The sequence below is a fragment of the Cryphonectria parasitica genome, assembly GCF_011745365.1.
Source record: "Cryphonectria parasitica EP155 unplaced genomic scaffold M406scaffold_1, whole genome shotgun sequence".
In the NCBI taxonomy this organism is placed as follows: Eukaryota; Fungi; Ascomycota; class Sordariomycetes; order Diaporthales; family Cryphonectriaceae; genus Cryphonectria; species Cryphonectria parasitica.
The window spans coordinates 5307818-5424757 of record NW_024468909.1 but is presented as its reverse complement, the minus strand read 5'-3'; the positions used below and the strand labels follow the sequence as shown (position 1 = coordinate 5424757).

Below are 116940 nucleotides of genomic sequence, written 5' to 3'. Positions count from 1 at the left end.
AGAGCTCGAAGAAGACGATACTGCTGCAGCTGCTACTATTGTCGTTGTCCGATCGAACTAGTTTGTACGCGGAAAGGAAACGAGTTCTGGATTGCAGGAAACGGTCGAAGAAAGGCATTTAAATAGTACTCAGTCTGTCGACAGTCACTCCACAGCCCCACGTCCAGTGATGAGGAGGGCCATTGTGTCGGCTGGGGTATTAAATGGGCAGAGGAGGGAGGACAGTGACTCTTCCGGGTGGTTCTTTAGAATCACTGACTGTGCCATGGCGAGATGGCGACAGCATCATGATGCTAAGGGCCACACATAGCTGGGCTAGAGTGCCTGTAAGTTTCCTGATAGTTCCAGGATGAGCTTCCAATGGCAGCCATATCATGAACAAAAAGTCCTCAAATAAGGCTCAGATGAAAACATAATATCATATCTCAGAATGAAAACAATATGCCGTAGGTACCGTGGCTGGATACATAATCTTAGATCCCGAGGATAGTGGTAGACATAAGCAAGAGGGATGATGAGGATTGAATTGTGCCTAGAGAGTATGTTAGAATATCAAAATACTCTTATAGACTGTATGTGTGACAACCAGTCTATTGGTGGGGATGTAAGTGGCTCCTATACTTGGCTGAGTACAAGTTTTGAGGATATTGAAGGGTGTGTGAGGGTGTACATGCATGCAGATTTATAAAGTTGGTCATATCATTGAAAGGTTGGGTCATGAAGAGATTGTATGAGGACTCACACACTGTAGGATGAACTTGGTTGTAGGTAGTCTTGAAGATGAATGGGATTGCTAAAGTATATGTATAAAACCAAGATAGAAGCCTAGACAATGGCAGTCTGGGTATCTTATGTGATTGGTGATCAAAGCTTGAGCCTGTTCCAAGGACATGAAACTTCAGACTTCCTTGGAAGAATCTGAGCAGTCGACCTCGCAAAGTGGCTGGGTGAAGCTTCCATAGGTGCTGAGACCTTTTCCAAAAGCCAAGGACGCCACAAAATCCGGCCAGTTGGATGATCCAGACACTCTGGCTATGTCATGGATGCCTGTGATTGGAGCACCTGGAGTAGGGTGCGTAACAGGGCTTACAGAGCACTGGTACATTGCAGAGTGCCAAGTATTAACTCTGCAGCTTCATTAGATGGTGGTTGTCGAAAGGCTTCGTCATCGTGCAAAACTGTCAGCATCTGTGTACAAGTATCTGGCTGGACCATTGAAAGAGAGCACATACTCAATCAATCTTGACTGCCACCCGTTATTGAACCCCATTACAACTTGTGAAGGTGCTGCAAGTGATGGGCAGAACCCCCCCCCCCCCCCCTTCACCCGAAATTCATGGGCAACCAGATTGTAATTTCATGGAATATAGCGTTTAGACCTGACAGAACCAGAGAGACACTGATCTTCGCTGATGATGGTAGAAACCATATTCCAGACTCAAAAAGGATTGGTAGTCGTTTACATAGGGGAACGGAAGGAGTTGACGTCGACTTAGTCTCTCCATCTCGACTTGAAACAATCCGAGTGTGGCCTACTCGAAAGGACTTCTTGGTTGTGGAGGGGCGTATCCGCGAGAGAGAAGAAACGGCGCGAGCCTCTGCTCGATCCTTGAGAACTATACTGCAATGTCAGGAGGCAGATCATTCAACAGAGTCGGCTGGTGGTGATTCTCACGATGCTCTTCTGCGGAAGCGGCACGACCCCATCCTTGACCCAAACACCGTAGCTGCCCATCATGTTGGCGAGCATCATGTCGGTGGATAGCCGGTCCCCGACGACTGCAATCTGATGAGGACTCGTGACGCCAGTTTCGGGATGCTTTCGGAAGTAGTCCATGATCTCGGCACCGCAGCCAGGCTTCTTAGTCTGATGGGAGAGCACCGTCACACCGGTGGCCTCCTCAAGTTCCGAGGCCAGCTTCCTCTTGGGATCGTAGCTCAAGGCTCCAGCTGTATTTGAAACGATGAGCAGACGTCGTCCTGGGTATGCCGCCCTCAAGGCGTTGAATCGGTCCTTCAGCCAGTCAGCTTCTTGAGGGCTATTCAGTCATAGGTTATTGTAGGATCATAACAGACTTGGTATGGCCCATGGACCTCGCTCGTCTCTGGAACGGCAAAGCAATCATCTTTATCGAGGACGACAGCCTTGATGCTGACCTTGTCGTCTTTGCTTTGGAAGGCTGAGTCCAGAGGAATGGGCAGGTCCTTGAACGTAGAGATGGTGGCGTGGGGAAGGCACAGAGCAGGGTTTGCTATAAGTCTGAATACATTCAAGGAGGCGGAAAGATTGAGATTCATTTTTGCAGGTGTGAGCCCCCAAGTGGAGGTCAAGGTCTGGACAAGAATGAGCCGGGTCGCGTTGGCTGATGACGAGCGCTGAGGCAAGAAAGTAAGACGTCAAATTACTGTGGCGTGTAGGGCTACAATAGCCATTGCATTGCGCCCCAGCACTGAACGAGCTAGCGCCTATGGAGGCTATAGCCGAAGGTTGAGCTCGACTGCACGGATGTGACAAGCTTGACAGGGTTCAGCGGGTTTCAGCGCCAGGGGTGAGAAAGACCCGCGCTCACAGCACTGACGCGAACCCTGACCTGCCAAACGACCGCTGCCAAGGGCCCAAGCTGGAGGCGTCGACAGACAATGATGGGCTCGACATTTTCGAGGTAACCTCACGTAAACAAGGATGCCACGAAAGCCAGCTGCACCACGGCAGGCCGATGACAAGGGAAGCCGTAGCACGCGGTTGCAGCGCGGGCGAGACGTCGCTGAAGAAGCAGTCGACCTCGATGCACCGTCGACTCCGTCCAAGCGCCGCAGGACTTTACGAGATGTGCCCGACTCGACCGGTGAAGATGCAGAGGAGGTGATGAAGAATGATGAGGGAGACGAGCTCGCAGATGCAGACGTGGCCGTGACACCTACTCCCCGCAGGCGTGGACGTCCGCCGAAGGGCTCAGCCACTCCTGTCAGCTCGAATCGGGTTGGTGGAGTCGTGTCGACGCCCAAGGGTGCTCGTTCGGCTACGAGGGCGAATATAGAGACGCCATCCCGGGCGAATGGCCCCAATGGTATCGACACACCAGGGCGCCGCACAATAGCAGACAGGTCTGCCCGGCGAAAGAGTGCGAGGGCTCTGATCAACCGTGTGGTGGGCGGCGCTACGAGCGACGACGAGGCGGGCGACGAGCATCTTGTGCGTGCGATCTATGAGTCGGACGCAGAAGATGATGAGGCTGGGGAGGACGTCGAGGAAGAAGGAGGAATCGAGGAGGAAGAAGACGACGAGGACGAGGGGGCCACAAGCGCAGCGGCTACCCCGTCCAAGGCCGGTCGCGGGGGCAGGAGGAAGAAGGCGACATCGAGGAAAAAGTCGCCCAGTCCACCGCGTGATCTGCCTCCCCATGAGATGTACTTTTTTCAGAACAAGCCCGGCCTGGCCAAGACGTCAACCAACACGCTTACGACCCTGGACCTGCTCACACATGATGAGTACTTTACGATCCTCCGTGACCTACAGGATCCCCACGAGGTAGACATCAAATACCTGGAAGACCTGCACGCGGAGTCTTTCAGCCAGTGGTTCTTTGAGCTTGCTGAGGGATTCAGCCTCTGCCTCTATGGATACGGCTCGAAGCGCGCGCTCCTTCATCGCTTCGCAAAGCACCTGCACAGCCAGATACAAAATCACCAGTCTCACAAGATCGTGGTGATCAACGGTTACGTCCACACCACCACTATCCGCGAGGTCCTGACCACCATCAGCACCGCAATCGACCCGTCTGCCAAGGTTACAGCAGGGCAGCCTGTCGCGCTGCTCCAGGATGTGCTCTCCCTGATCTCATCATCAGACATGACCCTGACCGTCATCCTCAACTCCGCCGACGCACCAGCTCTGCGCAGGTCGCAGTTCCAGACCGTCTTCTCCCAGCTCGCAGCACATCCCCAGGTCCACCTGGCATGCAGCGTCGACACCCCTGATGCATCCGCGCTCTGGGACAGCGGACAGCGCTCTAATTTCAACTTCGCCTTTCATGATGCCACCACCTTCGCATCGAGGTCCGCCGCCGAGCTCGATGTCGTCGATGAGGTGCACGAGCTGCTAGGCCGCAAGGCTCGGCGCATCGGTGGCAAGGACGGTGTAGCTTTTGTGCTGAAGTCTCTACCAGAGAATGCAAAGAACCTCTTCCGCTTACTTGTAGGCGAGGTTCTTGTGGGTATGGAGGATGAGAGCGGTGCTGCCGCCGCAGGGGAAGGCCCTGGCGTCGAGTACCGGATGTTGTACAACAAGGCGGTGGAGGAGTTCATATGCAGCTCGGAAATGGCCTTCCGGACGCTGCTGAAAGAGTAAGTAACTGCGACAATGCCGACCTACTACATTGTGCTTTGCTGACGACGTATACCCAGATTCCACGACCATCAGATGATCACTAGTCGCAAGGACGTCCTGGGCACGGAGCTGTTGAGCCTGCCTTTCCGTAAAGACGAATTAGAAGCCATTTTGGAGGATTTGGTGTCTTGATATCTATATTAGAGTATGTATATATTATTACCAATACACTGTGTTGTAACATGCACAAGCCGAGGAAGGCGAGAGTGAGATTTGGCAAGAAACCTCTCATCCACGCTCGCAAGGGCTTCATCATCACTCCCAAGCATAGTAATTATCTGTGTTCATTGACCTTGTATAGCAAATCCTCCATACCTTACTCGCTCCGTCGAACAAATGATGTGAAGAGATGTAAGGTACAGCCAGTGGCAGGATGAAGACATGCGTCCGTTTTCCACAAATGAAGACTGAGCTCATATCGAATGTCAAGGCCTGGTCGGTGCATAGATGAAGGCACCTAGGCAGCATCGACTGAGTCAAAACGTGGTGCCCAAGGTGGAACAGCAAGCACATACGTGGAGGGGATAGGCGGTGTGGAAGGGAAGGGAAAAGAGAGAAGGAAAAAAAAAAAAAAACGTACAACACCGGGTATTCGCTAATGGTCACCCACTTAACTACTAATCCGGCCCTTACAGAAGTGGCTCTTGTTAATTTGGCTGCAGAAATGTGACGATGTCGAAGGCTGGAGTTGTGGTGTTGAGGCACACGAATGCTGGCGCCCCGGTGCCTAACGGCCGTAGCCATTTGTCCATCGTTATCATTTGGACCGTTCCGCACCCATTCAATAACAGATCATTGTACTCGTGTTATTTCCAGCATGTTATTTTGGACATTTTGGCTTGAGACGATCTAGACAGTAATACACTTGTGCCTACTAGGTTGTTACCAGCTAGATACTCATTCCCGAAGATAGGATAGCTAGCAACTCCAACAGTGTCTTGTAGACTGTGATCAGCTAGACCACCTCGTCCAAAGATAGATGATCAGTAACTGCAACGTATCGTGTAAACTATTACCAGCCAGATACAAGTGTTTTGTAGTGTTTTGCAGACTGTTACTAGCTAGATACAAGTGTTGCGTGGTGTTTTACAGACTGTTACCAGCCAGATACAATGATATCTCTGGATCATTACTAGTCAGACAATCATCCCCTTCAACAGGTTGACCAGCCAGGAGGATAGCTGGTCAAGGATGCATCTTAGGGCTCGCTGACGTTATTGACTGCTTCGAAGGTTGATCCCATTATCATAACGTACAAGTGGCTGGGGGCGTATTAAGTGCTATGAGACAGCAATGCAATGATTGGAGACAAACCTGCAGAGGTGAGCGAACGACCAATGCAATGATGGATGAACAGGCCTGCTCAGTGTGTATGCATGCATGTATATGTTTGTCAGAGGGTGTACCTTAGGGTAGGATGCGCCTGTAGACCGGAAGGGGTGGGCGAGGTGCCGGCATGAATGACTCCCACGCTTACCATATCAAAAGAGCGACCGATGCAACGGCATGATGGATGAACAGGTCCACTCAGTAGCTATGCATGTATGTGTTGCATGGCGTATTGGGTGAGCGGGTCTCCTTGGTGTGTATGCATGCATACCACTTTGTGTTTGTACACTTGGAGAAAGTCTCCGGAATGACTTACTACTGATCATTTGATGCGATTAGCATGCCTGCTTTGGCGTCTAAGCACGTACGTCTGTAGAGTGCAAGCTCTGAGTGACTGTGCCGCAAAGCTTCAGCGTGACAACGGCGGCTAACCGTTGGAGTCTGCAGTTAGATGCACACCTCTCGAAAGTTTAATGATCCTCCAGCTGTCACGTTCGCTCTTGTCCATTCATCCTAAGCGAAGGTTCATTCAAAAGCTGAACAATGTATCATTAAGTTCACTTGGTTTGCATGCATGTGAGTTCAATGTTACCACCCGACTTCAACGCCCGCCAGGCGTGCCTCGAGAAGTTTCCCCATGATTTTACACGGCTATTCATGTTAGAGACTCGGACGAAGTTGAAACCTTGCGAAGGAAACTGCCAGAGCTGGTTGGCAAAGTCTTGCCTTAATAGCAAGCAATTCGAAACATGTTGACCGTAGGCAAATGCTGGAGTGCGAACAATAGGTGCTGGGTCAACTCCAAGAACATATGCTTCCGGGTATCTGAGAGCGAAATGTCTGTATAAGCATTATATTAGCTTCAAATGCATATACACACCTGGGCCTTTAGTATTGACATTGGAAGAAGGTGTGACTTACATGCTCCATAGACCCAACCCACAGCCAACCTCGAGGACCCTCTCGTCTGCAGTATGCACCAGAGGCGATTTATACAATACACCTCTATGCAACTGAAAGTACTGAGCAGAGGGCATCCAAGTAGAAGAGACGACTTACTGCTCTTGCATCGACACGAAATATGCTCTATCTAAAGGGTGCCTGAGAAAGAGTGAGTGACTACTTAGTATAATCCAAGTACTTGCACAGTTTGCACTTACCATGGATCACAATTCCAAGAAAACGGTCTGCCGTTTAGGATCACATATCGCAGCACCGTCGTATTATACATCATGCTTGGGATATACGTGATATTCATATCTCTAGCGCCCCTCGATTCTGTCCATGATCTTGTCTACAAAGTCTTCCTCAAGGCTCGCAACCTGCTCAGCCATCTGTTCTTTGACCTGGTCCTCTACGTACTCTTTCATCTCCTCTCTTACAACATCCACGCGGTCGTCAAGGTTATCCTCCAGCTCACCGTCAAGGTCATCCCGAAGTTGGCGAAGCTGTTTGTCTAGTGTGCTCTCGATATGGTCGATTACTCGGGATGTAATCCGATCTTCCATCTCCTTCATTCGGGACAGGAATGGCGCAATCATCTCATCTCGCTGACGGTTCACGATGTTACTGCATACTTTCCAGATATATGACTCAAAGCTCTTTCCCATCGCATTCGGGCAGGGAGTTGGACTGGATCGTTGCTGCTTCCGAGATGGCCGAGCTACATCTGGTGTCGAATCTACAAGATCATTATAAGCCGGAGGACTTTCGGTCTCTTGATAGGCCTCAATCAAATAGCCCCCTCTTCCTCCATATAGTAGATTCAAGTTGACATGGTTCGGATCTGACTTGAGCAATCCTTCGTTGCATGCCCTGCCAAAGTATTGCTAGCGATCTGCGGATATACGCGAGTGCAATAGCTCGATAGCAAGCGCAGGTCGAGCAACGAGCTATCGCGCAGAGCTCAGTGTGCATTCGCCGATTCCCGTCGTAGGTGCTGGCGATGGGACGGGGCTGAGAAGGTCCCCATGTTGCACTAATGCTAGCTGCAAATGCACAGCTCTATCAAAAACTTCGATCGTTAAAGACTCGATCCGTTCTGGAGGGACGAAGATGTATAGATATTGATTCGTATCACTGGTTCGTAGTTCGACAGATGTTCGGAGCTTGAGGAATGCAGTATTCGATGCAGGCGTGAAAGATGCACTGAGAGCCCAAGAGAACCAAGCGTCCAAGCTCGGTCGGCCTTTCCTGTCAAGTCCGCGGACAAAGGCCGGTTCAAAGTGGGTGGTGAACGACTTCGAGAGGTTACTTGGATCCTTGTATGTTACTGTAAGAAGATCTCGTCAGTCAGATTGTGGTCATTGGAATAAAGGAGGCCCTGCGCTAGTGAGATATCGAACGATATCCGCGTAAGCGCAGCATCACACCCTCCCAGGCTTTGATCGCATGTAGCAATCCTCGGAGCAGCCTTGACTCCGCTCACGGAAAGACAGGTGATTAAGGGGTAAGTTGGAACAAGGTTGAAGAGGTTGCAACGACGGCGCGCGCACCGCCATCGCTGGATTCGCTGCTGTATAGGCGGTTCCTCAATTGAAGACCTCCTCCAGGTGGTTCCTCATGGGAGGACCCCCTCCCAAAACCCAGATGCTCCGAGAAGCAGTCTGTAGCATGGCAATGGGTGCGGCTAATCAGCGTGTTCAGGTTGATGAGCTGACCGTCTTGCTGCTTTTGGCTTGGCGCGAAGTTTGTCCGCGGGATGTCTCCCGCTCTGAGCCCGCTGAGCCCGCTGCTATCTGATGCTGTGTCATCTGCATCGGCGTGTACACCACGCTCAGACGGCAAATTGTTTTCCTTGGACATAGTAAAGAGATCCGGAGCGCTGTAAGCTGTTATAGTTCCACTGAAGTTTGATACCAAAAGCACCCAAGAGACGCTGTTGAGATGTTGTGCTTTCTGTTCAGCCGAGCGGGGGCTGGGAGATGCTTTTGGCACACAACTGCGATTGCACCACCTGCACTAATAAGTACCCCCATCTGCCTTGCCTTGTACCTTATTTCGGAGTTTCAGCATGTGCAAGGAGACAGTTTATATGTTGCATTCACACATTGCATCCCCCATGCACAGCCCACTTGGGGCAGTGGCCATAGGGGCCTCGAGTGAATGAGGCCTGGCTGGCCACCCTGACTCACTGGCCTGAGCCATTCAATGGAAAGGCTGTGAGTCGCCAGGTACGCTAGCCTAGTTGGGACTAGTGTCAATTGCTGGCTCTATAGAAAGGCAATTGGCAACAGCGTGCCTTGAGATAGATTAATTGAAGAACTATCTTCCCTCTTACCATTTGTAGTACACCTTAGAGTGCCTTCTACATCAACATACACCCCAGTTGTTTGTTGATGTTTTTGCCAGCATACCTGTACCGGAAAATTGTCTTTCCGAACTTCCTTGTTGCACAAGGTCTCCAAGATTGGCAGGTGCCCAGTGGCCAGTGGTGGAGAGGGGGGTATAACCTGCCAAGGTTCTCATTGGAGAGAGACTGCATGAAGACTTTCTCACCTGGACAGATTTGCAATTGGTGCCCAAGGTGGTGTCAGGTTGAGGCTTGGGCACGTGCATTGTCGCTCCTGGCTGCTGGCAGCTAGCAGCAGGCTTTTGAGAAAAGAGGAGCCAAGGAGGTATTGTTGCAAAAAAGAAGGGTCGAACTTTTCTTTAGACCAACAAGGCATTTATGTTTGGTCATGACTAAATAGAACTCCTTGAGTTTCCCATTTAAGTAATCACTATATATCCAGCTAGGTACAGGACACTCCCGAGGTTAAGATAGAAAGTTCCCCATGAGAGCACCATATGCACACACAATCATAATCTGTTGTTCCTCATTTTGACCCTCTGCCATAAGCAGAAGACTGACCAGGAAAGTCATGACAGAGACCATGCAAGCTCGAAATTCGCGATCTGCATTGTAGTACGACATCAGTGGCAGTGGCAGAATGACAAAAATACAGACACCCAGAAAGAGCACAGCGCTGACGATGTGTGACAGCAATCTCTCAGGAACAAATTTTTCTTGTGTTACTTCTGAGCGACGCTCAGGGAATAGTTTCCCCTATTTTATTGTCAGTATCATATCCAGGCAGCAGTCCTTGTTGCCCTCGTACTTGAGAGCAACACGGTTTTGTGACATACCTCAACATATCGGATAGTTAAAGAGAAAAGCTGCGGGGCAGTTTCATTTACGAATGTCTGAATGGCACCTCTTGTAGGTCCCATCGCGCGGAATTCGTCGGCGTCCCCGCTGGCGTAGACCCTCTGCAGGTTTGGAGAGTTCAACCAATGCCCCAACAACTTGAGATTGGGCTCACGAGGCCATCGGCTTTCCACGATCGTCTTGGATCTGAGCCACCATTTATCTAGAGACACCGTTAGATGGGTCAGCGCACAAGGAGCAGCGATTGCCTTTTTCTCAGATCCTACCATAATCGACCATTTTGGTTTCCATCTTTGTGACAAGCGCCAACCACCGCCGGTAATGAAGACTCTGTCGTGGCAGCCTGTCAAGCTGGGTGTTGAATCTGGTCTCAGCCGAATCTTCAAGCTTCTTCATCCTATCGCGGATGCGGACGATTTCCTCTACTTTGAGATCGAGGATGAGCGATCGCTCTTGGGGAAACACCCGGTAGAACTCGAAGCGAGGGTCAGAAGCCTTCGCATGCGCCAGTCGGATCCGCTCACAGCGCTTCCTTTCTTCTACACGCCCATGGGATGCCATTAATGATTGAGCGAATGCTTCCGATAGGCTCACTTACCTGGATTGCTGTCCTCCACCGCTTGTCGGCGGCTCCCAGCCGTGGACTGGCGTGAGGTGTCTTGGGGTTGAGCAGTGCCCCTGACTTGCTCTCCAGCGGCTGTCACTTGGGATACAGCTGGGCCGCTTCTGCGAGCCTCGCCTCTTTCGATCACGTCGAGCTCCACAGCATCTGACGACATTTTGTAGAATGTTTGTGCGCAGATGAAGCACATGTGCCTTGAATCGCACATCATTCTTGCGTGGTCTGGTCCTGATGTTATATATCTGTCAGACTCAAAGGCTGTGCGCGGTGTGGTGGCCCTCCCCACCACAACAATGGCCTTGGTCGTGTGCGTTGCGCTGCATGAATGCGTCATCAGGCTCCTCATTACGCCCGAGACCATTTCAATAGCACATCTGCAAGGCATGCCACTACCTTGGAGGGTGCGGTCCACATCTCGTCGATACCCAATGGGCGGGTGAGATATACACGAGATATCTGTGACGATGGGCAATGGAATCGCTGAAGATTAGATACTCGGTGTGGAGGATACAGCGGCTGTGGCCTGCCTTTGATACCGACACAGTGGTACGCAACCCTCCAAGAAATGCCGTGTCCTCTTCTTAGTGGCCAAATCGTACCATCTTGGGGGGCAGGTGATGATATAGGGCCGGCCCCCAAGACTTAGAAATATGCAGCAGACCTGACCGGTAAGATAATGACTTCCCAATTGGGCACGGACCGGTTCGTCTGTGTTCATGGGACTTGTTCCGCTTCTCGATGTCGTGCTGCTGCTGCTCGGACCATGCAACACTGTCGCGCAGCATTGATACCCCGCAAAGCCGCTGGACTCGAGAGCTGATTGGTGCTGTGCAAATCCGACGACAGTTGCTGCACCCGACGACTAACAGAGACGGCAATGAAAGACATGTGGAGGGAGAAAATGTATAGTGGAGAAAGTATGTCAGATTCTTGAGTGCTATCATGTTATTCGACAACTGAGAAGCAGGACCATGTGTCCAATTGAAGGGCAGAGACAGGATGAGCCTTCGTCCCATCACACTGTAGTTGTAATTGCTCCTCTTTTACTGACACAGACACTCCCTTATTGCCCTTTTATTACCGAGCCTGTATGCCTAATTAGCTGGCTTGATCGTTTGACTAAGGATTGCATGGGATTGTTCTGACTTCAAAACAGTCTCTGCTGTCCGCTTCGCGTTGGGATCGCGGATGACCCTGAGCATGGAATGCTTCTCCACGCCATCGATGACTGTGGAAGCACCAGCTATGGTGTCAGTAGGTGATGTCAAACGACTTTATTGTTGACAAGCCACTGAGTACGTAATGGAGGACAGCATCATGCTCACAATGGATCGTAATTATCCCACGAGCCCATATGTATTCGCGGCAGACGCAGTGACGGGGTTCGAAGGAGGGCGTCCACACACCTGTGACCGTTGCCACGATCAGAGGAACCAGATGACACTCGACTAGTGGCTCTAGCGGTGTCCAATGTATTATTTCTTCGGTGGCTTCGGTGGCTTTGGTGGCCATGGTGGATACACCACTATTGTTCCCTTCTGCTTGTCGGGCTCTCCGTCAATGTCCAAGTGACACATCGAGGTAGGTTCGAGGTAGCAAGGCTTGATCGATGAAGTAAAATGAGAAGGTCTCGGCTCGTGGGTTCCAATGCTGGAGAGGACAGCAGACGGTTGCTCAGTGAAGTAGAGACTAAAGGGATGGATTTCAACGATCAGTGAGTCTAGGAGACCATGGTATTTATATGGTTTAGAACGCGTCAGGAAGGCAAGAAAAAGCAGAGACCAGGGGGGGGGGGGAGGAAGGAAAAGAAGAACTACCCACGGGCACGTGTACGGAAAGCCAGCCCTCCTAGACCCGCTGACATGGTAGCAACAGGGCGATGCTGAAGACTGCTCGAAACGGCTCGTCAGAGTTATGCTATGCACGGCAAGTAGGAAGGAAGCAGCTTGCCAAGGTAACGTACAGTATCTCTTAGTCCTGGGGATTTCTACACCGCACAATGACTTGAGCGTGCGTCTCATGTTGTGTGTGTGTGTGTTGTCCGCTCACAGCAGGCGGGCCCTACTGGTGCCTCTTGAGGTATCATAGGCGATAACCAGATACAACAAGGACGAGTGTGCTGGTGAACGAGCGCTCTGGCTCGGCTAAGCTGCATGGGCCTCCATTTGCCCTCTCGGTCAGGTTATCCCGAGGCGAGTCAGCCGCGGATGAGCCGCGATGAACCGCTCCCTGGATCAGAGGATATCATCTTGACGCGCCCACGCGAGCTTTCCTCTAATCCAATGGATGTGACCCACTCGGGGCTCGCCGCCCGCGACGAAACACTGGTAAAAGTGACGCCTGAGTTGCCATGTACCCTTCAAGCGTAGCGGCCGACGCGCCAGCGGACAGGGCCTAGGTATGGTTTCGTTGCTTCTGCAAGGTGATGGTTCTGCTGAAGAATCCTACCACATTAACATAGGCTCCACGTATGAGCCAGGAAGAGTCGCGTGGTGGCGGAACTTAGCATCTGCAGCACACACAACCGTCCCACCTTGGAATATCAGGAGTTGGGCTGTCGAGAAGAGTCTGAATTGCAGAACTCTGCCAGCTCTCATTTACCATGTTTCCACTCATAATCCTCGCTTGTATCGCAATCGAATGAAATCGAGAGTCCGGCGTGGCTTGGACCCGCGCCTGGGTCACTTTGTGAGGACAATGGGCGAGCAAACACGACGTCAGGGAGAAGTTGTTATGGCTCTAATAAGCTTAGGGGGAATTAAAAAGTAGTAACAGAACAAGAAGCGCTAACTAGTGTAAACTACGGAACTGCAGGCGCAACCTCTTACAGCGCCGCCCCCTCCCCCCACACAAACAACGTAGAGCAGGCCACAAGTCCGCATTCCTTGCCCGGCTCAGTTTATGTCAATACATGAACGAATCAAAGCCGTGTAATGCCCGAGAATAATAACTGAGCTAGTTGGTAAATGAGGCAACTGATGTACAGTCATGTTGCAGCCCATATGTCTCGCGGGGAATCTCCAGCAGTGGTGCTTCTCCATAGACTTTGCCAGTGGGGGTCCGAACATTTAAGAAGAAGCCGAAAGACCACAGGGGAAAAAAAAGAAAAAATTGACACCTTGTAATGCGACAACGTGGACGGAAGGGAATTTAGCATGTGTTTCATAGCTCTGTCGCCCAATGCCAATCGTCACAGCCATGGAAAGTGCTGCTTGCGGAGCCCGTGGATTGCTTTTGAATCTTGCCCCAAGTGCAGACAAATTTGACGTTTGCCTCCTTTATTCTCAAGGTCTCTGGGCTGGTTATATTTTTTTTTATTTATTTCTTATTTATTTATTTGGGATGCTGCTGGATTAGGTAACCTTCGGTGCCGCTGGATGGGGGGCCAAGCAAACACTCGAGAATTATGAATGGCAATATAGGCTCCTGTCTACTACATTGATACTGCTGGAGGCTTGCACGGTTTATCTTTGCTCCCTAGTATGCATTTTGGTATAGGGCCTCGGTCTATCGTACGAGCGCCACATCTTCTGAGGCTGTCATTCGAAGCGTGCCTGAGAAGACAACCCTACAGACGCCCCCACCCCCGCCAGCTCAGACCTCACATGCCCCTCTCGCCTTCTCTTTTCGTGCCGTCCCCTACTCATGGGACCCTTGACGAAATGAGCGCAGGAACCATTCCAGCTCTGTTCCGCCGTCCCTCGCACGGAGATCTTGAAACCCTACCGAGCTGACAGAGAAGAAAGAGACTGGTGTGTCTAATGCTGTGCTATTCACCAAAAATCGAGCCTAAGCCCCTCGTCAATTGTTTATTCAACCTGCTCGGCTCTAAGCTGGACATGATTTACGAGTGCCACATGAGCCGGCGGTGGTTGGGCCGCAAGGCTGGCAAGTCACACCACATCACTGTCTGATCTACCATTTAATAATTCGAAGCGAGAATCAGTCATTATAGCGGCGAAGTATAGCTATGGAGTATATGACACGCTTCTAAGGGCCTTGATGCGGGGTGGAGTGGGCGGTCGCGTAAGAAACGTGATTGAGCGCGTAGGACTTCGCGGCTGACACGAGTCTGAACTGTTGGTTGTTTTTTTTCGGGGGGGGGGGGGGTCGGGGGTCGGGGGCGGTCAACACGCTCTGGCAAAGCGGTGTACATTGCTCGCCGTTGCCTTTGCAACGACGTTCGACTATTGACAATGCAATCGACTTGCATGAGGGTTTCCTGGAGATCTTTACCGCCTTTGTAAGTCGAGATGCATGTCTTGTTGTACAACACCAATTTGTGAGTTGGGATGTTGCCCGAGTAGTATGTGCCTTGTCGTGCCCACCAGGGCCTAACCTAACCAGAAATAGCGAGACCCGCTTTGCACACGAGCCTAAGATCCTGCTTCTCAAGGCAGACTAGTGTGCGATTCATCGATCCACGGGGGTTTAATTTGCTAGTACAGTAGATGTGGACAAACAATGTCCTAATCCCTGACAAGATAGCTATTTGCACACGCACGCACATACATACAGACACACTTTATCTCTCTCTCTCTCTCTCTCTCCGCGCCCTTCTCTCTTGCTCCTTTCCCTTGGGAAGGGGGGGGGGGGGAGGAAGGGGAGATTTGGGTACTCCAATAATACTTCTGGTACTGACGCACCCGAAAGGTCTCTTATCCAGCTTATGAGAAGCATCGCTGGGTGAAAACATGTCCAGACAGTATGTCTCGTAAATGCTCATACTAAGTATATAGCTCTTCATCCGCAAGAAATTTGTTACTGAATATCTACTACTACGTATAGACCTGCTTTGAGAACGCACTGGGGAAAACTGACAAGTTTCATCAGAGGCCCAACTTTGAAATGTGGATCCGGGGAAAATCCTCCGGGCTGCCGTACCAAACTCTCTTTTCTTCTTCTTCTTTTTCATACCTTTAAGGGCCTCGAAGATTGTCCGTGCTGCTGCTGCTTGCTCATTCTGAATCTTCTCTATTCCATGCACAAGGGCACGAAAATAGCACGCTTTACGTATCACTCTACATGGCCTTGCTGGACAGCTAAGGCTTTTTGTAAAAGTGACAAATGCGTGAACTACTTCGACTTGGCAGCGACAAGATGTGGCTACTGTATTGCCTATTGACGGCATACTAAGTATCTTAAGTTTGAATCGCCATCTGGGGCGTGATCCAGGGTGACTTCTTACATAGTACAATACTTCGTGTGGTGCGAAGTGTAAGTACAAATGCCACTACTGTTTCTGACATGGGGTTCTGGAACTGGGGTACCACAGTCGAGCTTCCAAAAGTTCCGATTTACCCTTGACATGACCAGTTGTTCATATCGGGCGTATACAGTCCAGATCGTAGGGTACGATGACCCAAAAGAGGAGGCAGGGAAGAACGGTACTTATGTTTGACAGCGTCTCTGGCGTGCGTGGGAACCTGCTTTGGATGGGTAAGTGAATGGTAAGGAAGCAAACCAAAAAGGAAAAGAAAGAGGAAAAACAGTGGGATGCTTGCATTAGTTTGTACACCTCATATCCATTCCGCAAATCAGAATCATGTTTATGAAACTGGCTTACCACACTGGCGTGGTGAAAAGTATACTATAGTAAGCTGTGTCTGGAACCCCTTGATTTTTTTTAAGAAGAAAAAAAAAGAACCACCATTTCTATGGAGATTTCCTGATATTGACAATTTCCCTCCCTCTTTCTATTTGTTTGGTATGAAGTACGCTTTGCTAAGCAAGCTTGCAACATTATTTCTTCCATAAGATGGGTAGATAAGTGCTTGAAATAGTTTGCCTGGTAGCAGCGGCATTGTCTATCCGTGGGCGCTAGCCCTCGTGGCCCATGAACACAGGATTTAGCTCTGCTTGGCCCCCTGGCCCTATAACCCTGGCACTGAAGATTGTGACCAAGTGGGTACTTAGGCCGCCCAAAGCGCAACGGTTTTTCAACCTCAAGGAGCGCAAAGCACTGTCTTCAACATTCCCAGTATAGCTGCCTCTCCCTGAGCGCCTGCACCCCTCGCAATGACTTGCAGATCAGTGAGTAGGCCTTCCCCCGGCCACCCCCCTCCTTTCCCTAGGTGTCCATTCAAGATCTGACCCTCGAAGCTTTGGCCTTCATGGCCTCGATCTGTCGGCCGCCTGCCGAACCCGAGATGTCACCGTCAGCGAATAATACCACTCATCTCACATTGCCTGCATCCCCCCCGTTCGCTTAGCACGACCGCCTTCGCTCGGTACAAAGCATTCCACGCCCAGGAGGAGAACCCCTTCTCCTTCAACATCTCCTCCGACAAAAAGTTATCACAGACTTCAACGGAAAAGATTATACAACGCCATGCTGTCGGTCTGCCAGAGGGAAAGCTCGTTCGGAGCGGCGACTATATCAGTATCTCTCCTGCGCGCCTCATGTCTCACGACAACAGCGCAGCTATCATCCTCAAGTTCCTATCTATTGGGGCTTCCAAAATTCGAGACCCTAGACAGGTCATCATGACCCTGGACCATGATGTCCAGAACAAGAGCGAAACGAACTTGAAGAAATATCAACGAATCCAACAGTTTGCTACGGAACAAGGTATTCAGAACTACCCTGCTGGACGCGGCATTGGCCATCAGATCATGGTCGAAGAGGGTCACGCTTGGCCAGGTACCCTTACGATGGCATCTGACAGCCATTCCAACATGTACGGTGGCATAGGTTGTCTAGGGATAGCGGTGGTCCGTACAGATGCAGCAAGCATATGGGCCACTGGAAAGACATGGTTCCAGGTCCCTCCTGTTGCAAAGGTTACCTTGACAGGAATCTTACCTCCAGGCGTGACTGGCAAGGATGTCATTGTTGCACTCTGCGGCCTGTTCAACCAGGACGAAGTGTTGAATCACGCCATTGAATTTGCTGGCTCTCAGGAGACTATGGCCAGCATACCGGTTGATGACCGTCTAGCTATTGCTAACATGACTACGGAATGGGGCGCATTGTCAGGGCTTTTCCCAGTCGACTCAACATTGGAAAAATGGCTACGTGCCAAGGCGACAGCCTCCGCAGTATTGGGTGATGGTGTTGCTGCAAATGAGTTCTCACACCAGAGAATTGACCAACTCATTCGAGACCGTCCGACAGCTGACCCCGGTGCCTCATACGCCAAGTCGCTATACCTAAATTTGTCGACGCTGTCTCCTTTCGTTTCTGGGCCAAATGCGGTCAAGATTGCAACTCCTCTCCGCGATTTGGAGGCCAAGGACATCAAGATTGACAAAGCATACCTTGTCAGCTGCACCAACGGGAGAGCATCAGATCTGCGAGCCGCAGCAAGAGTGTTCCGTGAGGCGTCTGACAAGGGCATCGAACCCAAAGTAGCGCCTGGTGTAGATTTTTACATCGCAGCGGCCTCTCTGCCTGAACAACAGGCGGCAGAAGAGACTGGGGACTGGCAAGTACTTCTAAAGGCTGGCGCCCAGCCGCTTCCTTCTGGCTGCGGACCTTGCATCGGCCTGGGCACGGGCCTGCTTCAGCCGCACGAGGTGGGAATCTCGGCAAGTAACCGAAATTTCAAGGGACGCATGGGCTCGCCCGATGCTAAGGCCTATCTAGCAAGCCCTGAAGTTGTCGCAGCTAGCGCTCTACATGGCAAGATCGCTGGCCCTGGCTGGTACCAAAAGCCGGAGGGGGTGGAAAAGCCCATCATTGGAGAGGGTACCGGTCAGTTCGAGCATGACAAAGTATTGAGTATAGAAGATGCTTTGGAGAAGCTCATTGCCGAAGCTGACAGCTTGATCTCGGGGGCTGAGCAAAACGAGGCGGGTGTCGAGATCTCCGAAGAGGAGGAGACCATGACTGACATTCTGCCTGGCTTCCCCGAAACGATAGAGGGGGAGCTTGTGTTTTGCGATGCTGACAATATCAACACGGATGGCATCTACCCGGGGAAGTATACGTACCAAGAGAGCATCACCGTCGAGAAGATGGCCGAGGTGGTTATGGAGAATTACGACCGAAACTTCGGCGACATCGCCAAGGCAGGCGATATCCTGGTGGGCGGGTTCAACTTTGGATGCGGCAGCTCCCGCGAACAAGCTGCCACGGCAATCCTGGCCAAGAAGATTCCCCTTGTTGTCTCCGGCAGCTTCGGGAACATCTTCAGCCGGAACAGCATCAATAACGCTCTGATGTTCGTGGAGATACCACGCCTCGTGCAGCGACTACGGGAGACGTTTCAGACTGCCGAGGGGGCAGACAAGGTATTGACTCGTCGTACGGGGTGGAAGTTCCTATGGGACTTGAGAAGGAGCAAGGTCACCGTCATCGAAGGCGAGGGCGGGCAGACCTGGAGTCAAAAGGTTGGTGAGCTACCGCCCAACGTGCAGGAGATCATCGCCAGGGGTGGACTTGAAAAGTGGGTGAAGCAGGAGATTACATCGGCTTAGAAGCAGGCGGCAGAGAGGGGGAAATGATAGAGAAAATTGCTGTCTACCCAGGGTCATCCAGAGCGCCAACAACATGACGCTTGCCGATGCGAACCGCGGCTTACCGCGGCTTGACGCAAAGTTATACGGCTTTGCCACCATTGTCGCCGTTGCCCGCCGACATACGACGCAGCGTGCTTTCTCGATACATGTCATTCCTCGGTCGTTGGAAATCACAGGATTGTCTGAGCTAAGCATGTGCGAAGTCTACGACAATCCGATTGGTCTCCGACTGGATCAACTGCTAAATGGAACTTCTTTTGCGTTCAACGTGCAGCTTCGATGACTCCACCACGTTCGTGGCGCTACAACCATCAGACCTGGTCGACACAGAGCCAAGCCGATGTCACTTTGACACGATCTGGCCCTAGAACTTCTCCTGTTAAAAAAAAAAAAAATAGGAAGGGGGAAGGGGAAGTAAGGTTCAGCACTACTCAGGCCTATTTGTTTCTCGAGGGTGGTATCTCAGGCTCATTTTCGCCTAGTCTAGCCCCCAAAAGAATTTGAATAATTACAAGAGGGACTATCCCCTACTGGTGCATGTTCCTAGGTGTGTACTCGCTCTCAAACAGACTTCAGTCAAGGGCTCGAGTCACCCAGGCCTGAGCCTTGGCACGGCCATAAACATCTTGAACTGATATCAACCCTTTACTACATAGTAGCAATGTAGAGAATTCAGGGATGATAACAAACGACCTGTCCGAGATGCTAGGCCGACGTCGTTAGGAACAACCCCTTGCATGCTGGCTAATTATTGGGCATGCTGCTACTCTATATGGAAGGGCCTAGATCGGATTAGAATCGAGATGATGCATGGAATCTAGAAGCAAGTTGGGAGGAAGGAAATCTAGCCTTGCCATGCTCATGTCTCCAACGAATTTGGCTGGCAGCTTTATCGCTTGACACAGCTCATATAGGGCGGCCTCCCCGGTTCAGTCAGCAGACAACTGCGCAAGGTCCAGTTGATCATTGATCGGCGCAATGTCAGCATCAAAAAAGTATATTCTTGTTACAATATTATGCGATGACTTATGAGGCTGTCTTCAATAGCATGTCTTGAGCTCCAGTTTTCCTTTACAGCCTTGTCCGTCGGAGCACCTAGTCAGCAGACGTTGCAATTTTCGAAAGCAGCATCATGTAGCAAGTTTGACGGCTGCCTTAGGAATCAGATGAGATTTTCTCTCTCACTCTCCCACTTTTCATGGTTTTGGTAGACCCCAGTCTCGAATTGTGGTCGAAGCAGTGGTGCAAAGCGCGAAGAAAGGGAGGTGGTGTCGTCGTTACTAGGCCTGTTCACTTTGAGGCTTACGTAAGCCACAGTTGCAACCCTAGGAAACGGAAGTAAACTGTGCTGCCCCTTGTTGTTGGCGCGACAAGGTTCTATCATGATCGCGCGCATCCACCACACCCCAGCTTCTTGCGCCCAATCCTTTCTCCCTCTATGCACACGAATTTGCTTTCCAGCTCATGACTGCTTTATACGATCTGTAATTTCCACATCGAACCCCTCCCATTTCTAATGGGATCAACAAGGGGTGCTTTCTCTTGCGGACATGTCGTCGGACAGCGATGCAGACCATACCCAGTTGGAGGGCTTCCTCAGGAACTGGAGGCAGACTGCCTTCAACGCAGGGCAGTTTCAGACGGCCATCTTTGTCGGCGACAAACTTCTGGCTCTGACAGGTTAGTTAATGCCTCCCCCCCCCCCCCCTCGGCCTTGCCAAAAGAACTCGACACGGCCGAGCAGAGCATAGAGCTTCTCTCTCAGCTGACAGCTCTCGTGTCCAGATGATGATAACGACGCTTTTTGGATGGCCCAAGTCCACTTCTCGACTGGAAACTACGTTCGAGCTCAGAAGTTCCTCGAGCACCGAGATCTCGTCAGACGCAACCCCTCCTGCCAGTATCTAGCTGCCCATTGTCTCATCAAGCAATCTCGCTTCGACGAAGCCCTAGTCATACTGGGCGAACGAGACCCAACACACCTGATCAAGTCCAAAGATGCGAACAAGCGAAAGGCCCAGCCCAGCGCGAGCAGTAGACCGGCTCACAGTTCGAGGCCACATCAAGGCGATGCACACGAAGAGTCAGAGGCAGTGAATAGGCGCTACGAGGCTGGCATGTGCTACCTGCGAGGCATCTGCTATGCCAAGCAAAATGCCTTCGACCATGCCAAAGAGTGCTATAAAAATGCTGTCCGCATCGACGTCCAATGCTTCGAGGCCTTTAATCAGCTGACCCAGAACCTACTGCTCTCCCCAGAAGAAGAATGGGGGTTCCTCGAGTCTCTTGACTTTGACGCCATTGGCGCCGGTGCCGGCGGTGACACATACACAGACGCCGCGCAGGAAACAGCCCATTACGTCAAGATGCTATACAGTACGCGGCTGTCGAAGTACAAGAAACAGGATGCCTTTAACACGGCGTGCGAGAGCCTCGCCACTCACTACAAGCTCAAGGAGAACCCGGATCTCCTCCTGGCAAGAGCAGAACAGTTCCTGACACAGTCACGATTCAAAGAGGCCCTGGAGATCACCAATTCCATCTTGACCGAGGACAAGTACAACTTCAGCGTCTACCCTATCCACCTGGCCTGCCTATATGAACTGAAAGAGAAGAATCTGCTGTTTCTGGTTGCTCACGAGCTCGCCGACAGCCACCCCGAAGAACCATGCACCTGGCTCGCTGTTGCTACCTATTACTTTATGATCGGCAAGGTTGCCGAAGCTCGTCGCTATTTCAGCAAAGCCAGTATGATGGACGCGCACTTCGGTCCGGCATGGATTGGCTTCGCCCATACCTTTGCCGCCGAGGGCGAACACGACCAGGCTATCTCAGCCTACTCCACTGCCGCCCGGCTGTTCATGGGGACTCATCTGCCCCAGGTCTTTCTGGGGATGCAGCATCACGCCATGAACAACATGACGGTTGCAGAGGAGTTTCTCAACACCGCGTATGGACTATGCACAACAGACCCGCTCCTCCTGAACGAGATGGGCATCGTCTACTACCATCAAAATCGCCTGCCAGAGGCAATAGAGAGTTTCAAGAAAGCTCTTCAGATTGGAGACACAACCGACAGTGACCCAAAAGCATCTATAGTTGCACACACGAATCTGGGCCACACGTATCGGCGCCAGCGGAAATTTCAATATGCCCTGCTAGAGTTCGACACGGTCCTACGTGAGAGCGGCAAGGATGCTAATATCTTCTGTGCCAAGGGCCTGATTTACCTCGACATCGGAAAGCCAGAAGAGGCAGTCAATATTCTACATGAGGCCTTGGCGATCAACCCGCAGGACCCGATCGCGACGGAGCTACTGCTCAAGGCGCTCGACGAGAGCTCGAACTCTGGAAGTGTCCTTGCTGAACTCGACGACGATGGTACGCTGGCCGAATTCGAGAACGAGCTAGACCAAGTCAAGCAAGAGGCAAGGTCAAAACTAGCAGCGAGGCTGAACGGGCCACATAGCAAAGGGAAAGGAAAGGGTAAGGAGAGGGCCATGCTGAACATGAGCACACCACAGGAGAGAAGTTCGAACATGACGGGAATGAGTGACGATAACTAGAGACCTTTTCTTCCTTTTTTTTTCCATGACGGGCCAGCGAAGTCCATGAGCATTTGCAAGGCGTCTCGGAGGGGTATTTCGTCAGTGCGTGCTTCTTGACAGATCTTGCATCATTAGGAGGATCCTCTAGATGAGGGAGAGGGGCCAGGACAATTAACTAATGGGAGCGGCGCGGCTTCTCCCGGCATGCAACATGATTAAATTTACCATGAAGTCTCCTAGGGACATGCGCTCATAGTGTGTGTATTGCACTAAATTCTGCTGGGCTCCACAGAAGACACAACGCCGTGCTCTCCCACCCTCCGTCCCGCTCCATTGCTCCGTACTCGGATCCGGAACAAATGGGTGTGGTTCGAAGATCCCATTAGTCAATTGTTATGTACAAGTACTGCGTCTGGGTATCTCCAAGAATTGAGCACGAGGGACCGGCGTATGATGCACGTTGCAACCCCTCATCAGGCCTTGTACACAGCAATCTGTACTAGCTACATAATCAGTACTACTTGCTGCTGATGATTCGCAATTGAGGGACTCGCCCAGGCGCGAGCACAACGCAACCCCACTTTACAGTACTATTCTGTACTACTTAAACAAGACCCCGCCGCGCAATGATGGGACTTTAGTTCCGAAGTACCGTCTCCTTCCGAGAGTTTCTCTGGTTTTGCCGTACAACATCAACGACATATTCTTGCTCAAGAAAAGAAGCAAAGAAAGGCGAATAGGAAATTTGTGTCAATTTGGGACCGTTCTCCAGATTGGACAGAATTCTTTCCTCTATCTCGCTTTCCCCCCCTCCCTACACCACACTTCATAATCCCTAGCAAGGCAAAAATCAAGAAGATGACGGCGATCAAAGCATCCAACATCCTCATCTTTGGGGCGACAGGCTTCATCGGACAGTACATCACCGACAAAGTCGTCAGCGCGCAGCCCGCCTTCGACCACATCACCATCTTCACGTCTCCAGAAACGGTGGAGAAGAAGGGCGCGCTCCTGGACGGGTGGAAGAAGAAGGCCGGCAACGTGACGGTGGTGACGGGCAACGTGGAGTCGGAGTCGGACGTGCGCGCCGCCTACAAGGAGCACAAGATCGACACGGTCATCTGCGCGTTCGGGCGGGCGGCCATCGCCAAGCAGATCGACCTGCTGCGGTGGGCGGACCAGGAAGAGGTGGCGTGGTTCCTGCCCAGCGAGTTCGGCACGGACATCGAGTACGGGCCCCAGAGCGCGGGGGAGCCGCCGCACCAGCAGAAGCTGGCGGTGCGGCGGTTCATCCGCGACGAGGTGAAGAAGACGCAGGTCACGTATGTGGTGACGGGGCCTTACTTTGAGTCGTGGGTGGGGCGCATGCCGGGGCTGGCGGGCGTGTGTCCTGGGTTCGACGTGGCGGCCAAGGAGGCGCTGCTCACGGACGACGGCGAGGGCCGCGTGGCGTTCACGACGATGCCGGATGTGGGCAAGCTGGTGGTCGCGGCGCTGCAGCACCCGGAGGCGGCGGTGGGCAAGGCGCTCAAGGTGAACTCGTTCGAGGTGACGCCGAACCAGGTGCTGGCCGTGTACGAGAAGCTCACGGGCGCCAAGTGGACGGTGTCGTATATACCGGTGAGCAAGCTCGTTGAGGCGGAGAAGAAGCTGTGGGCGGAGCAGGACCCCAAGGCCACCATCATCACGCTGCGGAGGATCTGGGCTGAGGGTGGGACCTTGTATGAGAAGACGGACAATGAGGCGCTGGGGCTCAAGCCTGAGGATATGGGGAATGTGGAGGACGTGATCAAGGAGTTGCTGGCGGCTCAGCAGTGAAATACTGCATGTGTTGTTGAGCAAGCGGCACCTTTTTTTCTCCCTCTAAAAAGTCACTGGGGCATCTTTTCATACAACGACTCAAGAGTTTTTATCTTACTCTTGAGGTTGATCTCGAGCTTCGTTAATGTTATGCAAGAAAAGGGAGGAGCAACAAAAGAGCGTCTATCACGATAACTGTTCGGGGATAAGTCCTTCTTCAGAGTACAGTGCCAATGACAGAATTGTGTGCGACTCTTCGGATGCATTTCCTCCTTTTCAGTGAACAAGAAATGATTCTGCTAAGGCTCAAATGTTAATGGAATTGACCTTGTTTTGAGCAATACTATATGCTGTAAAGAAAGATAACAGAGAGAGAAGAAGAGAAGAAAAAAAGAAGGAAAAAAGAAAGGGGGGGTTCGTTCTATGAGGTGTTTGTAGCATGTAAAGAATCGTTTTTACAATGTGGCAAGTAGACAGGCTGATAAGACCAGCGTCTTTATAGCATTTTCTCTACTTTTCCTTGCTTTTCTCGCTTCTTGAATATAGAGAGTCATCACAAATATCATGGCTTGGTATGTCTGATTGAAGGAAGCGGCAATTGTGTTGTGTCTCTAGTGTACAGGCGCCCGTAGCTGCGCCGATCACGGCGGGAGCTTATCACCGCACCTGCAGATGACACAGCTTCACCTTTGCCGACTCACGACTGATTACATACTCAATCTGATTCAAGATATGTAAAAACTGCAGGCCCAACATCATTCACGCTGCTCCTTCCATAGATCAATTTGACACAGAGAGACTGGAACCCTCCGCAATTGCCAGGCAAACAAGATCAAGACAGCGTGTCTGCAGTCTCACTTGTCGGGCTCACCTTCATCGCCCCCTCTTGCCTGGACATTACTCCATCTATTACGGTGCCGGACACTCTTATAACTCCCACCTGGACATTCAACCAGGTAGCCTCTCGTCATCAATTGTCAACGCGACTCACCACAAGAAGCGCAACCACCTCGACAGTCACCATGGAGAACGATCCCTACCAGACTGAGGTCGACGAGGCTCGCACTGCTTTCTTCTACGGTATGATTATGATGACATCCTGGTCAACCTTGGATTGAGGGCGTCTCATGCTAATCAACCAACTCACACAGGCACTTTGGTAACCACTCTTTCACCTATCCAGGGAACATACCCTCGCTAGGATACCACAGCATGCCGCTAGCTAATGCACACACCACGACAGATGGAGCCTCAGGTCTTCTACTCAGTCTGCTACAACAACAGAAGCCCTTCCGATGACATCAAGGCTCGACACCACTTCCGTCCTGCTGTGCTGCACGGCTACTGCCGTCGCCGGGTCCGCAGCGCCGACTACCCAGGCATGATCGAGGACGTCGACCACAATGTCTTTGGCATGGTGGTCAGCGGCATCACAAAGGCCAATCTCGAGAAGCTTGACTACTTGTTAGTACAACATCGGCAGCGCTTCCGACTCCCCTCCCCTCTTCAATGTTCCCTGAGAAAGGAAGGCAAATTTGCTGCTGCTGCTGACAGTCAAGGTGACCTGGTGAAGTGAGGGGTCGCAATACGACCGCCGCATCGTCCGCCCAAAGCTCCTGGACAAAGTCGGCGACGAGACGGGCGAGGGCAACGTTGAGGGCGAGCAGGTGATCACCGAATCGTACGTCTTCCTGGACGAGCGCGACCTGGAGGGCCGCGAGTGGGACTTTGCCGAGTTCAAGCGCGATAAGCTCAAGCTGTGGACGCGAGCGGGCTATGTCTTTGAGGGTAAGTGCTGGGTGTGTATCTCGCGAGCACGACTGAAAGTACTTTGTGAAAACTAACGGCGGGGAATATGACTGTCGTAGATTGTGAGCCTGGTGACGTTGCGAGTGTCTCGGCTGCCGTTTAACTAGCCATTGGCGAGAGATCTTTTTTCGGCCAGCCTGCCTTGAGTTGCATGCATTTGTTGGGAGGAGAAGTCTGAGAAAATTAGACTAGACTTAGACCGTACCGATATGGCGAAGGAAAGGCTCTCGCTTCGTTTACGAGCAGTCAATCGCCACTCAAGGTGCATCAATGGCATAGCATGAATAAACACATTTTTGCCCCCTCCTTTTACTAAAACAGCAAGCACCAGCAGCCCTCCACGCGGCCGCCACCATGCTCGTATTCGCCAAACATGGAATATACCAGCGCCCCCTCATTGTGGTGTTGCCTCTTCCAAATGTGGCCCCCAACACGCCCATTTCACTGTCCTTGTTCATCCGAGCTTTCTGTATCGTGTAAACAACTTTGTACTGTTTGGACCTGCTAAATCAGATGGGGGGGGGGGGGGGCAGGGGTTAAAGTCCAGAATGAAATCCACGCATGAATCTAACTATTTTACTGAGAGTTTGGCCAAGGAATCTATTTAGATCTTGAGCCAAGCTGACAGCTTGTGGGGCCGGGGGGAGGGGGTTGGGATTCTCGGTTGGTGAATCCTAAACTGGGATGATGATGGAGATCAAACGAACGCATGGACGATGCGCAGCCTCACTCAACATCGGATGGATAAAGTAGGGAAGAGGTGTCTTTGGTGCGTGCATCGTGCCTCGGCTGCCATGATTGAAAGCAGAAAGCAGCTGAGAGTGCAAAAGCTGGCCACCATGGCTTGCCTGGCCTGCATGATACTGTGAAAGGAGACTGCCCAATCACCCTCCTTTTCCTTTTTACTACATTACTGCAGAGCCTTATTGACAAGCCTGCGAAGCGAAACAGGATTATCATCAATCGAGAGTGTTCTGCCGTCTTGGTGAGATCTGTGGTAGCAAAGGTGTACTATGTACATGAATAATCAATTCTAGGTTGCATTTTTATACAAAGGAAGACGCGCACGGACCCGCGGCCCAGTCTACGTCTGTGCACTGGTGCGACATGTAGATAGGTTTCTTGTAAATGAACCCTTTTTTCCTTGTGCAAATAACCAAGCCTCCGAGCATCCATCACTGGCAACGTCCTGACGAGGAAATATATGTCCCACACAGTAATCATTTGAATATTCCATTTTGACTAAACACGGACTAGAAAATACTCTCTGTATTATCTACGACTGTAAGTCCGTCACTCGTCATCATCTTCTGGTGCCATAACAAATTTCTCCCAGGTCCAGCCATACTGAACCATGATGAAATTAGCACTTCGTACTTACTTAAGGCCTGAATTCCTTTCTTGTTCTCCTCATCTTCCTGAAACAGGAACAATGTCAACAGAGAGTACTAACCTGTCCAAAACCATGAGTCCTGGATCGAAGCCATCGAGATGCCACATTGCGGTTGAGCCATCGTGACCCGTGGATTCTGTGTCTGGATAGTGATGTACCAATGCCCTGTGGCTACGTCAGCTTGATTCTTCCACAATAAGTACGAGGACTATAGCTTTCATGAAGAACTTACCTGGGATTCTCGCAGTTCTGGAGTTGGGTCGAGCACTATACTAGCATTGGTCCTGCCTGCGTGTTCATTGACCTCGAAACCTATAGCTCTACACACCTCAAATCTGCTATGTCATTAGAACCCTCCATGTCTGGTGAGAAGAGAAGAGAGGGGCTATCACGTACATGGTTGTGAAGAGCACATTCTCAGCAGCGCGCTCTCGAGGGGGCACCATGAGCGCCTCCAGGAACTCGTAGTGATCTCTTCGCAGCTGGATGGGAGGATGTTCTCTGGCAGGGACAGGCTCCTCTGGAGGTGTAGCCAATGCCTGTGCGGTAGCAGCTCTCGCCTTCTCCTCCTCCTCCGCCGCCGCTGCCGCCGCCGCCGCTGCCGCCCGCCGATCAATGGCTGGTCGTCGTGGGCCCCCCTCGCCTGGGAGGGCAGCTCGGATAGGTGAGACAGGAGACCTGGGGGAGGTTGTCCTGATCCTCTTGGCAGGTGGTGACGGCGTTCTCGGGCCTGGGGACTCCTCTCTGGCTCTCTTGTTTCTCGCTACAGCTGGCTCAAAAGGTGGTGTGACATTCGGCCTGGCCCTCCGCAGCGTGAGAAAAGTATAGGGCGCAACCAGAAGCCCAGTCGTAAACGTCTTCTCTACCGCCGCCCAGAAGTTGGCCAGGTTCTGCTCCGCCTTGATCCGCCTGGGGATCCTGTCCTTCTTCGCCCTGTCCGACATCCTGTCCTCGAGCGGCGGGTAGTCAAACGCCACGGCGGGCTGCGGCTTGAAATAGGCATCGATCTCGTCGCGCAGAGGCATGCCCGGGTGCGCCTCGAGGACCCAGAGGAGCTGTGCGCACCTCGCCTGGGCCAATGGGAAATCACTTCACTCCCCCTTGGCGGCCCCCGTGCCGTCCTGGCCGTCCCGTCCGTACAGCATGAGCGAGCTCTCCCAGAGCTTGTTGGCGGCTTTTGCGACGATGGTCAGGTCGTAGAAGCTGTCTGCCTGCCCGAGGACGTACTCGCTGAACACGTTCTTCCTGAAGCGGCTGAGGATCTGGCGCAGCTCCTCGGCCATGGTGTGCAGCCCAAAGGCCTTGCGGGCTCGCTCCTCCGACATGGCCCTCCGCCAAGCAGCAAGAGCCCCGATCGTGTTGCTGTCCCGCTTGAGTATCCTCGGCGCCCCTGGTAGTCCGTCTACAATGGGCACGACCCATTCTCCCTGTTCGTTCCGGGACGCTGCTGTTCTGAAGTACTCCCGCAGGTCGGGTGCGCTGACCAGCACGTCGAGGAGAAGTCCCAGGACTTCCTTGCCCGGGCTGGTGAGGCCTGCCAGGGTTTTGATTTTGGACATCCAAGCGCGTGTGCCTGGCGGGATTGTCCGTAAGTCTTCCAGCATTTGGCCTGTCCCCGCCCAGACGTCCACTAATTCGTTGTGATGTGCTAGGATGTCTTGAAAGTAGAGGGTCCACATCTGGAGATCTGTGTCGGCTTGTGTATTGCCGTCGTTGTATGGATGAGTGGTCCCTTGCTTAGTTTTTAACTGGCTGCCAAATCTGCCGTGGGTTCGCGCCTGTTGTAGCCGGTCGAGGAGCGCGCCGGGGTCTTCCTTCAGGACGGCAATCTGTCGCTCGTGCCACTTTCGTCGCCGCGCGCTCAGGGCAATGACATAGTCCCAGTCCATCTCGCCTGGCGCGGTGCAGGACAGCAGGGTCCGCGAGACGTTGAAGTAATTCGTGAGCTCCTTCTCGTAACTCGGGTCCTCTGGGTCGGTGGGCTGTCTGACCCGCCAGTCGAGTGGTTCCTTGTCGGATGCGTGAGGGACCACAGGTTTGTTGCGCTTATCTCCGGTAATATTCTCAACGACGTCGTCGAGAAGGCTGTAGATCCTATACTGGACCTCCATAACTACATCCCCTGCCTCCTTCAGGATCATGTCTGAGCTGTTGAAGAGCTTCAGCTCCTCCAGGCTCTCCGGCTCGTTGATCGTGCCGTAGCTGTCATCTTCCTCTTGCATGTCCTGGTCGTTGTCCTCCAGCGCAACACCTGTCAGGTCGGCCATGACGATGCCCTCCCTGTACTCGGTGACCTGGTCTCTCTGCAGGGGCAGGACACCAACCGCCTTCGCCAGCGGATAGTTTTCGCCGAAGAGGTCCTCCCTCTGGAAGGCCCCAGGATGGAACCTCGCCCTGTGGTCCAGTATGGTCAGCAGCACCTCGGGCCGGTTGGCAAGGTCTGCCTGGTTGAACAGAGGCCACTTGATGGCGTCTGCATCACTGCAAATGAGAGGCCAAGGTTCCTGGTCCTTATTGGTGGCTCTCCATACGGCTACAGCGCTGATCGTGAAGAACAGAAAAGAGAGAGGATATTAGCAAATATAGATATTGTATTATCAGTCATAATAATAATTACTTACTCTACGTCCGGGCGATGGGCTTGCGGCATTTCCTTCCCCCCGCTCAGCGCCCTCCAAAGCGTAGTGAGAAGCTTCTTCCTCTTGTTCAACTCCAGTCTGAACCATCGGTTCTCTACTAAATTACGTCTCTCCATGTAGACACCGCGGAATTTTCGCCATTTCTTCACGACGGCACCCGCCTGTTCGAGTCCTCGCCTGGGCCGCAGGGCTGCTTCCTCTGCAGAACTGTCCGACCCTGAAATGATTGCAAGCTCGGATATGGACGACGACACATTTTCAGACTGTGGAGATGTGGTCGCCATCTCTTGTAACTATGAGCTGGGGTCGTCGGCTGTTGTTGGTCAGAGGGGGAGATGCGCTGGGCTGGGCAGTTCATGCGGCAATCGAGGCTGCAATGGAAGAAAGGGACTCATTAAAAAAATAAAAATAAAGACTTGCATCAAGATCAATGGGATTCTATTCTAAGTCTATTTAAGGTGGCCATACTCTTCAGCGGCATGGTCTCTGTGCTCTTTGTTCTCTGACTCCTTATTGTTTGTTGTGAGCGGAACTTTCTGGACGGGAGTCAAAGGACACATTGGTTGTCAACATCGACTTCATTCCGGTTTTGGCAGATAATTAGTTGTGCTACAAAGGAGGACTCAGGTTGAGATGACAGTTGAAAGGGGGAATGGAGTTGGCGTTGCTCAAGGGTTTACGGAATCTTCAGTCCAATGATTGACGATGGACGTCTAATATCATCTCGAGTTCCACACGGATAATTAGTACCAAGTGATTTTGCTGCTGCCGCGGAGGAGCGGCTTAAGAAGACGGAGTTCACTCGGGGGGTTCCCATATAATGATCAGAGAGGATGGTTGACGATACTAGGTAAGTAGATGTAATTACGGAACGGGGTTTAGGGATTTGTTCTTTATTTTCGGGCTAAGCGAGAGGGTTGGTGTGTGAACTATTTCCAATCTATCTAAGCCCAAGCACAACAGGCTCATTACTTGTCAACACCCAGACGGACCTCAGATTGCAGGTCTTGCTCATCTCAATCAAATTGTGGCACTGTTGTCTTCAATATTGCCTCTGCCGGCCGGGAAGAGGGACAATGTGAAATACATTAATTACGTTGACAAAGTTTTATGTACGTCTTCACTTCGGTATGAATCAGTGAAAGCATAATGTCAATTCATTAGATTTACAGGAAAATGCTAGTCATTAGGGGCATCAGAGGCCCTGAACACAGGGAAGACTGTCAGTGTTGGTCACAATTAGAATTCAATCCAATCCGACTAAACAGTCAATATCGGCAGTACCAATGGTAGAATATTTCGCTTGGATTTCCAAGCGTTTGATTAGTTCGACCTCAAGTTTCTTCTTCGTTCATTCATTTTACCCTCGGAGGACAAGTGGGCTTCTGGTTGTAACTGAGTAAATTAGCCCCAGGAACCACATGATATGAGAAGAAAAAGCTTACTGATTCTCAGGGTTAGGGCAAGGAACTCTGTGGTGTGGAGGGACTTTGTGCCTTCAGTTTGTGCATGCTAACTAACCTAGTTGGGTACTACAGAGCTCCTATGGTTCAGATGGGTGGTTCCTTTCCCTTAGGCATGACGGTTCGCCTGGTCCCTCGGAAAACTCTCAAAGTGGACCTGTACGGTTTCTTAGATCTTGACATACTCAGACAGATCATCACTGCAGCCGCCTATCCCCATTTCTGAAACAACCACACGAACAGCACAGTTTGTTCTTTGGTGGCTACCTCATCGATGTTGACTCGGTCTCTGGCTTACGGCACAGATGCCGTCCTGTGCGCACGGGTGTGACGAGATTTTGTCCCTGACGATCACACCTGAGCAAAAGCTGGCGGGCTGGGCCCCATTGGGGGACGACCAGAAAAAGAAAAGTGTGATGGACATGACATCGGGACGAAAAAGCCGGGGAATAGGAAGAGGAGGGGCACAGCACTGGCCGAGTGTTTTGAAACGCCTCCCCCTCGGCTCCACCCACACCTCAGCACCCGTGCCCGTGCATAGAAACCCTGCCACCCTGCTGGCTTATGGACACCTGGAGGGGATTCTGTTGGACTGCAAGAGGCGAGGACCCCTGGCATGGGGTTTGGTCTGGATCCACCTCAGCCAGAGCTTCTTGGTTGGCCTCCAGGCCCTCCATGCCCTCCCTGGCTGCTTCCTGCCCAGGTCTGGGTTGGCCTGCAAAGAGGGCAAATGCATCTTAACATCTCTCGTCATCCACGTACGTGGTCTGCCCACCGAGGCAACAGAACCTCGGACCGTTTGTTGCCAAGGATCGATCCATCGCTGTGATGGGATGCGTGTGCTGAAAGAAAGAAGAAGAAGAAGAAAAAAAAGGGGGGGGGGGGCAACGAGAGGGATGGATACCTGGGCCTATTTTTGGGCCCTCCATATGGTATTCTGTCTTTCGCCTGTCTTCGCCTGTCGCCCCCCGCTGAGGCGGCCCCAGCCGTCATGCTTTTTCTGTGTGCCGTCTGGGCCCCGCGGTGCTTCTTCGCGGGACTTGCTACTGAGTAATTTGCGCAGGTGTCGATCCCTACATACTGGACTACCACAACATGTTGTACTATGGTGATCATTGTACCAGAGTACCAGAACACAGGCACAGACACCTCTTGGTGACATCTCATGACCGTGGTTTCTGTTTCACCATCACCGCTTATTCGGCATCTCTAAAGTGCTAGGACATGCATGATGATGGTGCGCATGCTCGGATGGGTGGAGGAGAGGATTGTGAGGAACCAGTACCACATGCCGCATGCCTGGCGACTGCTGGGCGCCTATCGACAGCGCGGAACGGGGGCCTCTTCGTCACAGCCGACTCGCAATCTACTACGTTGCCATAAGTAAGTATACGTATATCATATGTGGGAAATGGGTCCGGCTGCCTCTTCAGGTGGGACGGACGACCAAGGATGGAAGCGCAAAATCCTGTGCAGAGATCCGATTTTCTTGGAGTTTGCGGAGAACGATAGGCGAGCAGATGTCAGCCAGCCGCTTGAGATGCGCTTCGCGCGCCCCCTGACAGCTGCCCTCTGCCAGGGGTTGGCAGGGGCGGACAGGCTTGGGATTCGTGCAAGGCCCCCCCCTGAAACCTTTTTTTTAAAAAAAAAAAAAAAGAAGACAGGCGACCTCCTGAAGTCCAGGCCTCTGCAGCCTCTCGTGCTGCCTCCTTCGACTTCCCCTGAGGGACGAACCAGGTTTGGACTTAGGACGTTCCTTGTTCAGAAAGACAGCACCTGCGCCCCCACCATGCAAGGAAAGGCCCTCGATTGGATGCGGCAATCCGGGCTACAAACACCAACGACATGGGAGGAGCAGGTGGCGACAGGCCTGGACGGCGACACCAGAACCAAACCTGGGTTATTCCGCGGCGGAATGTCGCGCGACCCGTCTCCTTGGGTTCTTTTTGCTTCCTCGGCCTCCTCCCACCACTCATGGTCTGCCCTGGGTTTTGGACGGCCAAGCGAGGTACAAGCTTGACTGCGGCTCCCAGAGACCAAGCACCCGCCTGACTGTGACCAGTTCGGTCAGCTTATCAGGTCGCACGAGAGAACCAACTTCGATCCTGTGCGAGTCGGCGGCGGCATTTTCTGTTTGGCGGGGTAAATATAAACGTCCCGTTTGGTCCTACCATGGTGTCTTTGCCCGCTTGCAACCCTGGCATAGGAGTGATCCCTTGGTATAGGCACTGCATTCCGCCACTCTGAGGACCACCGGCATCTCCAGACGTCTTTCATGGCCTCCTGCCCAAAGAGGATTTAGTCAGGGGCAAGGCGGCGAGCACTTGCAGAGGTGTGTGTGTGGGCATCCATCGTGCAGGAAGCCATGTCTGACTCTGGGCCACTGGCTGGAAGAAGTTTTCCCTCTTGCTGTGCAAATCCGAAACAAGCCAGCGCCGGCGCAGCCTATCACGCACTGCCGTTTGCCTCTCCTCGGCTGCTGAGCTCTGACCCCTGATCCCATTGGCGGGTCCACCATGCATCGCATGGCAGACTCATGAATGCTGTTCCTGATTTTCACTGGTCCGTGGCTGAGGGTTTCCTCCCATGCACTTTAGTATCCATCCATGTCCCAATTTGGTCCCAAGTGGGATCCAGGGAGGGGCCTGCGCCTGCGTCCGTCCATCCACATCCAGGGGGGCCCCAGGGGGAAGGGGGGAGGGGGGGAATATCCGTTCGTTTCTCCTGCCCCGCTGTTTGTACGTGGTATTTGCCCACAGTATCGTCACTCGCGATATAAAGATGCTCTGGTAGCCCTACCTCACTTGTTTCATTCAGTGCTGTCCTTCATCATTCATCTCTTTCGCAGAAGACTTGAGCAGTTACTTTCACTCCTTGGAGAGCTGCCTTTTTTCTTTTTCATTGATTTCATCTTTACCCTGCCTGGTGCATACCATTCATTCCTGAACAAAAGAAATCATCAAATACTTTCAAGGGACATTGTCATTGTACTTCACAGAGCGCTACAAAGCATTGTCAGGTAAGCAAATCAAGTACTTGTTCTCTATGATTCACTTGTTACAGCAGCAGAAACAACGGAATTGTTCGGCCTTGAGATCGGGTATATAATATCGTGTCAGGTTCTAATTATTCTGCAGCACAGGTACAATCAACTCTTGCCCTACTACACCAAAACAGTCTTTGCCACACTTTTTCTCTGAGAACCCTTCGTCTGGAACGAAACTCATCTCAACCCTCGACGCAATCCTTCACCAAACAGCAAAAATGCTTTTCACCAAGATCGCTGCCGCCTGCGGCCTTGCTGCCGTGGCGAACGCCCACATGTACCTTGCGAAACCAGCCCGTTTTGCTACCCCTTCAGCCACCAACGGCCCTATCTCCTCCAGCGACTACCCCTGCCAAGCAACTGGATCAGTCACATACAGCAGTGACACCGTCGACGGATCTGGAGCGACCGAGATGGCGCTCGGATCTGACCAGCCTCTTACCTTTGAGGGCCAGAGTGTCCACGGTGGTGGCAGCTGCCAGATCTCCATCACCTACGACGAGAACCCCTCGTCCTCCAGTGTCTTCAAGGTCATCACCTCCATTGAGGGAGGCTGCGTTGCCCAGGATACTGCTGGAAACCTCGGATCCGACACATCGGCCACTGCTGCTGACCCTTACACGTACAACTTCACGATCCCCGACGACATCCCCACAGGAAACGCCGTGATCGCCTGGACCTGGTTCAACAAGGTCGGCAACCGTGAGATGTACATGCAGTGCGCCCCTATCACGTTGACCGGCACCTCTGGCTCTCAGTCCAACTACGACGCGCTGCCTGACATGTTCGTTGCCAACCTGGACGACGAGAGCGATACCTGCCACACCCCTTCCGACACTGATCTCGTCTTCCCCGACCCAGGTGATGTCGTCCAGAAGCTCAACGGCGCCACCACTGCTTGGGGTACCCCAACTGGTGACTGTACTGTTGGCGTTGGCAGCGACTCTTCGGCCGCTGCCTCCAGCGAGGCGTCAACCACTGTCGTTGCAGTGAGCGCCTCCGCGACCGCCGCGGCTGGTGGTGGTGTGTTTGCCACTTCTGGCGCCGCCGCCCCGTCCACTGCCGCCGCCGAGACCTCTGAGGCCAGTGTCACCGCCGCTGCTGCCGCGCCCACCGCGACAAGCTCCTCGTCTTCGTCGTCCAGCGGCTCCTCTGCCAGCGGCAGCACCCAGACCGGTGCCTGCACCGATGAGGGCGAGTACGTCTGCGTCAGCAGCACCACCTACCAGGTCTGCGCCTCTGGCGAGTGGTCGGTCGCCATGTCCGTCGCTGCCGGCACCTCTTGCAGCGGCACCGGATCCGACTTTGAGATCGTTGCGGCTTCCAAGAGCCGCTTCAGGAAGTCCCGTGCCGAGCGCCGCAACAAGAAGCGCGGCCTGCCTCTGCTCTTTGGCATGGCCTAAGCCAAGTTTTCCAAGTCACTTGACGACGATGACCGGCTCTTCTTTTCGACGTACCCCCCTTTTCACTTCTTTTTTTTTCTTCTCTCCTTGCGGCCTCTTTCCTTCCTGGATGGAGAAATGGGGTTCCGTGTGGTTTTTAGGGCTTATGAATGGGACATGTGGACGATACCAACTGTAAAAAGTTTGTGGGCGTTGGGCGATCTTGACTTTACCTTCTTAACTGTATCATTTACACCGACAGCCCCTGAATTACCTGTGATGGTGTATGGGGGCTTTTTGCATATGCAAACCGCATTGAGTCTTCTGCGGAAGAGACACTCGCTTGATAGATGAAGAGAGAAAATAACATGCCAATCGGCTGATATCCTCAAATACATCGTGTGCCATTGCTTATTCCTGCAAATGGATGTGTGAAGTAGCCGTTCGTCCTGTTTGGCTGATCAAGATGACTAACCTTAAATCTGGTTTGATGTAGATGACTGACCAAAAATCTGGTTGACCAAGATGACTAACAAAGAACCAGTAGTAATGTACATACTGTACTACGTGGTACGGTATGCCAAGGTATGTACATACTCGAGAGGATTCAGCCGACATTAATCGGTGATTGGCCAATAGGAGCACAGCCTCGACTGCATTTTCTGTAAGTCTTTCGCTGGAGGGAGGTGTTGAGACTTAGAATAAGCGGGTCTTCTGTTCCATCTCTTGTCTAGAGACAGAAGACCCCGGCTCATCCCGCTGGTGCTGTCAGTTGAGGCCAGGCCGCACGTCATCACATGCGATGATTAAAGTGATGTTTCTGCTCGGGCGGTTGAGACGCAGGGAGGGTCGAGGTTCGGAGAGGGGACAAGCCTGAATCATATATATTTCCTTGATGGATTAATTGATAGAAATCTGACAGCCGAGCAGTCTCATCCAAGTGAAGTCAGGGTGTAAAAGATTGTCTCTACTCTTTAGAAACTCTGCTAATAATTTCAGATTTGGCCTCGAGGTCCAGATAAGATCGATCAGATAAGGGAAGCATTTGCGACTTCATCCTTGTTCCTCAGCCCCGCAAGGCTCTCTTTTTAGACCAATGATCTGACTTCAAAGTCTTACATAATTGTGCATTAGCTCCATTTGATTTTGGCGACTGGATGCCCCAGCATTTAGATTCTTGTCAGTCTCTCTGTCCCACATCTCTTCAAGACTAGCAGCGCATCCAACGCGTCCAGAGAACATTCCCAGAATCCGTTGCACCTTCCCACCACCACTACCACCAATACCTGGGCCTTCATTTGAAGTTTGATTGCGAGTCTTGCCTAGCATACTTTCACATCTGCCTCTGATTAGTATGAATTGCGCCGGCGCCGGCAGGGTCACTCGGCGCAACTTCTAAAGCTACCTTGAGCTCTTCACGTACCGTGCTAGTCCAACCGCCTCGCGCAACGAGAAAAAGAGCCTTGGGGCCCAGCGCCCACACCCACGCGCTACATTGTAGCGACAGACAGTGTTCCATGGCATTGCTGCTGGTGGCATCTCGACAACAGTAGCGACCATGTCGCAACTCCTTGACGATGTGGTCAAGCGCCTCACGACGTCGGACACTGGTGAGTTGGCGAGGCTGTCGCTCCATCCCACAGCACGTACTGATCTTCCCGATGCTGCAGAGTCTCGCGCAAAGGTCGATGCCGCGACGACCTTGCGCGACAACCTCGACGTCTTTGTAAATGGGCCCAACTACAAGATCTTCCTGCAGAAGGTTATGCCCATCTTTATCAACACCCTCAATGGACCATGCATATTCCAGAGTACTTCGAATGAACAGGTAAGGTGCCGCCCCGCATGTCGCGCTTTCCGAGAACCATACTGATCCTTTTCTCTTCTTCTTTTCTCTTTTGCAGAAACTCCGAAACACCATCCTCGAGATCCTCCACCGATTCCCCACGGCCCCGTCGCCGACCGAGCCGTTCCAAGACTACGCCCTCGAGACCGTCGAATTGTTGATGAAGCTCGTGCGCACCGACAACGAGGAAAATGCCGTCATCTGTGTCAAGGTCATCTCTGATATCATGCGGCACCAGCCCAAGGTGGTCCAAAACAAGGTGCAGGACTTTCTGAGCCTGATCCAGGAGCTGTTCGAGCAGATGGAGCGGGTGGTCCGGGAACAGCTGGACAATGAGCCGACACCTGCGGCCGGCGGCGGCCTGCCCTCGACACCTTCGAGCTCGCAGACCAACTTCCACCAGCACCAGAGTCCTCGGCCCCCATCACCGACGGCAACAACAACAGAGTTCGGAGTGGAACAGCCCACTGCTCGCCCGCTGCTCAAGGGCATGCAGTCTTTCAAGGTCCTGTCCGAGTGCCCTATCATCGTGGTGTCGATCTTCCAGGTCTATCGTACGACTGTTCCAACCAATGTCAAGGCTTTCGTGCCCTTAATCAAGAGTGTGCTCTGCCTGCAGGCCAAAGCCCAGGAGCAAGCACACGCCGATGCAGCGGCCAAGGGGCAGATATTTGCAGGTGTCAGCCCAGACATCAAGAACAGGGCGGCTTTTGGAGAGTTCATCACAGCACAGGTCAAGACTATGAGTTTTCTGGCCTACCTGCTCAGGCAGTACTCACAACAGCTGACCGACTTCCTTCCCACCTTGCCGGACATCGTCGTTCGCCTGTTGAAGGACTGCCCCCGCGAGAAGTCGAGTGCGAGGAAGGAACTGCTCGTCGCGATCCGTCACATAATCAATTTTAACTTCAGAAAGATCTTCTTAACTAAGATCGACGAGCTTTTAGATGAGAGAACACTGATCGGAGATGGCCTCACCGTCTACGAGAACATGCGGCCACTGGCGTACAGCATGTTGGCAGATCTCATTCATCACGTGAGGGACTCGCTGAATCCTGGGCAGATTAGGAAGACTGTGGAGGTTTACACGAGGAACCTCCAGGACCCCTTCCCGGGCACCAGCTTCCAGACCATGAGTGCGAAGCTGCTGCTGAACATGGCAGAATGCATCGCCAAGATGGACAACAAGGTCGACGCTCGACATTACCTGATCATGATCTTGAATGCCATCGGAGATAAGTTCGCGGCCATGAACCGACAATACGCCAACGCAGTCAAGCTGTCCAAGACATACGCGAGGCAGACAAAGGAGCAGATTCAGGACACATACCTCGCGGATAAGAACGATCCTCCGGACTGGGATGAGACCGACATCTTCAACGCCATGCCCATCAAGACCTCGAATCCTCGTGAGAAGGGAGCGGATCCTGTGATCGACAACAAGTTTTTGTTCAAGAATCTGATGAATGGTCTCAAGAACACTTTTTACCAGCTCAGGATATGCAACCCTCCGCAAGCTGTAGAGCAAGCGAATGCCCCTCCACACTGGGTCGATGTTGCCTATGGATTCAGTCCTGAGGAGGTGCAGGTGATCATCAAGCTCTTCCGAGAAGGCGCATACGTCTTCCGCTACTACGAGATCGGCAAGCCCTTGCACGAATCGCAGTATCAATCAGCGGTCGAGTACATGGCCAACTTCTACATGAACTCGAGCACCAAAGAGGAGAAGGACCTTCTAGAGACCTTCGCAACGGTCTTTCACAGCATCGACCCGGCGACGTTCAATGAGGTCTTTCAACAGGAGATACCACACCTCTACGAAATGATCTTCGACCACACTGGCCTTCTGCACATTCCACAGTTCTTCCTTGCCAGCGAGGCAACCTCACCTAGCTTCTGTGGTATGCTGCTCAGGTTCCTGATGGAGCACATTGAGGATGTCGGATCAGCTGACGTGAAGAAGGCTTCCATCTTGTTGAGACTCTTCAAGTTGGCCTTCATGGCCGTCACTCTGTTTGCTGCCCAGAATGAGCAGGTTCTACTCCCACACGTTGTCGACATTGTGACCAAGTCCATAGAGTACTCCACGAAAGCTGAAGAGCCCATGAACTACTTCCTGCTTCTCCGGTCGCTGTTCAGGAGCATCGGTGGTGGAAAGTTCGAGCACCTCTACAAGAAGATACTGCCGCTTTTGGAGATGCTCTTGGACGTCCTCAACAACCTGCTCAGGGCAGCCCGGAAGCCCTCAGAGCGGGATCTTTACGTGGAGCTTTGCTTGACTGTTCCAGCCAGGCTGAGCAATCTGCTCCCACACCTCAGCTTCCTGATGCGTCCCCTCGTCGTTGCCTTGCGTGCAGGTAGTGAACTGGTGGGCCAGGGTTTACGGACTCTTGAACTCTGTGTGGATAATTTGACAGCAGATTACCTCGATCCGATCATGGCACCGGTGATGGATGAGCTTATGACAGCACTTTTCGATCACCTCAAACCAGCACCTTATTCACATTTCCACGCCCACACTACACTGAGGATTCTTGGAAAGTTGGGCGGACGGAATCGCAAGTACATGACGGACGCCATCCCTCTTGACTACAAACAATTCATCGATGATTTCTCAAGCTTCGATCTGCGGCTCATCGGCTCGAAGAAGGAGAGAGCATTCCCTGCCAACATGGGTATCCAGCTCGCCATCTCGAAGCTGACTGAAGTTCCCAAACCTACCAAGAGTGGGTCGACCAAGGAATTCGATGGATACTACAAAGAGAAGGCCTTCCAGTTCCTGAAGGCACACTTAAAGCTGCGCATCGGCCACGACAACCTGCCCGAGGATCTCCCTCGGTTGGTCCGACTTCAAGTTCAGGACCTGCTGGCACGCAAGACGGATGCCGATTTTTCCATCTTCGAGTCCTCTGACCGCCAACGTTCCGTGCCCAACAAGGAGGAGCAGGATAACACGCTGAAGCGGTTGATCAAAGCCATGATGTTTGCCAGTTCCCTTCCAGAGTTCAAAGAAGAGGCCAATGCCTTCTTACTCAATCTGTGCCGGCATTTTGCGATCATCGAGGTGGGTAGAGCTCTCGTCGACTGCAAGCGGAGTGCGAGTCCTTTCGATGTGAACGCTGGCGAGGGGCCCATGTGTCTTGATACCCGTGTCCTATGCGACGCAATCCTCGAGTCGCTGGCTTCCGAACATCCAGAAGTACGGTTAGCAGCCCAGCGCGCAACACAAGAGGTCTACAACTCCGCAGCCACCATACTTGGATCCTCAAGTCAAGTCTTCCGTTTGACATTCTTCCACAACCTCGGATCTGCCTTTTGTCACGGATGCTATGAGGAGGAATGGTTCACCAAAGCCGGCGGTAGTCTTGGTATCCAGATGCTTCTCACTGACGTTGACCTGGGAGACCAGTGGATCAACATGAAGCAGGCTGAGTGTCTCAAGGCACTGCTTTTTGTGGTCAAGGACATGCCACAGGACCTCCCCGAAGGTACAAGACGCGCCGCACAGGACACCCTAGATATACTTCTCACCAGGATCACGAAGAACATCAAGAAAGAGGACTGTCTGCCAGTGCCACAGCAGAGAGGACAACCAGCTCCCAAACAGCCGCGGATGTCGCATATCTGCAATGTGCTCAACCAGGAGCTGTCGCATATGAACAAACACGTCCGTGAGACTGCAAAGCGGTGTCTCGATACCATCGCAAAGGCTGCAGACGCACAGGTCTGGGAGCTGCTTGAGCCACACCGAGACCGCCTGCTGAACCAAATCTACGCCAAACCGCTTAGAGCGCTGCCTTTCCCGGTGCAGATCGGCTACATTGACGCGGTCACATACTATATGTCTCTGAAGCCCGATTTCGTCAAAATGGATGAAAATCTTACCCGGCTGCTTATGGAGTCGCTGGCATTGGCTGAGGCGACCGATGACTCGCTGGCTACCAAGGCTGCCGAGTTTAGGACACAAAACTACATTGTGAGCCTTCGGGTAGCCTGCATCAAGATCCTGAGCACAGCCATGGACTTCGAGGACTTTATGAAGCCTGCGCAGCCGAATCAGCCAAACAAGGACCGGACAAGGATCGTGGCGACGTTCTTCAAATGCTTGTATTTGCAACAAACTCCGATCATTGACGCCGCCTACGACGCACTCAAGACGGTCCTGTCGCAAAACAACAAGCTGCCTAAGGACCTACTCCAGTCAGGACTTCGGCCTGTCTTGGCCAGCCTCCAGGATGCTAAGAGGCTAAGTCTTCAGGGCCTCAACAACCTTGCGCGCCTTCTCAAGCTCTTGACATCTTACTTTAAGGTCGAGATAGGACAACGCCTGCTGATGCACGTCAAATCACTCGCCGAGGAAAATGTCCTGCAGCAACTTTCTTTCACGTTTTTCGAGCAGCATGAGACGATGGAAGTGGTAGCGGCAGTGTTCAACATATTCCACTTGCTTCCCGCGGCCGCAGAGAGCTACAAGGTGCAGGTCATTGACACAACCTTGGAGCTGGAAGAGAGACTGCGAAGAACCAACCAGAGCCCGTTCCGGAAACCAGTTTACAAATATCTGAATCGCTATTCTCAGGAGGTATGGGCTCTCCAACTGAGCAAGATCCGCGATATCAAGTACGGCCGCTTCTTTGCCCAAGTGCTCAATGATAGCGACAGTGGTGCGCTCCGAGAGGTCGCTACGGCAAACATTGAGAACTTGCTTCAGGCTTGCAATGAGACTCCAGCAGAGGATCAGCAAGCAAAGGCCACTGCCGTGGTGAACGCAGTCAATACCATCAATGCTCTGTGTCAACACAATTCCACTGCATGGATGGCTAAAAAGGAGATTTTGGCCTGGCTGAAGCAGGTGGGCAACGACCTGGAAGGCTTACTCAAAGACAACAAGGTACAGGGTCAACTGCGGCTCGCTGCGCATCAGGCCGTGGAGAATGTCACCGCGATCGGGATGAAATTCCTCGAGAAGAATCCCGAGGATTTGGATTCACTCTTCTCCCTCATTGACTCTGTCACGATCGGTCACCTCAGACAGACGCAGAGTCTCTTCTCTTACATTCACGACAACATCATCTGCAATGACTCCATTGAGTACTGGAGGAACATAACCCTGCGATGTCTCGAAGTCTATGCCGGGAGGACCGCCTCTCAAAAAACCAAAGTCTTTTTGCTGCATTACATTGTCAACCCCATCGTCGCCATGGATGTGATGCGACATTGGGACGAGCCCGAGCAGCGACCGAATCGCTTGATCGATAGATCAGTCATTGACTCCATCAGCACAAAGATCTGGAAGGCCAGCCTTGCCGACCCGCAGGATGATCTGACACAACCCGGCATTGATCACACCAGGATGGAGGTGCTGCAATTGTCGGCGATGCTGATCAAGTACCACAACACCATCATCCAGGACGCTCGGAAGGATATCATCAAGTTCGGTTGGACATACATCAGACTAGACGATGCGCTCAACAAGCACGCAGCCTACGTCGTCCTTTGTTACTTCATTGCGAACTACGACACACCTGCCAAGATTGTGACCCAGGTTTATCTCTCCTTGCTGAAGAACAACCAAAACGAGGGTCGCACGCTTGTGACCCAGGCATTGGAACTGATGGCGCCAGTCCTGCCCAAGAGGTGCAGTCCTGTTCAGCCTGCTGATCCAAGAAACGCCGTCTGGTCCGTCGGCCCCCGGCGTATCCTCGCAGAAGAGGGACAGAACGTCCAACAGATGACAAGCATCTTCCAGTTCCTGGTACGACACCCGGACCTTTTCTACGAGACCCGCGACAAGTTCGCCGTCCTCGTCATGCAATGCCTCCGGAAGGTGGCCAATCCCCCGAACCCATCTTTCGAGAGCAGGCGCCTTGCTCTGAACATGATGTGGCTTATTTGGGAATGGGAGAAGCGACGCGTCACGGGCAAGGAGGCAGATTCGTCAAGCATGGCCTCAATGTCGCCAGCTAGCAAGAAGCGAAAACTCGACGAGATGGCGACCTCCTCCCCGCCGACTGCTCGACAAACTGCCCCGGGGGAAAAGACCGAGTATCAGATTCCCGCACCGGTCCGCCAAAAGATGGTTAAGTACCTGGTGGAGTTCATCGCGCAGCTGAATGAGCGCTATCATCTTCCGTCCAGCAAGGCTCAGGATGGGCTGCAGCCTGGTCATCCGATGTCTCCGGACCTAAACAAGAAGGCCATGACACTCTTGTACAACCTGTTACTTCCTGAGTACTGGGCTGACCTTGATGTCGACCTCTTCCCAAATGTCACAGATGTCGTCCTCGCCAGCGACAAGACAACTCAAATATTGAATGCCGACCCGGACAACAAGGATCGATACGATGAGAAGTTCATCACGAACATTATCAACACATTACAAGTCGTGCGCATCATTGTAAATTCGAAGTCGGACGAGTGGATCTTGAAGAACGTGGTCCAGATTCAGAAGATACTCGAGAAGTGTCTCAAGTCTGAAAACCCCGAGCTCCAGGACTGCCTGCACACGGCAGACCCCGAGTTCGATGACGGACGAAATATACGAGCCACCATCAAGCGAGTCCTAGACGCTGTGCCTTCCACGGCGGAGGACGTGGCGATGGAAGACGCTGACGCCGAAGGAGAGCCTGAGGCGCCAAATTCCGAATTCATCACGTTCTTGTCCAATCTTGCGACTGAGACGATGGCATCTTCCAACTACGTGTCTGGCATCAACATTTTGTGGTCGTTGGGCAATTGTCGACCATCGACGATTGATGCTCACATCCCCGCCATCATGAAGTCGCTGCAATCGAAGCTGGCGCGCGATCACGTCTCTCACTACACGGCCCTCAGCCAAGAGGCAAATCTGTCTGTCCGTCCTGCTGATCAAAATGCCCCTGTGAAGATGGAAGACTACGATCTTGAGATACAGACCGGGCTCATGCTCAAGGCCATTGATGTCACAGCCAAACGGATGGAGAAGCTCGGAGATAACAGGAGGCCCTTCCTCAGCGTTCTGGCCACGCTTGTTGAGAAGTCTCTACACATCCCCCTCTGCGAGAAGATCTTGGAGATGGTTGAGAGCTGGATTTTCCGCTCAGAGGGGACGTGGCCCACGCTCAAGGAGAAAACAGCCGTCCTTCACAAGATGCTCACCTTCGAGCACCGCGCCGACCCAAAAATGCTCACCAAATATCTGGATCTCGTCCTCCGCATCTACGAGGACCCGAAAATCACCAGGACTGAACTCACGGTGCGGATGGAGCATGCCTTCCTGATCGGTACTCGGGCGCAGGACGTTGGCATGAGGAATCGCTTCATGGCCCTCCTGGACAGGAGCTTATCCAAGACAGCCAGCGCCCGCCTGCTCTACGTCATCAACACTCAGAATTGGGACACATTGGGAGAGACGTTCTGGCTTGCACAGGCCTCGCAGCTGCTTCTCGGATCTGTCGAGACCAACGGATTTGTCCATTTGCACCAAGACGACTTCCGGACCTTGTCAGCGTCGCGGCTGTTTGGAAACTACGCGAAGGACTCCAGGCAGCCAACACTGATGGCAGATGACAAGTATGATGCTTTTATGTCTAACCACCGCCGATTCATGTCTGAGCTCGCGGACGTCAGAGTCCGCGACATCATCGAGCCGCTTACTCAGCTTCAACATATCGACTCGTACCTCGCCAAGGAGCTCTGGGAGACTCTGTTCCCGATGTACTGGTCTGCGACCATCAAGGAGGAGCGCGAGGAGTTGAAGCGTGGCCTAGTGCTCTTGTTGACAAAGGACTACCACCAGCGACAGCTTGACAAGAGGCCAAATGTGATCCAGGCCTTGCTGAAGGGTGCTGCCAAGGCGACACCTGAATGCAGAATCCCAGCTCACGTTTTGAAGTATGCGGCCCAGACCTTCGATTCATGGTACACGGCCCTTGTCCAGCTCGAGGACGTTGCGGTCAATCAAGAGGCATCCGACAGCGACAAAGTCAGGGAGAGCAACTTGAATGCCCTAGTTGAGCTTTATGCCAACCTCAAGGAGGACGACTTCTTCTACGGTACCTGGCGTCGGAGGTGCGATTTCATCGAGACAAACAGCGCTTTGTCGTACGAGCAGAACGGCATGTGGGACAAGGCCCAGGAGATGTACGAGTCTGCACAGGTGAAGGCGAGAACAGGTGCTCTCCCTTTCTCCCAGGCCGAGTACACGCTGTGGGAGGATCACTGGGTCCTGTGTGCACAGAAGCTCCAGCAGTGGGACATACTTCAGGATTTCTCCAAGCACGAACACATCCAGGACCTGCTCTTGGAGTGTGCCTGGCGCAACCAGGATATGTGGTCATCTGCAGAAAATAAGGAGCACATCGAGGGCATGATCAAGGGGCTCATGGATGCCCCCACTCCTCGCCGAGCGTTCTTCCAGGCTTTTATGACTCTGCGCAAGTTCCACGACGGCACAGAGTCTCAGCAGGACTTCCAGCGATGTGTCGATGAGGCTATCCAGCTGTCAATCCGGAAGTGGCACCAGCTGCCAAAGCAAACGACACACGCCCATGTGCCGCTGTTACAGAACTTCCAACAGCTGGTGGAGCTGCATGATGCGAGCGTTATCTGCGCCAGCCTCGCCATCACAAACCAGCAGAACCTGGATGTCAAATCAAGCGAGCTTAAACTGCTGCTGAGCGGGTGGCGCGAGCGCTTGCCCAACGTCTGGGATGATATCACTGCCTGGCAAGACCTAGTGAATTGGCGTCAGCACATCTTTGGACTGATCAACTCGAAGTATCTCACGCTGTTGCCGCAGCAGGGCCAGAATGCCAGCGGCTCGTCGTTTGCCTATCGTGGATACCACGAAACCGCCTGGATCATCAACCGTTTCGCGCATGTGGCTCGAAAGCATGACCTTGCCGATGTCTGTATCAACCAGCTTGGACGGATCTACACGCTTCCAAACATAGAGATTCAAGAAGCCTTCCTCAAGCTTCGGGAGCAAGCCAAGTGTCACTATCAGAACCCCAAAGAACTCACCAGCGGGCTGGAGGTCATCAACAACACAAACCTCAACTACTTTAGCCCTGTGCAGAAGGCCGAGTTCTACACACTGAAGGGCATGTTCCTTGAGAAGCTGAAACAGAAGGAGGACGCAGACAATGCGTTCGGCACCGCCTTGTTTTTCGACATCTCAGCTGCCAAGGCGTGGGCTGAATGGGGTTACTTCAATGACCGCAAATACAAGGATGATCCGACCGATCTGAACGCAGCCCGGCAGGCGCTTACGTGCTATCTGCAAGCAGCGGGCGGCTACAAGAATGCAAAGTCGCGAAAGCTCATTGCCAGGATTCTATGGCTGCTCAGCATGGATGATGCCAACGGACAGATCTCGGCCGGGTTCGATGATTTCAAGGGAGACACGCCGACGTGGTACTGGATCACCTTCATTCCCCAGCTCCTGACTGGGCTCAGCCACAAGGAAGCAACTCGTGTGCATTCGATCCTTATCAAGATCGCGAGATCCTATCCTCAAGCCCTCTATTTTCAGCTGCGGACCAACAGGGAGGACATGCAGGTCATTAAGAAGAACCACGAGGCCAAGAAGGCGAAGGCGGCGCAAGCGGCAGCAAGCAAGGCCAGTGCCTCACCGACGCAACAGAAGCAAGACGCGAACGGTGCCTCCAAGCAGGAAGCTGCCTCAGGATCTCGGCCTACCACAGCCAACGGAGAGCCCAACAGCGCGAAGCCCGAAGGCGGAGATACGAATGGTACAGCGCCGCCTCCTACTCCTACCACATCGACGGCGCCGAATGGAGCCAATGGCTCTACTCCTGCTCCAGACAACCAGTCAGCAGCGGCGCCGGCGGCAGCAGCAGCAGCAGCAGCTCCAGAAGCAGGCCAGAAGAAGTTCCCATGGGAGCTAACCGAAGAGATCATGTCCCAGCTCAAGACAGCCTTCCCTCTTCTAGCACTGTCGATGGAGACCATGGTCGATCAGATTTCGAAACACTTCAAATGCCCCCCTGATGAGGATGCATATCGGTTGATCGTTGCGCTCCTTAACGACGGTCTAGCGTACGTCAGCCGCGCGCCGACATCATACGCCAAGGGAACGAAGCTGCCACAAGCGACAGAGACAAACATTACTAGGTTCGCCGAGACGATCCTGCCCGCCCACATCCGCAAGACGTTCGAGGCCGACTTTGTGGTGGTGAAGCCCACAATGTTCGAGTACATCCACAAGCTGCGCAAGTGGCGGGACAAGTTCGAGGAGAAGCTGGACCGAAGGAATTCCCACATGTCCCTGGAGAACTACACGCCTTTCCTGAACGAGTTCAAGTACCAAAAGTTTGATGAAGTCGAGGTCCCCGGCCAGTATCTCCAGCTGAAGGACAAGAACCAAGACTTTATCCGCATCGATCGCTTCATCCCCACTGTTGACCTTGTGCGCACCATTGGGTCATCTCACCGCCGGCTGAAGATTCGCGGCCACGACGGCAGTATCCACCCCTTCGCAGTGCAGCACCCTGCCGCGCGGCACTGCCGAAGGGAAGAGAGAATCATCCAGCTGTTCCGGCAACTGAACCAGCGGTTGAGTCGCAAGAAGGAGAGCCGTCGTCGCGACCTGCAGTTCACGCTGCCGCTGATGGTACCTCTTGCGCCTCACATCAGAATCGTGCAAGAGGATACGTCCTACATCACTCTGCAGGGCGTGTTTGAGGATCACTGCCGGCGCAACAATCTATCCAAGGACGAACCTGTACTCTTCATCATGGACAAGCTTCGAGCGCTGGGCGAGACCAACAAAGTGAGTGTTTTTCCTGCTATCAATACTACGGGGACCATCACCCCTAACCTTGTGCAGCAAAAATCGGGCGAGCAAAGTGCCAGCGCGAGATTGGAGATCCTCAACGCAATCCAGGACACGTGGGTGCCTCGCACGGTCGCATTGGATTTCTTCCAGAGGACGTACGACGACTATGCAGACTTCTGGCTGTTCAAGCGGCGATTCTCGTACCAGATGGCGGCGCTCACGTTCATGACGTACGTGCTCTACATCGACAAGCGCTACCCGCAGAAGCTTCACATCGCACGGGGCAGCGGCAACATTTGGAGCTCGGAGCTGCTGTCCTTCATGACGGGCCAGCGGCCCTTCTTTGGTGCCCTCGAACACGTACCATTCCGACTCACGCCCAACCTGCAGACGCTCATGGGCCCGCTGGCGACAGAGGGCCTGTTCAGCTGCTCGATCATGGCGATTGCTCGGTGCCTGACGGAGCCCGAGTTCGAGCTGGAGCACGCACTCACGCTGTTCGTGAGGGACGAGGTCATGTACTGGTTCACGAGCAGCCACAGGCTGATCCACATCAGCGAGGGCCAGCTCCGCGACACGGTGCAGACGAACTGCGACCTCATTGTCAAGAGGGCGATGGCACTGGCCACGACGGACCCCGAGGCCAAGGTGCCGGCCAACCAGACGGTGATCGACCTCATCAGCAAAGCTGTGAACCCCATCAGCCTAGCCATGATGGACGCACTGTGGCAGGCTTATCTTTGAGTGGTTTCACAGGCGGGGGGTGGGTGCACTCATTGGTGGTGCAGGTTTAGCCTTGTTTTTCTTGTTTGTTTTTTTTTTTCTCTTTCTCTCGTGTGAATAGTGGTTCGGGAGGCGCGCATGATTCTTGGTGTTGGTGCTGGATCGACAAAAGGGTGGTCTCTCTTGTCTTTTTCTTTAATTATTAAGGGATGTCTCCAAGGAGAAAATTGCGGGCGTTATTATTCTAACAAGAACGGCAACAAGGAATGGTTTCAGGAGCAGATAGATTCTCCATGATAGTTGTTGTAGTAGGAAACGATGGTATGCTGTTCAACAATATCCTCCTCATGCATGCTTTGCTTGCATCTGGCTGCTCGACGCGACGTGTTTAGCGGAGCACTCACACCCTTGCTTACTCTTCCTTCAGCTCAACCCCGCAGCTGGGAGAGAGCGGTGGGCTCGGCTTGTAAGCATGCGTAGTGCCGTGTCAGTCCCGATAAGCCAACCTCATAAATCCCCGAGGCGAGGCGCTCCCTCTAGGACACGGGCCTGGCCGAGGTTATTCGCCAGGTTACTCATCCTCTTCTTTTTTTTCTCCTTCTTCTTCTGCTGCTTCTCCCTCCTCCTTGGATCGATAAACAGGGCTTTAGTTCCTGGCTACTCACTCAACTATCTCTTGATGATTTATGAATACAAAAAGAAGAGCATAAGACTTCTTCAAAGAGTTTTGCTATTCTACTCGAGAACAAGAAGATGGACGGCCAGGTTACGATGCCACGAAAGCTCTGGGAGCATGCTGATCCGAAGAGCACACAGATGTGGCAGTTCATGCAGGAGGTGAACAGGAAGAGCGGGCGGGATCTCAAGGTGAGTGAGGTTGTGGAACAAGGTTTCTCTCTTTGTTTTTCTCTCGTATCAGAAATAATCATTACTACCATGACTCTCATATTCTGACAAAGGCTCAACGTCATCGTCACTGAGTAACTGGCTCCATGCTTACATGCTTTCCAGACCTTTCGCCAGCTCTACGACTACTCTGTAGGACCCGACCGAGCCGAGTTCTGGGCCCACCTCTTCAGCTACAGCAACTTCATCCACTCTGGCACTTACACGCGCGTGGTTGACGAGTCGGCGACCATCGACACGGTGCCGCGGTGGTTCGAGGGCGTGCACCTCAATTTTGCCGAGAACGTGCTGTACACACGCCCCTCACCACCGTCCTCGTCCTCGTCCTCGTCCTCCTCTCCTACCAGCACTGCCAGCGCCGCGACAACAGCACGCTGCACGCTGCACAAGGAGGACGACAAGATAGCCATCACCGAGGTGCGCGAGGGCGGGTCCGAGGTGCGGGAGTGCCGCTGGGGCGAGCTGCGGACTCGGGCGGCGGGGCTGGCGGCGGCCATGTAGCACACCAAGGGGGTGCGGAGGGGGGACCGCGTAGTAGTTGTTGCGGCCAACAGCATCGAGACGTTTGTGGTGTGGCTGGCGACGAACTGGCTCGGGGCCATCTTCTCGAGCAGCTCGACGGATATGGGGGTCAAGGGGATCCTGCAGAGGAGTGTGCAGGTGAACCCAAAGGTGCGTAACTTAGGAAGTGTTGAGCAAGTGTGATGAAACGTGGATGTTGTTGCATGTATGTGTGTGCTTTTGACTGACATGAGATCCTATTTGGTCTTTTTTCAAAATTAGTTGGTCTTTGTGGATGATGCGGCAGTCTACAACGGCAAGACTGTCGACCTGCGCCAAAAGATGAAAGACCTTGTCGCAGGTCTGGACGAGTGTGACGCTTTCACCTCGCTCATCTCCATCCCGCGCTGGGCCCACGCCCCACGAGACATCTCCCATGTGCCCAAAGCAGAAACCTGGGCCGCCTTATTATCCAGCACAACCAAGCCGGCCCCAGACTTTGTGCACATCGCCTTCCATGAGCCCTCGATCATCTGCTTCTCGTCCGGCACAACAGGAATGCCCAAGGCCATCACACACAGCGTGGGCGGGTTGATGCTCAGCTACTTCAAGGAGGGCCGTCTGCACGAGGATCTGGGCCCCGAGACCGTGGGGCTGCAGTACACCACGACGGGGTGGATCATGTACCTGGCCAACGCGGGCCTCCTGCTCTTCGGGTCCAGGAGTGTGTTCTACGACGGCAGCCCCTTTGTGCCCGATGCGAGGGTGCTCGTCGACATCGTGGCAGACCAGGGCGTCACCAAGTTCGGCACCAGCCCGCGGTGGATGCTGGAGCTGGCCAGGAACGGCCTGTCGCCGCGGGCCATGGCCGACCTGTCGCGGCTCAAGGTCGTGACGTGCACGGGCATGGTGCTGAGCGAGCAGCTGTTCGAGTGGTTCTACGACAGCGGCTTCCCCGCCTCCGTGCAGCTGGGCAACATCTCAGGCGGGACAGACATCGCGGGCTGCTTCGGCATCATGAACCCTCTCGAGCCGCTGTTCGTGGGCGGCACCATGGGCCCTTCCCTGGGCACCGACGCGAGGATCTTTGACGCCACGCTGCCGGACGGGACACCTGGGAGCGAGCTCGCCCACGGCACGCCTGGCGAGCTCGTGGCGGTGAAGTCGTTCCCCAACGTGCCGTGCTGCTTCTGGAACGACGGCGACGGCGACGACACCAAGACGCCCGGGCCCAAGTACCAGGCTGCCTACTTCAACCGCTTCCCAGGGGTGTGGGCGCACGGCGACTTCTGCGTCGTGCACCCTCGCACGGGCCAGATTACGTTCCTGGGCCGGGCGGATGGGGTGCTGAACCCGTCTGGGGTGAGGTTCGGCAGCGCGGAGATATACGGTGTGATTGAGCGGCGGTTTGCGGACCGGGTGCTGGACTCGCTCTGTGTTGGGCAGAGGAGGCCGCAGGACCAGGACGAGAATGTGTTGTTGTTTTTGTTGATGAAGCCTGGGCATCAGTTCCAGCGGCGTTTGGTGGAGGAGATCAAGGAGGCGATTCGGACGGAGCTGTCAAAGAGGCATGTTCCCAAGTACGTGTTTGAGACGCCAGAGATACCGGTGAGTGCACCTTTTTTTTCTCTTCCCCTTCTTTCCTACTTCTTCCCCTCTCTAGAACAAGAGAAAATATTACTTTGACTGACAAATATGTACTAATCTTTCTCATTTCCTCTCTAAACAGATGACAATCAATATGAAAAAGGTCGAGCTACCAGTCAAACAGATTGTCTCGGGCCACAAGATCACCCCAAGCGGCACACTGGCCAACCCACAAAGTCTGGAGTACTACTACCAATTTGCCAAGGTGGAGGAGCTGATCACGCCTAAGGAGAAGCTCTAAGCGTTGAGAGGCGATTAAACATGGCTGTGTATCCATAGAATATGCTTCCCGTGTCATACTCTCTTACATAGTAGAATATAGATTTTAAGGTGCTACGATGCATGGTAGAAACGCACAGAGGCGTCTGGGGCCGTCAAAATCCCATAGTTCGTCCGAACAAGACCCCATAAACAACGTAAAATTGAGGACTGCCCAGGTGCGGCATGCCGCGTGTAGAGTGGGTCAGGGTAGCAATGACAAGTTTTCTTGGGGCGTGAGCTGATGGAAGGGCTGGGCTCTGCAAGATGTGACAGGTCAATCGCTATTTTGGACATTCCAGCAGGGTCGGAAACAAGCTGTGTTCTCCGAGTACAATGCGCAGGATTTATTGCAACACAAACACGTACACGCACGCACGCACGCACGCACACACACATACACACACACACACACAAGCAACAGAATTACTATAATGCCACGAGCAGTAAAGAATGAGGATAAATGGCTAGAAGGCGCAGTCTAGATCTAGAGCAAGCCGTACCAAGGTTCGGAAATTGTCCACACACCGTCTCGGCAATCCATAAGGGGGGCGCCTGAATAAGCGCTACAAACGGCAATGAACCTTGTAAACAACCTTGAGTGCTTGATCGTGGAGAACAGGGCGCCACTCCCGCCCTCCTCTTCCTCACCCCACAAGCAAAAGTGCCGTGGCGCCATGGGTGAGGGACTTTTAAGCACAACTGGAAAGGGGAAGAGCAGCGGAAGGGAAACCCCCAAAGGGAGAGATGGAAATCTTAACAGGGTGCTCAATTAGGGGAGCAACTCGCCAGATCTTTCGCACCCTTCTTTTTTGGCAGCGTACGATCCGCTATATCCGAGGTGTAGCCCGATCTGCGGACATGATTGCTCATACAGTAGCATAGTGCCGTAGCATTATAGCATGAATGACCCAGGGATGGTGCTTTTTTCTTCTCAGATCTCGCCACCGGAAGAAGAAGAAAGAGAAGAAAAAAAAAAGAGTAGATCTGGGAGGGAGAGCTCACCATTCCGTTTGCCGATGATCTCCGTGTGGTTTCAACAGAGGCTTCTCCCAGGATCAAGAGTACGCGTCCCCCTCCCCCTTGAACTCAAGGTCCTTCATTTGTTTGTTTGCCGTAGTGGAAATGTTTTTTTTTAATAGATGTTGTTTGTTTGGTTCGGTCGGGTGGCGAGATGGGATGGCGCATCTCTAGGTTTTTCTTGCATACTTTATTCATTACTTTATTATACCCCTGTGCATAGTATGTGGATTTGTGCTGCTTGTGAAACGTCTGTGCTCTATGATCTGATCTCTTACTCACAGACGATTATCTTAAGTTATCTGTTTGAACTTTATATCGATTTATACAGTTAGACGAGATGGCCCATCATGTAAGCGCTACAGGATTGGATATGTTATGACCTACTACTGGGAGAAAGTAGATAGGATGCCAAAATATCTAGGACGAAACAAGACACTGATTACGTAGTTCCGTGTAGGAATGATGTTTCTTGCTACTAGCCGTAGTCAGGAAAAAGCAAACCGTTGCATACTTGGCACTTTACTCTATTATGCTAAAGTGAGTGGAGAGACAAGCGGGACCCGGCCGAGCAAAGTCGCAGATAGCTTCGGATTTTATTTTGCTTGTTGCAACTCACCTACCCTTCATAGCAGTAGTCTTGGCCTCAGAGGTACGTACGCCGCCCCCCCCCCCCCCCCACAAACCCGTCACCGTTGGCAAGGAATGGGAAGGGTGGGCCGCCCGGATATGAACAGGGGCAGTGGGACCTCGATTAGTAGGAAACAGTGTCAAGCTTAGCAGGGCGAGCAGGCGAGAAAAAGGCGGGGATGCGACGTCGTTGTTGGCCCTCTCTTTATTTTTGACAGGCGTCATTGTGGACGGGAAAAAGGAATGAGCTGACGCGTAGGCCTGTATGCAGGCTCCATCGGGGTGTGTTTCCCTTCTCATGGCTTCCAAGTACCCAGAAGAAAGGAGGAGACACTATGATTGTATATGGTTAAGTTCAAAATACATATAAAAAGTAGAAGTAAATAATACATATATAAATCAACCGGCCCATTCGTCTGCTGCCCTTTTGGAAAACCCTCTACTCACTGACTGACCACAGCATTCGACCCTGGGTATCCAATCCCAAGATAGTCACTCTTTCTTTTGCTTTCTTCCCTTGGTCGTCGTCCCTCCTCCCCCTTTCCCTCTCTCTCTCACACACACACACAAGATGCGGTCCACTACCATGGCCGTCAGCGCCTCGGCGCTCCTGCTGCCGGCTGTACAGGCTGCCCTGTACGACCAGGTGATCCAGACCGTCAACGGACCGGTCCAGGGTTACCCAGCCTTCAACAGCAGCCCAGCCAACATGACGCTGACCCACTGGCAGGACGTGACGGTGTGGAAGGGCATCCCCTTTGGCGCGGACACGGCGTACGAGAACCGCTTCAAGCCGCCTCAGCCCGTGACACCCTGGAACACAACGCTGGACGCAAAGGACTTTGGCGACTCGTGCCTGTCCTCGGGCACCTCGTATGCCAACATCAGCGAGAACTGCCTCAACCTCAACGTCTGGAGTGCCGCCAACTCGACCGACGACAAGCTGCCCGTGGTCATGTGGAGCTATCCCGCCGGCGGCTCCAATGCCGACCCCCGTTTCGACGGAGGCGGTATGGCCGACGCAGGTGTCGTCTTTGTCAACTACAACTACCGTGACGGCGTGACGGGCTGGATCGTCACCCCTGAGCTCTCCGAGGAGCGATATGCCGCCGTCGGCGTCAACTCCTCAGGCAACTGGGCCACGCTGGACCAGTTCGGCGCCCTGCAGTGGATCCGCGACAACATCGCCGCCTTTGGAGGCGACCCAGACCACATTACCGTCATGGGCCAGTCTGCCGGTTCGGCGGCGACCTACCACATCCTCAACAGCAGGCTGACTGAGGGCCAGATCGTGGGCGCCATCATCCAGTCCGGCGTCCGTGACCCTCATGACCCCTCGGCCAGCTCCCTCGCAGAGGGCTACCAGACCCTCGAGGTGACCCAGGAGTACTCGCTCAACTGGATGGCCTCCGTCAACTGCTCCGACATCGCCTGCCTCCGCGCCCTCCCAGCCGAGGACCTCGATGTCGCCGCCCAGCCCGGCACCACAGCCGTCACCTTCAAGGCCACGCTGGACTACTACGCAATCCCCGACACCTACCTCAACACCCTCAAGTACGGCATCGCCAACAACGTGCCCGTCCTGACGGGCAACACCAGGGACGAGAGCGGCGCCACCTACGGCCTGGACATCACCCTCGACGAGTACCTGGCCGACCTCAACGAGACCTACACGGGCGACTTTATCGACAGGTTCTTCGCCCTCTACTCGGCCAACGACTCGGCCACCGCCTCTGCTGCCGAGAACGCCCAGTACACGGACCGCTCCAAGGTCGGCACCAACTTCTGGGCCTCGCTGTTCGAGTCCAACGAGACCAAGGAGGTCTACACCTACCTCTGGGACCACATCCCCCCCGGCAACTCGGCCGGCGCCTCGCACATGAGCGAGATCCAGTACACCCAGAACAACCTCTACTACAAGCAGTGGGACTGGGAGGCCGCCGACTACGAGATTGCCGACATCATGAACGCCTACTGGGTCAACTTCATCAAGACGGGCAACCCGAATGGTGACGGCCTGGCCCAGTGGGATCCCGTCGTTGGCTCCTCCAACGTCACCCAGGAGCTGGGTGATGGCTTTGGCCCCATCCCTATTGCGAGTGATGAGCAGATTGCTCTGTTCTCGGATTGGTTTGCCTCGCTGACTGCTCTGTAAAAGAATGGGATGATGAGTGCGAGCTTTTCTTTCTTGTTTTTGAAGACATTCTGATGGAATATATATATATATATATGTTAACATTCTCGATACAATGTACATATTTACAGAAAATGTGACGACGCTTTCCATGACATTCTATGATTCATCTGGGATGATTGAGATTTTACACGTGATCACATGCATTGGAGTGCGTTCCAGGTTGTCTGCCTCGAGATGAGTGTCCAGAGTATTATGTCAGAATTCGATGATAGAGTTTAGGATTATGTGCTGGGGCAACAGATCCTAACACATTCTCTATAAGTTTCACAGGCCAATGAGGAGACAGCGTTGGGGGTTTAATGCTGATGATCAATTATGTATTCAGCTGCAGGCCTAATAGCAGCTCAAGCTACTCAACTTACAGGAAACGAAAAGGCCTAAAGTATTCCTATTTCAGTCTTAGACACAAAACCAACAATGGAGAATTACGTACACCCCTATTTAACTGGGCCCCTTTCGTCTGTCCAAATCATAGTTGAGATAGTGAATAGAACTGAAAAGGTATTTTTGAAGTGTCGACGTTGTACAAGCTCAACTTATGGTTCTGACTTGCATGAGTGCGGATCTAAGAAGATAAGCCCCCGCGGCGTTTTCCATGCTTTTTCTTAGAATAGAACAAAGTTTCATTCTTTTTGAACGTAAATCGATGCGACAGCACTGACAGACCAATATAAAAACTCCTGTATGTTCTATTAGTTACTAACGTGGGTTTCATTGCAGGAACGACTATGTACGAAGCCTCATGGCTTTCAATGGCGTTTATTTTTGAATACCACACAATTGCTCTATTTTTTGACATGTAACAACCAAATTAGCCTTGGACACGAGGAGCCTTTAAGAAAATCTTGGCATCTGAGACTGCCGATTGGAAAAGAGTAAAAAGGTAATATATTAGAAAAAGTATGAAAGTGAGACACTTTACATAAGAGGAATTGCGTTTTGGATGATGACGTCGACTGCTTTCACACACATTTTAATTTCTCGGCTTGTACGAAGCTAATCACTTCAGTCCAAGAACAGACAAGAAACTCTAAAAACAGCTGTCCTTGGCGTACAACCCGTCCGTACGAATCGATGACTTCACATTCTCCAGCTAAAAAAGAAGGCCCCGCAACAGCCGGATTCTGACAATGTTCGACGTCCCGTTTCTGTCAAACATGGATCCATGTGTAGTAAAATGAAAGGGGCCGCGTCAGATGGGGAAAGAATATTTATTCAAGATGGCGCGTGGCCTTGATCGTCGAGAGCAGCCAATTCGGCCGCCAGAGGCTAACGTTGCTTTCTCATGTCGCTGTTACGATCCAGCTTTCATGGAGCCTTCTGCTGTTGCATCTAATACAATTGATTCCTAACAGCTCCTCCATCAGGGTTGTGTGTGTTTTTTCTTCAGGGGGCCACGGACTTGAAGAAAGCTGAGAAGCGCAAGCTGGGCTGTTGAACAATGACCGACCAAAACATTGACGAGCAAGACCACGTCGGATATGGTTCGTCTCTAGGTCCAGGTAATTATTCGGTCAATATTGTTCTTGTCTTTCTCTCTCCTCATTTCATTTCTGTCTCTCTCCCTTTCTCTCTACCTCTCAAGACCTGGCCGCTGACTGACTTGGCTTACTGATTTACCTTCTACCATATCAGTAGACCAGCCCCTTCAGTCTGTATGGTCAGATGATAGCACAACCAGACCAACAACAGCAAACAGCACAAGCAGGACGTCAACGGCAGCGCGACCACAGCGAGGCCGCCAGGCAGAGGGCGTGCCCGGTGCAGAGAAGGTCACCGAGGACGGCAAGATCATCCACGGCTGGAACGGCCCGGACGACCCGGACAATCCATTCAACTGGCCCTTTTGGTACAAATGGGTGCTCACCGTGACCATCTGTTTTGTGTCGATCCTGACGGGGCTCCCGGCGGGAAGCTATGGGGCCGGGGCGTCGTACATCAGCAGCCAGTTTGCCGTGCTGAATAGCCCCTTTGACAATACCATCTGGGCCACGGTGTCGTGGAACATGGGTGCTGCGCTGTGGCCACTGATCTTTGTTCCCTTGACAGAATCCAAGGGCAGGATGCCTGGGTATGTATGGATGAAAGCTTCTCCCAGATGCGACCTGGAAGATAACAATTTTGGTGACCATAGCAGAACTGATACTGACTGACTATTCACCTCAAGGTATTTTGGAGCCTACATCATCTTTGTGGCCTTTCTCTTTGGCTCTGCTTTTGCGCAAAACTATGCCACGATTGTTGTGACTCGTTTCGTACGTCTTCTATAATTATTGTTCTCGTTTATCGGCAATGCGCTTCCTTTGTTCACTTCGATGCAATTCATCACTCACTAGCATGATCCCTCCACTGACACCATAACCATCCTAATGAATAGTTTGGAGGTGGTGCCTCATCAGTCAGCATCAACATCGTCGGCGGCAGCATAGCGGATGTATGGAAAGGCGACAGGGCCCGCTCCCTGCCAATGTCCCTCTTCGGCTTCACCTCAGTGGCGGGCATCGCCCTTGGCCCTTTTGTCGGCAGCGTTATTGTCCAGATCCAAAAGACCGACCCGTGGCGGTGGATCTTCTACATCCAGATCATCTACAACGCCGGGCTGATTCCCATCTTCTGGTTCATCCTGCGCGAGACGCGAGGCGACGTGATCCTCGCCCGCCGCGCCAAGAGACTGCGCAAAGAGACGGGCAAGCCCATCTACGCCGAGAGCGAGCTGTCCCGGGACTCCGTCCTGCAGCAGCTCAAGATCTCCTTCTACCGGCCCTCTCGGATGCTCACGACCGAACCCGTGGTCATCTTCTTCACGCTGTGGGTGTCCTTCGCCTGGGGCGTGCTGTTCCTCTTCTTCAGCTCCGTGGTGCAGACCTTCCAGGACGCGTACGGCTTCGACACGCTGCAGACGGGGCTGGTCCAGCTGGCCATCAGCGCCGGGGCCGTCATCGCCACGCTCATCAACCCGATCCAGGACTGGGCCTATCTCAGGTCGAGCCGCCGCAACAAGGAGCGGCCCGGCAAGCCCATCCCCGAGGCCCGGCTGTACTTTGCCGTGCCGGGCTCGCTGCTCTTCGCCGCGGGCCTGTTCTGGTACGGCTGGACGTGCCGCGGCAGTGTGCACTGGATTGTGCCGACGTGCGGCATCGCCTGCGTGGGCGTCGGCATCTACAGCATCTATCTGGGCGTCGTCAACTACCTGACCGACGCCTACGAGAAGTACGCCGCCTCGGCCCTCTCGGCTGCCAGCCTGGGTCGGAACACCTTTGGGGCTTTCTTGCCTCTGGCTGCCAAGCCTCTGTTTGCCAACCTCGGGTTTGGCTGGGCTGGCTCGCTGCTGGGCTTTGTCGGGGTCGCCATGAGTGTGATTCCTGTGGTCTTGTTGTTCAAGGGACCTGCCATCAGAGCACGCAGTCCGTTCATGAGTGAATCGACTTATGATGAGGAGGAGAGGAATGTTCGGAGAGCGAGTTATAACTCGCAGGTGTCCTCAACGGTGAGTTATTAATTAGACAAGTGTGTGCTCTTCTTCAGAGAGTAAAGTACTTTTCTAACTTTCAATTACAGCAGGCCTAAGTGCTTCACATTTCTAAATCAATGCAAGAAGTATACAAGCACGCGAATCATACAATCATTCAAAACACTTCAATCTAATGGTCACAAAAGACACAGAAGTGTGCCAACATATTCTCTCTGGCCAGATGCATGCAAAAGTGAGAAATAGCTGCAATGGATGCTGTCATTGTAATATCACTCACGAATCAAGATGGCAACTCTGCAGATCTACGTTTACATTGGTGACTGATGTAATTGAGTGCTTGTTTGCACAATCTTGTTGTCCATCCCTTCGTTTCTCAATCAAGTCGAGTATGTAACTATTACGTTACAATTTTGCTCTTCTCTCCAACACAACTCAACTTTGCACACGAATGAGGACTATTGCCAGTGTTGTTATTTACTACAGTAATTACATCAAGCAAACCAAGTGAATCCAAACAACCAATCCACACCGACGGTGAAGAAGAGCAAAAGAGAAGCCTCCCCCGTGACCCCCACCCCGAACGCACTCCGCGGACCCACGGCCGGCCTCGACATCTACCGCGCAAGTGGGACCCCCCTCCTCTCTGACTGCAAGCCAGCCTTAGGTGCAAGTCTGAGGCCCAAGCCCAGCCCAGCCCAGCCTCCTCCTCTCGCAAAGAGTAAAAAGAGGGAACGAGCTAAACACAACAGCAAGTAATGCCCTTCCCCTCTCCGCCCCCAACAAAGCACATGAGTCGACCGAGAGAAGCCGTTTTCCTTTGCAACTATGTACCTCAAAGAATCCCTGCTCCTTCTTGTCTACCCGCTCCCCCCTCCGTTCTTCTCTCTCATCTGTAGCAGGCTTGACCCCCGTCCAGTCGGGTAGTCCAATGCCATTTTCGTCCGCCCGGAAAAGTCCCTGGGCCTGGAAACAGACAGCAAAAAGATGATGATGATGATAATGATGCTTGCTTGCAGTCAGAAACCCCCGACTTTCCGACGAATGCTGCTATTTGTCGGGAACGGGCGGAGGAGCCCCTGGGGAAGAAATCTTCTCCGGTCTTCCTCCTTCTCTTCTGACGTCGGGCTCAGGGTTCATTCCAACTCTTCACCTGCCGCTCGCCCCCCCCCCCCCCCAACCCTCTCTTCCTCTTTCCTTTTCGATCTTGATGTTCTAGTCGACTACGAGGCCTTCGAGAATTTCTAGAAGAAATTGTCTGCCCATGGGCGGTGGGCCCTGGGGAAACAGTAGTGCCTGACGATCACACCTCGATATTGGAACTGGGGGCGGTCCTTGACGGTGGATCGAGACAGAGAGCACATGATCGAGCATTTCCCCCAGTCCACCTTTTCTCTTTCTCTCTCTCTCTCTCTGAATGTGTGTGTGTGTGTGTGTGTGTGTGTGTGTGTCTGTGCACAGTCACTCCTGCTGAGATTCTCTACCCTCTCCCCGCTCCTATCTGTAGTATGCAGGACTATGTGTAATAGCCTCGTTGAAAACCGTTGAAAAATGAAAAATGTAAGCCGAGTACCCTAAATTCGACAAACCTTCACAGCCAGCTACATCACTCGACAACCAACGGACGGAGACCGGAGGACGAGCCTCGCGATGGTACCAAGCTTATTTTCCTTCGTTTCCCTCTCTCTCTCCCTCGGTCCGTGAAGCCATCTCCTCCTTGTGGTGTAGTTTTTGCATGTGCACACAAAAGCACATGCATGTTCGGTCGGCTTGTCCCCCTACCCCCCCCCCCCCAAAAAAAAAATCACCCCTCATCTTTCCCGTTCCCGTCTTCCCCTCCCCCTTCTGCCGCTTCTAGCGCCCCCGCTCCCCATGTATGTAGGTCCTGTTTCTCTCTCTCTCTCTCTCTATTTCTCCTGCATGCAACACACACATACATCAAAAAAAAAGAAAACCCCATTCCCACCTCCGAGGCTACAGAAGCGTGTGATAGAAGCCGCCAAGGACGCATATCTCAGGACGCGCCTCATGCCGTGCGTCTCCTGCAACAAGAGTAAGAAGACCTTTCCGGCCTAGGAAGTTGAGTTGGAGATCCACTTCATTTCTCTCCGTCATCCGTTGGTGGAGGATGGAACACCCCCCCCATTTCTTCTTTCTTTCTCTCCCCCTTCTCTCTTCTGTCTCTGCCTTCCTCTTTTTCTTTCGAGAACCCTTCTAGAAGCATGATGACGCCGGCAGACGGGAGGACGGTGCAGCGTAGCACCGATGGTTGTGAGATAAAAGTGTGGTGTGCGTGTGTGAAGTGTGAGTGGGCGGGTGGATGCGCCCGGACAGCCTTGCGCGCCCGGGGGGGGGGGAAGGAAGGATAGAACGAGGGGGGGTTGTTGGGGAGGTAAGAAGACTAGAATTGTAATACCACCCCCAGGGGTGTATGTTTGTGTGTGTCCATGTCCCTCTCTTCCTGTTGGCTGGTTTTGGTTCGAGGGGGCCTCTTCTTGGGCTAGTAGAATGAGGAGGAGGAACAACAAGAAGAAGCAGGGTGGTGAGGGGCCGTGGGTCCAAGTACAGTACAGTAGCACTACATACTATGGTACATAGCAGGCACTAATACATTGATTACCCATAGTACCTGTCTTGTGTCCTTTCCTCAAAAAGATCACGTCCCATCCCGTCCAAGCCCTTCTAGAAGCCCCAAGCTGCGGTTGTGGTTGGACGGATGGTAAGGCGGCTGCAGGCTACATGTGGACCGCCGACGGGCCGGGGGGTCTTTGTCTGCAAGTGGTCTTGTTCATTCAGCTTTTGTGTTCTCCGTGACAAGGGACGGGGCACGGTGGAGGAGGAGAAGAAGTAACTGGTGTGACCAATGTATGTAATCCTGTGGTACGCATGTACTATATAGCACTCTCACTTATACGCACTTACATGTGCACATTTCATGGTAGATATTGCTATAATACTGTATAGTACTTACTAGAGTATGCACGCACGTACTTTTATACATACAATAGTAAGCAGACCATCAACATCATGAAGAGCTTAATCACCCACAGACGATGCAGGGAAATTATCATGCACTGCTGCTTACAATAGTTAAGTAGTAACAGCACTCCACGTTATGCACTTTCACAGCCCTCTCCCACACAATCAAACGAGGCTCGGCGCCTCGCAACTTGGTGCATGCGTGCTCTCATCATGATGGTGGTGTGGGACCTCCTCCAACATCCCCATCCAACAACACCCTGCATGAAAAAGTGTCTGGCCCACATAGATAGCACACAGGGCGTAATTACTTGGAAGGGGGGGGGGGCGGGGGACACACACATACACAAGAGCATACGTACATACATACGATGCCTAGTTCCTGGATTTCGCGCGCATGCATGGCGGGCGCATGAGTCGTCCTGCATCACGACGTCGCTGGCGTGTGGGGTGGAAAGGTTGGACCGGGAATCCACGGCACAAAGACGCCCGGGGGAGGGGGAGGGGAGAATAGAAGGAGGAGCTTGAACGGCGCCCGCTACAGCAAGTGCAGTTTTCCTTCTTCTTTCTGGGATTTGGGCTACTTGCTATATACGATATACACCGTGTAGCAACCGTGTCACTAGACTGCTGTAAAGCGAGAGCGAGAGAGAGAGAGAAAGTGAGAGAGAAGTACTCAGGGTATCATTGCAGCTGCACTTCTATGCTACGTGTCTGAGGAAATGCTCGCTGCAGACAGTCCGGTGGGGGAGAAATTGGAACCCCCACGCGGATAGGAAACCCGCTTTTTTCCGCCCCTTCACACACTGACACCTATTGTCGCGCCCCCCCTGGATGCAACACTGCAGCGACATGCTTGTTTTGCTTGCTCCGCCCAGTATCGTCCGGCCCTCCGCGTGGAGGTGCAGTGAAGGAGAAGGAAGAGGAGGAGGGCGGCTCGACCGTATTGGGTGGATTACAGGCTCGGACACGAGATGGTGTGAGACTTTTATCTTTCTCCTTGTTTTCGGCCGAATCGTTTCCTTCCAGGTTTCTTATGTTGGCCCTCCTCAAAGATAGATGATAGTAGCCAGTTGTGCTTCTTTGTTTTATCAGGGGGTTCCCTACTTACAACCCACAAGGCTGTTGTTTAAGTATGTTATAAGATCGGGACGAGGCCCACATATTCGACCAATCGGTATACAATAATTAACTATATAAGTAATCACAGGTCACAATAGCAAGACCCTAGAGAAAAAGTCGGTTCGTAGGCATGAAAAAGGAAATGAAGGGAAAAAAGAAAAAAAGAAAATAAAGGAACACATCCGACCATCAAGTCCGAGAAGGAGACCCGGCGCCGAAAGCTCAGAGAGGGCGGGGGAAACCAGGAAGTGTGTGTTGGTCTCCATAAGCCCATCCGTGATCTACGATGCAGGACGCCAGGGTGGGAAAGAAACGCAACCCAAACCCCTGCTACTTTTCCCACCGGCGAATTATGCTATGGCTTCGAGCAAGAAAGAGGGAGGGTAGTACTGTGCAGTGTTGCAGCCAAGAGGGCCATGACATGAGAGCTGCTGTGACCTTGGGAACACAAACAAAGCTCAGTCTCGCTCGTACGGGGGAAACATCCCGTTCTGACATCTGATTCCCGTCTGTTAGACCACTCCAGCTGTTAAATTTGGGAGCGGCAAGCAGAATGAGGAGGGTAGCTGGAAGACAAAGGGTGGGGGGGGGGGGACGGCACAGCATGAAATTTGGCTCTCTTTTGGGACAAATATGATACGACCACCAATGGCACTTGTTCATCTCGTCATCGTCGTCGTCGTCTTCTTCTACTCTCAAAGGAAAGGGGGGGGGGGGGGAGAGAGAAGGAGAGAAAGGTCGTCACCCACACTGACATCGAGATAAGGCCCAGGCCAGAACACAACAATCACAACAACAACACGCAACACACACACGCAACACCTACCCTGCCCTTGCCCCCCTCCATTTCGCAAGCGCGCCTGCAGTAGTCCGTATTATGTAGTATAGGAGACGGCATCATCACGTACGACGTATATAACTTAGCGCCTGCAAAAGACATGGCAAGGGTCCCGGTCTGCTTTTAGTGCACCCACGGAAAAGCATATGCATGCACACATTACAAAGCCAAGCCCAACGTACCGTACGCCCATCCATTGCATAAACTTAAGACTATCAAGCCAAGGCAGAGCAAGGGTCTCGTTTCCCCAATGAAACCAAGGTGTGTGTGATTCTTTCCCCATCGCAATGCAATAACAGAGATTTGCTATTAAAAATAATCGAAAAAAAAAAATCAACAAAGGGCCACGGCGCAGGACGAAGACAAAAGAACAAAAAAAAATAAAAAAATAAAAGAAATACATACATGATCGGATTTCGGTCACCGAGTGCGAATGGCACTACTTCCTCCTGCGGGTGCTGGCGCTGGTCTTCCCCCCCTCCTCCTCCTCCTCCTCCTCCTCCTCCCCGCCCGCCCCCCCCTTCTGAATGGATGGCTAACCAACTGGCTAGCCAACTCACTCGTCCGTCCGGGCCACGGTTCAAGAATAATGGGATCACGTTAGTACTGGTGGTAATAGCAGTCCTGTAGCAATAGTACGGTTGGCAACTTGTAGCGAGTGCGAGAGCGGTACCAACCCTCCTGAGATCGTGAGGCTCATTTGCTGCTTGGCATGCTTACTTCCGATTTGGCACCTACGGCCCTCTCTTGGCGTACACTGCAGTAGAGTACCGAACGTAGAGACCCCTTTTCCCTTTACGGCGTCACTGCTGGTTCTAGAACTCTCAAGGGAGGAGGGGGGGGGGGACAAGGGGCTGATGAGGATGAATCGTCTCAGCTTATTCGACTAAATCAATCGGTATAGATACAGTTTATCGACAGAGAATAATCAGGAGAAAAAAACACTATGTCCATCATGCGAGACAAAACAAGAGACAGAAAGAAATCAAAAGCCACCGAAACGGAAAAGAAGAAAAAAAAAAAAAAAGATGAGTTTTACGAGAAAACCCATCAGTGGCTCCGAATAGTAATCGTACACCAGCGTCAGACGTAAAACCCATAAGATCTCGTTTTCATCCCGAATGCCGTCCGCCCATAGTTCATGCCGATTTGTTTTTCTTCAAAGCGTTCCTTAGCCGACAATATAGGCCACAGCAACGACGTTGAGTCCCAACCCTCCCTCCCCCCCAAAGTCCTGCCGTAGCCATGATCGTGAATATGTAAAGTATGTTTGTATGCGTGTGTCATCATTGTGCAAAACGAGAGAAATCCTCCAGGGAGGTTCTTGTCTTTTTCATTCTTTGGTCCGGTTTGGACTCATCAGAACATGATCCACTCGACCTCGACACCAGGCCCGCCGATGCACCTTGTCCAGCTGAAAGGGGCCCGCCTGACCAGGCTGCCCAGCTTGCTCTCCTGTTGGCCATCCCGGCCCTCACCCGCCCAGATCCTCTCGAGCACGTCCAGTGCAGAGAGGTTGTTCATGTAGCCCGACCGGGCCATGATCTCCCGACACTTGGACCGGACCATGCCCTGCTGCATCTCGTTGACGCACTCGGAGCCTGCGACGAACAGAGGCCACAAGAGGAACTTCTCGGCCGACGAGCCCGCCTCGAGACTCGTCGCGTAGTACACAACCTGACTGACGAGATTGCGGAAGTTGTTGTGCGCACTCGACACGTTGGGGCTGGCCAGACGCTCCGTGTACAAGAGCGCCGCGTACCGGAATGCCTCAGACAGCGAGCCCAAGTCGCGCACCTGGGCCGGCGTGGCTGCCAACCCCGCGGGGAGCGCTGCGAGCACACGCTGCGCGTCAAACTCCCAGGACTGCAGAGCGATGCGTGCGTCTTTCCACTCGCGCCAGAACGTCGAGCGGTGGTCGTCATAGGCCGAGGAGGGCGAGGTCATCAGGGGGGAGAGAACGTGCTCCTCCTCGAGAGGCGGGCCAAACATGCTGTCGTACTGGTGGTGGTGGTGGTGGTGCTGCTGCTGCTGCTGCTGAGGCTTGCTGCTGAACATATCGGCGCTGAGGTGGTGCTGGTGTTGTGTCTTGTAGACATGGCCGAGAGGCAGCTCAAGCGGCGACTGAGAGCGCGATGGCACGCCGCGCGGTGGGGCGGTTGTGAGGAGGTTCTGCACCGGCCGGTGCTGAGACAGGAGGTTAAGCCTGCCCAGCTTGACAATCGTCTTGAAGAGCTCGCGGTCGCAGCCCACGAGGTTCTCTGCGCCGGGAGGGAGGAGTTGGGCATCCGGCATGACGCCGTAAAAGGAGGTGTTGAGCTGGGCCTCGCGGTCATTGATGCTCGCCGAGATGGCGTCAAAGTAGGTGAAGAGGGCCTCCATCCACGCAGAGTCTCTGGAAGGGGGGAAAGGGGATGAACGCCTCATGCCTAGAATCTTCTTCACACCGGCGAACTGGGTATGGAACTTGGCAATCCCAGACTCCGCCATCCGGTAGTGGCAAAGGAGCAGGATCGTGGCGAGAACGGCATCGCCCCGTGCCTTGGTCGGGTCGTTCAGCTGCTCGTTGAGCAGGTTGACAGCGAGATTGCGGTGCTGGTATTCCTCCGAGAGCGTCCTGTCGTCGCTCTGAATCTCCGCTGCCTGTGGAGACATGTTGTTATTGTTATTGTTGTTGTTGTTGCTGTTGTGGACATCCTTCTCATCCTGGCCGTGCGCCAGGCTCAGCTTCCTCTTCATCCGTAGATTGCATGCAGCAAGCGCACAGATGGCATGCTGCAGGCTCCGGCTGCCTGTGGCAAGGGCGATGATATGTTCCCTGAAAGGATTGTGCGGCCCATCGATGAACACCATCCCTGGGCACATGGTATTTTCATAATAGTCCATAAAGAAAGGGATTTTGGCGATCAGATCCTGGTTGACCGGTAGCACCGGCTGTTGATCCATGACCGACGACCAGGGAAGTGAGTGCTCTGGGAGGCCACCACTACCACGGGGCGAAACCTTGTCCTCTTCCGGCGAAGCCCAAAAGTGCCTCTCAGATTGGGCGCTTGTGCTGTAGGCGTCCAAACCAGGAGTTGCTGGAACAGTTGAGGACATTATTAGTCCCGACGAGCCTAGTAGACGTATTGAGAGGTGAACAATATCTCACCAAGTGGTTCGTAATCCATCAGGCGGGTGTTCAAGTGGGCTTCAAAGCCGTCCATGTGAGAGTGGATGCTCGAGCTGGGCTCAGAGGGCGCGTACACCAGGCTGGGGCACGAGGTGGGCGCGCGGCCGTGGTCCATCATCATGGATGATACCGGGCTCTGGGGCACGGGCGAGTTGGCGCTGTTGTAGCTCTCAGCGTAGATGTGCGTGGGGCTGGTGACGAAGGGCAGATCATCCCTCGAGAAGGTGTTGCTCAGCGGTGACAGGTAGTCTGCATCACTCAGCGACTCGATGGACGAGGCGAGCGGCTCAGGAGGTCCGTGGACGAGGATTGGGCCCAGCTTGGGGAAGCGAAGACCTTCCCCTGGCAGGCTGGTCGCGTAGGGCACGCCGTGCCAGTGGCTGGGGACCGCTGGCATAGGAGGCGTAGGCTCTGCGTGTGTGATCTTGGAGAGATCGAGACCGTGAAACGGAGTGGCAGGCATGGAAGTAGCATAGCGGTGGTGCTCCACAGGCCCGTCTATGTCGCTGCGGACACTCTGGGGCGAGAGAGACTCTTGTTGCTCGTGCCAGTGGCCAGCGCTCGCCGCATGTCCATGTCCTGCGGTGCTGCTGGTAATGCTCGAGTTCGCCCGCGCCCTGGGGGAGCTCTTCTTGACAGGATTGACCGGGGGCGACTTGGCGATCGGTAGCGAGAGGCCGCGGAGCTTCCCACGACTGGCCACACCCACGCCCCAGGTCAGCTGGGTCTTGTATCCGGAGCACTCGTTTCCGACTTCCAAGCACTGCGAGCAGTAGGGCCTCCTGCGGTCACACTTGACGCCCCTCTTGGTACAGGTAAAGCAATCATCCGCAGCACCACCTGCAGGCGCACGTCTCCTCCGCTTGCGCACAGCAGCCGCATCAGACTTGGGGTTCGACGGAGTTGGTAGTGGGACGGTCATTTTGACAAGGTTGCAAGAGTGGAAAGAGAAAAGAACCAGATCCTCCGAAGGTTGCAGGAAGAATGTGGCAAGGATGATTGTGTGCAAGAGCCCAGAGGAGAAGAGGAGACTTTGTTGGAGGGATCAGAAGGTACCGTCAACCGGATATTGTTTGTTGAAGGTGGTCAAGGAGAGGTGGCGGCGTCAACGCTCAGGGTTGAAGGGGAGTGGTTGGGTAAATGGGAGTTAATATGGAAGAAAGGCTGTCATGGCAAAACTCGTCCAAGTGATGGGAAGATGCAAGGCAGTATGGCAAGAAAATATTGAAGCGAGAGAAGATGGGCGTGAGGTCCATCAAGTAGGTAGGCGAAGTCCCTCTCTGGGTAGTACTAAAAGAGCCATAGGTCATAGAGACGAGTTGCATCCCCTCCACAAAAGATGGCATCCTTTACGGGACGCCAAAGGTAGGCTACATGTACTATGTAGGTACATGGGTCCCCCTCATCACTTATCGGGGCAGGGATTCATCCTGCGCGCGAGGTACAAGTGGAGGCAAAGGTTGCTGAGACCCGAGGGGTGTGTGGGTTGCGGCCACCACCAAGGATGCGCGGATGGTGGAGGGGTGGTGGCCGGGAGCCCTGTCTCTTGTGTGGTCTGGCCTGTTCATCGAGACTGTCTGTCTCTCTGTCTTCACACTTGGGCGTGAGGATTCGAGAATGGAGACCTGGACTGCTGCCCCTCCCCGCCCCGGGGCCACTCCCTCCTCAGAAAACCCGTGTCGGATAACGCAGCATCACCACAGCCGGCCGGTCATTTTATCTCGTGTGAGTGCCACTGCTCCATTTCTTGGTATGAGAGATGGAGAGCAGACCGAGAGAGGAGGCGAAACGGCCCACGTATGCGTAGGAGGAGGGGCGGACTCGATGTACCGCACTTTTGTCGACGAGAGGGTAAAACCTCGGCTTTGGTCAAAAAAAAAAACCAAAAAAACCACTTGTGACAAGCAGAATTTCATGTAAATTGTGTGTCCTGGACATATGTCTGAGTGAGACCAGTCCGAGGCAATGGTAGTGGGAGGAGGAGGAGGAGGAGGAAGAGGGGCCAGCCAGCACAGCCAGCCTGATGCTAATTGCACATGGGAGCAAGAGGTGCCGTTGTGTGAAGTGAGTTCACGAGCGAGCGAGGTAGAACCGATCCACCGCAGCCAGTGTGCAGCACAGGACCGCAAGCGCATCTGCACATCGCAGGCTGCATACAAGGGGAGGGGGTGCCTTCGGTCGAGAGTACTATGGTACGGAGTACAAGGAAGACTTGACGAGTGGGGTGCCGGATTTTAGGTTAGCGGATCACGGTGGTCATCCGTGAAGGCAGGGGGATCAACGACCGCGGTGCTGCTGAGGGGTCCACCTGCATCGATCTCTTGTTGACCCCACTCGCACGAATGAGAGCGACCGAACAACCTTTTTGACTTGCAGCAGGTCGAACGGAGGTGCGGACGATCCCTGCGGCCAGGGGAGGGAGGCCCGCCGACATTGGCGCGGAAGGATGAGGTTGCCAGGCGCTGATTGGGGGGTTGCCGGCTGCTCCAGGGCAGACGAGGTTCGAGCGAGACAGGTGCCCATAATATGTTGAAAAGCGGGGGTTGAAGCACGTCCGCCGACTGGTGAGACTAGAGATGAGATGACAGGTACGAAGACGCTCAGGCACTCGGTCACTCAGCCCTCTTGTTATTCTTTGCAGAAGGCTGGGGTCCTTGTCGCACAGCGAAAGAGAGAGGCATGAGAGAGGTTTGGCGTTGAGCTTGCTTTTACTCAACCTGGGCTGGTCCGGTGGTCCTGTTCTCCATAGCTTCTCGTGTAGTGTGTGTAACGGCGCGGTAGAAGCGCCGGGAGGAATGAAGAGCTTGCCCTGGCCGTACGAGCCAGGGTCGGCCACGGCGGGGGAACCGTCATCACGGCTAGATCAACTAATCACAATATCTGTACGAGACCAGGGTTGAGGACCTGCGCGGCCCCCGCCCAGGATTAGATCTGTCAGACGCTCAGGGCAGCGGTAGCAGCTTGCTCCGGACATTCGAGATTCCATTAGAAGCCCACTCCATCATGCATAAGTTTGTTCGCATATCTTTCATAAGTCGTACGATATTGATATGGCCCACGATTCAACCAGCTGTAGCGCAGGGTGTCGTGATAGTGTGGCTTGCATAGCTCTCTTTTGCTGGCTGTCAAGAGGAGAGTAAAAGGGAGAGAGAGAGAGAGAGAGAGAGAGAGAGAGAGAGAGAGAGGAGAGTCCAGTGTGGACGTGGTGTAATCCTGGGTTCAAGCCAGGATTCTGCGGCGTGTCAAGTCTTCTCATTGGTCAACAAGGCCGTCTAACACCCAATTTGTCGTCATTGCCGGCTCCAACTCAACTTTACCCGCTATCATCTTCATGGGGGTTGGTTTCTTGAAGAACAAGCATGTTCCCTTTGGATTTACTCATGGGGCATATGGAGCACAAAGCTTATCATCTTTTTTCGATGTCTTGGCCCAAGCTTGGTATCGACTGGCTTGTGTTTCACTGTAGAGGGGTTGACAGCCCAGGTTCTTGTGGACAGGCAAGAGTCGAGAGATATTTTAGGTCTGGTATTGTTGTGCAGACACCGTCTAAAGCCGCCCCCCCCCCCTCCCTAATTTTGCAAAGCCGCAAGCATATTGAAAAGCTGAGGAGAGGGGAGTGGGGGGAAAGGGAAGGACGAGCGTGAACCCAGATTCGTCCGTGACTTGGCGCTGCCGTCATCATGTATCCTGAAGCTGCAAATGATAGGTGCCAGATCTTGCCGGCAGATGACCCGTGAAAGTCTCCTTGCGTGGGGTGGCATTGTTTTCTGGTGGTCAAGGTGCCTGGAACTCGATAGAGGCATGTAGGTCTTGAGCAACGAAAGAACCAGAACATGACGTCTTGTTGCAGAGCTGCAGCAAAGGGGCCCTCCCTTCGAGCGCCAAGCGGACGAGCCACCTTCGATGCACCAACTTTTTTTTTTGTTGACCCAGGTTGATTAAGCCCCGAATGGCACTGCGACAAACCCGCAGCGGCCAGCAGCTAGACTTGGACCTGCCTGATACTCAATTCTCACGGACGAGACCGCGCGTATTGCAGCACATTGTTGCCTCCGTGTTCCCGATATCATAACGTGCAAGATGAACGGACTAGTGTAGTAGTAGCTGTCTGTGCTTCTTGTGGCCTGAACACTTTCTTGGTCTCGGTGAGGCGTTAACATGTCGCTGGACGCTTGGATTGGCTGAGAGTAGACAGACAGGATCCATGACGAGACCCTTCGATCGGGCTTCGAATGCTTCCATGACCGTTGCCGCAGAGCGCCGGCTTAGCCACTGGCGGCACGGGACCTTTGAGGGGGAGGGTGGGCTAACCCCCTCCCACTGGGGTCCCCCCTCTCCCCCACCCATCTGTGGCCCCCCCTCGCAACACAGCTTGCTAAACCCGAAGGGGGTCAGGAAGCCGACGCTGCTGCACTAGCAAGCGTCTGGCGGCTGGACAGGCTCCGTGGGATGTTGCGTCTCGCAAGGCAGTGAAAGCCCTGGTTTTGTCGGCAGTGCTGAGGGCGTCTCTCGTTCACAATGTTGATGACTTGTGATGAGGGCAAATGCGGGGGTCGAACGGAGATGCGATGCGTCCAGAATGGTAGGTTAGGCGGGCCGGAACCAAGCGAGGGTGCTGTGTCGATCATCCTGCCAGCCTTGGCGGCCCAATTTTGTCCTCGCGTGGTGATTGTACGATGCGACGTGCAGTTGAGCTGCGCACCAAATTGTCTCCTTGGGGGAGGGCGCTGAGCCTGCGTCTCTCAGCTCCTAGCCTGACAGCCTGGCAGCCTGGCCTGCAGTGTGACCAAGTTCCAGGCTGGCTGATTGTCTGTAGGCTGTAGGGCGCCGAACCGCATCAGCCACCGGCATTTGAAATGCCCTGGTCCGGGTTTTGCGAAAGGCTGAGGCCTCTTCAGATCGGTCTAGTTGGTTTTCTTCTTCTTTTTCTCTTGTTATTTCTTCTACTTCGTTCCCTTCTTTTGAGCAGCGCACTCTCCTTTACTCGTGGTGATGGGGACTGGCATAATCCGAGATGAGGCAGTGCTTGACCGACGATCTTGTCGGGCAGTAGTAGCGTGGTGCATCTTGATACGTGCCGACTTGGCGAGACGTAATTTCCGTGGTTGCCCGTGGTTGCGTCTAGGTCCCATACGAGGCCCCCCTCCTCAAGAAAAAAGAAGGGAGGCCCTGGGTCGTCCTGAATCTGGGGATTCCATGGGCCGCCACCCATTATCGACCGTCGACCCATTATCGACCCTCGGCCCTCAGCAAGTGCCGCAATTCCATGATACTATTTGTAGTAATAGATGTAGTAGCAGTGGTCATAGGTACTGTACCTCCTTCAGGTTAGCATACCATGATGCACACCCAATTGTTGAACGAAGCTGTATGCTGTTTTGCTGCGAGTCCTGAGAGGCGGCTCTTTCGACGTCATGGCCTATTCTATGGGGAAAACAACGATGACGGCAAAAAGGGACCACAGGCATGACAGGCCAGTCTTCAATGTGAAGTTCTTTTTGGGGCTTGTGGACGTCAGAAGGTGGCCTGGAGGCGACGTTAAACATCGAGGTAGCTGGTTAGGGCGTGTTGAGGGTGGGCGAAGCTATGCAGCCCGCCTTGGCCGCATCTCTTGGTAAGGCGAGACAGGTGCGTAAGTCCCAGATGCCAAGAGGGCCTAAAAGCCTAGGGCCAACGGTCAGGGGTGTGAGGCCCTACAGTACACGGATGTACTGGCGCCATAGCGCTATAGTGCCAGAGTGCATACCCAGTACCCTCCCAGACTCCCTACTTGCCTTCCTACCACCCTAGCCTTCGTGCCTTCTTTTCCATAATAGCATGGATGGCGGACCCGTCTTCTAGAGCCCCTTCGCTCTTTCCCCCTCCATGCAGTGCGCACGCGTCTTTTGCTATGTAGCCTACGAAGCCCGTAGTGTCATAATTGTACAGCGCCTATTCGGCCCATCTTGAAATGAAGACAATGCACACCACCACCACCAGCACCACCATCAGCAGCTCAGCCACCCCATCAAGCAACCACGTCCCGGAGCATCGTCTCCCCAAGAATTGATCGACCCCTTTGTAGCACAATATCGATGTCGTTTGAGGACCCTCTCGACATCATTTGACGTCTTGACTCCTGCACGCCCCACCACCTATTCGACGACGGCCCTCATGGGACCCCCCCTTTTCTTGCAGACTCGAGCAGCGCGCTCATTCTCGGCTCTCCTGGTCTTCCTTCTGGAATTTCGCCAGCAGACAACTCCTTTTACGTCCAGATTCTGCTGCGGCTGCTGCTGCTACTGCTCTCGCTGACGACGACAGGTGCCGACCTCAAGAGATCCTCGTCCTGAAGGCCCACCTGCAGCTTGTTACAGGCTCTCGTTTCCTCGTCCTCGTCCCTACGACCAGGGGGGTGGATAACATCATCGGGCACCGAACTGCACCATATCCAGGCTCTCTCTTGTCTGATCTGCGACTTTCTGTTCGCCGTGCTTGATGTCTTTACGAAATCGTGCGTCAGTCTCTTGCTGCATGGCGTCCAGGTTGCGTCACCCTTGAGCAGAGAAGGGCCTGTTTCAACACCCGTGTGTGGACACCATTACCTCGGGTAACCAGTCATGTTATGCTGCTGAAAGCTTGGGAACCGGTGGCTCGACCACCAGGACCCTGAAGATTTACCCGTCTTCCCCCCTCCCCCCCCTCCTTTCCCCATCTCCCCTCCTTTGCAAGTCTGGCGTGGCGGCCGTCTACAGCAATATGTTGCACGCTGCTACCAAGAATCTCTTTCGCCTTCAGACTTGCCACAACGCGCTTGTGGTTCAAGCTGCTTTTTTGTCATGACGTTTTCACCAGGAATAGTAGACGGGCAAGCTGTCTTTTGTCGAGTAAGTCTACCATACGACGAGCTATCATTCCTCACTGTCCATGATCTGTTGTTTGCTGGGGGCTGCCCGTGGTTCTCCACCGAGCAAAGCGGGTTGCAGCGGACCGCCTTTCAACTTAACCCCTCGCCTCACACGCTAGAACGATTCGGAGACGACTCAGAAGCTGGCACAGAAGCCTGCTTCACACCCACTTCTCCCGCCGACCAGAGACGCACACTGACGCTCAGTACCGCGCCATCCCGCTCTTGTGACTGCGCGAAGAGGCCTGTTCGCTTGAGTCCCCACCAATCGTCAGCTCCTGGCCCGCACCATCCTGCATCTTAGTCCGTCCGCTGCGGGCGGACGAATAGCTTGTTTGTTGCGTGGTGACGTGACCAACTGCAAGCCACATCCAGCAAAGCACAACACAAAGAAGGCGTACTATCTATGTTCTGATCTCACAAGAGGAGGGATTATCGATTGAGCTTCTTGCTGTCTCGCGCTGCTAACCAGATCCAGCCCCGCTTTTCACTGCTGGTGAGAAGACGACGACAGTTAGCCCAGGTTGTGCGGACGATATGCCTGGCCGGCTCTCTCCGTCTACTCTATTCTTTTCTCTGCCTCTCTCTCCCTGTCTCTCCCTGTCTCTTGTCTTTCACCTTTCCGACTCGGCCGAGCAGGCTGCGCGCTGCTGCGAGTTGCAATTCCTGTAGTCGTCCAGCACCCACAAAAACATTGTAACAACGGCCCACAGACTTTCACGCACATACTACAGTGTGCGCAGTACGGTAAAGTACAGTGCTCCCACCCTGTCACCTGCTGAGTAAATGCCGGGCTGAACGGAGCCGAGACTGCTATAGACTCCTATGGTATAATGATCCACATAGGTAAGTGTGTGACCAGACGAGAGTGGGTTTTTTCCCTCCCTTTTTCTGGTCATCTTTTTTGTTTTGACTGTGCACTGGTAGGGCTTTCCGGCAAAATTTCACGAGATCTTTCCGATGATCTGATGGAATCCTAGCCTCGACCATGGTACTGTGGTACTTTACTAGTTCAGAATTGTTGCAGAAACGAACAGTCCGCGGGTCCAACCATCCGCTTTCCTTGGCTAGTGAGTATCAAACTGGTGTCAAGAATGGAACGTTGCAATCTGCACGCTATGCCAATGCTGGGTCAGTGCAGGGGAGCGTTCCCACCAATCGGGCTGTGTGCTTCAACCTCATCCCTCGAGATTGTCTTCTCATGTCGCCCCAGGCGATGAGCTCATTTTCCTCCTTTGCTCAAGTTCTATTCTCACCATGAGAAAGACTTCTAAGAAATGACAACAAAACAGTGGAACGAATGAAGTCCAGCATACGTTAAGGCCTCATCACTCGTAAAGCAACAGAGGTATGACACGCTCTCGAGACCTGGCGTTAGCCACCATGCGGCCGGAGTGGCCCACTGGAACACCTATCGAGGGCGGAGCCCGCGGACGGGCTGGTGGCTTCCTGCAGCCGCGCGCGCCCCGCAGTCGAACCCCCACTGGCGAGGCTGGAGGCAAGGCTTCCACTGGCTCGTGCACATCACTCAGCGACGGTGGTGCTTGCTTGGAGGCAGTATGATGATTGCATTCCGCCTGGATAGCACAGCCATTCTCGTGATAACAAGATTGTTGACAATAACCAAAGTGGCTTCTTGCTATGATCGGAAGGCGAGATGGCCTGGAGTGGACCCTGGGGACTCTCACTCGGGGTATCGGGGACCCTGGAATTCCAACCTCGTGTGCTCACTCGATATAGCTGTTCCAGTACCGACCCTGCATGACATCACTCTGGGTCACGTCCTGCCTCACACTGAGCAGGCACAGCACAACTGACTACCGTCGGAGAGACGAGACCAGACTGGACCAGACTGGACCCGACCCGACTTGTTGGCTGACGCTGAAAATGATAGGGCGGCCCATGGACCTCGCTTGCGATGCGGCAGGACGACAGAGGTGCAGCTGGCGAGGATTGAGCCCCCTTGGGCGTGGGGGTCGTCCTCAGACGCCTCCATCTGCCCTGTACCCAGGTCAAGAGCTGTACGTGCTGCACTCCCCATATCCATCCACCCTTGCGGCAATTGTGTGGCTGGAGCGGTCGGTTGACCTTCCCTTGAGGCTAAAGACGTGCTATGCCATGCCATGCCATGCTATATCTGGCACTGCACAAAGCAACAACAGCGGCCCAGTCTGATGTGCATTCAACCCTTACTGACGCCTTGCCGCATCACACATCTTTTCTTGGGCCCAAGCAGCGGCCTCTCGGCTCTCATAATCCGTGTCATATACAAAGAAGAAGAAAATACCTTTCCAGCAGCTGACGAAGCTGACAGCTCACCTCGACCTGTCATAAGGGGCGGGGAAGAGAGAGAGAGAGAGAGAGAAAAGGACCGCCGGCTCGCGTCGAGCCGGTGTATGTGCTCCGGCGCTTCTATGCTGGCTGGCTGATGAGTTTCGAAAAGGTGACTTGTAAGAATTCGGCAATACGAGGTTGTCAATGCCCAATGGATCAGCTTGAGTTATAAATGACACTTGTTTCTATGGCCACCGGATCTGTCCAGCTGAGACTGTTCGCGGTTACACAACCGAGATCAGCGGACCAACGCCTCGACTTGCTGGGGGAGCTTGCAGCCACACTTGAATTCACATAATATAAGAGAAGGAAGGAAAAGGATATATCATAGTCGAGTACTTTTCCAACAGACCAACCGGGCCGTCAGCCGTGTGAGACGAGCTGGAAAGTTCCGGACGGACGCTTGCAACAGTGCCCCACGGTCACCCACGGACGGCCCTCGGACAGCGCTCGGCTTCCTGTAGGATCCAACTGAGCTGCAGAGACATGGCTACGGTACGCAAAACTCACCGACGGCGAGGGTTTCCAAGTTGAACAGGCCTAAGTTTTATTGTTGTGGCTTTCGCCTTGTTCGAAACCGCCGAGCGCGGTGCATTTTCCAGTCACTTGTCGATGGTCGCGTACTATCTATAGTATCCACCGGTCACAGACCGGGGGCGGCCCTCGGTGGGCCTCTTTTCCCAGGGGCTAAGCAAACATGTGAAAGCGCCATCCACCATTAGTCCTTAGAACTATGGCTTACTTTATTCACTAAATTTACATGAAATACAGGAGAAAATGGGCTCGTTCTCCGCATTGTACGCTGGGTGGTTCGGTTCGCGCGCCAAGGTGGTGTGACAAATCCTGCACGTACCTAGGCGAGGAGAACCTGGGAAACCTGACAACTGACAACGCGCCGCCCGAGGTGCAGCTGTGCTGGCGTAACACTGGGCTGATGAATTATCTGCCTCAAAAACGATGTTGGACTGCCCTCTCGTCATAATGCTCTTAGGCAGGCAAGATCACTACTGTAATTGTGGAGGATGGAGACCGGGAGGAGGGGGGCAGGTTCCGCAAAAGTTCTTTTCTTTTCTTTATTTTCCCACCGTCCTCACCGACGTCTCGGGTGGGCAAAGCCGAAGGGTTGGGCCGACGGCAGATGAAGGCGGCGCGACAAGGGTGGGGGACTTTTGGCCTTTTTTGCCCGGTACCTTGCGCCAACTTCCAACTTTACGAGCAGTTAATTTTGTATTGCGGTGGACACACGGCCGCCTGACCGACTGCATGAAATCCATTCATGCTGATCAAGCGCGCGCTGTATGGGTCACCATCGACAGGGGCGAACAAAGTCAGGTACGTGAAAGCTCATTCACACACACACACACACACACACACACACACACGTACACACACCATCGCTACCCATCACGAGATTCACGGCAATCCGTCTTCCCATGGAGTTCGAACGAGTTTTCTCCCAAAAGTTGCAGGCTGCAGCGATAAGGCAGAGTTCGGCCGACGGAAGATGGGCAAATTTGCTGCAGCGCCTGCGTTCTGTCGCCATGACTTGCATTTTGTGAGAGAGAGGGAGGTGGGGGGCAGCGAGATCGAAGAGGTCCGCCCATACTTGGTATGGGTGCTTTGCCTGGCTCGAACAAGATGATTTCCAGATTGCTAGACCAAGAATCCCGCAGCATCGGCTAGAAACGAAGTGTTCCTATCGGGTAGAGGCGATCACAGCGACCCATATTGCATAGTATGGTAATAGCAACACCAACGAAACATGACAAGTGTGGACCGGTTCTGGCTCCTCCCAATGAAGAAGTCCAAGCAAGCTGCTGAATCAACAGAGAGAAAGCTGACCGGTTCACAGATATCCTACATCTGCTCTGCCTTCCTGCTGTAAACCACAGGTCTGCACAAAGGAACTATAATTGCCACGGCTTGCGTGACGAGCCGTGTAGCCAGTGCGAACCTGGCAGATCGCTCGGGGTGATCCTTTTTCTCACCCTTTTATGACGGGATCATCCAAAATGTGTGTGTGTGAGTATGTGTGTATAGGTGCAGGTGTGTAGGCCTTTTGAGAAGAGGCAGACGCGTCTGCCTCCACCACATCTGGCTGTGATCATCTCCTGTGCTGCCACTTGGCCAGCCAGTCCTGACCAGGCGGCGCAGCAAATGCGATGTGACAGTCTGTTGGCTCGAGCATCCATCACCTGAACTAGCAGAGATCTGGCTGCAGCTTGCAGCCTTTGACTTGGTGTGGGTGACTTGCAGAAGAGATATGCAGTAACGTTCCAGGAAGGGGGGAGGGGAGGGGAAATCCTCTCACCTTTCAGCAGAGCCAGCAGTCTCAGGCATCAAGATATCATGCATGTATGAAGAGAGAGAAAGAGAGAGAGCAGGGGGGAGGGGGGCAACAGACTTTCAAGGCACCTGTCTGATCAACACCTCTCACTACGTATGCGTGTGGTGTGATCGAGCTGATCACTGCTCTCGACGTCGAGACCAAAGTGCCAGAGGCTTGCAGAGGGGCAGGGCTGGCCCTGAGGTCCGTGGCTACTCGTTCTCAAAGGACCCTGTATTCTGCCTGGTGGACCAACCATTTCTGGCCTTTTGTGCTACGAGGTTGTTGCTTCTCCGAGGACTTGCTCACCTTGGGAAGTGATCCACACATATGACTTGGTAGTCCTAGCGCTCACCTACGTCGCGCGCGTTGGAAACCCATGTCAGACTCGGATATATCTTGTGGTATACACGACAGCTCACCTCAGAACACTATCTCTCTCCATCCCACCTGGATTTGCTGCTCCTCCTCATCCTCCTTCCTCCTTCACCCTGTTCCATATCCGAAGAGGTGAAGCGTCAATAGCACGGTAACGTCGCTATAGTATCTTGGACAGAACCTTCCCCCCCCCCCCCCCCCGCGGCTCTTCCCTTCCTAAGACATCGTGCTTCGTCCTCATCTCCCATGGTAGGGTCTTTCTGGGTAGTCATAACCATAACGGACTACTGAAAAGCGACATGAGATATCACGCTGCTGAGTGGCTGACCATACATGACCCAAAAATGGGCCCATTCATGTCCTCCCTCGCTTACTGCCCCGCCCCTTTCCTCGACGTCAAACTATCGTCAAACTTTTTTTTTCCCGGCCTCAAGCCGCAACAGAAACCCCCACGTCAAAGTACTAGACCATCCATCAGTCAGTCAGTGAGCCGATGGTCCCTTTTCTCTACAATACCCCCAACCTCTTCTTTCTTTACCCGCTCGCACACCCAACGAGGGGGGGAGGAGGGGACTGGGATACTTTGCCGCCCCCCGCCCCCCCCTCAAGGTCTTCTCCCGATCCGATGTATGCCCGTCTACCGTGTCTTTGAACCCCGAAAATCCACTTCGGCGGTGACCACCATTTACACCATCACCAAATTACACCACCCTGTTTTCTAGACCCTTGCCTTGTCTGACTCTTTGGATCTCGCTTTATGTATATGAGAGAGTGAGATGTGGGGGGGGGGGGGAGGGTGTGTATAATTGTAAGTGTAAAATCCCATATACGACTAGTGTAGTAAGGCACATACCTACATCCAGACATCCATCACACAGCAGAGAGTCAGATATCTCTCAGCAGGAGCAAGCACATCGCGACACAACACAACACAACACAACACACGAGACCATGCCACTACATAATCGACCCCTCCTTTGACCGTGTGAAAACCCCGTCACACCGAGGGAAGACGAAGGAAACCAGAGGTACTATCCACATCAGCACCTCCTTCCCCCTTCCTGGCTCCACCCAAGCCTGTCCCTCTTACCGCGGACACCCCCCCCCTCCTCCTTCTCCCCCCACCTTTCCCTTCTCCCCATACCCCTTACGACGTACCTACTTCCGAAGTATCGTGTGAGTAGGATCGTCTGGTGCACCTGCATTTAGTGTCATGTGTAAATGTGGAGGTTGAGATTGTGGAAAGACGAGGGAACATGCATGGAAGGACAAAATATCAGGGCAGGGTGGGCAAGGAGGAAAGGGGGGAGGGTTGCGCTTGGTGCGGGCGTCGGAAAAGGGCACGTATTTGGGCTGCTGATGGGGGAGTGTTGTAGATTGTAGTGCGGAGAGCCTATTGTGATTTTACTTTCCTCCCTGTCGCACGTGGTCCGTCAGTGAAAGTGTTGTGGTCGAGGCTGTGAGGAAGAGGACGAAGAGAAAATGGGCGATGAGATGAGGGATGCCCAGTGTGAAGCCGGAGCAGAAGAAGGACCGAGAGGGCCGGGGGGGGGGGGGGGAAGTGGCCCTTGTGTGCTGGCCTGACCAAGCAGGCTGGAGGGCAAAAACCAAATTTCAACAAGAGAAAGAAATCAAGAAAAAAAAAATTACATCCGTGACTGGGCTGTCCTGGCTACCTTGTTCTGCCCCAGAGCCTGATGCAGTCGGCCACCCCCCCCCCCCCCCTTTCTCCCTCCCCCAGGTGACCACGAATCTGGATGCCTTCCAACTAGTCGGGCAAAACAACCACCCGTGGGCCCATGGGGACCAGGTTCTGGCGCCGTAGTGTGTGTGTGCGTGTGTATCTAGAGCTTGTCGTCCAGTGGGATCCACAACGCAACAGAAACAACGACCATCACAGTGTTCCCACCTAACTTTTGACTGATTCACCTGCAGATTCGAAGAGGGGGGGGGGGGGGTGGAATGATCACGGAGGTGGGCTTTGCTGCGAGTGCCGACTCAGCCCATACTGACTGACGACGCGTCCTGGGCTACCCGGCGAGGATGCCAGCCCTCCGAAGGGGATCGGCCTCTCCGTGTGGCTTCCTTTTTCTTTCCTCTTATGATGTCAATGGACGGAGGGAGGGAGGGAGAGGGAGATCCATGATGATACACACATCGCACGTTTTCAGGAAAAGGACAAAACCTCTGGGAATCATGGCCATTCACCAAGCGGGTAGCCATGTGGTTGTGGCCAGGCTTCCTACCATTGTGGAGCCTCGTGGTGTTCCTGGCCCCCATTCCCTCCTCTTGTCGGCTGTTTTTTTCCCCCTCTCTCTCCTGCTTTGGAAAAGCTCCTGCGCGTCTGTCTTGTCTTGTCTTGTCTGTCTGTCTGTTTGTTCCTGTCTGTTCCGTTCCGGGTACCGAAGGATACCACGATGTGGAAGCACGATAGTTTTTGTTGCGTGACTCGCCTTCGCCGGCTGGGCATGTATGGGACAACAAGAATACCGCAAACATGGTATCATTCGTCTTCTTCCTTGCTTCTATATACATACAATTATAAGAGCCCTCTACCCACAAATCGAGCTGACGACAGATAGGTGACATCGGCGAGACCGTGGTCGGGCGGCTGCACTGTGCACGAACTTGCTACTTCTTTCAAAGTACGACGGGTTTCGTGATGAGGGGCGAAAGCAGGCTCACGCGGCAACACGGCCTCTCCGTGTGGATGATCTCTTCGGTTCTCTCTCTCATCTCCCTCCAGGGCCAAGGTTCGTCGAAGCCTCAGTCCTGGTCGGTGCCTCGACGGCGCCGATAAGCCGGGCGCAAGAATGGAGAAGACATCATCCGCTGGTGCCGTTCCAGTCGCCTTGCGTGGCCAAAGGGAGCCAGGAAGGCAACACGGCGGTTGATCATTCGAGAAGAAAAAAAAAGACAAGACGATCCCCCACCCAGTCCCTCACTTCTCTTCTCACGCCCTCAGGTTCTGCCTCTTTCTCCCTTTTCCTGCTCTTCTCTCCTCTCAGTGGCCACTGGCAGCGGCTAACATGACGGCAGAAGCGGGGATCTACTCTGGCTTGATGGCGATCTCGTCCAGGATGGGCTTCTCGAGCGATTCTGGCTTGGTGGTGCTGGCCCAGCGGCCCTTGACGGTGCCGTCGCGGCCAATGAGGAATTTCTCAAAGTTCCACTTGACCATCTGGATGCCCATGATGCCAGGCTTCTCCTTCTTGAGCCACTTGTACAGATCGCTGGCGCCGTCGCCGTTGACGTCGATCTTGCCCATGATGGGGAAGGAGACGCCGTAGTTGACCTGGCAGAAGGACTGGATATCGTCGTTGGTGCCGGGCTCCTGGCCGCCGAACTGGTTGCAGGGGAAGCCCAGAATGACAAAGTCGTCTGGGTGCTTCTCCTTGATGTCCTTCCAGAGCTTCTCGAGCCCCGCGTACTGGGGCGTGAAGCCGCACTTGGAGGCGGTGTTGACGACGAGCACGACCTTGCCCTTGTACTCGGACAGGGGCTTCTCCTCGCCCTTCTCTGTGGAGTGAGGTTGTATCTGTTAGCCACACATGTACACAGCTGGTACCCAATTCGCCACCACTTGTCTGGGGCGTCTGGTGATGAAATCTGGACGGGGAGGGGCAGAAGAAACATGGGTTGCTGCTGAAGATCTGGTGGTTCACTCGTCTGCGCGCAGGGACGAGAAAGGCAGGTGGAAGAGAGGGACGGGGCAAAGCGAGGTGCGAATGAGGAAGGACAGCGGTGTTCCAGCTCGACGCCGTAGCAATGTAGAGGCGAGGGCGAGGCAAGCTGTGGTTCAGGTCTGGAGGATGGTGCTTACTGTCAGGGACCTTGAAGTCGTAAAAGCTGGTTGCTGAGGCCATTGTTGCAAGGCTACGATATCTGGGACCTGTTATGGATGGTACCGAGGCAGTTGTAGACTTGTGACAGTCTTGTTGTTGTTGTCGATGGTGACGAAGATGTTGGTGATAATGATGATGATGATGATGACGGTGATAACAATAAGGATGCTGGGCAGCGAGGTTGTTGTGCTGGCAGAAGTCGGGAGATTGTGGTGCCCGCGCGGTGGTGGCGAGAGTAACGGCGCAAAGCCTAATATTTGTACGACAAACGCCGAAGGTTCCAGCACAGCGCAGGCCGAGGTTAGTAGCCAATGGTCGCATTGAGGATTTGTCAGGCACACAGCCGCGCACCGGTTGGGACTGAGGAATGCGACTTGGGGGGGTGTTGATGGAGTCAAATCCAGGCACTAGACCGGCTAGCAAAGCCTGACTGAGCCTGACAAGAGTTGTGTTTTCCGTGTTTTCCGTGTTTCAGTCCACTTTGGGGCATCACAGCCGTCTTGTCCCTATGCCAACAGTCTGACACGAGGATTGCTATGCATTCTCACTCAGATCCCAAGGTCGTCCCCACTATGCCCAGCGATCAGATCAGCTTTTGCTATCAAGCCTCGGTGGCCCAGAAGGAGACCCCCAAATTATGGGCCCCTCTTGATCTGCAAACAGCCTAGCTGAGGCGGGTGGGCGGGTTCCTGAATTCCCTCATTCCCTTGAAAAGATCCTACCATGTAGTCTTACCGGCCATCCCAAATTGATCCTGAGGCTGTGCCAGTGAGTGCTCTGAGTGTATGCCAATCATATGACAAATTGTCATTCCACTTCCCATCGGGATGTCGGTTCTCCTGCTGGCTTTGATGTGTATGGTGTTGCAAAGCTGTTTCAAGAGAAAGTCGTTGCAATTGAGATGAGAGAAGAGACAGCCCCGCAGGGCACCACAGCTGGGGCTGGTGAGCAGCAGGGGGGCCTACTATGGTACATACAGAGGGACACAGAGAGAGGTGAGGGGCTCCTTCCCAGCGGATCGTTGCTGGTTGGCATGAGATGGCGGGGTAGCTTTGTTGATAAGCTGATAAGACACCATCCCCTCATGTTTACTACCCACAGTAGCATTCAAGACAACCAAGTGCCATTCCATGCCGACGTCACAATTCACTTCCTTGTGACAAATTATGCATTGAGGGCACAATAATGTTATTATTTTGTGCTGTTACTGAAGCCTAAGTGTCATTACTGGCCTTTAAAATATGGCAATATCTTTTGTCATAGCTCTATTGGCAGAGTTGAAATGAGTATTGTTTACTTGTACCCCTCATTAGCCTAAGCAACAACCCCATCCTTCCTCTTCTCAATTAACAAGCCAACACTGCGCCTTCCTTAGGCTTGTTCGTCTGTTTTCCCCTGCTGAGGTTGAAACATGGATGTACCCCAGACAAAGCATATACTCATCGTCGGTATGTGCCTGACCTTAAGACCTCTCATTCGATTCTTTTCTCTCTCTCTCTCTCTCTCTCTCTCTCTCACAAAAATATTTCAGTCTTCCCAGTTTTCAAAACAGAAAGATCACATATCTGCTGGTCATTGTTCTCCATGGACTGCACTGCGACTAACCTGAATACTTGAAAATCAGGTGGTGGAGTTATTGGCTCAACAACAGCTTATTACTTGACCCGCCACCCCAACTTCGACCCCTCGAAACATACAATCACCCTCCTTGAAGCCACCTCGATAGCAGCAGGCGCCTCAGGCAGAGCAGGTGGTCTGCTGGCCCTATGGGCCTACCCAGAGTGTCTGGTCCCGCTGTCATACCGTCTTCACAGGGAACTGGCCGAAGAACACGGCGGGGCTGAGAAATGGGGCTACCGCCGTGTCAAGTGCGGGACCATAGGCGCCGTTGTGAGGCCGGCTGATCTAGAGGAGGCAAGAAAAGCGGCCCAAGGCGCATCCACAGACACACCAACTCTAACACAGGTTGAGACAGCAGCACCGCCTGCATCAGAGCCTGAAGGGGCTTCTCGGGAGACCAATGGAGACACCAAAGGCGCAGCATCAGAGCCGTCACTGGTATCAGCAACAGCAGCATCGAGTATAGCCAGCAGACCTGACCAGAGCGAGGTCAAGATTGAGAGTGGCACCCAGGCTGGGCCAGGCGAGGAACGGCCAGCAGCAGCCAGGGAGGGAAAAGAGTGGGAGAAGCTGCCCAAACAAGACGCGGCCGCAACCTCGCTCCTGTCCGACTCGGCCCTGCCGCCCGACCTCGACTGGATCGACCCCAAGCTCGTCCAGTATTATGAAGAGATGGGCCGCCGTGGATTCACCGAGACAGCTCAGGTGCACCCCTTCCATTTCACAACCGCCATCGCCGACCTCGCCCGCGCCGCAGGGGTCGACATCCGACTGGGTGCCAAATTCACCGGTGTCAAACCTGCCGAGCCAGCTTCCTCCTCCCCCTCCCCAGGCCTTCTGAGCGTCGAGTATGAGGACCGCGCCCACGGTGAGGCGATCAGGACCGTTGACGGTGTGACGGATGTGATTGTCGCCGCGGGACCGTGGACGGGCGGGTTGCTGCCGCGGAGCAAGGTGGAGGGCCTGCGCGCTCACAGCATCGTGTTCGAGGCGGATGTGACGCCATACGCCGTCTTCACGGACATCCAGCTGCCGGCCGACTATGTGCCCGAGCACAGGGCAAGGGCGGGTCAGAAACGAAAGCACAAGGGGAATGTGGACCCGGAGGTATATGCAAGGCCATTTGGGGAGGTCTACGCCTGTGGTCAGTTGCCATCGCTGTCTTCTCTTTACTCTCTGTCCATCATTCTCTCTCAGGTTGGCTGACGGAATATCTTCATGCTCCCGTTCCAGGCGAGCCCGACAAGACCATCCCCCTCCCGTCGACCGCAGACCAAGTCCAGACCGACCAAGCCCAGTGCGACGACCTGGCCGCCTATCTGGCCACCATCTCCCCCACCCTTGCCGCCGCGCCCATCCGCGCCCGCCAGGCCTGCTACCTCCCGCAGCACGTGCGCTTCGGCACCGAGCGCGGCCCGCTCGTTGGACCAACCTCGACGCCTGGCGTATGGGTGGCCTCGGGTCATACCTGTTGGGGCATCCAGAATGGGCCTGCGACGGGGTACCTCATGGCAGAGTGGGTTCTCGACGGGGCGGCGAGGGCAGCGGATATTGATGTTTTGCATCCTGCCAAGTTTAAGGTGTGAGGGAGAAGGCGATGTGAGCTATGGACGGGTGGGGGGGAGGAAGACAAAAGCTATCGAGACTTAGAATCGTCGACAGGGAACGAGGAGGGAGAAGACCTGGCAGGCCATGATTGGTCTAGCCAACATCGAACAATGAGGATCTATCTACCTGGTTTGCGATGCGGCTCGAACTGACACCGGTCGCTCCAACACTTTGCTGTAGGGTAATTTTTTCTCTCTTCAGTTCTTTTTCTAACTTCTTCTTTCCAGTCTCAAAAAGATAGACACGGGCGGGGCATCCTTATGATGATCTCTACACAGTGCACGGCGTCTCAGAAACCGCAACAGCAAGCAGCAGCAGCACATGCAATCAAAATAGATAATTGGTGACGACAATACGTCCTTATAACGCGATATAGTCCTTATTTCATCAGACAGGCAAAGCCTCTTCGTCTCGACTTGTCTATGTACATTGATTAAAACCACCCTTAGTCTATCTTGCGGCTTTCTCTTGACTCATAGGAGAGAGTTTGAAAGGGACAACGAACAACCAAAACAATCCAAGAAGACTTGTGTGCAGGCGCCGAAGGGACCGTCAGGGCCCCAATGCGTTACGTGGAAATATGTGGAGAGAGAGAGAGAGAGAGAGAGAGCGTGTGTGGATAGGTGGGTATGGATGGGTGGAAGAGAAGGGAAGGCGGAGGAAAAGAGTGTGAGAGAGAAAGAGAGAGAAAGAGCCTCCTATACGATCCGACCTCCCTCGCCGTGGTACGTCTGTGGTTCGCTTCCAAGCGGGAGAGGGGGGGCAACAAGAGGGAGATGTGCCGGCAAGAGCAGCAGGCCCGGGGGGACCCACTCGTATCTCACTCTTTCACTCTTCACAGCGACTTCTCGATATCCATGGCCTCCTTGATGCCGTCCGCGATGGCCTGGACCCTCACGTCCTCCAGCCTCCTCAGCGGCCTGCGGCCCCAGCCGCCGTAGCCAAAGTAGCTCTGGATGGCCTGCTTGGTGCCGGGGACGGCGGCCTTGGTGAGGACCCAGTCGCACTTGCTGAGGACCTTTTGCAGGGCCTCGGCCTCGTCCCGCTTGCCCTGGGCGTAGAGGGTCCACACGCGCACGCAGAGCTTGGGCATGACGTTGGCGCCGCCGGCGATGATGCCGCTGCCGCCGCTGATGAGGGTCTGGGTGGTGAAGTCGCAGATGCCGCCAAAGGCCATGTAGCCGCTGCCCTCGGACCAGGGGGTCTTGGCGTCGGTGGCCAGGGCGACGCGGGTCAGCTTGCCCGTGTTGCCGCAGGTGAACTTGGTGCCGACGATGTTGGGGTGCTGGGCGAGCTTGATCAGCAGGTCCGAGTCCATGTCGATGCCGGCGACGGCGCCGGGGTAGTTGTACAGGATGAGCGGGAGGGGCGACTCGTCGGCCACGGCGGTGAAGTAGCCATAGACGGCCTCCTCGTCCATGAGGCCGCGGAAGTAGGAAGGAGGCAGCAGGAGGACGTAGTCGCCGCCGGCCTGGGCGGACAGCTTGCACAGCTCGACGGTGCCCTTGACGGAGCCCTCGGTGGCGCCCACCACGATGGGCGTGTCCTTGAAGCCGGCCTCGTCCAGGGCCTCGCGGGTGGCGGTCGTCACGGCGAGCTTCTCCTCACGTGTGCAGTGCGCCGCCTCGCCGTTGGAGCCCATCACCACGAGACCTGCCAGGCCGTCCCTCGCCAGCCGGGCTGCGTGCTTCTTGATGGTAGGGATGTCAAGCTCCTCCGTGTCTGGGTCGAAGAAGGTCATGGTCGGGGCGTAAATGCCGCAGGGCAGCACCCGGCGGGTTGATGTCGTGTGTCCATTAGGAATAGACATATTGATGGATTTTGTATAGGGACAGGGGTGGAGGAGGAGGAGAGAGAATGGAGGGAATGGGATGGGGACGTATCTGTTGTTTCTGCGCGGGAGGTTACTGCTGACAGAAGAGAAGAACGACGAGGAGGAGGATGATTAAAAAGGAAGCGATGCTGTCTTCTTCTTTGAAAGGTTGGAGACCTCTTTGAAGGAGGGGGAGGGGAGAAGGGCCTGAGGGATTACGAGGGAGAAAGCCAGAGACACAAACCTTGTTATATATATGCCCAAGAGTGCTTTCGTCTCTTTCTCGACGGGCACGTTAGACGTCTTTTCCATGAGCTAATAATTTGCCGGGCCGGTAGCGGGGACAGCAGGAAGGTTTGAGGTCCCATTTGGAGTGGGTGATCGTAAGGACATTGGCCCGAGAGCAGGGAGCGAGCCACATCAGGTTACCACACGTGCCATCTTCGACAAGCACTACTAATACATACCACTTAGCACTGCTTACTATGACTAGAGTCCGGATGAGACAGAGACGGAGAGGAAAAAGATTTCGTTACTGACGGTGGTAGCAGGGATGAGAGAAGGCCATCGAAGGATGTGAGGAACACGGGCCCTCAGCCTAAGGACGCGTGGGGTCGTATCCAGGGCCCTCGCTCCGGAGCAAAACGGGACCGCTGTGTAAAGTACAAGGGGTGAAGTCGATGACCCGTTGCAGCCTTCAGATCTCCTGATCCTCGGAAGGCGAGGAAGATGAGGGCATATCGGCGACAATTACTCCATTCAGACCAGGGTCTGGCTGCTTGTGATGCGTGGACGAGAAAGAGAGAGAGGCCGGAGCCAGTAACCGGGGTCTGATGAAAGATGTCCAGGAGAACTGAGAGAGACACAGAGAGACAAGGGCTAGTCGGTGCCCCGGTTTGCTGCAGGAGAAATAGGCTCGGGTTGCACGACAGATGGAAAACGAGATGTTTGCCATGTATGGTCGTACCGCTAGCAACATGCCATTTGAGGTACCAGGCCGATCGGGGAGAGGGTCATGCGACGTCCAGTAGCCGTTCCCCGGTGAGAAAAAGCCGCCCGTCAGCTTCTCAGCACCGCCCCAGCGTCCAGCCCCCTCCTCGATTCGATGTCAAGATCTGTCGTGGCACCTGTCTTGTAGAAGCTGTGTATGTGTATGTGTGGACCTGATTGGACTATAAATAAACCGTGAGACTGACATGTCAGACGTCTTTTCCCTCTCCCCTCAGGTTGAAAAGAGTGAGGCCTTCTTGGTCTGCTAATGTCCTTGCTGCCATGTCTTGAGGCTGTCTCCAGGCGGCCCCGCGCCGAGGTGGGGATCCATCTCCATCTTTTTGAGCATAAGACAAACGGCAAAAAGGCGGGACCTCGAACAAGGTCTGGAGGACAGGATAGGCAGGCGGTGGTTCGAATATTGTGTACGAATGTAACCATCGTCTGCTACTCATCATGAGACGATGAACCTATCATGTTGAAAGAATAATTTCTTTGGCCAGACCAGTCCAGGCAAGAAAAGACAAAATAATTCAGAGAAAAATCCATGATAGCGGAGGCAATTTAAGGCGGGCGTCATTTCTCCGCCGTGTGACTTCGGGTAGTCTCGCGATGGCATCTTGATATGACCGTCTCGACTGCCGTGAGCTCCTTTGGATGAGTGAGTGGACACAGACAGACACACACCACACACACGCAGTTGGCGAGAAAAAAGTCGAGAGGGTCATCAGGAAGGAGACCTTGAGTGGACGGAAGATTGGCGGGGATGATTCTTCCGCCAATAAAAACCCATCAAAAGGACTAAAATGTCATGTTGCCGGAGGTGAGTTTTTCGGCCGAGCCAGGGCAGACCTTTTTTCTTTCTTCTTTCTTGGTCTTCTTTCTCTCCTTCCCTGTTCCCTTAATTTTAGCCGGGTTTTTTTCCCCCCAATACTCTGGTGTGGTGTGAGTCTGGTCTGATGGTTGTGGCCAATTCAAATGGTAATCATTGTCATGTGAAAGCTGTCGACAGGAAATGTTTGTCTGCTGGTGGATGCAGTGGAAATACGTTCAAGTTGAAAAGAAGAGGGGGGAACGGAGAGCGGGCCAGGGTAGGAAAGAATGATACCCCAGTTTGAACATTAGCCTGGCAGGTACAACCCATGTCCATGTCTCCTTCTGTTCTTCTCTCGCGGGGCAATGAGACGTGGGGGCGGGGCATCAATTTAGGGCGGGGAACGCCCACCCTTTTCTTGCACTTGCCCTCAACATCGTGACATCGACCTTTGCTTACATTAGCCTTGTTTGGTATTACTTCCCTCGTTCTTTTTCTCCTTCTTCTGCTTCTTCTCGATATTGTCTAAAAGAGCAGGAATACTGTGACCTCTGAGATGGGCAGAGTCTCCAGACAGTCACTGTGTCTGTGACTTTGGCAAGGTAATATTATGACACCTTGGGAAAGAAGAAGACAAGAGTGAGCACATGCTGGTGTCATGTCACCATACCTTTTTGTGGATCTGATCAGACCAGGGGAACCAGAACCAGGGTCCGGTCTTCGGCAGCATTTCTTCCAGGAGCGACAATGCTGGACAATGTCCTATGCTCACACACTCTCTCTTTTCCCTGTGAGGGAATCACGAGGCTGCTTGGCTGATGTGTATGAATAGTAACCAGATGGTGATCTGATGCGAGTTACTGTTGAGCTTTAACATTATCATCGTGATCACCGTCCATTTCTCGTGTTGAGATGCTTTGTTATGATGACGAGAAAAGTCGAGTCTAAATAGTACATACTGTACATAATACTTGGTTCACGGACGTAGAAGAAGAAATGAACGAACCAGCTTGGGAACCCCCCTGCTCCACTCAGCAGCTATTTGGCCCTGGCGAATAGCTCCAATCCAAATGCCCCTCTATTGCCCCCCTCCATCAATTTCTCCGATGTGAACCTACTTAGAGTGAGCTGTGAGCTGCTGAGCTTCTGCAACACCTGTCGTTGTCGTCGTCGCATGCCACCAAACTCACTTACCTCCAATTTGTTTCTCTTCTATCTCCCCTCCCACACCTCAATTAATTCAATCACAATAGCACGACGGTACATATTGCCGTAAAGAAAAGAAGACCATGGAGCCTCTCAATGTGTTGATGGTGAGTGTTCCCAAAATGTATGAGTATCCGCATAGAATAGAACACACTTTCTCTAACTCATTCTGGATTCAACACAGGTCGGTACTGGTGAGTACACCACAGGCTTTGTTGGCGGTGGTGCCTCCGGGTCAGATAAGAAGGTCGGAGTCGTCGGACTGTCCCTTTTCGACTTGCGCAGGCGAGGCAAGGTCGGAAATCTGGGCATGGTCGGTGTCAACGGAAAGAAGTACCCAGCTATTCGTGAGTCCTCCTGCACGGAACCCACCCCGAGGCAGCATGAGAAAGAGAGAGAGAGAGAGAGAAAGAGGACGACGTGCTGACACGCGCAATATCCTTCCCCAGGTGAGCATCTTCACAAGAATATCACCCAGGTCTACAACAACCTGGACACCTCGTTCGACTCGTACCCAGACAACGAGACTGTCGACCCTGAGTCCTACAAGAAGGCCATCGACGCCCTCCAGAAGGGCGACGCCATCACCATCTTCACGCCGGACCCCACGCACTATCCCATTGCCCTGTACGCCATCGAGCGCGGCATCCACGTGCTCATCACCAAGCCTGCCGTGAAGCTCCTCGCCGACCACGTCCGCCTCATCGAGGCCGCTGAGAAGCACGGCGTCTACGTCTACATCGAGCACCACAAGCGCTATGACCCGGCCTACTCGGACGCCCGCTTCCGCGCCCAGAAGCTCGGCGATTTCAATTACTTCTACAGCTACATGAGTCAGCCCAAGTCCCAGCTCGAGACCTTCAAGTCCTGGGCTGGCGTCGACTCTGATATCAGCTACTACCTCAACTCCCACCACATCGACGTGTGCGAGTCCATGGTCACCCAGCTCGGCTACGTCCCTGTCAAGGTCTCCGCCTCCGCCTCCAAGGGTGTCGCCACGAGCCTCGGCTGCAACGAGAAAACTGAGGACACCATCTCCCTCCTCGTGCACTGGGAGAAGCCTGACGAGCCGGGCAAGCATGCCACCGGTGTCTACACCGCCTCCTGGACCGCCCCGCAAAAGGCTGGCGTCCACTCCAACCAGTACTTTCACTACCTCGCCGCCAATGGCGAAATTCGCATCGACCAGGCCAAGCGCGGCTACGACGTCGCCGACGACGCTGCCGGCCAGCTCATGTGGTACAACCCCTTCTACATGCGCTATGCGCCAGACGAGGATGGGAACTTTAACGGCCAGACGGGATACGGGTATGTATTTGTTTTTCCGTTTTTTTTTCCTCCTTTTTTGTGGAGGGGGAGGCAGGGCCCAAATTTACTGCTCTTTCCCGTTCTCCTCGTCATTGTCGCCGTCGTTCTTTAACCATGTATCTATGCTGACTCTCTTTTTCTAGTTATATTTCGCTGGAGAAGTTCGTGGATGGCTGCCGTGCGGTGAACTCCAAGTCGTTAACGACCAAGGACCTGGATGGCAAGGGTCTTCCTACACTGAGGAATACCATCGCCACGACGGCCATCTTGGAGGCAGGCAGGAGAAGTATCGATGAGAATCGCGAGGTGAAGATCGAGTCTAAGGATGGCCAGTGGAAGTTGGTCTAATTAGGCCTAAGAGAAGGGGAAGAGGAGGGTGAATCAAGTTCAAAATTGTCTCCAAAAGAGAAAAAATAATTCATCGCGTCAAACATTCCTTCAGTGCTTGCAATGGAGCATGTCTCTTTCCAGTATCCTCTCCTCTGCCTTAATTGTAAGTTTATGTTAAACCAAGCACTGATATATTATCACGTGTAGCTGAATTTGTGCTCCAGCCCAAACACCTCGACACCATATTATCGACAGCCGTATGATACATGTATATAATTGACTATGTGAGTCTTGTCTTGCTTTTATATACAAGTCCTCTTCAATAAAATATATACAAAGAACGCAACAAGCCGGCCCCCCCTGTTCAGTGCTCCGAGCGCCTTGGCTCAAGCATCAGCATAGCAGACACACTGCTCCCAGTCCGCCGTCGCCGCACTAGGGCACGTCACCGACTCAAAAGTAACAATAGGGTTATCCCCCAGAATCTCGCCCAGCGCCGACGAGCTGGCCATGATATCAAAGTGGTACTCGTACCCAAACTCGTTGGTCCCGCCCACGACAGGGCACCACTCGGCATTGCCCGAGTTGGGGCACAGGTTCGTCACCATGACCACGATGCTCTCGCCCGTGGCGCCGCCCGTGCCCTGCCCGCTGGGCGCCTCGCCCGTCGACGTCAGCTCGTAGCAGACGCCGCAGCCGGCACCGCACCATGTCGCGTCCGATGTGTCGAAGAGGGCCTGCGAGCCCGCCGCCGTGTATACGCCGCTGGAAATGCCGGCCTGCCAGCTGAAGAGGCCGCTGGTGGTGCCGCAGCCGCAGGCTCCTTCTTGGCCGTCGTAGTAGCGCTGGAGAGAAGAGGGGAGGAGCATTTGGTTAGCAGGATGTTTTCTTGCTTGGATTAGGTGAGAAGTAGGTAGAGGTGGGTGTGTAGGGTGGGGCGGTGTCGGAAGAAGCAGAGGAGCAAAAGGTAGGAAAACATGTCAGATCTCTTGAGGGAGCATAGTCTAGGGTAGGCAGTGTGTCGAGGAATGCTTGCGAGAGGTCTTCATCTGGGAGATGCTCTAATGGTCCCGTTTGGGGGGGGGGGGGGTGGAGAGCGTGTATTGGAAAAAGCTGGAGCTCACAGTGGTAGTAGCTGAGCCGCTGAGGGCAGCCGCAGCCGCAGCGCCGCCCAGAGTGATGATGGCCGAAGTCTTCATATTTGGTCGAGGGAGTTGGTAGTAGGCAATACACAAGGGACGCAGAGGACGGAGTGTATAGTCTTGAAGGAGGATGACTGCTTGCAGCTGGAACCTAGAGAACAAGATCTTCACTGCATCTTAGGAGAGAGGCCCTCTTTTATATATCAAGAAGCTCCACAAGACTCCTTATACTCCCTGCAGCAGTCGCCTCCCATTCCACCCACTCAACGACAACGTCCTGCTCTCATCTGACCGCCTACGGATTTGTCGGTCGATTGCCCACACCTTGCCCCCTCCCATCCCACCATAACTGTGCCACAGCACGGATGTAAGGGGGATGAACAAATTCCAATTTGTCCAAGGTTTTTGACGATGGAGACAGGGGGGACAACCCATGGAAGCAAAAGAAGCCATCAGCCACTGAGAGAGAATCTCCACGACCAGGGGAAAAGAAAAGAAAGGCGAAAAGGAGAAAAAGGAGGATCCTTTCCTGGCTCACTGGCGAGGTTCTATGCCTTGACATGGTCATCCCCGCCAGAGGGCCTTGCCGTTATTCCCGCCATCACAAAGGACAGAGGTGTAGGGGGGGTGTCAGGTTGAGCACATGGTGGACACTTGAGGCGGCTAGAGGAGTGGAGGATGAGCATCCGAGAGATGAATCGGGCTGGAGGGAATGATCAATCGTGGCCGACTAGCCCGGTAAGCCTCCCAATGCAAGATGCTTGCGCGTTCAGGCATCACTTTTAGAGTGGCGGGGAAAGGGAGTATGAAGACAATGCGCGAGAGAAGGAAAAGTCAAAATCAAAAGTAAATGGTTGTTCTCGAGTAGATGAAACGAAACATCGTATGACCCTTGTTGGCCCCCTGAGATAGAATTACTACTATGGTACATAGTTAGCATATTAGCTATGTCGGTACTTGCTTCCCCCCCCCCCCCCTGTTAATCTTGACAAGACTAAGCGACCCGATCGACCCAAAACCCGGGAAATAGCAGTTGAATCCTTCCTGGCGCTGTGGCTCGTTACCAGCTGCTCGGAATATTCTTCATTTCAAGCCACAATATGTGAAGAGAGAAGAAGGCAATTTGTCCTGACCCTGACCCATGATCGGCGAATTGTGAGCGGAAAAATGACGTCTGGGCGCGTCAACAGCGAAGGCATTTTAGCGGTGATCATGAAAAGAAACAGAAAGAAACGAGCCAGACGACATCTGATGGCATGGGAGATGCCAAGATGTGAGCCAGCATGACTCTGTCGTATCCGCCCATGGCCTCACATGCCTCCCTTACCCAGCTTCCGTGTTCTCTCTTCTTCAAGCAGATTTCGCCACTTTCTGGGTGAGGGACCCCATGGCCGTACGTTACGCACCTGTGTTTGCGACAGGGTGCACATTCTCGGTCCACGGCCCTTATCTCCCAAGCTTCGGAACCCGCACGCAAGAGCTCATCTCATGAGGGCAGCGCCGATGGATCGTGTGACTGATTCCCAAAGCAGAACGCGTCCTGCTGGCAGCGTGCTGCGCCGTGCAGAGTCCAGTATGGTAGCGCGTTGTCGTCACGCACAGAAGTCGGTTCGGCTAAATTGCTACGCATCGTCGCCGGCACGCTCCCGCGGGAGAGATACACACAGATGTGCATCCTGTCCACTCCCAACCACTGCGCTGCCCCGAAGGAACCACAAAACCCGGTCGATTATAATGGGACCTGTGCTTTTTGCGCGATACGCTGTGAGACAAAGTTTGCAAGGTGACTGATGAGCGTCACCTCCTCTTAGTAGCCCAGCTATGCGCTAATCAGGGCCTGAAAGCCTTGTCAGTCCTGAGCTTTGTCGCTACCCAAAGAAGACTACCACGCCCTTGACTCTCTCATGGTGTAGATCCCGAGACGGGCCGGGAATGATAGCACAGGACCAGCTTTGTGGCCTGGTCGACAACGCTGCGAATAAGGATTCTTTTCGCGCATGCCCTTGACGAAGCTCGGCATGAGCGGCTCGCCGACGTCAGGAAACCGGTTCCCTAAGGGAGAGCAGGGCGTGTGGTTACCGACGATGGCCACCGTTCCGAGTCAGCACAGCGCCGCTTATATCATAGGATCAAGAGTTGGAGGATGTAATGATCGGGTTGGAGATGTAGAGAAGGTTGTGCCCCGTTCTCCTGGCTCGTAGCTTCCAAGGGTGTTGGGCAAGCCAGGCATGCGAATAGTTCAAACGTTGCTAACATCTGACGTCGGTCCTGAACCTTACATGGCGTGTGGGTCAGTTCCCGCATGCCTTTGGCCATAATTCTCTTATCGAGAATTGTCCGTCTGCGTGGGTTAGCTGGGAGCTGTATGCCTTTTGACGCATGGTTGTGCTCCCGTGGGGTGTCCATGAAGAGGAGAGAAATGGGCGTTTGAGAAACGGATGGACGAATCGCTCTTGGTCCAATTGACATGTTTCACCATCAAGCACCAAGCATATTGATAATCTCGCAGAATAAACTGACCGAAAAAACTGTTGCAACCAGGTTATTTGGGTTGAACTCTGGAAAACGGTGCCCTTCTTCGGGTACATGAAAGTGAGCACATGTGAAAGGAAAGGAGTCGAGGCTGCTGACTAAGTACATACCAGCGATAAGAATGTCTTATCTTTCAAATTTCCTAAGCCGTCTTTGACTGGACTTGACTTGACTTCTCTCAGTCGCAACCTGACATTCTCAAAACTCATCTCTACGACTGTTTCCTGTAAAATCACAGCGAAAATGGGTCGGGACCTTCAAAAACGCAAGCGTCGGTCTTCAAGGCCGACCATAAGACAGTCCAATCAACCCAAGAAGCCCCTCAACCCAAGGGGCAACAGCCTGATCGCTAAGAATTGGTTCGTCCTCCCTGGCCCCCCCCCCCACACCCCCTCCTCTGTCTTATCTACTGTACCAATTTTCTGGCGTCTAACTCTGTTCCCTCCCCCCCCCCCTTTTTACTCGCACAGGAACAAGAATGAAACTCTCTCCCAAAACTATCGCCGCCTCGGCCTCACCGCAAGGCTAGGGAAAGCCACCGGAGGCATCGAACAGCATCCGTCCTCCACCACGTCCACCGCCCGGGCACAAGACCCCCTCGCCGTGACGCCCGCGGACGGGATGCGCACGGCGATCCAGTCCGTCAAGGTCGAGCGAGATGCAGACGGTAACATCGTGCGGGTGCTGCGCAAGGACAACCCGCTGAACGATCCCCTCAACGACCTGGAGTCGGACTCGGAGGACGAAGAACAAGCAGATGTGGCTGCCTCGAAACAACAGAAGGAGAACACCACCGCCCGCAGCAGCGGAGAGACCAAGGTCGTCGATCTCCTCGAGCAGCAGGCCAACATGCCGACCGAGAAACACATCCGCCACCAGTCTGCGCGCGAGAGGGAGTGGATCGAGAGGCTGCTCGCCAAGCACGGCGACGACACGGCTGCGATGGCCCGGGATGCCAAGTTGAATCCCATGCAGCAGACCGCTGCTGAGATCAAGAGAAAGATCAAGACGTACAAGGGACAGTAGTGAGAGCAGGGGATAAAATCGAATTCGCACAGGTGCCGAGAGGGGGCCGTGAATAACTCCTGGCATCGCTCAAGTGGGAGTGCCCTCTAAGAAGGAGGTCAGCGGGTGCCGAGGTCTCGTCACATGGCTCGACCCGTGCTTGTCTCACTGCGCAAATTTTCTTTCTCTCGACGCAACCTATCGCGAACGGACTCACACGCCATAATGAGAGGAGGGTCCAAAGTTGGATGTTCTGCGAGCGCCTCCTGCAGCATCTGTCTATATGGTGGGGGGAAAGGGGGGCAACGTCGCTGCGTACGGAATGGTGGACTAGGCTAGAGACCTCGCAAAAGGCAATCACGTCAGGCTATGTATGCATGAGGATAACTTCAAGTGGTTTGTCGCAATGACAGCACAGCACACCTTTAGGACGGCCCATACTGGCGGGAGGGAAACATGGGAGGATACTCTGTCTGTCTAAAGGACGGCAATTACATGCATTGCTCGTGGCGTTAGGCGTTTGAAGAGAAAAGCATTACAACATGTCGAAAGAGAAGATTTAGAGAAAATCGGGAGATAATAATGCCATCTGAGTTAAATGGCTCGTTGTTCCACATCATACATGATCGTTTTATCCATATGGACTTCACGTCAAGGTTTGAAAAACCTTGAGGCCTGATACGGTGTGCTGCGAATTCTTGCATGATTGATTGATTGGTATCTCCAAAGGTGTATCGACATGACATAACCCAAACTGACAAGGCAAGGTACACACACACAAGGTAATCAAAACGCCCCGAACACCCAAGCCGTGTTCCAGGGAGGTTTTACCTTCCTAGTGCTCTAAACAAAAGACGCAATCCCGTATTTTCCCAGCGCCGTTCATGAATAGTGTCCTCACCCGCACACACCCCCCTGGAACATTTCATATCTTATCCCGTCGTCTCCCCTTTCTCGTGTGATGATGATGCTGATGATAACGTCTGGTATGCGATGCGATGCGATGCAACTCGCAAAACCCAAGTTGGCCTCCCCTCGTCGTCTAGATGCGAAACATTCGTCCCGTAATTCATTACATCCCTCTCTCTCTCACACAGACTCTCTCTCGCTCTTTTACACCTGTCTGAAACCGATGTTGTCGTAGTTGCCAGCCGGGAATTGAGCTGGCGAATCGTAATCCTCGTCATGCACCTGCGGAGGCGAGTACAGCGCAGCGCCGCCAGGTCCCACGCTCCCGTGGCTCTCGTATGCAGTGTTGGCACCGTGACTCTCGTAGGCGCCAACAGGCTCGTCATATCTCGCGCCCATGCCCGCACCACCGTACGAGGTGTCCTGGTGGTGGGAGGTGCCAAACGAATCCGGATCATTGTGCATGGAGGAACCGCCGCCGTACGGGCCAGCGTTGAATTCTGGCTCCATGGAGTCGTCGTGGTCGTGCAGGCCACCGCCGAGGGGTGCATATGCCTCCTCGTCGACCGGGGCGGTGCTGAAGGCGGCCTTGTCCGGGTCGATGTCGTTCATGGTGTGCGTACGGCCGCGGTGGAGGCTGTCGTAGCCTGGCAGCACGCCATTGGTGTTATAGTACTGCAGGGTTGCAAAGGAAATGAAGGTGGAGAGCCCCCAGAACAATCTGTCGGAGGACAAAAAGAGAGTTTCATTAGCTTTGGACTTGGTATTGTGCAGGTGGGGGAGAGGAAGGTGAGAGAGGGGGGCTCTGGTCTCAAGAGGGTCACCCCCCAAAAAAAAGGCACTTACGTCTCAAAGACTCCCAATCCCACGATCGCCTTGCTCACGCCGCAAGCGGAGCCACAGTCATCGGCAGTGTTATAGGCAGCCTGTGTCGCAAAAGCGGACAGCCATATTATGGTCATTAGGGCGTCGACGGTCAGCAGGGCGTTGGGCTGGGCGATGTTGGATGCGCGTGGATAGCGCGGTGCCATTATTAGGTAGATCCATGCTGGGACAGAGAGGAAGCACTGTAGGAGGCATTCAGTGTCAGTGAGGACTGTCACAAAAGAGGGCAGGCAGATCATGGTCAGAGTAGTGCTTGAATCAAGAAAAAAAGAACTGACCACTCCAAAGGTCCATCCCATCTGCCCGTTGACATCACCCCCCTTGAACACAACAATCTCCAGACACCAAATTGTCACTGACAGCACGATCTGTGCGATGTGCACGATCAGCTTGTAGGTAGGGATCTTGTCCTTGTTGAACTCGACCATCTTGTCTTCTTCTCACACTCTTTCTCTCTCTTTTTGTTGGCGTCCCCCTCTCGAGTGTTTAGAATTTGGGTCGGATGAGGTGGTTGTCAATAGTCAAGTCGTGAAACAAAGTTCAGCTGCAGCGGTCTAGAAATCTAGACGGGGGCTAGCGTAGCGACAGAAAGAAAAGAAGAAGGAAAAAAGGAAGGAAACCCCAAAAAGCAATCCGTTACGTAGAACTCGTGTAGGCCAAGGACTTTATCAGACTTGTCAATCTGGTCGCAAAAGATAGGCAATGGCCAACGAGCGGTGAGGTGTTGGGTGCTTTGCTGGTTGCGAGGTGCGTGTGTGTGAAGAAGGAGGAGGAAGGCAAGAGGGAAAAAGAAACAAAGCGGAGCAGCTGAACTCGAGATGAGGGCCAGTAGTTGTCATCAAGTAAAGTAGGGACGGCAGACTTCCCAGTCTGACATGGATGATGGGATTATAGCATAGCCAGGCAGGCCTCTCTTCTTTTACACAGCACGACCAAGCCACACTCCTCCCCCTACCACATACCCTTTTTTTTTCCCCTCCTCTAAGGAGGAGGGAACCATTCGAAGGGGAAAGAACGCGCAGCCTAGCACGCCCAGCCACGGTATTCCTCGACACAGCACTCAGGACGCGCTCTTAGTGGCTGCAGTAGCCAGTTTGGGCGGAGCCAGGAGACTTCTGGGCCAATCAACCTGACACTCCAGCGGGCATGACCTTGTACAAGGTTTCCGCTGCAGCATGGCAGCTGCTGATGTCAACGTGCCCCCCTGGCAGCCGCCACTGCCAGAAATACGACCTCGCATATGCAGCCTGACTTCATCCCTACACCAACTCACCCAGCTTTATCTCTTTCTCACCGTCGACATAGGTTTCTATGAATGGCGCCAGCAAGCACCTCCATTCGATCCCAATGCAACTTCATGTTACCCTCGTTGTCCTGGCTTCGTTTAGGACCTTTTGTCCGTTGTCCGTGCAGACCACATACACACACCCCAGGGTTACAAACAAGACCTTGATCTTCCATGCTCAACTGGCGACCGTTACGCAATGACGACAACACAAGGCTGATCTTCTATCTGCCTCCAGAGTTATTCTGTGCCCACATTTTCCGTTGGCCTCCCTGCAATGCAACGACTCATTGCTGTCGGTTGCCATAGCTCTCTCTCGCTTACACATCTCAACACAACGATGGGAATCAACACCGTTGGAGAGCTTCAGGGTCTGGAAGTAGATTTCTTCTCTCTTCTGCAAACTTATTATGAGAGGACGAATGAAAACTGCACAAGAAACCAGCTTATGCTTACACGTCCTCCAATCCTTCCTCCCTTGTCCCCCAGTCACAGATCCTGAACTCCTTATTCCTTGTCCCTGTACTACAGTAATATTGCTCACATTTGCGCCATCCATTCCGTGTACGGTACCAGTTTTACCCGACTCAGCCACACCTCAAGTCTTGAATGACACGCAATGCGGGAGGCGGCCCTTCCCACATTTCTTGCAGGGCGTTCGATGCCCGCCGTAGCGGCAACCTATTTTTAGCATCATCGCCGGCCGCCACCAGCCAACGCGTCCCTCGGCGATCGTTGACCATGTTCTTCTATACCTTTACAAGACAGTGCAGAGGGCCGAGATACCGCTTGTCAGGCCCGAGATTTCTTCGACTCCCGTGAGCTCCAACGGCGCAATGGCACCCAGAGCATCCGAGATGACGCCCAGGATCGAGTCACAGTCCAGGCCCTGCGGGTCCTCAGACGCTCCATTGAACGTGACCTGGGCCTTCTGGTTGCTCTGGTCGTCGTACATGGTCGCCTGGATATAGTTCACGAGGTAGCAGTCGTTGCTAGAAACAAAGTTTAGTCCCGAGAGAGCGTTCTTGCTAGGGAGATGGGGCAGTGCTGAAAGGATAGCATCACCTACAAAGTAGTCTTGCCACAATCAAGCGCGATGCCACCCGACTCGCGCTTTGTCCACTGAGACGCTGTGTCGGACGGGCTGGGGTTATTCATACACATCTCCGCCGACGTCGTGGAGCACTGGCTCGACGCGACCAGAGCTGCCGAGACGGCATCCAGGAGGTTGTCGATCACGGCTGTGTCGTTGTTGCTGTTGCCCTCCATGGTGATGGTGCCTTTGCCCAGCGCCGTATAGCCACCGGACTTTGTCAAGTACTGGAACGTCTGCGGGGTGCCGGCGTCACAACCGGTGCTGCTGCACACATTCTTCATGAACTTCTTTTCAAAGTCCTGTGAGACGGCGTCGCCAATGTGCCACTGTCATGATGGAGAAGTCAGAAGAAGACCATAGAGGGGCAATTTGGTATGGATGTTTATCAAAGGTGGGCTCTTTTATATATCATGTCATTATATGCATGCATACATACCTTGCTGCTCCCAATCTCGAGGACTGTCTTCCATTGCGTCGAGTCAGCCCTATCCTCAAGGATCAGGCTCGACGACCTAGGGAAGGAAGCGGCAAGAGCAGAGGCGACATTGTTTCCCGTGATGGCCACCGCGGCAGCGATGCTGAGATAATTCCGGAGGGATGTCATGACTGATTGAGTGAGTGTAGGTAAATGAGTAGTTCTTCACAGAAGAACAATAAAGAAATGAAAGTAGAGGAAAAAAGGAAAATGCGAGTAAATTCTGGGGTTTCGACTCATCCATTGAAGGAAACACCTCGCCAGCTTCATGGTCTCAACATATATGGTTTTTTTTCTCTCTCCCTGACGTCCTACATGTTCCTGAATGTCCTCACGCCAGAACCCCTTTCGGGAATGAATTTTCGAAGTGCCCCCCCCCCCCTTCTCCGCTGCGATTGTAGACGTTTTAGCCAAGACACCAAGCAGCTGGAGGCGAGCGACCCAGCGACCACCCGCTAACTCTTCAAAGCAACCTGCTTGGCCACGTCCTGGGCCGACATGATCTCTGGCGAGGTACGATCAAAGCAACTATTTGAAGGCAGCATCATTGCATCAAGAATTGCTTTGGGGGTTGTTTCAAGAAAATCGTCACTAAAGGAACGCCAGGTTGTGGAAAGGTAGGTAACTTTTCATCCCGGGACCGCCTCAGCGGATTCTGTCAGATTTGATTAGGGAACTGATTCAATGAGGACAACACCTTACTTTTAACACCGTGGTCTTTCTACCCCTTGGAAGGCAGACTTACTTATGACTGGAAATGAATGGTAAAAAGCTTTCGAAAGATGACTCTGGCTCAAGCTTGTCCCGATTAAAGGAAAGACAACCCCCACGGTCATCTTAGGGCAATAAGACGGGGTGTGTTCCGCCCGAGCGGTAGCTAAAAAGTGGGTGTGGTTCGCACCAGATTAGGTCACTCAGAGGGGCTTGACACATGCAGAGGTTATAAGCGGCCACCTGTTTCAAGCCCAAAGACGACCTCCAAACCAAATTTTCAGGTAAGCATGCCGTCCCACCCAGATGATCAGGCTGCAGAGTTTCCATTCATTTCGCTAGTCCTATTCTTTGAAGGTCTCTTGATTCATGTAGAGCCATTTGCAAGCCTGCATCTTTGAGCTTGGACTTGGTTGTTTTTTCGTCGCACCGGCATTTAGGCAGACATCTTATCCGCCTGTTTCTAGGTGTGTAGCTTTCCCCATCGTATCAACGACTCAAGGACCCAGATTTCGCCCAGGTTTCGGGGATTTTTGAGAAGAAAGAAAGAAGAAAGCCCCGAAAAGGAAGACAAAAGATTTTGGAAAAAATGACGATTAAAATAAATAAAAAAAGAGAGAAAAATAGGTATTCTATATTGGACTATAGCAGCTTACTTTTAGTCGAATCTGTGTCCACTATTTAGCTTATACCATTGTACAGCGATAGTATAAACTTCACGATTCTTTCACCTTGACAGTGTCTACGGCGCAGTAATTCCATCCGGCCGGGCAAAACGAGGGACCGTCACCCCGATATATCCGAAAATCACGTACTTTGGGGGCAGTAAAGATCCGCATGTGTCATATCTACGGCATGTGATATTACGATATGTCCGGGAAAACGTGGCTTGTACTCATGCGGAGGGGGCGTCATGTTGCATACTTAAGTGCCGAAGTGAATACCAAATGAGGGGTTCAAACATTTCAGTTCGAGAAATTCCCAGAGAACCCTTGACTCATCACACAGAAACCGTACACACGACGGACCCCTCCTACCTTCCTACTGCAAAGACATGTCTTCCTTCAACGGCTTCGACACAGTCCCAGCGGCTGCGTCTGGGAAAGCAGAGCCCTTTCAGCTTCACGTCCCAGACTCTGAAGTCGCAGACTTCAAAGACCTCCTTCGACTGTCCCGGATCGGCCCCGAGACCTGGGAGAACAGCGTCAGCACCCGTGAAGGGGGCAAATACTTTGGCGTCACACGGGACTGGCTGTCCAGCGCCAAGACCACCTGGCTGACCGATTTCGACTGGCGCAAGCACGAGTCGCGCATCAACTCGTTTCCCAACTTCAAGATCCAGATCGAGGACGGCGAGCCGCAGCAGCCGCTCAGCATCCACTTCGCGGCGCTCTTCTCCAAGAAGAAGGATGCGGTCCCCGTCCTCTTCATGCACGGCTGGCCCGGCTGCCACCTTGAGTTCCTGCCCATGCTGGATCTCCTCAGGACCAAGTACACGGCCGAGACGCTGCCGTTCCACGCCGTGGTGCCGTCACTGCCTGGGTACGGGCTCTCGTCCGGCCCGCCGCTGGATCGCGACTTCGCATGTGCTGATGCGGCTCGCGTCCTGAACAAGCTCATGGTCGAGCTGGGCTTTGGTGCCGGCTATATCGCGCAGGGGGGCGATTTGGGCTCCTTTTTGGCTCGTCAGCTCAGCTCCACGTATGATGAGTGCAAGGCATATCACGGTAAGATTCTTCAAACCCCATCCTGAGATAATGATTGCCCCTCGCCCTCCGTTTTTTGTCGTTTTCTTTGTTCTTGTCTTCTTCTCTGTTTCAAGAACAATAAATCAGGTGTGGCCTACCGACGAACGCAATTACTAAGATGATTGAAATGAAAAGTCAACCTGCTACGTGCCGGCCCCGAAGTGGATCAGAGCAACACGGAGGGCCTCGACGAGGAAGACTTGCTGCACCTGAAGAAGGCCAAGACCTGGTGGGAGATGGGCTTGGGCTATGCCATAGAGCACTCCACGCGCCCCGCGACGATAGGCCTGGTTCTGTCCTCGAACCCTCTTGCACTGCTGGCGTGGATCGGTGAAAAGTACCTTGAGTGGTCGGATACGGACATCGAACTGGAACAGATTCTCGAGTTGACCTCCTATTACTGGTTCACCTCCTCGCTGCCCCGGTGTATCTGGCCCTATAGGGATCTCTTTTCCGCTCGATACCAAAAGTCAGGCTGGCCGAAGACGGACAAGCCCTTGGGGTATTCTGCCTTCTGCGACCTCGCAGTTCTGCCCAAGGGTTGGCAGAAACACTTTCCGAATATGAAGTTCCGAAGGGACCACGACAAGGTATGGAGAAAGATCTCTTTCTTTTGTTAGAAATCGCGAGTCGTTTCTCTCTTCCCCTCCCTCTCGATTGCAGTTGTGCTCACATAAGGTTATTGTATGATTAGGGCGGACATTTTGCTGCTCTGGAGCAACCGGAGTTGTTTCTCGAAGACGTAGAGGAGTTTGTTCTCAATGTCGTCGGTCCATTGCCCTGAAAGGTTGAATTGCGATGCATTTCTCGTTGGGCCCCTCCCCCCTTCCAAATCATATTGTTATCCAAGTCCAGGTAGTCAAATATCAACAGACTATTCATGCCGTCAAGTATTGGTGCATGTGCCATAAATACTCTGAACGCATGCAATAATTGATTAGTTCACTCCAAGGCAAGTGCTTTTGCTTACTAGACTCGCACTCGCTTTCGTCAGAATCGAATGCGCCGGCCATTTTGGGCCGCACTACATGAATACGCACTAGCTACTTAAGTTCTTAATTAAATTAGAACACCACGGCCAACGAATCTCTCCGTTCCCGCTGCCCTGGATCCAAGTATAAGCAGATGTGCTGACTTGCGCATAATCAAGCCAAACAACCATGGATTGAATGAGAAGCTCTTAACCCCCGCCTCATGGGATGAAATCACAGCGACATTATATGCTCTTGTTCACCAAGTACTATAGTCATTAGTTACTTCTTCAGTCAAGCCTTGAGCCTATCGAATCCCCTGCCTATAACATCTCATCATATTATACGACTCTTCTTCTCAAGTTGCGAGCGGCAACAACAACGGCATCAGCAGCCCTAGAGCCACTTGTTACTTCATTATTCCTTCCAAACAACGACCTTGAAGCATCGGGACAGGTGCCTCCGAATATCATCTCAACCCCTCAAACATGTCTCGCTTCTTCCCCCACGCAGAATACGCAGAGGACCAACCCCTTGCTTACATCATCCTCACCACACACGTCCTCACCCGCGGCGCAACAACAGGCGCCATCATCGGCGCCGCCAGCTTTGGTATACGGGGCATCGCCTCCAGGCGCACGTCTCCCCCATCATCCGGCACCGTAGCTGGATCATCATCATCAGCAGCAGCAGCAGCAGCAGCAGCACCATCATCACTGTCCACACCTAACAGGGGCCTCTTCCTCCAGGCAGCCGGCAGGGGCACCACCATCGGCACGGCTCTGCTCGCCGTCGCCCTTGTGGGCCGGATGTGGGGCCGCGAGGACATCGAGTGGAAGGACAGGAGCTGGCGGCTGCTGCATAACAAGGGCCAGGTGGAGTGTGATGACTGGACGTACGGCGGCGCGGTGGCTGGGGTCGGGGCGGCGGCGGTCGGTGGGATGTTGAGAGGTGCGGGCTGGCGTGGAGTGGTGGGCGCTGGGGGGTTGGGGAGCGTGCCGGGGACCGTTGGATATATGGGCTGGAGGTATGGTGTCAAGGGTGGGAAGTTTGAAGAGTGAAGGGAGAAGTGTGTAGTTCTTGGTTTGTCTTGCTCGCGGTCATTTTTACAGTCGTTTTCTGTTGCTTCGGTCTGAGTCCATATAATTTGGCTTTGCCCTGTTCCCCCTAACGGCGACAAAGAGAATGGCATGCTGGTCGCCAAAGCGAGCCGCCTGATAATCCGCTGGCTTTGGTGTACATGCATTTACTTTCCCTCTCACTTTGGTGGTTAGGGCATATCTCTTCTCCGGTGACCTCACCGGCTTGGATTGCGTGTGTATTGGCGGAGGACTACCTAGGCGTTGGTAGCACGAGACGAATTGCTTCAGACAGATCAAGACACAAAACATGAACCAGTATGAATCCTGGTTATAGTGACATCAAAGTGCAAGGACTCTACAATTTCCTTTTTTTTTCTTTTTTTTTAAAAAAAAAAAATACAGATGTCATTTCGCATTCGGGCAAACAAACAGCTTTATCCTACTTCTTCAATATACAGCATCGTAACGGATATGCACGAATTTCAAAAAAATTCGAGGACAAGTCTCCTTGGATGGTGAAAATGCGGCCCGTTTTATTAGGATCTCGATCCTTGGGACAGACTTTGGATTGATAAAGTGCAAGTGAGTCACTGATTTATTTCTGAGAAGATAACTACCATCAGAATAGGAAGCAGTGTTGACTGGAAGGAGAGATGGACTGCCGTAGAGCCCTCTCAATCGAATTGATTACTTACTTATGTTGCTTTACATTGTACATCTGGCTGATTAAAAGAGTAGCCATGAGAAGTCGGTGTTTAAGAGTATCAATCTCAATTAGATAGGTGGTCAGTTCATTGCGGCCTATAATTTGCTAGGAGTCCTCATGGTGCTGGCATCGCATGTTCACATGTTAGCAGAACCAGGACAATTGACTCTGAGAACCTACGTCTTAAGATTATATCGAGTCGTTTACCAAAGCTGTAAAGTAACCAACTTGCTGGTAGATTTCCTGAATCAATCAAGAGGACGTTGTCAATAGTTCGGAACCGCAGGGCTTCGTGTCTCGTGCGCACTAGAATCATGTCTCGCCCTCAAGTTCAACAAGACTTGAGAACGTCGGCATCAGGCATGAGGGAAGTCGCACTGCATCAGTATCTCTAAAATTTCTGTAGCACCATGCATGAATTGTACATTTGCTCTGGCGCTTTCGACGCTGTGATAGTTGAATGACGATTTTACAGTACCTACTAAGTAATTACTTTACGCTTTGGCTCTGTAGAGCCGGCCGCGCAGGGGTCTTCCCTCCTGAGCCGAGAAGGCGTCCAGTAGCTTGCACAGCAGCTGAGCGAGAAGTAATCTTGCCGATCTGCCGGCTATCGCCCAAAATTAAGCTTCTCCATATCTAGTCCAACGTCAATCCTGCATAATCGGAATTGAAGCAAGACTTGCTGCATATTTCACCCTTCTGAATCCATTATTGTGGCTGAACTTGAAGTTCTAAACTTGTTTATTTTCTACTTCCCCGCTATTCTTATTCCCTTTCTGCGATGTGTGTTTAGGTTTCCGAGGTACACAAGGTGGCAGAGCTTGGAATTAGTAAGGAAAATGGAACCCCGCGGTGACGAGATCATTGTCGACCCGAGGCAAGCGCCCGCTGTTGAGGAGGCGCGCAGCGATGAGCGGACACCGCTTCTGAATGGCCAAATGGAGCGGCATGAGGCAGGTCCAGAAGATGGGACGCAGGAGGAGCAGACTGTCCTCGCCACGGACGTCTCGGGCGCGAGACTCTGGGTCATCCTCAGCAGCGCATATGTCGGCGTCTTCTTGGGTGCCATAGACACCACCATCATCGCGACGCTCTCGGCGCCAATATCGAGCGAGTTTAAGTCCCTGAGTCTCTTGTCATGGCTGGCGGCCGCATACCTCATTGCCAACGCCGCCTGTCAACCCATCTCGGGCCGTCTGACGGATATCTTTGGGAGGGGCCCGGGCCTGGTGTTCAGTAACGTCTTCTTTGCGGCGGGCAACCTCATCTGTGGTCTTGCCCAGAGTGACACGGTCATAATCGTCGGCCGTGTGGTGGCTGGCATTGGCGGCGGCGGCCTGATGGCAATTTCTACATTCCTGGCCTCTGATCTGGTCCCGCTCAGGAAGAGAGGCGTAATCCAGGGGATTGGAAACATTTGCTTTGGCTCAGGAGCCATGCTGGGTGGTGTGTTTGGAGGCTTTGTCAATGATACGTCCTCGTGGGGATGGAGGCTGGCTTTCCTCGTCCAGGTCCCTGTGGTGGTGGTCTCGGGCCTGCTGGTCTTCTTCCTGGTCAGGGTGCCGCCCAAGATGTCAAACAAGTCGGCGCTGTCCAGGATTGACTTCGTCGGGGCCCTCCTGATCATGTCTTTCCTCGTCGTCTTGCTGCTGGGTCTGAACGCAGGAGGGAATCTCGTGCCGTGGACAGACCCGCTCGTCCTGACCACCCTCCCCCTCGCCCTGGCCCTCCTCATCGCCTTCATCGCCTGGGAGAGCCGGAGTGCGCAGCCCATCATCCCCGTCAGGCTCCTCATCCACCGCACCGTCTTCACTGCGTGCATGACGAACCTGGTGTGTACAATGGCTAACACCATCCTCATCTTTTACGTGCCCATCTACCTGCAGGTGCTTGGCTACTCGCCCACACAGTCGGGGTTCAGAATCCTCTTTGGTAGTCTCGGGGTTTCCGTCAGCTCCCTCGGCTGCGGGGTTATCATGAAGAAGACGGGCCGTTATCTCGGCCTGGGGATCTGCGTCGTTCTCTCCTTCGTCGCCGGCGCGGCTCTCATCACAACCCTCGACGAGAACAGCCCCAGCTGGGTCCCCTTCCCAGCCTTCGTCCTCACCGGCGGAGGCTACGGCGGCATGCTCACGGTGACGCTGCTGGCCTGCATAGCGGCTGTCGATCATGCCCAGCAGGCCGTTATCACGTCGGCCACGTATGCCTTCCGGTCTGTCGGGGCCACACTGGGCGTCACCGTCGCCTCGGTGGTGTACCAGAATATTTTGAAAGCGCGGCTCTGGGACAGGTTCGGGTCGCTTCCCGGCGCGGCGGAGGAGATCAAGAGGATCAGGGATGACCTGGATGAGCTGAGGCGTCTGCCGGCGGGCTGGGGGGAAGGGGTCATTGCTTCTTTCATGGAGGCCTTTCGGGGTGTGTGGTTGACTACGCTGGGGCTCGGGATCGCAGGGTTGATATGCGTGTCCTTGATGAAACAGCACAAGCTGCATTCCAACCTGGCGAGGAGCGAAGATTAAGAGCAGGTGTAGGAGGGAGTTTCGTGACCTAGGATGTACAATTGCTCTGGCCAGGTTCAATAAGTTCAATACCTCGCAGAAGCAGCAGCAGCAGCAGCAGCAGCTCGATACGACCCAATGCACGATTGCACATATTTGGTATCGGATGATTTTGAAACATATCGTCGACCGAGGTTGAAGTGTAAGAAAGAGGGGTGGTTTGGGTTTGGTCTTTACTGAGCCTGCTCAGGTGTTGTTGTCAAGATGTCTCTGTTGAGTGCGAAAAAGTACCACGAGGTATGTACTTCATCACGAAGGCCAAGTATTCACCTCGATCAATCAAACCTTTTCCCCCTTCTTTCCTTCCCCCCCTTCTCAGGCGCCTTCTGTGTATGCTCAGGAAGTATTACAGGTTCGATCTCAGAGTAATAACCCTAACCCCGGGCCTGCTCTCTCCAAGAATTTGGCCTTGGCCTCCTCAGGCGATGACGATGAGCACGACAAACGCCTGAACATACTCTACGGTAGGATGAGGCTCTTGAATATCCTGAGACGACTGCAGGCCCACCACCTAGACGCTTTGCTGCTTTACACCGTTACGGCGACCTATAATGGCTGCCTAGAATGAGACGGTGCGGTGCGGAAGGTGCGTACGTCGAGAGACGCAGTTGCCAACTAGAAGAGGATTCCACCTTCCATTTTGGTCTCATCAGAATCTGAGACTGCGTCATGAGGACATTTCGGGAGTGCCATCGCGCGGAAGCGTGGTCACGCTTCCTCCCTTCGTGGCAATCTTGCCGGTTTGGACCCGAGCCTATATCAACCAACACTCGTCGGAATGGAATCCGATCACCAGCACCAAGACAAGGCAGTAGCAGCGACAGCAGCGACAGCCGCATGGCGAGTCGTCGGATCATTGTAAGAGACAACCTCGACCAGGGCCAGATTAGAGCTCCCTATCCGAAAGTCACCGATGCTGACGATAGTCATGAAGTCAGAAAGGCAGGCGACAGCAAAAGGCCAAGCGGCGTGAGCTTGAGCCTGCCCAAGGAGACCAAACTCTGGCCGCTCGCAGCTGGGCAACAGCTTCAAACAGCAGAACGATGCGGGTATGGCTTGTCTCCCTTTGCCCCTGCAGAACAATCCACCATCCTACGGACTACCCTGTTGTAGGAACGCATCTGGCATGTCTGGCACGTTGTTTTGCTCCCAGGTCGATAGTCGCACTGACCGAGTTCCCTGAAGAAGAGCCATGCATCTTATCTTGGACTATTGGTGCCCTCTTGCTCCACCCAGATGCAGAGTTATTGTGTTTGCGGAACATGACTCCTCAGGCAGCTAGTACTCGACTCGAAGTATGTACTATCTAGAGATTCACAGGAGTGCGTTCGATTAGGATTTCGGGCCCACAACGCAACAAATCTCTGAGAGCTGTTCTGCTCGAGGATGTTGCACAAGTCGACATGTGACTGCTCCTCTGCCGCAACAAGCAACGATATTTCGTATGTGCTTTCGGCCAGCAAGCCAACTTTGGCAACGACATATGAAGGATGGCTTCCAGAATATATGCGTCAAACGATTCGGGCCTCCGGCTCCGTTCCGCGCAAAGGATCGCTGCACTATAACGATCCTGGCGAGCGTCAACGCCATAATGAGCCGGTGGCTTTTCACCAGATTGTGGTCTGTGATTTCATCATTGGTAGTGACTAGGTGCCTGCGCAAATTGTTCCTCAATGATCACCCCGGCCGGAAACCCGCTGATCACCTTGACGGCAGCTTCTTGGGGCTTGAAGGCTGCCTAACTGCCGTAATGGTCACCTTGCATTGGAAGGAGGGTCTCATCATGCCCATCAAGAGCCACAGCACCATGGCCATCGCACTGCTGGACCAGTCGTAACCACAGGTCTAGCACCACTCGCGAACGGAAAGGGCCGATCATCGCGCAGATCAGAACGGCCTGCAGAAAGAGAGGGGCGGCAGGGGCCCTGAGATGGTTTCCCAGAGAGAGAGTCGGAGTGAGCAAGGGCCATTGAAGCAACCCTGTACCCATCGCAGGGTGATCTTGCCCTGAGAAGCAAACAGGAGGCAGGGCCGGTTTCGACAACCGTCGTGCTATTGGTACGGGACGATGCCATCGGGTAGTGTTTCCCTCTCTCTCGGCCTACCAAGAACGCCTGACCGGTCTGACGTAGCTCGTCGTCTGCTACCATCCTCATACTGATGGCATCCGCACAGAAGCAGGCTATACAAGTACCGGCATGCTGGTGTGTGGCACACACAAGGCTGCCCCTGCCGGACAAACCCTTTTCCTTCAATCATTTTTTTCTTCTAAATTTTTGAAAAAGGCCCCAACAAAAAACAAGACAGAAGTAAGCCCCATCAGAGACAAAGTTTTGCAAATACTGAGAAGCCGTCGCCGTGGATCCGCCATGCATCCCGATTATTCCCCTGCAGTATGACCGGCAAAGTCAGCCCGATATTGCCTTCTTTGCAAGAACTGTCATCTGTTGGTCAATTCGATCCGAGTGCAACTCGACGTTACATACAGGGCAGCTCTACTTCGCTAGCTTCATGCTCTCCTGTGGGGCTGAGACTTACCTTGTACCGAGAAAGTGTGAGGATCAAAGGTTCGCAGATCACAGCAACAAATGACATCTGATGAGTGCTCTCGCTCAGGTGAGCACCTCATGCCGGCCAACGGCATGGTTCTGGAAGGATCCGAGGTGACCGCGCACTGATGACAGCATTTATCCCCAGACGGCTCGTGCAACATCTGGAGATTTCGGCCAATACCCAGCCCTACACACGGGGGCTGAATGCGTCTCGAGTGGCCCTAGATAAGCGAGACTGACACCCCCTCCCCCCCTCGGTGCATAGCACCCAACACGTCTGGTGTCGGATGACACATTCACTATGGGTCTCGACCGGTCTGGCACCCATGCCAACGTTTTGGGAAGGCAGCTCATTAACATTGCCGTAGAGGCTAATCGTTGTGCAGATATGAATCGAACTACAGAGCGGCACGTGGCTGGTCAAGGCTCACCACGAATGTCTGCGGCGGGAGGATTGCGGAACTTGGCGCTTGACGCCGGGCAAAAGATGGACTTCTGTCGATGCGGCGCCGCCCTCACGTCTTTGCTTCCGACAGGTCTCTCCGCCCTCAGAGTGTGAGCCCAATGCACGCAGGTTCTTCGCACGTCGATTGGGCGGGTCGGCATGGGTAGGGCGCAATCTGAATCTGGCTGAGGACAATAGTCGCACGTCAGAAGGACTGCATCTCATATTGGGGCCGCATTATAAGCTGCCCCCGCTACTGCAGGCCGCACTGCCGTGACTCGAAAGGGGGGTGTGCTCGTGATGCCATTCCGCCCCGGCTACAGGGGATGATGGTAGGGCTGGAAACACGGCGCCTTCTCGGGGCTTCAAACAACCTCTCCGTACCGCTCTTCAAGCCAGTCAGCAAATCTCCGCCATGGGCAATTTTTCGTGCGCATCAGCATGAAGTCAGTACTATTGGAGTGCTTGAGTGCCTCATCTCGCATGTCGGTGCTCTGCTTACATTACGCTTCGCTTACAAAGACGTCACCCCTCGGATCCGTTTCCGGTTCTTGTTGACACACATCGTTATGGGTCCTGCAGCAGAGACCATGGTTTTGAGCAGCCAGTAGCGCGTCTGAGATGGCTCGCTTCTTGTTGAGGCACCATTGGGCACCCTCCTCCTAGGTGTGTCAGCGAGGACCGTTTGGGGAGGGGGAGGGGGGAGCCACCGAGGTTCTCCGCAACTCAAACTTCCCCAAACACTTCCCTTCGCTCGCCTTTTACGCATACTATGTGCAATTGTTCTGGGTTCACGATTCTGGAACATAAAATCGGTCCTGAGGAACCGTGGCTAATTGCGCAACACATTTCACATACCTAGTAAACCAAGCAAAAAGTATCCCTGCCACTGCTGGTTGGGACGGATCGCTTTACCGGAGCTAGGCCTGATCTGGACACACTTATAACGCCGCACTCTGCCGATTATGAGGTCAGCAGCGAGGTATTGATCTCTGCAAGTCCTGCTTCTTTTCTGGCACCGCTGCCGTCAAGAGAGCAATTTTCAGAGACTTCATTGGATGTACCCTGGACTAGAACGGCCAGATCCGGCTTGAGGACCAGAGAATCAATCACTAAGGAGCCTTACGTGCGTACGATGGTAGAATTCTCCATACGCGGGCCCAAGATTGGTCCCACCAATGTCATGCAACACGCCGCCAAGGGGGCCATTTGACCAAGGCACGCGATCACACGGTGACCGGCGCCACAAAGACCCCCTTTTTTATTAATTCTTTTTTTGCTTTCTTTTTCTTTCTCTTGTCTCTCTCTCTTGAAGATCTACTACGGTACCAGCGTTTTGTGTCAGGCTAATGGAGGGGGGCAGGCGCCGGGTATCTTTGGTCCTGATATCCAAGGGTGGAAAACCATTCGAATGAGACCATTCTTTCGGCCGAGATGAAGCTCGCAATTACGCGCCGTGCAAGCCGGATCTAGGCCTGGAGACCGGTCGATCTTTACAGACTCGGACTTGACCAAGTCCGGCCGAAACCCGATTTACGATGATGGTCCGGGGCCCGGGACGCCGTGGTGTTGGGCGGGGTTTCAACATTCCAACGGAGAGAAGGGGGGGGGGGGTCGGTCATCTGAGATGTCTGGTACTGCGGCTTGGTTTTGGGTGACATTCATGGCGTTGGTACCTGGAAATGGTTCTTTTGCACGCTATGTCGATTTTTGAAATGATCACTGACCGGAAAGCGCTGACGTGCGATCCTCTCTCGGCGCAAACCACTTGAAAAGGAAACCATGGCCCTGGTCTCTGCCGAGGCGAGGTCGGCAAATACGCAAGGAGCCCCTCAATCTTGCAGGTGTCTGGGACCACTATGCCCTGTCATTTTCTAGAAGAGCTGGCGAAGGGGCCGGCGGGGGTCACCCGCCCCAAGCCGATTCGCTCAAGGTACCTGGCACGCTGGGAGGGCTGACGGATCAAGAAGCCTGAAGGATCAGTGCGCGTGCAGAAGTCGTCAACAAAATCTAGCCGTGACGGCTAACATGCGTGCTGTGTGCCCTGGCAATACCACCTCAGCCGCTCCCCCCCTCCCTTTTTCCAAAAGCTTATCCGGCCGTTGACACAATAATCAAGACAAGACACGCTGATGTTGAGCCTCGGCCAATCATGGTGGGTCTCGTCACTCGATGCTGCCCTTGGATGCTCCTCACTGTTTAAGTTCGGACTCTTGATGGAGCAGCTCGGTCTCGGTAACCGCAGCGTGCTATGGCACTGCCGGGAGGCCTGGAGAGGCTCTGGAGAATGGCCTCAAGGATCCACCTCCAGGGCGGCTTCTCATTGGAAGGGGTACGCACTCTTGTCCACCTTCGCAACAGGCAGCCATCAATACGGATGTACTCGGCGCCCGTTGGGACCACCAACAATAAAACGGGCCAGCCTTTGGTGGACTGGGCCTGACGAGTGCCGAGGAACCTTCGGCCCGCAATTGATGGCACGATATCCTGTGCGACCCCCTGCCGTTTTGTCCCACAACCCACCCCGCTAGAGACTCAGGACGACAGCTCTGCTGCTGGACTAATTCACATGCCAGCTCCCTGGACACCCAACCCAAAAGCCTTTTCTCGGAGCCGTAGACTAGAACGCGGAAGTACTGTGGTACACAAATTCCTCAGGGCTAGCAAACCATGCAGTTTTTCACACGGCACTTGAGTACTGCATGAGCCAAATAAGGGACGAGCCGCGCTCTGTGACATTCGGAACCGAACGACAGGCTTCGGCTTCGTGTCGACGGGTCCCACCCCGAGTTTCACTCGTCTGATTGCCACGAACACTCATAGTACGTACTTGGCTACGCGCTTGCGAAATACCGGCGTGGGATGTGGCTTGACGACTCAGTCGCACCAGGAAGATCTGACCCTCGGTGTACAAGGAGGAGGAGGGAGGCCTTTTGGATTGATATGTCTACCAACCTTTTCCGACGCCCACGCGATGACGAAGTTGGCACACGGTCTCAAATAAACCTCCGATTGTGCTGCAGTAGTCGCGCTCGAGCGGACACACCAATAATACGACTGCGGCCTGGCGAGGCAATCATGACATTGTCCAGAGCTGTTCCAAGCGCCGGCCCCCAGGCGGGATGATCACGAGCGTTGAGGTGACTGAGCATGAGATGCTGCATCAGGCCACGGCGACGACTTTAGCCATACGAGACCGATCATGCGCAATTAGTGCCTTGGTCAGCGCCACGAGCTTGCATCAAATGCAGACAAGAGACT

General features: G+C 53.5%; 28 protein-coding genes across 28 annotated transcripts; 16 read left to right on the top strand and 12 right to left on the bottom strand.

Moving 5' to 3' along the window:
* Nucleotides 1-1532: 1532 nt before the first annotated feature.
* M406DRAFT_59702 (uncharacterized protein) lies at nucleotides 1533-2298 on the bottom strand (the record flags this gene model as incomplete). Its single annotated transcript, XM_040924648.1, has 3 exons — nucleotides 1533-1616; nucleotides 1676-2014; nucleotides 2077-2298. 3 exons carry the CDS (start codon nucleotides 2296-2298, stop codon nucleotides 1533-1535), a joined length of 645 nt encoding a protein of 214 aa, XP_040781808.1.
* A 568-nt stretch (nucleotides 2299-2866) lies between these two features.
* M406DRAFT_247101 (ORC2-domain-containing protein) lies at nucleotides 2867-4519 on the top strand (the record flags this gene model as incomplete). Its single annotated transcript, XM_040916449.1, has 2 exons — nucleotides 2867-4344; nucleotides 4405-4519. The coding sequence occupies 2 exons, from the start codon at nucleotides 2867-2869 to the stop codon at nucleotides 4517-4519; spliced, it is 1593 nt and encodes a 530-aa protein (XP_040781807.1).
* Nucleotides 4520-6273: 1754 nt separating this feature from the next.
* On the bottom strand, nucleotides 6274-8521 carry M406DRAFT_326262 (uncharacterized protein; the record flags this gene model as incomplete). Its single annotated transcript, XM_040920062.1, has 7 exons — nucleotides 6274-6423; nucleotides 6638-6683; nucleotides 6776-6817; nucleotides 6877-6903; nucleotides 7079-7285; nucleotides 7883-7988; nucleotides 8212-8521. The coding sequence occupies 7 exons, from the start codon at nucleotides 8519-8521 to the stop codon at nucleotides 6274-6276; spliced, it is 888 nt and encodes a 295-aa protein (XP_040781806.1).
* A 1366-nt stretch (nucleotides 8522-9887) lies between these two features.
* Nucleotides 9888-10645, bottom strand: M406DRAFT_326261 (uncharacterized protein; the record flags this gene model as incomplete). The annotated part of the gene is made up of 4 exons (XM_040920061.1): nucleotides 9888-9967; nucleotides 10021-10068; nucleotides 10133-10405; nucleotides 10465-10645. 4 exons carry the CDS (start codon nucleotides 10643-10645, stop codon nucleotides 9888-9890), a joined length of 582 nt encoding a protein of 193 aa, XP_040781805.1.
* Nucleotides 10646-11395: 750 nt separating this feature from the next.
* On the bottom strand, nucleotides 11396-12361 carry M406DRAFT_101009 (uncharacterized protein). Its single transcript, XM_040914936.1, has 4 exons — nucleotides 12310-12361; nucleotides 11814-12177; nucleotides 11635-11716; nucleotides 11396-11574 (listed from the first exon to the last, which is right to left on the bottom strand). The coding sequence occupies exons 2-4, from the start codon at nucleotides 11998-12000 to the stop codon at nucleotides 11532-11534; spliced, it is 312 nt and encodes a 103-aa protein (XP_040781804.1). The 5' UTR covers nucleotides 12001-12177; nucleotides 12310-12361; the 3' UTR covers nucleotides 11396-11531.
* Nucleotides 12362-16601: 4240 nt separating this feature from the next.
* Nucleotides 16602-18909, top strand: M406DRAFT_336418 (homoaconitase; the record flags this gene model as incomplete). The annotated part of the gene is made up of 2 exons (XM_040921146.1): nucleotides 16602-16645; nucleotides 16701-18909. 2 exons carry the CDS (start codon nucleotides 16602-16604, stop codon nucleotides 18907-18909), a joined length of 2253 nt encoding a protein of 750 aa, XP_040781803.1.
* Nucleotides 18910-20501: 1592 nt separating this feature from the next.
* Nucleotides 20502-22728, top strand: M406DRAFT_285631 (TPR-like protein; the record flags this gene model as incomplete). The annotated part of the gene is made up of 2 exons (XM_040918628.1): nucleotides 20502-20631; nucleotides 20737-22728. The coding sequence occupies 2 exons, from the start codon at nucleotides 20502-20504 to the stop codon at nucleotides 22515-22517; spliced, it is 1911 nt and encodes a 636-aa protein (XP_040781802.1). The 3' UTR covers nucleotides 22518-22728.
* Nucleotides 22729-23211: 483 nt separating this feature from the next.
* On the top strand, nucleotides 23212-24552 carry M406DRAFT_354586 (NAD(P)-binding protein). The gene has a single exon (XM_040922958.1). It carries the CDS (start codon nucleotides 23358-23360, stop codon nucleotides 24315-24317), a length of 960 nt encoding a protein of 319 aa, XP_040781801.1. The 5' UTR covers nucleotides 23212-23357; the 3' UTR covers nucleotides 24318-24552.
* Nucleotides 24553-25542: 990 nt separating this feature from the next.
* Nucleotides 25543-26211, top strand: M406DRAFT_246373 (uncharacterized protein; the record flags this gene model as incomplete). Its single annotated transcript, XM_040916405.1, has 3 exons — nucleotides 25543-25763; nucleotides 25873-26087; nucleotides 26168-26211. The coding sequence occupies 3 exons, from the start codon at nucleotides 25543-25545 to the stop codon at nucleotides 26209-26211; spliced, it is 480 nt and encodes a 159-aa protein (XP_040781800.1).
* Nucleotides 26212-27411: 1200 nt separating this feature from the next.
* Nucleotides 27412-30424, bottom strand: M406DRAFT_326256 (uncharacterized protein; the record flags this gene model as incomplete). The annotated part of the gene is made up of 8 exons (XM_040920060.1): nucleotides 27412-27455; nucleotides 27490-27526; nucleotides 27562-27643; nucleotides 27734-27750; nucleotides 27830-27836; nucleotides 27898-28566; nucleotides 28597-29982; nucleotides 30123-30424. 8 exons carry the CDS (start codon nucleotides 30422-30424, stop codon nucleotides 27412-27414), a joined length of 2544 nt encoding a protein of 847 aa, XP_040781799.1.
* A 4025-nt stretch (nucleotides 30425-34449) lies between these two features.
* M406DRAFT_320529 (uncharacterized protein) lies at nucleotides 34450-35197 on the top strand (the record flags this gene model as incomplete). Its single annotated transcript, XM_040919404.1, has 2 exons — nucleotides 34450-34622; nucleotides 34741-35197. A coding segment is annotated over exon 2 (212 nt), but the record flags the coding sequence as incomplete, so codon positions are not given.
* A 2392-nt stretch (nucleotides 35198-37589) lies between these two features.
* Nucleotides 37590-49718, top strand: M406DRAFT_96956 (uncharacterized protein; the record flags this gene model as incomplete). The annotated part of the gene is made up of 3 exons (XM_040926347.1): nucleotides 37590-37641; nucleotides 37702-37859; nucleotides 37936-49718. 3 exons carry the CDS (start codon nucleotides 37590-37592, stop codon nucleotides 49399-49401), a joined length of 11676 nt encoding a protein of 3891 aa, XP_040781797.1. The 3' UTR covers nucleotides 49402-49718.
* A 415-nt stretch (nucleotides 49719-50133) lies between these two features.
* Nucleotides 50134-52675, top strand: M406DRAFT_326253 (acetoacetate-CoA ligase; the record flags this gene model as incomplete). The annotated part of the gene is made up of 5 exons (XM_040920059.1): nucleotides 50134-50247; nucleotides 50392-50783; nucleotides 50841-50958; nucleotides 51070-52395; nucleotides 52517-52675. The coding sequence occupies 5 exons, from the start codon at nucleotides 50134-50136 to the stop codon at nucleotides 52673-52675; spliced, it is 2109 nt and encodes a 702-aa protein (XP_040781796.1).
* A 2253-nt stretch (nucleotides 52676-54928) lies between these two features.
* M406DRAFT_246958 (alpha/beta-hydrolase) lies at nucleotides 54929-56497 on the top strand (the record flags this gene model as incomplete). The annotated part of the gene is made up of 1 exon (XM_040916437.1): nucleotides 54929-56497. The coding sequence occupies one exon, from the start codon at nucleotides 54929-54931 to the stop codon at nucleotides 56495-56497; it is 1569 nt and encodes a 522-aa protein (XP_040781795.1).
* Nucleotides 56498-57980: 1483 nt separating this feature from the next.
* On the top strand, nucleotides 57981-60519 carry M406DRAFT_336410 (putative MFS multidrug transporter; the record flags this gene model as incomplete). Its single annotated transcript, XM_040921145.1, has 5 exons — nucleotides 57981-58023; nucleotides 58232-58610; nucleotides 58707-58794; nucleotides 58917-59987; nucleotides 60508-60519. 5 exons carry the CDS (start codon nucleotides 57981-57983, stop codon nucleotides 60517-60519), a joined length of 1593 nt encoding a protein of 530 aa, XP_040781794.1.
* A 2171-nt stretch (nucleotides 60520-62690) lies between these two features.
* Nucleotides 62691-63390, bottom strand: M406DRAFT_67201 (uncharacterized protein; the record flags this gene model as incomplete). The annotated part of the gene is made up of 4 exons (XM_040925048.1): nucleotides 62691-62899; nucleotides 62931-62956; nucleotides 63012-63085; nucleotides 63358-63390. The coding sequence occupies 4 exons, from the start codon at nucleotides 63388-63390 to the stop codon at nucleotides 62691-62693; spliced, it is 342 nt and encodes a 113-aa protein (XP_040781793.1).
* Nucleotides 63391-66306: 2916 nt separating this feature from the next.
* M406DRAFT_246141 (uncharacterized protein) lies at nucleotides 66307-69041 on the bottom strand (the record flags this gene model as incomplete). Its single annotated transcript, XM_040916394.1, has 2 exons — nucleotides 66307-68027; nucleotides 68099-69041. 2 exons carry the CDS (start codon nucleotides 69039-69041, stop codon nucleotides 66307-66309), a joined length of 2664 nt encoding a protein of 887 aa, XP_040781792.1.
* A 13490-nt stretch (nucleotides 69042-82531) lies between these two features.
* Nucleotides 82532-84090, bottom strand: M406DRAFT_96955 (uncharacterized protein). Its single transcript, XM_040926346.1, has 2 exons — nucleotides 83867-84090; nucleotides 82532-83562 (listed from the first exon to the last, which is right to left on the bottom strand). The coding sequence occupies exons 1-2, from the start codon at nucleotides 83907-83909 to the stop codon at nucleotides 83093-83095; spliced, it is 513 nt and encodes a 170-aa protein (XP_040781791.1). The 5' UTR covers nucleotides 83910-84090; the 3' UTR covers nucleotides 82532-83092.
* Nucleotides 84091-85299: 1209 nt separating this feature from the next.
* On the top strand, nucleotides 85300-87094 carry M406DRAFT_336407 (FAD dependent oxidoreductase; the record flags this gene model as incomplete). Its single annotated transcript, XM_040921144.1, has 3 exons — nucleotides 85300-85336; nucleotides 85513-86652; nucleotides 86742-87094. The coding sequence occupies 3 exons, from the start codon at nucleotides 85300-85302 to the stop codon at nucleotides 87092-87094; spliced, it is 1530 nt and encodes a 509-aa protein (XP_040781790.1).
* An 857-nt stretch (nucleotides 87095-87951) lies between these two features.
* On the bottom strand, nucleotides 87952-88926 carry M406DRAFT_326247 (aldolase; the record flags this gene model as incomplete). The annotated part of the gene is made up of 1 exon (XM_040920058.1): nucleotides 87952-88926. The coding sequence occupies one exon, from the start codon at nucleotides 88924-88926 to the stop codon at nucleotides 87952-87954; it is 975 nt and encodes a 324-aa protein (XP_040781789.1).
* Nucleotides 88927-91918: 2992 nt separating this feature from the next.
* On the top strand, nucleotides 91919-93675 carry M406DRAFT_272129 (NAD(P)-binding protein). Its single transcript, XM_040918139.1, has 4 exons — nucleotides 91919-92046; nucleotides 92124-92286; nucleotides 92389-93247; nucleotides 93391-93675. Exons 1-4 carry the CDS (start codon nucleotides 92023-92025, stop codon nucleotides 93593-93595), a joined length of 1251 nt encoding a protein of 416 aa, XP_040781788.1. The 5' UTR covers nucleotides 91919-92022; the 3' UTR covers nucleotides 93596-93675.
* Nucleotides 93676-93963: 288 nt separating this feature from the next.
* Nucleotides 93964-94838, bottom strand: M406DRAFT_349413 (family 45 glycoside hydrolase; the record flags this gene model as incomplete). Its single annotated transcript, XM_040922467.1, has 2 exons — nucleotides 94702-94838; nucleotides 93964-94422 (listed from the first exon to the last, which is right to left on the bottom strand). The coding sequence occupies exons 1-2, from the start codon at nucleotides 94774-94776 to the stop codon at nucleotides 93964-93966; spliced, it is 534 nt and encodes a 177-aa protein (XP_040782397.1). The 5' UTR covers nucleotides 94777-94838.
* Nucleotides 94839-97443: 2605 nt separating this feature from the next.
* M406DRAFT_285612 (uncharacterized protein) lies at nucleotides 97444-98277 on the top strand (the record flags this gene model as incomplete). The annotated part of the gene is made up of 2 exons (XM_040918627.1): nucleotides 97444-97610; nucleotides 97722-98277. The coding sequence occupies exons 1-2, from the start codon at nucleotides 97495-97497 to the stop codon at nucleotides 98275-98277; spliced, it is 672 nt and encodes a 223-aa protein (XP_040781787.1). The 5' UTR covers nucleotides 97444-97494.
* Nucleotides 98278-98941: 664 nt separating this feature from the next.
* On the bottom strand, nucleotides 98942-100803 carry M406DRAFT_354579 (uncharacterized protein). The gene is made up of 3 exons (XM_040922957.1): nucleotides 100329-100803; nucleotides 100012-100232; nucleotides 98942-99886 (listed from the first exon to the last, which is right to left on the bottom strand). Exons 1-3 carry the CDS (start codon nucleotides 100476-100478, stop codon nucleotides 99370-99372), a joined length of 888 nt encoding a protein of 295 aa, XP_040781786.1. The 5' UTR covers nucleotides 100479-100803; the 3' UTR covers nucleotides 98942-99369.
* A 1289-nt stretch (nucleotides 100804-102092) lies between these two features.
* Nucleotides 102093-103035, bottom strand: M406DRAFT_67192 (uncharacterized protein; the record flags this gene model as incomplete). Its single annotated transcript, XM_040925047.1, has 3 exons — nucleotides 102093-102327; nucleotides 102405-102757; nucleotides 102868-103035. 3 exons carry the CDS (start codon nucleotides 103033-103035, stop codon nucleotides 102093-102095), a joined length of 756 nt encoding a protein of 251 aa, XP_040781785.1.
* A 1573-nt stretch (nucleotides 103036-104608) lies between these two features.
* M406DRAFT_354578 (epoxide hydrolase 1) lies at nucleotides 104609-106449 on the top strand. Its single transcript, XM_040922956.1, has 3 exons — nucleotides 104609-105344; nucleotides 105501-105955; nucleotides 106060-106449. The coding sequence occupies exons 1-3, from the start codon at nucleotides 104672-104674 to the stop codon at nucleotides 106147-106149; spliced, it is 1218 nt and encodes a 405-aa protein (XP_040781784.1). The 5' UTR covers nucleotides 104609-104671; the 3' UTR covers nucleotides 106150-106449.
* Nucleotides 106450-106824: 375 nt separating this feature from the next.
* On the top strand, nucleotides 106825-107397 carry M406DRAFT_249066 (uncharacterized protein; the record flags this gene model as incomplete). The annotated part of the gene is made up of 2 exons (XM_040916582.1): nucleotides 106825-106948; nucleotides 107027-107397. The coding sequence occupies 2 exons, from the start codon at nucleotides 106825-106827 to the stop codon at nucleotides 107395-107397; spliced, it is 495 nt and encodes a 164-aa protein (XP_040781783.1).
* A 1665-nt stretch (nucleotides 107398-109062) lies between these two features.
* M406DRAFT_248661 (MFS general substrate transporter) lies at nucleotides 109063-110643 on the top strand (the record flags this gene model as incomplete). The annotated part of the gene is made up of 1 exon (XM_040916551.1): nucleotides 109063-110643. One exon carries the CDS (start codon nucleotides 109063-109065, stop codon nucleotides 110641-110643), a length of 1581 nt encoding a protein of 526 aa, XP_040781782.1.
* Between the last annotated feature and the right edge of the window lie 6297 nt (nucleotides 110644-116940).

Coding starts and splice junctions, on each gene's coding strand:
- M406DRAFT_101009 (XM_040914936.1), bottom strand. CDS start 12,000: ATGGCCACCAAAGCCACCGAAGCCACCGAAGAAATAATACATTGGACA. Junction 11,717..11,813: donor TGGGATAATTACGATCCATT/GTGAGCATGATG, acceptor GTGCTTCCACAG/TCATCGATGGCGTGGAGAAG. Junction 11,575..11,634: donor ACAGCAGAGACTGTTTTGAA/GTCAGAACAATC, acceptor TTAGGCATACAG/GCTCGGTAATAAAAGGGCAA.
- M406DRAFT_272129 (XM_040918139.1), top strand. CDS start 92,023: ATGGAGCCTCTCAATGTGTTGATG. Junction 92,047..92,123: donor AGCCTCTCAATGTGTTGATG/GTGAGTGTTCCC, acceptor GATTCAACACAG/GTCGGTACTGGTGAGTACAC. Junction 92,287..92,388: donor AAAGAAGTACCCAGCTATTC/GTGAGTCCTCCT, acceptor ATCCTTCCCCAG/GTGAGCATCTTCACAAGAAT.
- M406DRAFT_354586 (XM_040922958.1), top strand. CDS start 23,358: ATGACGGCGATCAAAGCATCCAACATCCTCATCTTTGGGGCGACAGGC.
- M406DRAFT_354578 (XM_040922956.1), top strand. CDS start 104,672: ATGTCTTCCTTCAACGGCTTCGACACAGTCCCAGCGGCTGCGTCTGGG. Junction 105,345..105,500: donor TGAGTGCAAGGCATATCACG/GTAAGATTCTTC, acceptor TGAAATGAAAAG/TCAACCTGCTACGTGCCGGC. Junction 105,956..106,059: donor TCCGAAGGGACCACGACAAG/GTATGGAGAAAG, acceptor TTGTATGATTAG/GGCGGACATTTTGCTGCTCT.
- M406DRAFT_96955 (XM_040926346.1), bottom strand. CDS start 83,909: ATGGCCTCAGCAACCAGCTTTTACGACTTCAAGGTCCCTGACA. Junction 83,563..83,866: donor CGACTTCAAGGTCCCTGACA/GTAAGCACCATC, acceptor CTCACTCCACAG/AGAAGGGCGAGGAGAAGCCC.
- M406DRAFT_354579 (XM_040922957.1), bottom strand. CDS start 100,478: ATGGTCGAGTTCAACAAGGACAAGATCCCTACCTACAAGCTGATCGTG. Junction 100,233..100,328: donor TGGGATGGACCTTTGGAGTG/GTCAGTTCTTTT, acceptor TGCCTCCTACAG/TGCTTCCTCTCTGTCCCAGC. Junction 99,887..100,011: donor GGATTGGGAGTCTTTGAGAC/GTAAGTGCCTTT, acceptor GTCCTCCGACAG/ATTGTTCTGGGGGCTCTCCA.